General features: G+C 46.2%; 1 protein-coding gene across 1 annotated transcript; it reads right to left on the bottom strand.

Moving 5' to 3' along the window:
• Positions 1-67,207: 67,207 nt before the first annotated feature.
• Positions 67,208-125,209, bottom strand: CDRT4 (CMT1A duplicated region transcript 4). Its single transcript, XM_065415594.1, has 2 exons — positions 125,101-125,209; positions 67,208-67,683 (listed from the first exon to the last, which is right to left on the bottom strand). The coding sequence occupies exons 1-2, from the start codon at positions 125,207-125,209 to the stop codon at positions 67,208-67,210; spliced, it is 585 nt and encodes a 194-aa protein (XP_065271666.1).
• Between the last annotated feature and the right edge of the window lie 18,970 nt (positions 125,210-144,179).

The raw sequence follows: 144,179 nt of genomic DNA, 5'->3' as shown, positions 1-144,179 counted from the left end.
GCATACTGCCCAGGTAAAGGACGTGGGCTCTAGGCAGCATGGGTAGGCTGCCGGTTAAATGTCACAGCCGACGTTTTATTGATGTATCCTTAACCGCTGAGCTCAGTGTTCGCCAAGGCGCTCTAATTGTCTCTGTTCGCAGCATTACATAGAAGGCCTGCAGCGATCCTGCCGCTGAGCCCAGGGTTCACAAGCTGGGACTTGTTCCCTAATCAGAAGTTAACTAACTGTACTCTACACTATATGCCTTGAGTGCAGGGCTGGGTTCTGTGCAATCAGAGGCAAATATAGGTCTAGGAGCCACTGAAACTGGTTTCTTATGTAATGGGCATTAGGGTTCTTCTTTGCAAATGTTTGGTGCCTGTGAAACCAAATGTCTGATACCACCAGCTTAGAGAGCCTAACGCCCAGTGCCACTCTGGACACTGCTTACGCAAACGGCATTGTGGAGTTTCATGCTTATTGTCTCTGAGCGACTCTAGCAAACATGCTCAGCTGTTGTTTTCTAACTGCCAGCCCTGCAAACTCACCCTGAGATCTGAGCATCACGGTTCTTTCTGGCACATACACAATCATCGGGGATAATGATTCTGCAAGCCAAATTCTGCTCTCGGCTATCCCTACACGCAGGGGTAAATGGGTGCAAAATTTGGCCGCGCAATGGGAATATAACCGACAATTCTGCTGATGGTGCTTGAGCCAGAATACACTCCAACTCCTGCTTCCTCAGTTGTGTTGGCTCCGCAGGGATAACAGGAATCTTTGATTTCAGCCTATGAAAGGTAAAAAGAGTAGGGCATATGTGACCCAGCAGAGATTTCAGGTCTCTCAGTAAATTACAAGAGCTGAGAGAAGCAACAGAGTCTCCTGTGGCACCTTTAAGACTAACAGATGTATTGGAGCATAAGCTTTCGTGGGTGAATGCCCACTTCCTCAGATGCATGTAATGGAAATTTCCAGGGGCAGGTATAAATATGCTGGCAAGAATCAGTCTGGAGATAACGAGGTTAGTTCAGTCAGGGAGGGTGAGGTCCTCTGCTAGCAGTTGAAGTGTGAACACCAAGGGAGGAGAAACTGCTTCTGTAGTTGGCTAGCCATTCACAGTCTTTGTTTAATCCTGATCTGATGGTGTCAAATTTGCAAATGAACTGAAGCTCAGCAGTTTCTCTTTGGAGTCTGGTCCTGAAGTTTGCTAAAAAAACAAAGAATGTGGCCCCCTCCGAACGGTGGCCCCCTCCGAACATATGTCCGGGCGGGGCCCCTTACAATGCAGAAACTGGAATGCGGTATTTATTTTGCCACTTTTAGGGGCCCCCTTCCTTGCGGGGCCCCCTCCGGTCGGAGGGTACGGAGGGCGCTCGCTACACCTCTGGTGAATGGCTAGCCAACTACAGAAGCAGTTTCTCCTCCCTTGGTGTTCACACTTCAACTGCTAGCAGAGGACCTCACCCTCCCTGATTGAACTAACCTCGTTATCTCCAGACTGATTCTTGCCAGCATATTTATACCTGCCCCTGGAAATTTCCATTACATGCATCCGACGAAGTGGGCATTCACCCACGAAAGCTTATGCTCCAATACATCTGTTAGTCTTAAAGGTGCGACAGGACTCTCTGTTGCTTTTTACAGATCCATACTAACGCGGCTACCCCTCTGATACTTAAGAGCTGAGAGGTACAACCAAGAACATTTGCATTTTCCCATCATTTGTTTAGAGTTGCGATTTCATGAGGTGCCAGGAGTGACAGTACCTAGTCACTAATAGATCTAGCTCCAGAGAAGAGGAGTAGAAATTAGAAACATCAAAGCACCAGCCCAGGGAATTGGGAATAGATCCCCCAAACCTCCACAATACTCATCTGAATCCAGTAGTGACCGAAAGTTGCAATGAAGGCTGTGTAGTGGCCTAGTGCACAAATCTCCACATTACAATTAGTACCTTTGTTGGCAGGCACAGGAGAGGGGCCCAACCACCAAAGAGGCCATAGAATTGGACTGATTGATTGGTATTTTCTATTATTTAAATAGCAGCAGCATGTAGAGGCCCCAGCCAGGATAGGAGGGCCCCATTGCATGGCGAGAGACAATGTCTGCTCTGGAGAGATTACAGACTAGACAGACAAGGTGTGGGAGGGAAAACAGAGGCAGAGAAAGGGGAAGTAGGAGGTCAGTGGCACGGCCAAGAATAGAACCCAGTCTGCAGTGGAACCCACTAGACCATGCTGCCCTTTATAGCACCTGATTTATCTTCTGACTCATGGAGCCCTCCAGAAAGACTGCACGCTCTCTGGGGCAGAGCCCAGTTTTCCAGGAAAGGCCTAGCACACCTGAGCACTATGAGATAATAAATAATGACAGTGGCCTAGATCTTGCCCCCATAGGGTCACACATGGAGGAGACTTTCTGCACACAGATCTCACCTTTCCAAGTGAAAGGGGCGGGGGCTCAGCTAAATGTGTGATGCCAGTCCACCCCCTAGAAAACTGGGCAAGCAGAGAGGGCTGGAGATTGAGAGAGCCAGGATGGGGACAGACACTGGAGTGCGCTCACTGTCATCCTTCTAGTCTTGCAGTCCCTAAGAATCCAATGACACTGCACTACCAGAAAGCTTGGGGACCCACCAGGGACCAGAGCGGACTTTGTGCCACTGCCCCTGGCCTTGCATGGATCACTGTGAACTTCCAGGCTTGCATTCAGACCACTGCATCATTAAGGAGACCCAGCAACAGTCATAGGTCCCCTCCACCGGGGTCCACCCAGCTTGTACAATCAGGGCTGCAGAGAGCCATCCTGCAAACCCTTACTCATTTGTGCAGCCTGTGACTGCTCATGTGAGTAAGGGCTACTTGTGTGAGTAACAGGGTTTGCGGCATCAAATCCAAAATCAAACACCAATGATTCACCCGTGCAAAGAATACTGCAGCCTTGCACAGCACTGACCCTGACTGCTAGTGTGGTTTTAATGGCAGTGCTTGTTGGCCATTACACTAGAAAGCAACACAGCTGTGTCATATAAATAAGGGTACTGTAGCTCTTTATACCTTCCACTCACAGAGAGGAGAGAAACAGAGGAATATATCTCAGGTGTGGAGTCCCACCCACCCACAGTGTTATTTGGCTGATCTGTTTAAACACACAAGGAAAGTATCCTTGAAAGGAAGAGGCCTGGGGCAGAGTCACTAGTCCAGTTGTCTGCAGGTCTCAGGGGAGGGATAGTGGGGACATGCAGTCAGGAAAGCTCCAGAGAAGGTTTTTCACGTAAGAGTTTTTAGTGGGAACATCTGGGAGGATACAGCAGCTCGAAGCAATCAGCAACGATGCCTTATAAAGAGACTGTCAGGCTGGCGCAAAGTAAATGTGGATTCAAAGCGAAGTGGCTATAAAAAAGCACCACAGAATTCTACAGGCATGAGACAAACCTAGTGCTGGGTCCTTGGTTTCTTCATGTCTGTTTCTCAGGAGCCTGGATGCCTCTGTGAGCGGCACCATGGCAATTAGTAAATAATAATAATAATAATAATATGCTACAGTTTATAATGTTCTTACAGCTCTGCCGGGTCAATCTGTGCAATCCTTACACAGACAACACATTGACTTTAACGGGAGTGAACAAAGCCTAGACAGAGATCTGAACCAGAGCCGCAGATCCAAACACCCCTACGCTTTGCTAAAGTGTGGCTTTTGGCACCTTTCCACAGTGTATTCCTTCTGCTTTCTTTGCACCAAGTTTTTACATTGCTTCTGTCAGCAGAGGGAAGCAGCCATTTTGAGTTCGGTTCGGTGCAGACAGTCAGCAGAGATACACTTTATGCCCTGTCTCAAAGAGCCTTTATTTTTGTTCTTTCTTGCTTTGTTATTCTCCTAAACTAAAGTAAACTAAACTAAACTAAAGGTCAATCAGGTTCTCCCCAGAGAGGTCGTTTGCTCTTGGTGTGTGGAAAACAACAGGGAGCATATCTATCTGAAACACAACTGACTATGTTATACTGTACCAGGGAAAATATGTTTCCAGAGTCTATTGGAGCAGGTAAATTAATGATAAGATCCAGTATCATTGCGTCAATGACCAAAAACTTGGATTCAGACTGAGAAGAAAATAATGAGGGATTTATTCATTATTGTGTCAGGCACTCTGAGGTACCACCTGGCATCGTAACAGCAACCCCAACAGCTTCCTTATTGCACTATACCATTTCTGTTCCTGTTTCCTTTGCAAGTGCACTCTGCATTTGGGAGTTTTATTATACCTTCTGGGTGGTCTGAATGCAAACAACAGTAGGTGAAATTACCCTGTTTTTACTCCAGAAAATCAAAACCATGGAGCTGCTTTTCCAATGCACATTTTGACAGCTAGCTGTGAAAATAATGGAGCGAGCGTTTTATGGATCTTGCCTGCTTAAGAATTTCCTATGCTGGTTTACAGCCAGAGCATTTTCTGGCTTGATCCTGGCAATGTCACTCTGACCAACTGTGGAAGGATCATTTATATATCTGAAAATTAGGCCTTTATGCTCCTATATGGGAGAAAGCAGTAGCTGCAACGCATGGAACTTATCTACCTGGCTGGACTTTATTTGCTGATACACACAAGTCATTAATGTTTTTATGAGTGTTTGAAGTTGTAGATAGGTAAGAGTGTCATTTCCTCTCTTGTCATTAGAAGCCGTTTATTTTTCACCTGTATGCAAACAACCAGGGCAGACAATGGGCCAGATCTGACTTTACACACCACTCCAGCAATGCAAGGGGACCATAGAAACAGCTCAGGATCTGGCCCAACTTTTAAAACAAACCTCCGAGTGGTTTGAAGTTTTCAGCTTGATCAATCTTAACGTTTTCCCCATTGATCGGTCCCAGTTTCCAGAGCGTGAATTTCAGCTCCTGTGAGTTTTGCAAAGCTGAATGCAAACTATTTTTCACTCTTTGGTTCATGCGGCTTTGCTATCCCACCTTGAGTTTTGCTAGAGTAAGCCCCAAAATATAAAGTGAAACTTGGCCCAAAACAGTGAGTTTTGCCTGGTGGTAGGCCAAAATCCTGCAAACACACCTGACCACAGAAATTGTCCCAGTTGTGAAGTTGTGCTATAAAAGCAGGAGACTCATTTTTCTTCTAACAAGCATTTAATACTTGCTGTTGCAGCAGGGCAGATAGAACCACTCTGCTAAGTAACTGGCAGCTCTCTGCAGAGTTTTCTAAGCAACAGGAAGTCATACTCTTGGCCCCTAGTCCTGCAGTCTGTTCTGCAAGAGTGCACCCATATACCCATAGGGAGTCTAAGGGACATTTACACAGCACAAAAAAACAAACAAACAAAACCCCACAGCCGTGAGTCTCAGAGCTCAGCTCAACTGACTTGGGCTCATGCTGTGGGGCTAAAAATAGCAGCATAGCCATTTGGACTCAGACTGGCGCCCAAGCTCCGAGACCCTCCCTGCTTGCCAGGTTTGAGAGCGCAGGCTCCAGCCCGAGCCCGAATGTCTACACGGCTATTTTTCGCCCTGCAGTGGGAGCCCAAGTCAGTTGAACCGGGCTCTGAGACTTGCTGCTTGCAGGTCATTTTTGGCTGTGAAGACATACCCTCAGGTATCAGAACTGGTGCCAACTCTCGTGATTTTATTGTGACTCTCATGATATTTGATGTTTTTCTTAACCCCCCAGCTTCTCGATTAATGCAATTTGGCTAGAATCTCAGCTTTCGTTTGTTAAAAGAGTGCATTTCTAGGGGGGCTGTTGATTAATTGCAGTTAACTCAAAAAAATTAACTGCAATTAAAAAAATTAATCGTGATTAATCGCACCGTTAAACAATAGAATACCAATTGAAATTTATAAAGTATTTTTGGATGTTTTTCTACATTTTCAAATGTACTGATTTCTATTACAACACAGAATACAAAGTGTACAGTGCTGAATTTATATTATTATTTTAATTACAAATATTTACACTGTAAAAATGATAAACAAAAGAAATAGTATTTTTCAGTTCACCTCATACAAGTACTGTAGTGCAGTCTCTTTATTGTGAAAATGTAACTTACAAATGTACTCAAAAACAAAACAATGTAAAACTTTAGAGCCTACAAGTCCACTCAGTCCTACTTCTTGTTCAGCCAATCGCTAAGACAAACAAGTTTGTTTACATTTATGGGAGATAATGCTGACTGCTTCTTATTTACAATGTCACCTAAGGGAGAACAGGTGTTCACATGGCATTTTTGTAGCCGGCGTTGCAAGGTATTTACGTGCCAGCTATGCCACCATTCCAGAGGACATGCTTCCATGCTGATGATGCTCGTTAAAAAAATAATGTGTCAATTAAATTTGTGACTGAAGGCCTTGGGCGATAATTGTATGTCTCCTGTTCCGTTTTTCCCGCATTCGGCCATATATTTCATGTTATAGCAGTCTCGGATGATGACCCAGCACATGTTCATTTTAAGAACACTTTCACAGCAGATTTGACAAAACGCAAAGAAGGTAACCAATGTGAGATTTCTAAGGATAGCTACGCACTCGACCCAAAGTTTAAGAACCAGAAGTGCCGTCCAAAATCTGATTGGGACGGGGTGTGGAGCATGCTTTCAAATGTCTTAAAAGAGCAACACTCCGATGCGGAAACTATAGAACCCGATCCACCAAAAAAGAAAATCAACCTTCTGCTGGTGACATCTGACTCCGACGATGAAAATGAAAATGCATCGGTCCACTCTGCTTTGGATCGTTATCGAGCAGAACCTGTCATCAGCATGGACGCATGTTCTCTGGAATGGTGGTTGAAGCATGAAGGGACATGAATCTTTAGTGCATCTGGCACATAAATATCTTGCGATGCCAGCTATAACAGTGCCACGCGAATGCCTGTTCTCACTTTCAGGTGACATTGTAAACAAGAAGTGGGCCGCATTCTCTCCTGCAGATTGTAACCAAACTTGTTTGTCTGAGCGATTGGCTGAACAAGAAGTAGGACTGAGTGGACTTGTAAGCTCTAAAGTTTTACATTGTTTTATTTTTGAATGCAGTTATTTTTTGTACACAATTTGTACATAAATACATAATGTACATAATGTACATTTGTAAGTTCAACTTTCATGATAAAGAGATTGCACTACAGTACTTGTATTAGGTAAATTGAAATATACTATTTCTTTTGTTTTTTACAATGCAAATATTTGTAATAAAAATAAATATAAAGTGAGCACTGTACACTTTGTATTCTGTGTTGTAATCGAAATCAATATATTTGAAAATGTAGAAAACATCCAAAAATACTTAAATAAATGGTGTTCTATTATTGTTTAACAGAGCAATTAATCACAATTAATTTTTTTAATCACTTAGCCTTAATTTCTAGCCTTCCTGGCTGCAGAAATCAGCTTAAAGCCATGACTCAAGTGCACCCTAAAGACTCAGAAACCAAAATACAAATAAAATGAGCCCAACATTTTTTATTTATTTTTAAATCTCAGGATTTTTGAGCCAATCTCATGGGGTTTTTAGGCCTGACTCAGGATTTTTGAATATTTGGGGTTGGCAATACGAGGCAGTATTGTTGCATACTCAGCAGTCAAGCCATGAAGGTACAGTATGAATATATCTTAATGGTTAATTAGAATACTGCACTGGGTTCTACCTACATTTGGCCTAAGTTCTTTCCAAACCCAGTCCAAGTTTGCTGGAATGTCACCTGGTTTCAGCTAGAGAAAATTCCATGTGGCTGTACTGTGCATGAGCTCAGTGCAATGTACCAAGAGCCTAGAGCTACCATTAGTCAAACCTCACAGCACCATCATGCAAAGAGCAGCTTCAATACAGGCCCCTTGTAGAGTTAACCTATGCTTGGGCAGGGCAGGGGTTTAATAATGACATAGTGATGGATCCTGCAAGGTGCCCAGTGCCTCTGAGAGATGTGGAGCTCCCTCAGCATCTTGGTTTGAGGGAGCTCCTCTCTTCATAAGAATGAAATTCTTACTGCCATTGTTTCATCAGAGTGGACTGAAAGAAAGATTAATTTGCCAGTGTCGCCAGCTCTTGCAGTTTTATTGCAAGCATCACAATATTTGAGGTATTTCTGAAAGCCCCTGCTCCTGGTGTCCTGTGACAGCATGAGAAGTGCAGCTTTCCTTAAAAGGTACATTTCTAAACCTCACGGTTATAAAGAAAAGCTTGAAAAAGTGACACCCCCCCCTACAGCCTCAAGTACCGGAAAGCAAATGACAAGGCCAAAAAAGTACTAAAAAAAAAAATCTCGTGATTTTTAAACTGATCTCATGCTAGATGGGGAGGGTTCTGAGTTACTACAGTGAATTCTTTCCCAGGTGTCTGGCTGGTGGGACTTGCTGACATGTTCAGGGTCTAACTGATCACCATATTTGGGGTTGGGAAGGAATTTCCCCCCAAGTCAGAGGGGCAGAGACCCTGGGTTTTTGTTGTTAGTTTTTTTGTTTTGTTTTGTTTTGTTTTGTTTTGTGTTCCTCTGCAGTATGGGGCATGGATCACTTGCAGGTTTAAACTAGAGTAAATGGTGGATTCTCTGTAACTTGAAGTCTTTAAACCATGATTGGAGGACTTCAGTAACTCAGCCAGAGATTAGGGGTCTATTACAGGAGAGGATGGGTGAGTTTCTGTGGCCTGAATGTGCAGGCGGTCAGACTAGATGATCACAATGGTCCCTTCTGGCTTTTAAGTCTATGAGTCTATTCTGGGGTCTGACTCGTGATTTTTGAACGCTTGTGCTTAGCAATATTGTAATCTTGGATCCCAAATTCTTTAATAAGCCAGCACAGAGGGCAGCAATGGGGGCAGGTTAGGGACATGGCCATGTGATCCCCATTTATGAGGCTCCAGTGACCCTCCCGCACCATGCAAGGGGTGATGAGCGGTTGCAGCTGCGGAGCACTGGGCTGTGACCCCCGCCCCAGCTCCTGGGGGGAGTGATTTCACCCAGCAGTGAATATTTCTTGCTCAAGTGAGTTGAGCGAGCACCTCTGTGAATTTAGTCTTGTGACTTAAGCACCTGATTAGGTTTACGCAGGGCTCATTAAACAGTAAAAACGTGTGTCCGACTCCTGGCCACCCCCAGTCCTGCTGACAGAAGTTACCATGGAAGCAGGAACACTTGGCTCTGACACAAGATGTGCTCTCAGACCAATTCTGGATGAAAACAATAAAAACCCTCTGTATTTTCAAGGGCACAGGAGTTGAATCTGCACCCTTGTCCCACTGGCTTCAGTAGGCATTTGGGGTGCTCCAGGAATGCAGTTCATATACAGTAAAGGAAAGGATATGAATATCTCACAGTTATTGCAATGGACACACTTTAGAGTCAAACATCTCTTCCTAAAAGAACAAAATTGAGTATGTAAAATTACATTCACTCTAGTCTAATGTATAAAGTTAAACCAGACTTCACTGATGTAACTAGCAGAGGGAATAAAGTCTACAGTGGATTCTTCTGTATACAGTATTTAAACTTTTCTGCCTGGTTTGGATGACTAGTAAATATTTCCCTTTTCATGCCTTAGCTCTGGGGTACAGACCAAATTAAGGATAGATCTGGTCGTAGAGGTGCTGATCACTGACTGCCATAGGCTGGGACCCTGATACAGGTACGTAGTTAAAGTTGCTGGGTGGGAACCAGAATTTCAGTCTTACAGGAAATTCCAGTTTTCAACTTTTTTTGCCCCACTCTGAAATCAACTGAAAACAAAAAATTCTGAAATTTCCTGCAAAACAAAATTCTGGGGGGAAAAAATGTCTTTGATCAAAACATTCCATTTCAACAAAAACAAAATAGTTTGCTCCAATTGAGACTTTTTAAAACGACTTATATAAAAAACAACACATGGCATTTCAAAAAGTTGTTTCAAAATGGAAAATTGAAACGTCCCATTCCAAAAACATAAAAAATATTTAAAATAAATAAATAAGTGTCAATTCTGACAAAAATATTTATAGAAAAAAACGAACCCAATTTTGGTAATGTTGAAACGTCTGGTTTCAATACTTTCAGAATGCAGTGTTTTGACCTTATTAAAACAGTTCATTTCTTTTTTCCAAAATGAAAAATATTTTGATTTCAATTAAAATGACATTTTTGTCAAAAAACTGTTTCAGTGAAAAATTTCTAACTAGCTCTAGTAACATGCTAACTGATAAACCCGCGAGAAGGCACAGTGAATGGGATGGCTCACAGACTCGTCTCTCTCACCAAGAGAAGTTGGTCCAATAAAAGATATTACTTCACCCCTCCCACCTTGTCTCTCAGGCTTAAATTTAGGCCCTTTCTTAATCATCTTCCTGACTCAGGGTCTGAGGTGGCCTCATCTCTGACTGACCCAGCTAGTTACTCTAATGAAGCTTTAGTATCGTAGCCATAAACCACAAGGACACAGGGATGACTCACCATATGTGTTGAGGTAAATATTTGCGGTTCCAAGAGATGATCACACAATATTATCCCTGAGATCCAAGAAACTGCAGCCCTTCATCTAAGGCGTTGTCATTTCCTCTGGCTGCAATCCAAAGGGAACCTTACTTAGATAAGCCCAGTGCTACTTTCCTGACCTGGGCCAGTCCGTTTGCATCTGCTAGGGCAGGGGTGGCCAAAACGTGACCCATGATGGAGATGCAGGGGAGGGGAACAGCTGCACCACCTATAGCATTGGACTGAGACCAGGGTCTGTATTCTTTTTGCACTGCCCTTTTGTAACAAAGGCAGGACATCTGAAATATGCTCTAGGTTAGGCCAATTAATTACAGTTTAAGGGATCATGGCAAGTTGCCAAAGAAGAAAGTTGGGGCATCCCGGGGGAAGTACATTTCTCTGGGAGACCCAAGTTGAAGTGGGATCTCTTCCTGGCAAGGGTGTGTTTATATGCACTGGCTGGCAATGCATTGTGGCAGCATACTCACTCATCTAGGAAGACTCAATGTTGCAGGACATGGAAATACAGCTCTCCTCTATCCCTGCCTTAGAACAAAGAGAATGACTTTCATCCGGTCCCAAGGCCTCATCACTTCCACTCTCTGTGGAACGTGTCCAGTGGTCAGATTAGGAGCTGGCACCCAGCAGGAGTATTGTTTGGGGTGTGCTTTCCTAGTACGAGGGTGGGGCTCATAGCAGTGAAAGAGGGGGAAATTGATCCAGATTGGAGTCGTGGCTCACCCCAGCTCCCCTGTGCAGGAAGTTCTCTCCACTCCCTGGACTACCAGAACCACTCACAAAAGCCCTCATAACCACCAGTTTTGGGATATCATCCTCCTGGCACCTGGCCATTTTCTCATGGGTTAACTCTCCTCTTTCTGCCTGGCAGCACAGACAGTTTGTCTGGGACATTCCCAGGAACATCTCAGCCTGCAAATTTGTGCATGGATTATAATTACAGTTCTGCTACCCCAGCCCTTCCATGTAATCAAATTAAGATGAACTGTGTGTCGAATGGGAGGCTGGCATGCTACCTGAAATCTTTGTAATCAGTCTGGCTGATTTTTGCAGCTGATTTTTAATGAATAGCATCTTAAATCCTAGACTCCAGGAAGGAACTTTGGTCACAGGCCAAACAGAGATGGTTTGGCAGCTCCAAGTGTGCAAAGGTCCAGATGACAAAGCAGCCACACCCATGTTCGCACAATAGCCTCCCTTGGCAAAGAGTCAGAATTGATTTGGATGCTTAGGGCGTGATCACCTGGGGTCAGGGTTGAAACTCATTTCTTAACAATTAAACCTGGGCTATTTATGGAAAGCACTTGCGGTTTCCCCAAACTCATTTTCCTCATGGCAATATCCTGAGCTGGGATATGGAAGGGCTATGTTTAGCAACGGATATTTAGGGGATTTGGTCGGAATGCTGGAATACTTTCCTTCCTTTAAAGGACGCCGAAGAATGTTGAGAAACCCTCAGCTTGGAGACCCCAGTTTGAAGGGCTTTTATTCTGGCCATTGGATAAACCAAATTAATTTGTTAGCTCCATGTTTAGTAGATGGTTATGACATGCCTGGCATATTCTAGGACCCAACAGCAGGACAAGGTAATTAAACTCTGCTGCTAGGAATGACTGAAGTCGAGTAATATTTATGTTGTTTGTTTTGATTAGCTGCCATAGGTTTTATTCATTCCCTCCCATTGGCAGCTTTGAATGGAGCTGGTCGGAAATTTTCCATCAAACCATTTTTTCAGTGGAAAGTGGCTTTTTGACTAAATAGATTTTTTTTCAGAAAAAAATCTGTTTTCTGCTACATTTTGGGGGGAAGGTCGTTGAAAAACCAAAGCCCTCAAAAAAGACTTTTTTGGTGTGGGGGGGGAGGATTGGTTTATTTGATGAAAAATTTCAGAGAAAAAAATTGGTGAAAATTATTTTTCTTTTAATTTTTGTCAAGAAAAGTTGTTTCTGGACCAGTTCCAGCTTTGAAACTCTTGGAGCCTCGGATAGCCTCTGAAGTCTAACTCACAACATTCCCTACATCGTGCGGCCATTCCTGGGTGACCCCCACTGCCCCACTCACATTAGGAGTAGTCCAGCCTTTCCAACCTGTGGGCTGAACAGGTTATTTCAAAGGAGGTCAAGGGTCCACAGTCATTAAAGCTCCCCCAGCCCAACTGGCAATGGATGGGAGCAGCCAAATCTGTTCTTTTCCCGCCCTTACAATATAGCAAGGGAACTACGTAGCAGTTACAGTGGGAGGGGGCCAGCAGCTGGAGAGAATGATGGTCCAGTGGTGAGGGTGCAAGTCTGAAATTCTGGCAAACTGTGGTTCAATTCCTTGCTTTACTGCATATGTCCTCTGTGACCTTAAGAAAGTCACTTAGGGCTTGTCTTCTCCATGCATTTAGCCATGACTCACTGGAGGCCTTTCCCACACCTGAAGCAGAGCTCTGTGTAGCTTGCAAACTTGTCTCTTGGCCCAACAAAAGATATAACCTCACCCAGCTCATCTCTCTAATAGCGGGTCAGTGATGGTGCCCACAATAGAACCCATGTTTGCTTCCTTCCAGACCAGCGCCCCCCAGACACTGCCCCACGCTACTTCTCTACAGCACATGGGTGTTTGCTGGCTTCATTAAATCATGTTTGTAAACCTTACATGAAAGATGCTGCAAGAATACCACTGTTCATCCAGTTGTGTGTACACTACACTGGATCAAACAACCAACTTCCAGCAGGTTTCAGGGGCAAACGCTCAACTCCCCTATGCCAGCGAATCTGTAATGGCCCATCTTATGCTCCCTGCTGAGCATGACATGGAAAGGATGAGATGGTCTCTAATAATAACCTGCATATGTGCTACTGTATACATGGGGAACTATGTCATTTTCATGCCTCTGTTCTACTGGGAGCCAAGAAGAAACCAAATGCAGAAAGGTCATGACTAGTGAGGGATTTGGGCTCGTCGGTGCATCAGGAGGGTGATACCGTGTATGTGAACTGATGTACAATGATGAAGGGAACTGATGATTGGGACTAGACTATGGACTTATTACTCACAAGAATCCAGAATGGCTGTGTGCATTTCATTCGTTCCTAAGGCAACAAGTGATTAGCAGTTATAGGTTCAAAGGTTTTCCCTTTGCTAACATCTCTTACCCAGAAACGCCCCAGTGATGAGAGGGATGGTTAGAATGGGGCATCTGAGCCTTTAGAGACAAAACCAGACACCGACTCTAGAATTCTAACTTCCTCGGAACGGGGAGTTATTCACTGGAATTTGGGCATCTGGCAAATATCTCACTTCAGCTCTGGCAGTCGGGCTGCATTGTTAATGGGTGGTGGAGTTATTTGCTGACTTGACTATAGCACCAAAACAGCATCTCCACAATACAACTTGTACTTAACATCGCAGGGTAATGAGGTTGATATTTTATCTCCACGTCCACTCTGGACCTACATAGCCTAGATACTGAGGTATAAATCGGCACCGCTCCAGTAAAGTCATCAGAGCTGGGCTGATGGACACCAGCTGACAGCGTGGCCCATAATCAGCAAGCGTCTAGGCTTTTTGCAACGGACAAGTGAACCATTTTGGATAAAGCCTCAGAATGAACCAGAATGGAACTTTTATTGAGATGCCTAAAAAAATCTGATTAACTTTATTCTCTTCATTTTAAAATCAAATTATCTGGCCCCAGCACCATGGTAGCCATGCACCTCACAGCTTTTAATGTATTTCTCTTCCCAGCACCCTGTAAAATAGGGAAGTGCTATTATCAACAAGTTAGAGATGGGGAACGCAGACACTAATCAACTCAATGCCTCACCTGAGGTCACAAAGGTAGGGCAGGGACTAGAGCCAAAGTCTCCCAATCACAGGTGAGCCCCACCCCCAACCACTGGGCCATTCTTCCCTCCCTACTTGTTTTCTGCTCTACACATACCTAGGGTGACCAGATGTCCCATTTTTAAATGGACAATCCCATATTTAAGCCGTCCTGCAGGTGTCCCGACTTTTTCTTAAAAATGGGCAAATTGTACCATATCATCTAACTCCCCCTCATCACTACTGGTGGGTCCTGCTGCTGGCCAGATCCCTGCTTGCCAGCCGCCTGCCCACCAGCAGTGATTGGGGGGGTCCAGTGGCCAACGATGGGGTTGGGTATGCAAGGCTGGGGGTGGGGCAAAGATGCAGCGCGCGGAGCCAGCCGCTCCCCCTGCTGGTCCATCAGCGCAGTCCCCATTGCGTGCCGACTCTTGAAATTAAATTTTCAAATTAATGGAGGAGGGAAGAGGGGGATGAAATTTCCAGCCTGTTCATGCCCCGAACCTGCAAGCTCAACAGCAGCCGCAAGGGCAGGGCTTAGCACCCTCTTCACCCCCAAATCCCCCACCCTGAGTCCTGCCCCCATGGAGCATGGGGCTGCTCCATCCCCTAGGCACCCTCCCCTACTGAGCCACCTCTCTGGCCGGGTTCACTGAAGCCCCTGCAGTCAGGTTCCCTGGGCCTAGGGTGACCAGACAGCAAATGTGAAAAATCGGGACAGGGGGTGGGGGGTAATAGGAGCCTATATCAGAAAAAGACCCAAAAATCGGGACTGTCCCTATAAAATCGGGACATCTGGTCACCCTACCTGGGCCCTGGTGCACAACGCATCATTAGGGCTTAACCCCTTCCTGCCTGCGCTGTAGCTGGGGGACAGGAGGTGGCTAGGTTATGTTGGTGGCCAGCAGCAGCCTGGAGGTGTTAGCTGCCTTTTGACACTGTGGGGGCAGGAAGGGACAAGCTGCTTCCAGCCACCTGGTGGAGGGGGCGTGCAGAAGAAATGAGCTCTGCAAAGACGCGCCAGGTCATCCCTTCCCACACGCTCCTCCCCAGCGGCTGGAAGCAGCTCCCGTCCCTTCCTGCCCGCACAGGGCTGAAAGGCTGCTGCTGGCCACATTCTGGTGTGAACCCTGGCAGAAATCTGGGGGGGGGGGGGCATGTGACCTTGCGTGCCCCCACAACGTGTTGCCTCGGGAAGACACAGAGCCAGGTACCAGGAGAGGTGGGTCTGTCCCGGAGGCCCAGCCAGGCATGGAGGGTGGAGAGTGCGCGGCAGGGAGGGTCAGGTCGGTTGGTCGGTCATCACCCCTATGTGAGAGAGGTGTACAGGCGTGTGTGTGTGTGTGTCATCTCTCCCTGTGTGTGTGAGGGGGGAAGGTAGGGGTGTGTGTCACCCCTCACTGTGTGAATCCAAAAGGCTTAAAGATAAGAAGGTAAATAAAAAGAATCCAACTACACAGTGTTTCTTTTTAACGGAGGCTCAGTCAACTTGATGTTAATTTGAACGTTTGTACTGCATAGTTCTGATTGATTGCCACTGATCTCACTTGAATACGAGTAATTTTACCAGGTGTCCCATATTCCGCACAGGGAAATACGGTCACCCTACACATACCGGTTCCAGAAAGAAGTGTCTATCCCACCGTTCAGCAAGGAAATGCTGCTCTTGTGCTATTTTCAGCCCAGCTAAAGGCACGAAGTGTTGGGAGCCTTATGAGAATGCAGGTTCTTGCAGGGTCTCCAGTCCAGTTCGGTGGACCTAGGCGGCTCAGAAGGTTTGACGAAGGCACAGCAAAGCAGCACCGACGGGGAGGGTGTTATACAAATGAGCGGAATGGCCACGGCACGGTAATGAATTCAGTCATGTGGTGGGTTCACTGCCACCATGGCGTTACAGCTTATCATTGCCAACGGGCGCTCCTAATGACGTTACTGGGAAGAGCATGCACACAGGAAGTCAGGCAGTGGAGATAAGTAAGAAGTTGGTCAGAGACAAACAAACCACCATATCTATAAATAATATTTTGGTTTTAAGTACCACAGGGCGGCACTCAGTGAAAGGGCCACACCTACTCCTGGGTATTATTGATCACTATTTTATTTTCCTAACACACTGGTGTGCACAGCGTGTTACAGAAGGGAAGAAGACAATTATTATTGCCTGGAGGCTGCACAAGGGCATCATAAGAGGCAGTCTAAATAGACAAGACAGACAAATGGTGCAACAGGAGGTGGTGTTGCCTAGTGGTTATAGCACTGGTGTGGGACTCAGGAGAACAGGGTTCTATTCCCGGCTCTACTGGTGACCTTGTGCAAGTCTCATCATCTCTCCGTGCCTCAATTTCCCCATCTGGAAAATGAGGATAATGCTTCTTCCTAAAGCACTTTGGGATCTACTAATGAACAGTGTTTCGTAAGAGCTAGGTATTATTAAGGGACTTACCCAACAGGAAGCAGATGAATAACAGAGCCAGGACTAGAACCTAGTTCTGTTATCCCTGTGCAGTGCCTATCCACTAGACCACACTGCCTCACTCCCCCCAAGCTTCTTACAGAGCAATCTGGATGAAGAACGTGACAAGGGATTACAACAGATAGGGCCCTCTTCTCCCTCCACATGATACAGAGAACTCCCATTGACTTCACGCCCCTAGTGGGTTGGGGAATAGAGGGGGAAAGTAAGACCAGAGAAAACAAGAGGACAGCGGCAACACATTTATGAAAAGAGCATTCTTGTCAGAGAATTCAGATGATTGATTGATTATTAGCAGAGAGGTGGCCAAGCCGTGCAGACCAGATCAAATTTTCCCACAGGTTGTGGCTGTTAGGATCTGGGCTTTTGGTTTAGGTGTGTTTTGATGTTCAGCATCAGGCAAGAAATAGCAGCACAGCTGAAGCAGGTCCTGATCAAAAGCCAGCAACTGTCTATGACTTGCCGCCTGGAAATCATGGAAGCAAAACAGTTAACTTGACTGCACAGTGTTTCAAAACTGCACAGTTGGTTTTGCAGTGATGAGTGAACTTGAAAAGTGTCTAAAGTTCAGATGCTCACCTGAGCCCCTCACCTGGGCTGGTGTCTTTGCCACTGTAGCTTAGCCTCTAGTGAGGTTTCGCATACTCCCTAGCTGAGAGAGGGGTGCATTAGATCAGGGATACGATTGGATGTATTTCTAAAAGACATCCTCTAAGTCAAGCACAAGTTATTAGGTTCGACGCAGGAAGTGCTGGGTGAAATTCGCTGGCCTGCGTTATGCAGGAGGACCTGGTAGAAGATCATAACAGTCCTTTCTGGTGTTGGAATCTGTGCATTCTCAAGTGGTATTATGGTGCGTCTGCTTCTGAACCAAGGCACACAGAACCATGGGAATACAATTTGCATCTACTTTGGGCCTTGTTTTCAAAAGGGCCTCACTTGGCTTCAATTTTTGTGGCCTGGCAGTCTACCTGGGATCTGTTCCCAGCTCTGCCACTGGCCTGCTGGGTGACCTTGGGTAAGTCAGCACCCCTCCCTATGCCTCAGTTTCCCCATCTTTAAAATGGGGATAATGATACTGGCCTCCGTAAAGCACTTGGAAATCAATGGGAGTTAGGAACTTCTGAGGATATGGACCTTTGAGATCTGATGACAAGTGCTATATAAGACCTAGGCATTATTATTACTGTGAGAGCACTTAGACTTCTGACTGTTTGACACCAGGCTACAAAGAATAGAGGGCATTTTGCAATGAAAAAGTGTACCTTACTTTCTGGCAACAAGATATCAACTATAAATATTTGACACGAATGTGACTTGAACTCTTCTGCAGTCCCAGATGTGGTCCAGATTTGCTCTGACCTGTGTTTTATCCAGATAAATTCATCCATCCTCACCAGTAAGTGTTTGACTCTGAGATGAGGAAATCTGCAATCCTGGACTACTGAGGTGGAAATTTCCAAAGCCACCTAAGTGACCCCCAAGGAATGGGATTTGAGCATCCAAATCCTTTATGTGGCTTTGAAATCTTAGCCTAAAATATCCTACCTGTTCTGCAGGATGAATTCCATTGAGTAACATTGAGTTCCTGGGGGGGGGGAAATATACTCTCTTCTTAGAGGGTAAGAGAATTTGAAGCTACAGGACTGTACTGTGGTCTGTCTGTCTTCCTCATTTATTTATAAAGGACCTATAATTGTGATATCCAGGCACTAAATTAAAAAAATTGGCTTGCCTAAAAGCAGGCACAGGTAATGCAGCATTCCAGTAACAGCCCTGGAATACTGACGTGACCTGTCTCTCCCCCAAGAGAGAGTCTTCTTTGTTCCTCATTCTGGCAGCTCGACGTCAAGGAAAATGTTCATTTTAAGCCAATGGCCAAATCTTTGTCTTCTGCAGGCACCAAATATGGGTGTTGGTTTTCTGCAGGTTACTCCAGCTGTTGAGACACATTCCTATGCTAATCCTAAGGAAACGGGAAATGGAGAGTGACTCTCTAAATAGGTTTGGGTTTATTTAAGTACAGCGCAAGCGCCGTGACATCAAGCCAGCTTGTAACCTTAAAGGGAAACGTTGCCCAGTTAGCTTAGCCCCGTCACCTGAAAGCCAGAAGGCAAGAATAAGAATGAAGCACAAGTGAGGGCCCGAAACTGCACTCTTCCAGGGGAATTGGCCAGAGCATGCCTGAGGGAGGACTGAGGAAAAAACAGAGTAAGAACCTCAGTGTCTGGCCCATTATTAATTCTAGTTAATTAACACAAACTGGAGCATTCCCCACCACCACCAACCGCAGCCTGAGTTGTAACCCTCAAATCTAAATCAATATCCTGCCCCGCCCCCCACCACAAGTCTGGGAATGTTTCAAACTAAGGTTTCATTATGATCCTTTAGACAGATAAAGACCAGAACAAACTTTAGATTCAGGTCTAGGTAACAAATTCATCCTGAATTGCAGCCCCAGCCATGTGTCTCCACCACTCCAGGTGCCTTGTCCCAATAGACACCACCCCAGATCTGGCTCTTGTGCCCTCTGCACTTAAATCAGGCGGCTTCCTCCTCCAAGCTGCTGGGTGTCAGAAGGGGGGTGTCATTGAAAACCCAGGATAAATGGCCTCCCTTTCAGGTCTGGTACCTGGCCCTGGGGTAGCCCACAACAGCCCCAAGGTGTAATTGCATAGTGGCTGGAGCATGCTCAGTGCACATGGAATCTTCAATTTTTTTAGCTGCAAAGCTCTAGCAAGTCAGCTACTGAGCATGTGTGGACTGCAATTTTTCAAAGGCTTATAACTTAGCCAAATTTGGGCAGATTTTCATGGGGATAGCTAAAGGCACATCCCTGTCACAAAGACCAGCTGTCTGCCAAATTTCAAGTACCTGCTTCCCAGCATGGGGTTGCTAGAGCTTTTCAAAGACACCCCCACCCCTGAATTTAAAACAGATAATGTATTTTTCCCTAGCCTCATTCTCTGAAACAGCTGAATCAGTTTGGTTGAAATTAAAAACAAAACAAAACAAAACAAAAAACAACCTTGAGTCAGACACCCAGCATGGAAAATTTCAGCCCCAATGCTTGAAGTCTGGCCAAGTTATAAACAACTGGAAAAGATAAACATCACCTTAATAACAGGCGATGCTACCAGCCCCACTTATAATAAAATGGGTAATCTCACTGTTAAAGACTGCTTCATCCTACGGCTCAGAAAAGTACTTTGGAAGGGCTAATTTTCCCCTCTGGAATGAATCAAGTGTCAGGTATTTTAAAAAAAAGAGTGGGAAAAAGGTAGAGGTGGCTGCTTCTGGACTTCTGTCAACAAGGTCTTCAGAGAGATTTAAGAGACGCAAGTTGAACACCCTGCTGTCCGATTAGTATAAACTTTTCCCGGCAGCGCACTTCATAGACGCTTTGTTTGCCAAGCTGCATTGCCCCTTTACTGGTTATGTTTTTGTTTAAACATGGAAACGTACCAATAAATCATCCAGTTCCTCACTCCCCCGCTCTCGGAGTATACACACCCTGGGAGATAAGCTCAAGGGGAGATATTTTTCTGAAATCCCCTTGTTAAAATATTGGCAGCACATCATGTGACAGAGGCAACTATTTTATTGCAATAGTGCCTCAGAGCCACGCTGTTAGATCAGGAGCCCATTGTGCAAGGGGCTGTACAAACACAAAACAAAAACATAGTCCCTGCCCCAAAGAGAGTACAGTCTAAGGGCAAGTCTACACTACAAAATTAAGTCCACCTAAGTTACGTTGACATACAGCCACTGCAGTAGTTAAACTGCTTTTGCATGTCTGCACTACATGCAGGGCTTAATTTGTGCCAGGGCTAGCCAAGGCTGAGCCTTGGCACCTCTAGGCATGGCAGTTCATACCCCTAGCAGCTCTGGACTTGCTGCATCAGTTATGAATATAAAATAATTATTTGTGCCCTGGCACCTAATTGCTTGAGCCCCGGCACCTTTTTAATTACAAATTAAGCACTGACTATGCTCCTTGGGTCGGCGATGCACATCCTCACCAGGAGTGCTTGCAGTGTGGAGCATTGTGGGATGGCTTCTGAAAGCAACAACAGTTGATGTAAGCAACACGGTGCCTACACTGACACTGCATCAACCTGACTCCATCGACCTAAGCGCTAAACCTCTCGCGGAGGTGGAGTTATTAAGTTGCTGTAATGAGCGAGTTACATTGGTGGGAGCTACATTTTAGTGTAGACACTTCCAGGGTTTGGTTGATGTAAGCTGCCCTATGTTGACCTAACTGTAGTGTAGACCAAGGCTAAGTAAACTGCCTCCTTCGGAAACAATTTCCTGTCCCCCTGCCCTTTTTTTTTTTTGGCCAAGAAGTGTTCTTCCTCCACCTGAGCACAGATTCTAGACAAACATAAACTTCCAGTGGTAATTTGAACTCAAAAGCATAATTTCCAGGGTGGGTTCTCCCACCCCACCACAGTCCATCCAGCCAGGACATGAAATGCTGTGATTTTCCTGTTCTCTTTCCATGGGACATGGCCATTGTATTGTCCCCATCTGCTCTTCAGCATACGTAACCCTGTACAAGTAGCAGGTACAGTGCTCCCTACTGTCCAGCTGGAAAAAGTGTTACATCACTGCCTGTTTAAGAAGCAGCTAGCCCCCAATGTCGAAGTGCTCTGAGTCCTTAGGTACAATTACGTCTTCAGGAGTGACGCATCTGTAAAGGGAAACCAGAATGTGCAGGGCAATCTCTTGATAATCCTACTGCTTACTGAAGGTGGAAAGAGGTCAGCAGATAGCATCCTGCTTGTGTCATTGCTTGCAATACCAGAGAGAACGCCGCAGGAAAAAAATGCCTACAGTTTCAGAGTGGCGAGATAAGGTAAGAGAAATAATAACCAAGCATAAATAGCAAGAGCAAGTGCACACAGTAGTTTGGAAAACTTATGATGACACGTGTTAGCTGGATAGTTAGATCCTGAAGCTATATGAAGGGATAGGGTATCCAGCTTAGATAAGCTTGTTACAATAGATAGACAGAGAAGGTACATTAGTGCAGAACTGGTGGGAAATGGATTTCCCATCCCACAAAGCTATTGGAGATTTCCAATGTGCTCCCTTTCTGCATTGTGATGAAACCAAGTAAGACCTTCTGAAGTTTTTCTGGGGGAGCGAAGGGGAGAGGAAGAGGAAAAAGATCCACCCCAGAATAGCCAACAGATTGGTGACTAAGTTATTCACCTAGTATGTGGGAGAATGGCAAATCAGGGACTTAAAAGTGGGTCTCCCACATCCCATGTGTGAATGCCCTCACTACCAGGCTCCTGGCTGTTCTAGAGTAGCCCACTCTTTCTCTCTCTGGTTTTGACCAGAAATTCCATCCTGGACCTGAGAAAACTTTCCCCTCAGACCCGGTACATTCCAGTGAAAAGTTTCAGTGTCAACCACAAAAAAATGCTTCATCAGCAAATTCTCAACCAGCTCTACATTGAAGTGGCAGCAAATATTGCAGCTAGCTTCCCATTATAAATCCTGTTTTCAACCCACCTCCTGAATTTCCCCCCACATAAATTAGTGCCCTTGAAATCTCACATGCTGTATTTCATGCCAGGATACGTGGAACTCCCTTTGAAGTAAATGGGAATTCACATATTGAGGGCTTGCAGAATCAGTTGCTAATAGAATATTACAAAATATAGACCTAGGGAGGCAGATCTTCAGCTGAGGAGCTATTCCATAGCCATAGGGACAGGATCCACATTGGAAAGCTATCTATGCTTGAAGACAAGGGGGAAAAACCAGGAGATGGGAGGCTTCCCTTGACAGGTCCCTCTGCATCTACAAACAGCCTTATAAACAGAGCGGAGCAAGAAAGGATAAACCTAAGTCCTTTCCCAGCAAAAGTACATTACAAATGTGCGCAGCGCATATGGTGGGAAACAATGAGAGTTTTCATACAGTGGCTGTGAAGAATCAGCACAGAAGAGCCATGTGGTCCGAAAGAAGCATAAGTAGCTTTTGTTCCAGGAGCAATTAGTGCATTCCATCAGAGCCATCAGCCAAGCTCAGAAGCCAAGAGGGCTCGCTTGTAACAGCCTCTGTCAGAAAGCTCCAGCAGAGAATTCCAGCCCAGTGGGAGTTTCTACAGATAGAGTCTAGAAAGCAGGCTGCTACAATGAGGCGTTCTGGATATTTTCTATGCTGGCAAAAGGATGCTGAGATTATTGCTTATGGCCCAGATCCAGAAAAGCACTTACGCACCTGCTTAGCTGCGAGCACAGGAGGAGACCATTGATTTCAGCAGGAGAACTCACATGCTTAAAGTTAAGCCCATGTTGAAAGGTTTTGTTGGTTCTGAGCTTATCTGTACAGATTCCTTCAACTCCACGGCTCTGGGTCTTCTCTGGGTGGCTCATGGGTAAAATGGGGATAGTCATGAGGGGAGCGTTGGGAGAATGAATGTTTGCAAAGCAAGTTGGGGTCTCAGCATTGTAGAAGTATACTGGGTTATTCCCATCGGAGTGGAAAATTGTATAACGCCTGAACTGTACATAGAAGTGAGTGGGCTCTGTTAAAAAGACACATATTTGGCTTCTGTTGTATCTAGACCACTTGGGAGAAAAAAATTTTCTTTCCCAGGGAACTGCAAACACTTTCTAACACTTCATCTGCCCCATCAGATGGGGGTGAGATTTTCAGAAGTGCCCAGCATTGGCCTAACTCAGCTTCCTCCAAAACCAACAATTACACCTAGTTCTTACACATCACCTTTCATCCGTAGATCTCAAAGCACTTTACAAAGCAGGTCTGTACTGTTATCCCCATTGTGCAGGTGGGGAAACCGAGGCACAGAGCATCTGAGCCGATGTCTTCACAATGAGAAAAGGTGCGTTTTACCTGGAGATAGCTAACTTAAGACAGCTGTCTTGATGTAAAATCCTAGTGGAGATGAGGCACTGGTAGTTTTTAACCTTGATGTAACTAATCCAGGGAAACCCCAGGTGAGGGATATAGAGTTGACCGCGACTGGCTAAGCTGAGGTAAAAATTTCTTGTGCCTTGTCTCCACCAGGATTTTACATCAAGATAGCTAATGCAAGGTGAAAAAAGCACAGCTCTTCTTGCAGTGAATGCAAAGCCTCAGGGATTTGCCCAAGCTCACATGAAGAGCCTGTGGCTGTCTCCTGAGTATGGCGCTAGGACTATCACCACTAGACCACTCCGCTTCATCCGTTTATTGCCTTGGGGCACCAGTGCAGGGCTCTAATTCGGCCGCTTCCCCCGCTCCCCTGCCACTTGTGGGTTAGAGCTGAGCTGCTGCCCCCACCCCAGCTTATCTCATCTCTCCTTTGCTTTCCCAGTGCATTTAATGTGCTGTTTGCCTGTGCTGGTAAGAAGGCAACAACTGAGAAAACAGAGACCGTGCCAACCCATTATGGTGACCGCTATGACGCAAGAAAAACAATGGTTACTTTGCAGCCAAGATAAATACACCTGTGTGTTTGAGTCTCCATACAAATCAGTCAGACCTTTGTGGATACATTCCCTTCGATAATCTGCTAACGGTGCCTGGGAGCGTGTGGAAATAACGGGTTAGCCCAACATTTCATGTGTCACACACATTATTTCAACACCTTCTAGGCCATTGGCTCATTTCAGACTCTGTGGGGTCCCATACACGCTAATCCCCTTGCCTGTATCATATTGGGATAATGATTACAGCTGGGCGGAGAATGGTAATTCTGCATTGTGGAGGGTTTCAATATTTTGAAATTTTGTTTTCATTCCCCAAAGTTTTGAAGCTCTCTGTGAAACAGAAATCTGGGGAGAAAAAACCATTCAGAAAATTCACAACTTTTCCTTTTGATCATTTCAAAATGACACCCTGCTGGGAGGAGCCTGGAGGTGCTGGGGACCTTGGGAGTTGGTGAGACCTTGGAGTTCCGTGGAGGTGAGCAAGCTGCCAGGAAATCAGGCAGGTTTCTGAGATTCTGTCAGAAGATTTCCAACTGACACAATATTCCAACAATATAAAATAATTAATTAATTCTTTAATTGAATTTAGTAACGCTAGCATCTCATGCCTCAATAGCACCTTCCATCGGAGGAGCTCAAAACAATTTACAAATAGGAGGATGAAATACACCCCCACACAGAGGACGAAATATGCCCCCACACACAGGACCAGCACAAGGCGCAGGCAACCTTTAAACCGATAAGGTGTCATTCTGGCCCTGTTGAAGTCAATGGCAACACTGCCACCGGCTTCATAAGGCCTGAACTTAACCTATAAGGCTTAAGAGGTGGATAGCCCTTAAACTGGCACTCTGCACAGGGGTAAATATTTCCTGTTAATGAATTAGAAGCCTCAGAACAACTGTGCGAGGCAGCTAAGTATTCTTATCCCCAGCTGCAATTTGCAAATGTGGGGAAGCTCAGTAGCACACCCACACCCTGCTTTTGGATGGTCGAATCAGCATGTAGGTGATTTATATGGGTAAGTGTGAGTTTGAGTATCCAGATATGGAATTGGACCTTCCTGTTAAGACATTTGAAAAGTGGATTTCCTACTTAAAATTATGGGGTGGGGAATTAAAACTGAACTACTCCTATAGAATGTAATAGAAATGATTACACTTCAGTAGGTTTTCTGAATTAATACAGAACTCTATCCCTACCATGGGATTCTATAGGGCGATTTAAAAAAAAATTCTATGGAAAGATGATTCTTCTGTTTGAAATTCCATAGGTTTGTAGAGTAATTTCTATAGAACACTATTAAATCTTTGTAGTGCCTATAGATTTCATTCCTATAAAATTCTCTAGGAGAATCTGCCCCATAAGGGCAGAGCTGGGCCCAAAAGCAAACCCTGGACCCAAACTTCCCTGATCCGGGAGGACATTCAGATCCAAACTTGGTGTCTCTGGCCTAGTTCTAAAACAGACCAACTTGTGTGTATTTTACAGTGTGACACCAGGAGAGTAGAAATTAGTAGCATGTTCACAATTCAATGCCTATTGAAGTCAATGGGAGCATTTCCACTTACTTCAATCGGAGTCAGATCAGGCCCTCTCTATTTTCAATAGCTTTTGCTGACCTAACACAGATTACAGATTTACTCATCTGTGAGCTAGGTAGTTCCAAGCCTGTAAAGATGAAACTCCACTAATAAGCATAGCCTCAGAGCTGTAGGCTTGCATCCAAAACTGCGTTCATGCAAAGCAGATCTAATTGCGCCATCTATTTTATTTAATTACATAACTGCCTTTCCTAATTCACTTACACTTCACTTTGCAATCCATCATGAGCCCACTGCAACTGGCACTGCCCCGGCAAGCAGTAACTTGAGTGCAGTTAGCATCTGAAATGATGCTGCATCAGGGTGGTTGTAGACAAAGGGAGATGGGTTTGTGTAGCTAATTAGCAGAGATTTGTGTTCTAAACCAAAAGCCCTCACCAGCTGCATCTGACTGAAACTCAATCTGGGACACAGACAACTTTCAAGAGAGAGAGCCTGTGTGTCTGACATGTGTCTGAGTGGATAGCCGGCAAAGAAAGGTCCATTTCAATCTGATCTGTTTGGTGCCCTCGCTAATTCTGCCGTTCCCACAAAAAACAGGGAGTTGGATTAATGCTGTCAGGGCTTGATCCAAAGTCCATGGAAGTAAACATGTGTCGTTCCATTTCAGATCAAGCCCCAAATTGCAATCTAAGTCTCTGGTCACCTTGTTTTCTGGCCAGTGGAATGTTGTTCTAAAGGGAGACGGAGTCAATAGAACCTTCTCAGTCCATTTCCAAAGCGACAGCTAAAATGCCCCAGTACTGGTCTCAGTGCAGCCCAGAATCCCACCTTCCAGTATAGAGGATGACCTTTGCTCTCGCAGCCACGCCCCACATTCTTACACAACGAGTACTACTCTTCCTATCCACACTCTCATGTTTCGGCCTACATTAAAGAGATGCTGGATGGCACACAAGCGGACAAGGCGGCAGTAACACTAGGTTAGAGTAGGCACAATTCTGCATCACTGAAATTAATTGGAGCTTGGCAATTAATTTAAATGGGTGTATGTACCACAGCAAAACACCTTAGAAAAACCTTGATAGACAGACAGAGAGAAAGAGGGATAATTTAGTAGGGCCAGTGTGATGTGTTCGGTCACAGAGACCCCCTTAGGACTGTCACCTGACATGCTGAATTTACTTCTGAGCCCATTTTCCCTGCCAGCTTGGGACTCCAGAACCCTGCCTTGTTAAGCCAGACAGACCAGCCTGCTGCAACACAGACCCAGGTCTGGGCCACGCTCCCAAAGCTGCAGATTTTAACCAAAAACTGCTCAGCAGGTCACCTATCTCCAGCACCCAGATGCCCAGTTCCCAGTGGGATCCAAACCCCAAATAAATCTGTTTTACTCTATATAAAGCTTATACAGGGTAAACTCATAAATTGACTGCCCTCTATAACACTGATAGAGAGATATGCACAGCTGTTTGCTCCCCCAGGTATTAGTCACTTATTCTGGGTTTATCAATAAACAAAAGTGATTTTATTAAGTATAAAAAATAGGATTTAAGTGGTTCCAAGTAATAACAGAACAAAGTAAGTTACCAAGCAACATAAAACAAAACACGCAAGTCTAAACCTAATACATTTAGAAACTGAGTTCAGGTAAATCTCACCCTCAGAGATGTTCCAATAAGCTTCTTTCACAGACTAGACTCCTTCCTAGTCTGGGCCCAATCCTTTCCCTGGTACAATCCTTGTTCGTTCCAGCAGGGATCTTAGGTGAAAACTAGGGGTTTTCACATGACTGGAAGCTCCCTTTGTTCTGTTCCACCCCCTTTTATATTTTTGGCACAAGGCGGGAATCTTTTGTCTTTCTGGGTCCCCACTCCTCCTTCTAAATGGAAAAGCACCAGGTTCAAGATGGATTCCAGTATCAGGTGACATGGTCACATGTCACTGTGAGACGCCCCTCCATTCTTCCAGGGCTGGCCAGCACATATACAGGAAGGCTTGCAGGTAAATAAACCATTTACAACCAATTGTCCTAGTCAATGGGAGCCATCAAGATTCTAAACCACCATTAATGGCCCACACTTTGCATAATTACAATAGGACCTCAGAGTTATATTTCATATTTCTAGCTTCAGATACAAGGATGATACATGCATACAAATAAGAGGAATATATTCAGTAGGTTATAACCTTTGTAATGATACCTTACAAGAGATCTTTTGCATGAAGCATATTCCAGTTACATCATATTTACATTCCATAAAACATTATGGAGTGCAATGTCATAGCCAGTTTTCAATTTTCCATTGAAGGGGGTTTTCGACTAACAAAATTTTCCATGCACAGTGTCTGATTTCTACAGAAATGTTTGACTTTTCATTGAAAAACCAAAACGCCCGAAAACCAAAATATTTCAAATTTGGGTATCCCACCACAGTGCCTTATGGGAGATGTAGTTTGGTTTCTTTGTGTCCTCATTCTCCTCTATGAGCTTGGCTCCCCTAGCTGGAATACATTTCCCATGATGCATCATGGACAGAGCTTCCCATGATGCAACTCCCCTCACCATAAGATGAGACTGTGGAGATGTAGTCTGACCAAGGAGCCAAGGCTATACTCAACCTGGATTCACCCTAATCTCTGCCAGCATAAACCTGGACATAGGAGTTCCAGAGAAGAAAGTCCAGCAGGCAAAGGGAAGGGCTGCAGTAGAAGAAACCATCCTTTCCACGCATCCGGTGGGCTCCATGAAGCCCTAACAATATCTTAAAGCTACTCTCACTGCTTATCCTCCTGTGGGGTGAGTTTCCCCTCTACATGGGGGTCAGGGTGGGTGCAGGGAGCTGTAATATAGAGATCCTTGCACCAGCTGCAGTGAATTTGACCCATAGCTGAACCAGGTTAATACTTTTTGAGGGCTGGTTGAAATTTTTCCCATCAAAACTTTGTTCCAGATGAAAATTAGCTTTTGACTCCAAGAAAATTTTTGTGGATGGTATTTTTTTTTTTAAAGGCAAACAAGGTTAGAAAACTGAAACCCAAAAAAATGAATGGTTTTATGATAAAAATAAAATCAAAAATATTTGGTTTTGGCAGTTTCACCTCTTCCCTCTCCCTCCCCCCCAAAAAAACAAAAAACAAAAACAAAAAAACAATTTTTGATGAAAAGCTGGAATTTTCAGGAAAAAAATACCCATTTTACCACTAGCTGTAAATTTTTCCTTGTTAAAAACAAAGCTCGCCATCCAATTATTTATACCCCAGATACTGTCCTGCAGTGCCAACATGAGGGTCATTTAAGGGGTCAATAAGCATGAAAGATGGAAAGTTCCAGGGTGGGAGCATGTTTACACAACCTCTCCACTTTGTCATGATAAACACTGGTTTATTGGGATAACTGAACCTGAGACCAAATTCCAGTCCCACATGTGTGTCATGCTGCATGAGAAAGCTGGCAATGGCATAATGACTGGGGTTTGAGTCACATTGAGATGGAAAGTGGTAACCAAGGTGTGACTGTGAAAGGAAGGTCACATATTAACCTGCAATCATTCAGCATCTCTCAAGCTGCTGGTTTATTACCTGTGACATTAAGTGAAGACCCACCCAGATGCAATGGGTATAGGCACTGAAGTGGTGATAATTCCGTTTACAGGCCTCAGTTCACCAGAAAAATGCCTAGTTGCATGAGGCATTGTTTTGCCGTGAGCTAATCCACTAGATGGGTGGAAGAGAGTAATGCACCAGTATTTTATCCCTGATTCAAAAAGAAATGAAAATGGCAGTGGTTCAAATATTGTACTGAGACATCAGTGAGGCGAGGAAAGTCGTCTTAGTCATAGGGGCTTTTAGAGAAATTCTCACCAACAGACCAGTTTATAAGGAATCCACTTTGAGAAAAGACATTCACTTGTTCCAACAGGAGAGTTGTCTTCTTTACTTCCATGCCCTAAAGTGAAGTGTAGCGATGCAGTGGGCTGCTAAACAGTTGCTGCATTTACCCCAGAGGTGGTTGCATTTCAGAGGTGAGCGAAGTGAGCCTGCATGTCTTTGAGTCCCAACATGATGAAAGATTCTGTATTAATGCAAGGTATTATTTTACTGTATTTTATTATTGCTTATAAGTGGACCAAAGTCCCAAGGGATGTGGCAAAAGCTGAATAACAGAAGACTTTTTTTCTTTTATAGAACACAAAAAAAATGCATATTTCAGAGTAGACTAGGTTTCTTTCTACCAGATACTGCTGTCCCTTTTAAGACAGCATATGCTTTGGGAAGCACTAGTTCACACTAGTAGCAGAACCATGCTATCTGCAAACAAGTTTAAATGCAGGACTCTAAGGCAAGGGTAGGGTGGACTTTTCTCTGAGAACCATGTTCTAAGCCCATTCAATTGGCCCTCTTCTGCCCTGCATATTAAGAGACAATAGTGACAGCAGATTAAAACCAGACTCCATGGGCTTTAGCAGATGACTAGAGAGTACCCTACTACCCAGAAGTCCCTCATTTTATTAAGTTCCTTCTACAACATCGTATGGTCCACTCTGGTAGGTGGAAGACCAATCATTCTATGTGTTCAACCCTACCCCACATCTCCCTTTATTTATATTTTTAAACCTTTTCCTACCTAAGAATATAAACCAATAAATAGCTTGTTATAAAACTCAAATCTTTTCAAATGATTTACATTCATCTCCTTAAATCTCTTTGTGACCTGCACTCAACTCTGCTAATGCTTTTGTTTTGTGATCAACACTGAACTTTTATTTTTATTGAGTTTTTATTTCAGTGTCTTTCTTTTATTTGACTTTAATCTTTCCCTCCTCCTTGGTTTCAGGCTTGGTCTTTCTCTTTTCTTTGAGTTTTTGTTTATCTTTCTTTCTTTGGCTTTGTGCTTAACCTTGGCTGATATCCTAGGGACATGTGTGGTTGTAACCTCCTAAAACAAATTCAGATGTAATCTTCTGTACATTCAAAAGCGTGCCAAGCAGCTGCACTCCCAATGAGGTCTGGAGATTCACCTGTGATTATGTTAGTCTGTTTAGACAACTGCCACCTACTTGGTGGACATTTCTCCTCTCTGTTTGGCTAGAAAACTATAGGTCCTTTCTTCTCCCTCATACTGTGTTGGGAATGGGACACCATGTTGTAACACAAGAATGCTGCGTTATAACAAGAGCCAGGCTAAATTTTTCAGCTGAAACTTTTTTTTGACCAAAAATGCCCAGATTTGGGTATTAACAAATTCATATCAATTTCATTGAATTGTTTCAACTGGAGGGGGAGGGAGAAGAGAGGGATGACCCTAAAAATAAAATTCCACCAAAATTGAAATGCTTTGATTTTTTTTTATTCTAAACAAGTTTTTGATTCCAAATTTACTTCAATCTTATTCATAAAAATATTTTTAAAAGCTCAAAAATATTTTTTCCCCTTTTTCTGTCAAATGAAACTAATTATTTTCTCCACGTTTCGGTTTGAATTTTGAATTCTTTTTTATTTTGGAACAAAAATAATGTGTTGGGATTAATTTTTCAGAAATTCCAATGAACTGAAAAATCCGCTCTAGTTGGGACACCATGTTGTTACACAACAGTGCTGTATGTCTTATAACATCATATGTTCTTGACAGCATGGATGGGACCACGTTACAGATCCATGCTACATGGTAGTTGGATATTGGGCACTATAAAAAAACCCCATGTACAGTAATAATAATGCTGAAGATGAATACTAATAAAAAATAGTAATTTTAACTCTAATACATAAAGAGGCCACGTAGACCAAGCAGGTTCTAAGTTGGCCCGAGGGCTTTAGAACATCTGCTGCTGCTGCTTCTTTCTTGTCACTTCCCTATTTGGGGTCGGTGACTTTTATAGCCTTCTGGAACTCATGATTGTAGGCTGTCATGCAAATTGATCTCTCTAAGGTCCACTGATATTTGCTCCATATATCAAATCTTTGGTCTCCCCCAGGGCTTAAATTCTCATAGAGTATTTCCTGGAGGCCCCCATATCCCCTCTCAACACCTTATAAAAACTCCAGGGGGGTTGAAAGTATTTTCTGGAGCTCTGCTCCGGACAGCTCCAACTGAATTTAAGCCCTGATCTCCACCTTGGTCATCTTCGATCCACAATCAGTGCAAAGGCCATGCTATCTATATAACTCTCAGTTCTCCACTGGACATGTTCACATGAGCATATCAGTTAGACAAGCTTTAAAGGTCAGCTGTTCACATCCACAATGGGATGACTCCCATTAACCAGGACCATTGTCTGCAGATGGTTGTGTTTACTTGTTAGTCTTCCTGTATATGTGTGTGCTGGCAAGTGGGCAATGAAGTCTTGCAGTGACATGTGATCATGGCACCTGAACTGGAATCCATCTTTAACCTGGTGCTTTTCCAGTGAGGGGGGGGTGGAAACCCAGAGGGACAAAGGGTTCCCGCCTTATGCAAAAGATATATAAAGGGGTGGAACAGAACAAAGGGGAGAGAGGAGCCATCATGAAGAATCCCCTAGCTACTACCTGAGCTGGAACAAGAGCTGTACCTGGGGAAAGAATTGTGCCCAGGCCTGGAAGGTGTCCAGTCTGAGAAAAACTTACTGAAGCATCTCTGAGGGTGAGATTATCTGTATTTAGCTTGATTAGACATAGATTTGCGCATTTTATTTTATTTTGCTTGGTGACTTACTTTGTTCTGTCTGTTACTACTTGGAACCACTTAAATCCTACTGTATGTATTTAATAAAATCACTTTTTATTTAGTAATTTACTCAGAGTATGTATTAATACCTGGGGGAGCAAACAACTGTGCATATCTCTCTATCAGTGTTATAGAGGGCGAACAATTTATGAGTTTGCCCTGCATAAGCTTTATGCAGGGTAAAACGGATTTATTTGGGTTTAGACCCCATTGGGATTTGGACATCTGAGTGCTAAAGACAAGTACACTTCTGTGAGCTGTTTTCAGGTAATCTTGCAGCTTTGGGGCAAGTGATTCAGACCCTGGGTCTGTGTCTGGAGCCAGACGGGAGTGTCTGGCTCAGCAAGACAGGGTGCTGGAGTCCTGAGCTGGCAGGGAAAACAGGAGCAGAAGTAGTCTTGGCACATTAGGTGTCAGCTCCCAAGGGGGTTTCTGTGATCCAACCCGTCACAAAGGCAGCCTGTTTTCACCTTGGCTTTCTCACCATAAGGCCTACATAGCATTTTATATAGGCAGCCTTGCCATCAGCTACCCCACTATGCCCTGCTGAGAGATGCCACCAGTTGGCCCATGACTGCTTATTGGATATTCATAGCAGTCCCACATCGGCAGGACGTTCCCCTATCTGCCACCTGGGGGCGCACCTTGTGGGAGTTAGTTATTCCTTCACAGGGCCCCAGGGCTTAGAATAGCTGTAAAATTGTTAGGAAAGGGTTTGATCCCATTCACACCGGCACCACCAAACTTTGTCATAGAATGGGTGTTTTAATGTAGTGCCACCACTTTGTAATATATGTGATGTCAAGGGAGCCGTAGGCTAACTAGCATGGTAAAAGCTATGCCACAGCTTGGCTAGTACATTTCACAGGAAAGAATTCCCTGCCTGCACTAGTAAGGGGAAATCAAACCAGAGCAGAAGTGTCCATGCGATCATGGCTAGGAGAGGAGGTGGGCCACTCAGTCAGGTATGAGACAGGGGTGGTCTGTACAATCAAGAATGGTAGGGGATGTGTCCAACGCAAGTTATTGGGCTCAGAACCATGGTAACTGGGTGAAATTCTCTGACCTCTCATACAGGAAGTCAGACTAGACAATGGTCTCTTCTGGCCTTAAATGCTATAAATCAATGGCTGAGCACAGAAGGGGAGATATTTTACATGATGGAGAATGGGTGGGGAAGTGTTTCATGAGCAGAGCTGGTCAGAAAATGATGAAACATTTTCACACACACATACAAAAAAGAAAGAAAAGAAAGAAAAAAAATACAATTTACCAGGGTTTGGATTTTTTTTGAAACTTTGAGATTTTTAACCAGCCTAAAAGATGATTGAAAAGCAGCAAAACATTTTTTCCACAGCCTTTTGCAAAATAATGCCAAACTGTTCACAGTTTGAAGATTTCCAACCAGTGCTGTTTATGAGACTCTCTGTTAAGATGTGGTCCACGCTATGAACAGTTTTGATAGCTCCTGCAGTAATACATTCTCTTCTTGACAACGTAGAGAGATGCTGAGTTTCTCACCGGAGAAGTGCTGAGAAATCGTGAGGTTTTCCTCATTCTCTACCATGAAAATATCCTATTAAAGCCTCCCCTGGGAGTGGAGATGTGGACCCACCAAAAGAGCAGAGCCTGGTGCTTTGCTTGTTCTTAGCCTGCTCCTGTAACCACTATACCAGGAGAAAGGGCGTTCTTGTGGTTGAAGAGGTCTGAGTTCTGGTCTAGGCGCTGCCACAGACTTGCTTCGGTCAGTGATGTCAGGACAAGATTTGAGCCAACCGCACTGTAAAAACTGAATAGAGACATCCAGATTTTGACCCACAGCTTTGGTTTCTCCATATGAAATACCTCATGGGATGTTGTGAAGCTGGATTCACAACATCCTGTGGGGTATTCAGCTCTGTAAGCTGTTTGAGACCTCAGGTATGGCCAAGTCACAGTGTTATTTTTCAAACCCATTGGGGAAAAGGACAAAAAAATAAGTCCAAATATTGTCACCAAATTTTGTTTCCATTTTTCACTAAAATTTTGTTTCCACTGAAATTTTCCAACCAGATCTGATGATGATCCATCCCAATGTGTAGAATAGTAAATATGGCAGGCGACCAGCTTGGCTTAACAGTGAAATCCTTGCTGATCTTAAACACAAAAAGGAAGGTTACAAGAAGTGGAAGTTTGGACAAATGACCAGGAAGGAGTATAAAAATATTGCTCAGGCTTGCAGGAGTGAAATCAGGAAGGCCAAATCACAATTGGAGTTGCAACTAGCAAGGGATGTTAAGAGCAGGACCGGCTCCAGGGTTTTTGCCGTCCCAAGAGGCGGGAAAAAGAAAAAAAAAGCCGCAATCGCAATTGTAATTGGCAGCAGTCGGGCGGCAGCTCCACCGCGCTGCTTTCTTCTTCGGCGGGAATTCGGTGGCAGGTGCTTCCATCTGAGAGGGACCCGCCGCCGAATTGCCGCCAAACAGCCCGACGTGCCACCCCTTCCCCTTGGCCGCCCCAAGCACCTGCCTTGCTGGGCTGGTGCCTGGAGCCAGCCCTGGTTAAGAGCAACAAGAAAGGTTTCTACTGGTATGTTAGCAACAAGGTCAGGGAAAGTGTGGGCCCCTTACTGAATGGGGGAGGCAACCTAGTGACAGAGGATGTAGAAAAAGCTAATATACTCAATGCTTATTTGCCTCAGTCTTCACGAACAAGGTCAGCTCCCAGACTACTGCACTGGGCAGCAGAGTATGGGGAGGAGGTGACCAGCCCTCTGTGGAGAAAGAAGTGGTTCAGGACTATTTAGAAAAGCTGAACAAGTACAAGTCCATGGGGCCGGATGCGCTGCATCCAAGGGTGGTAAAGGAGTTGGCAGATGTGATTGCAGAGCCATTGGCCATTATCTTTGAAAACTCATGGCGATTTGGGGAGGTCCCGGATGACTGGAAAAAGGCTAATGTAGTGCCCATCTTTAAAAAAGGGAAGGAGGAGGATCCGGGGAACTACAGGCCAGTCAGCTCACCTTAGTCCCTGGAAAAATCATGGAGCAGGTCCTCAAGGAATCAATTTTGAAGCACTTCAAGGGGCTGAAAGTTATCAGGAACAGTCAGCATGGATTCACCAAGGGCAAGTCATACCTGACTAACCTAATTGCCTTCTATGATGAGATAACTGGCTCTGTGGATGAGGGGAAAGCAGTGGACGTGTTATTCCTTGACTTTAGCAAAGCTTTTGATATGGTCTCCCACAGTATTCTTGCCAGCAAGTTAAAGAAGTATGGGCTGGATGAATGGACTATAAGGTGGATAGAAAGCTGGCTAGATCATCGGGCTCAACGGATAGTGATCAATGGCTCCACGTCTAGTTGGCAGCTGGTATCAAGCCCCAAGTGCCCCAAGGGTCAGTCCTGGAGCCGGTTTTGTTCAATATCTTCATGAATGATCTGGAGGATGGCCTGGATTGCACCCTCAGCAAGTTTGCAGATGACAATAAAATGGGAGGAGTGGTAGATACGCTGGAGGGTAGGGATAGGACACAGAGGGACCTAGACAAATTAGAGGATTGGGCCAAAAGAAATCTGATAAGGTTCAACAAGGACAAGTGCAGAGTTCTGCATTTAGGATGGAAGAATCCCATGCACTGCTACAGACTAGGGACTGAGTGGCTAGGCAGCAGTTCTGCAGAAAAGGACCTAGGGGTTACAGTGGATGAGAAGATGTATATGAGTGAACAGTGTGCCCTTGTTGCCAAGGCGGCTAACAGCATTTTGGGCTGTATAAGTAGGAGCATTGCCAGCAGATCGAGGGACGTGATCATTCCCCTCTATTCGGCATTGGTGAGGCCTCATCTGGAGTACTGTGTCCAATTTTGGGCCCCACACTACAAGAAGGATGTGGAAAAATTTGAAAGAGTCTAGCGGAGGACAACAAAAATGATTAGGGGGTTGGAGCACATGACTTATGAGGAGAGGCTGAGGGAACTGGGATTATTTAGTCTCCAGAAGAGAAGAATGCAGGGGGATTTGATAGCTGCTTTCAACTACCTGAAAGGGGGTTCCAAAGAGGATGAATCAGGCTTTTCTCAGTGGTAGCAGATGACAGAACAAGGAGTAATGGTCTCAAGTTGCAGTGGGGGAGGTTTAGGTTGGATATTAGGAAAAACTATTTCACTAGGAGGGTGATGAAGCACTGGAATGGGTTACCTAGGGAGGTGGTGGAATCTCCTTCCTTAGAGGTTTTTAAGGTCAGGCTTGACAAATCCCTGGCTGGGATGATTTAGTTGCGGATTGGTCCTGCTTTGAGCAGGGGGTGGACTAGATGACCTCCTGAGGTCCCTTCCAACCCTGATATTCTATGATTCTATGATCTGGTCTCACCTGAAACACAAAAAGCTCTTAAACCAACCTTGTTAATGGACAGCTGGACAAAGCCCCCATGGTATCTGAAATGATACATGCCCTGCCCTTGCTGTTTGCTGAATTTGTGCTGCAGTGAATCCCAGATTAGGAGTCAAAGTCTTGATTTGGCCTGAGAGATGTTTAAGAATCAGTGACTCCCAAACGCACTGATTACAGCCAGCCTCCCTGCTCCATGTTCTTTAGGCTAGTTATGCTTCGTGGCAGTGTGAAGGAATATTCTCCTGGCTGGGCATGGTTGGAAAGCACCAAAGAGCTGTTTCATTTGGTTGTTATTGTTCTGATGGGTGCTAAAAACCTATTTGCTTTGCTCAAGTTAACGATTAGGGCCCTGTTGCCTCTTTGGATTGAGAAGTTCAACTTTTAGTACATCTCTGGAAAGGCTTAAATTACAAACAAGAGTCCGCACCCACAAGTGACGGCCAAAACAAATGATTGTCTTAGTTAAACGGGCTCCCCCCAGGAGACATGATTTGTGAAAGAAAATCAAAGCCAAGAAGCCTTGAGCATGAAGTTCTAGTCGTATGGTAAAAGGGAATCATATAAAGTAAACCCAAAGAAAGGGATAAAAGCATCTTTGGACATTTTGGTTAAAGACACACGCACTCCCTAAATGAGGTCTCCTTGGGTTTTCTCAGGAGTTTTACTGGGACGGCTGTAATACATTTGATTCTACAATGGACTCTATCATGGAATTAGAGAGACAAGGTGGGGGCGGTGATATCTTTTATGGGACCAGCTTTGGTTGGGGAGAGAGAGACAAGCTTTCGAATTTACATGGCACTCTTCTTCAGGTCTCCCACGGAAGGTCATTTTTGTGTAGGTTAAAATGGAGCTGATCCAACCACCACTGAAGTTCAATGGGAGCCTTTCCATTGACTTTAGTGGGCATTGTGTCACGTTGCACTGGGCGTCAAGCATATCATGATTTTAATGGGGAAAAAAATCCAGGACTGTTGACATTTGTGCTGCCAAGTTGAAGCACAGGCTAAGGAAACGTTACAGCAGCTGCAAATCTCCAGTTAAGAGACATTTCAGTTTTCAACAGCTTGAGGAGCTGCCTGCATTTCACACTTAAGGGCCGGTTCTTTTATGTTTCATACTGACATTTCATAGACAATTTGTGTTCATTTTTACCCCCCTTGCCCTCCTTTCACTGTAGCTGCTGTTCGTGGTGCTGTCTGTGTGGCTGTGACTAGCAGGGCACTGTGACGTGAAAGGGACAGAACTTACAATCGTAGGGCAAGAGGCAGCGTGCTGTGCCATGGAATTCTCAGCCCAGGCAATCTCACCTGCCCTTGCACCCTCCTGAGTCTGGACCACTTTGGAGAACCAGGGCCCCAGTGTAACTTGACTGCCTTGAGGGCACTGTCTAAATTATCGCAGCCAGTCCTCACGTGCTTATGGGCAAAAGTGTTGCCTGGATTCTCCACAGCACCACAATCTACTGCTCTCCCCTAGACATAACTCTGCCATAACCAGCCAGGCCCCCAGCTATCTTCCTCAGTTCCTGCTGTGTGGATTCTCCCCAGCCAGATTTTAGAACCCCTTTATGTCATGCTGGCGCCTTGATTCAATATAAAGGGGCCGGAGCAGGAGAGAGAATCACACATATAGAATGGAGAGAGGGGAAATCCCCAGTTAATCATTCAGCCTGCCTCTTTGCAAACCCAGGATTGCTCCCGGCAGTTCATTTTCCAGAGTTCGTGCCTTTCCTCCAAAAAATGGCTTTGCAAACTACAGCTGTGCTACACAGCAATCACATGCCCCAGAAATAAAATGCAGACACCTCTGGGATGGAACGCAGCAGCTGTTTAACCATACACAGCAACCTTAATTAGTTTGGAGCCAGAAGAGAGGACAGCAGAAAGTTAGCCAGTACAAAAAGGGAGAGTTAGCATTGGAATTTGGTCAGAAAACTGGGCTTAACAACTCGACTCTTCCAAAAAAGTGTGCTGGAGTCTTTAATGTCCACAAGTGGGCAGGACCCGGATTCTTTATCTCCTCTGAAAGACCATACCTTTAATAGAATAGCACCCCCTAGCGCCTTGCTGAGGAATTGGTTCAATGAGGAGACTCAGAAAAACTGCTGGCTACAGCACTTCCGGAAGCATCCCGGGTTCTCTTTGGAAATGTCCCATGCAAGTATTGACCAGGCTCAGCCCTGCCTTGTGTAGATGGCCGAGATCTTCTGAGATCCCACAGCCCAAGGCATTTTTAGAAATAAGATAAAAACCATGAGTGGGACACAATGGAACTCGTTCCACTGACAACAAAAGGGAAAAACTGGGAATTTAAAAAAAAAAAATTATCTGCAGGTAGCCTAGTCAGGGGAAACCAAAGCCAAGTGCCTTGAGCGCTAAGGGCACTTGTGGTTCAATTTCACAACCCTTTGGCTCTTGTTTCACCAACACGTCATATGACTATAAGCCTGTTGCTCAGTCAAGACCCAAACGGGGACAGCGTTTGGGGCTGAAACCCAGCGCGATGGACAGGAGAAGAATGCCTGAGACAGGAAGTGTGAAATGGAGGTGGGATTTCTTTAGCATCAGTGATGGTTTACATGGCCTCAGAATCATGATTCCTCATTTCTGATGCATTGACTGACAACTATCAAATTTGAAACCAGACTGATGGTCTCGATTCTCCCCTGCCCTGCACTTTGTGTCATTGTTTACACCACCGAGGGCAGAGTGGGAGCAAAATGCTACCAAGTCAGAATCTTCCACTCACTTATTTGCATTCTATGTGGTACCATTGCTCACCAGAGTATACCAGATGTTCCATGTGCTACATAGTATTCCAGATGTTACTATTGTTACCAAGATAGTCGGGTTATCAATGTATTCCAGGAGCTATCATTGCTATCAGGATATGCTAGATGTTACTATTGTTACCAGGGTATTCCAGCTGCTACCAGTATTTCCTGACAATTTAAAGATTCTGACTGCACATGCTTAAGTTGCCTGAATATCTAGGTACCATCTGCGTGATGTGAATATTTTCAGATGTATGGACTCTGTGTGGGTTTCTCTGTGCTGGAAGACACAAGTCAAGAGACGCCAGGTCAGCAATTCCCAGGCAGAGGGAGGTATTCACATGTCATGGGAAACACACAAGTACGTGTAGGTTAACAGGATGGTGAAAAACATCATTTTAAGATTGCTTCCAGTCAGGGCACCCATAGGTGGTAGGGTCCATGCATATCCAGGGCCAGACCGGAGGGTAAATTACTGCCACAAAATATATACTGTGGATTTTGTAATATTACCCTTTTCATTAAAAAACTGGTGAGGGGAGGGGAGTTCTGTATGTGTCACCGGCCTTTACAGCAAGACTCAAGATATGCAGAGCTGGATTTCCCAGATGCAAGCTGGGGCGAAAGATTACAATGCAGCGTGTCATTTGTCCTACTCATGGCAGGCAGATAAATCCTAGGCTGCCGGTCATGTGGTTTCACTTCATAGTGCAGTGACATAAACAGAGATGCCACAGGCAGGAACAGCCATCGAAAGTGCCAGGGAAGTTAAAGACAGTAAGCACTGTGTGTATCAAAACAGGCCTGTGTCCCCAGTTGTTCTCTGCTCATTCCTTTCTCTGCATGGCAAGCTCCCAGATCTTGGCCCCACTCCGGAAGGTCACATCTCTAGTGGCCCAAGTGGATGACAGTTACATTCAAACCACACGATCAGCAGGCTGGTATTTTGTGAGGTTCTGACTGAGTGACCGTACTGGCAGGATGCAGCTGCAACAACAGCTGCCAGCAAAGTACAAATTGTGCTCCATGGCCATCCCCAGTAGATCACGCTGCGACCACGGAGGGAGCAAAGAGGGTTTGCAATGGCGAAATGAGAAAATCTGACGCCACAGCACTTCCATTTTCTGCCAGCCCAGGAAGGAGCGAGGGATAGGACCTTGGAATGATGCCAAGGTCTCCCTTCTGGCAGGACACTAACCACAGGGCCACCAGGGGAGTTTCAGACTCAGGGAATCCCTCCCACCTCTAGCACAGTAGAAGACAGTATGGTGCAGTGGATAGATCACTGCATGGGGACTCGGGAGACCGGGACTCTACTCCTGTCTGGGCCACTCATGTGCTGTGCAATCTTCAGCAACTTCTTTCACCTCGTCGTGCCTGTTTCCCCTCCCCCATTTCATCCATTTAGACCATAGGCTCTTTGAGACAGGGGCTCCTTCTTATCAAGCCGAGGTACAGTGCCAACACAATGGGGGCCCAAACTTGACCGGGCCTCTAGCTGTTCCTGTAATGCCAATATGCGGGAATTAATGATACTAAAGTGTGGCACTTTCATTGCTCTTTGGAAGCCATAAGTCAGGTTCTTGTATTCTCCGTCAGCAGCTGTAATACACAGAGACACCTCTGCCCCTGGAGGTCATGCTTCCTTCTTAGATGCCACCACAATCGCTACTACTGTATCAGCAGCAGATCATTGCCTGGGGATTGCAGAATGCTGTTAGGACCAATGGCAGTTTGCAGGATGGAGGGATTCGAAGGGCTTCACGCTGTCCTCCCCTCCCTCACTGATTCCTTCCTTTAAATCTGCACATGCTCCCCAGGCTAGGCAAATATCAGCCGACAGTAGGAGGGAAAGACTTTAAAAGTTGTTTGGAAGCTGGTGGGAGACAACATCTCCTGTAGGCACAGACCTCTTCTGCACAAGGCCAGGCCTCAGGCAGAGCTGTCAGGGGGGTACTGCAGGAAATGGCCACAGAGAAAGGTTGAGGGCCACTAATACATTGTGCTTGAAGATTAGTGTTTAAAATGGCGCATACACAGTCACTCCCAAACACACACCCCCACACACACACACATCCTAGCCTAGTCATTCCCTTAGACCCCCACACTTTGTCACCCTCCTGCAACTCAAACCCGCCCCAACGTGTACATCGAACCCCTTACTTCTCCGCCCTGCATTTGTGAATGACGTGAAACTTCCTTTTAATGAACTCCGAGAACTAAGCTGTGGTTTTAGTTGGTGTCAGGCTTTTCATAGTTTCCAGTGAGAATAGATTGGTTCCGGGGTGATGCAACCACAATGTGACGTGTTCAACTCAGCTTCAGTCAGCAGAAAAAACATGTATATTTGCTGTGGTCAATCCTACGAGTGCAAACCTGCCATAGACAGGGGCTGGGTTAAGTATTTCTCTGTGGATGGGCCACAAAGACACACCCAGCATGACACAGAAGCCAAGCTATGTGCTGTAACAGTGGAGCACTGATGGCATGTCATGTTGCAGATGAGTGCACTCACCAGACATGTCCCCTGATGTCTGGGCATGGCGTAACAGTTCTTTCCTCTCTAGTGCCCCCTGCTGACAGTCACTTTGGTCCTGCAGTGAACTGCCTCTTCCTGCGACTTGGCCCTCCAGCCAGGTCACATTTTAATTTCACCCCTTTTGGAGTAACACAGTTCAACACAATAATAGTCTCAATCCTTACATCTGGTCTTCTGCCTTCAGCTCTGGGCCCTGTGGGCCTTATACCCCTCCTCTAAGGGTTTTTCAGCTGTCCATATCCCTTTCCAGGGGCGTCATGCCACCTTCCCAGCAGCTGGGAGGGGAACCCAGGCCCTTCCTCTGCACAGCGTTCCAGTCCAGAGACCCTGTAACGAGCAACCAAGATCTGCTCCCTCAGACTCCTTGCAACGGCCTCCCTGGACTTCCTCCTACCAACCACGAGCCATCCCTCAGGGCTCCTGCAAGTGGCTCCCTGTACTGGGCCACTCCCTGAGGCCCCCCGCATGAGAGTCCTACTCTTGCAGAGCTCTTCCAAAATCACCTTCCACTCTTAGGTTCAGCCTTCCCTGGTGGAGCTGTTTCTTCCCCTGGTCTCGGGGACGCCACAAAAGCCTTCTTTCTACCTGGCCAGTTCTGCCACAGCCACCCTACATCCTGAGAGGGGTTGCAAAGTTCCTTTCCCTCTCTTCCTGCTGCCCCCTTTCTGCTTCAGACTTCCTGCCTTTATAGCCCCACCCAGTTCCTGCCAGGGCCGGCTCCAGGCACCAAGCAACCAAGCACATGCTTGGGGCGGCACCTGTTAAGGGGCGGCCAATCTTGGGGTGGCAGGGGGCAGCGCGGCGCGGCGTTCCTTGGGGGGGGCGGGGGCGCTCCGGTGGCGTGGCGCTCGGCGGGGGGGCTGTGCGGGCCGCGGCGCTCGGGGGGGTTCCAGCGGCGCGGCGCTCGGCAGGGGGGCGGGCTCCGGCAGCGCGGCGCTCGGTGGGGGGGGGGGCGCGGCGCAGCATTCCGTGGGGGGGGGGGCGCCGGCGGCGCGGCGCTCGGCGGGGGGGCAGCGCGGCGCGGCATTCCGCGGGGTGGCGGGGGCGCTCCGGCGGCGCTCGGCGGGGGGGGCGGCACGGGCCGCGGCGCTCAGGGGGGGTCCGGCGGCGCGGTGCTCGGCGGGCGGGCTCCGGCGGCGCGGCGCTCGGCGGTGGGGTGGCGCGGGGCGCAGCGCTGGGGGGGGGGGGTCCGGCAGCGCAGCACTCGGGGGGGGGCTCGGGGGGCGGCGCTTTTTTTTGCTGCTTGGGGCAGCAAAAAAGTTAGAGCCGGCCCTGGTTCCTGCCCAGCTGGACTTCTTCTTTAATTAGGCCTGGGCCGCCTTCCAGGTGCCATCGAGTGGCCTAACTGGGCTCTCCTGCTCCAATTCACTCTTTCAGAGCGAGGTTACACTCCATCACCATGGGGTTACACTCCATCACCATCATCTTTTATTTTAAGGTCATTTAAACCAGCCTTACTCCCATTGGTGAGCAATTGCTCACTCAGGTAGTCCCCTTGGTCTTCTCCAACCTTGAGCTGATATTTACCAGCCACTGGGATGACTGTGAGAGTAACTCCTCACCAGCGCAAGTAATGGGCTCACAATATGGCCCCTCATGGTAATACTGTATATTTTTAAGTAGTTGTTCTCTGCGTCATTCTTTACATTGGATTAATAGAGCGTGTTCATGTTTGCTAAATCAACATGCATCAATTATTAAGAAAAATCAAGACAGACCCAATTCAGAACATTGGATCCAAACTCCGGTCCCTTCATTCTGGGGAACTTTGGATTTGAAACCAAACTTCCCAGCTTGGGTCCATCTCTGCTTTATCAGGGTTTGCAGTGGAAATCCTGGAGACCTGAGGTCCAGTCCTGCCTGCGTGCAAAAATGAGCTTGGTGGATCTTTATTTGCACACATCATAAAACGACCACACATCTGGCAATCTCTATTCATGAGCAGACCAGGACAGGAATAGCAGGATATGCTGCAGGTCAGGACTGCAGTGAATTGGCAGAGCAATGTAGAAGAAACTCGCACACCTGTCTGTGCTATATCTGTCTTATGTCAGGATTCTCAGTCGTTCCTTTTCGTAACCAGTACCTCCATTCACAAAATTAAGAGCCAAAATGTCTTAGCTACTATGGTGATGGGCAATACCAGAAAACCAAATCCAGACAGATGGGGTGGGGGGGAAACATCAACAGAGTGGATGGCTGATGTTTGGTAGCTATATATTGGATGTACCTCTTATGTAGTGGTTATCATGTGTGTCTGTGTGTTTATATAGGACCTTGTAGGCCTTATTCAATAGACTTTTCACCTCCATAGGGACTTCAGGATTGGAATGTGTTCCCTCAACACTCACGCTACTTTCTGACACATCCGTGTTGTGATAGGGTCTTATTCATCATACAGGTTGTTGTATGGTCCACAGAGCCCAAACTAAGGACCTTTCCAGATATAGTTCCTGGGTGGCAAGTTGGGTGTTTTGATTTGACTGAAAGACTAAACGGAGATATTTATTTTGAGTAAGATTTTTCAAAAGCGCTTAAGTCACTTGGGAGGCTAGGTCCCATTTTCAAAAGTGATTTGGGCTCTTAGAAGCTTAAATCATATTGACTTCCCTGTGTGTACAGAGTGTGTGGGTGGGAGGTGCAAGCGGTCACAGACCTGGCAAAAATATATATTTTTTTAAATTGAACCAGGTCACCAAGGGGTGCACTTTAAGCAATATTTTAGCAAAGCTGCTGCTCCCAGATTATGATAGACCCCCACCACCACCACTTTTTTCAGACTGCTTTAAGCACTGTGATTAGCAATGACACTTAGGCTCTTAAGTGCCTATGTCACTTTTGAAAATAGGCACTTTTGAAAATGGTATCCCTAGAGTACTATATAAACATGTAATAGCTCCTCCTCTCTTTCTTCCATAAAGATCCCTCTAGTTCCCTAGTATATATTGACCTGGTGTCAAAACCACATAGGCTTATGGGCTGAGATTTTCAAAGCTACCTAAGAGATTTAGACACACTTCTAATTCATGATAATTGGAATTGGGCAACCAAAGTCCTTAGGCAACTATGGAAATATCACCTAGTGGAGAGAGGGCCCCGCTGATTTAAATGCGGGGGGAGGAAAAACTGAGTAAGGGCTTCAGGATCGGACCCTCAGCCCCCTGTCTCTTCCACTCTGATTATCCGTTCCAAAGTTCACTGCAATGAGACAAGGAAAGGAAGCAGACTATGTGACCTCTGGGTTATGGGCCAGCATGCTCCCCATGCTGCTGTGGCTAATAACTAAGGCTACGATTTTCTTATGAGTATTTTTAATAAAAGTCATGGACAGGTCACGGGTAATAAACAAAAATTCACGGCTGGTGACCTGTCCATGACTTATACTAAAAATACCTGTGATTAAATCTTGGGGAGGGAGCACTGGGGGAGCGTGGGGGGGCGTGCCCAGGGCCAGCAGCACCAGCTGCCAGGGGCCAACAGACTGCGGCTGCTCCAGCCGGGCCGCCCAGGGAACCTCTCGCTTCCCAACATACAAACACCCCGCAGCTCATCCCAGCTCAGAACTGGCAAAGGGAAACAGCAGACAGGGGATTTCCTTCAGACCCAAAACACACATAATCCCAGCTCCAGCTAGGGGCTTGGGGGATCATTGTTTCAGAATTGTTCTTCATCTGGTTTTGATCTACTCTTTGGCCAAGTACGTGGTGGTGAGTTCACGGAGTATCCCCTTTCAGGCGGGGTGCTCTGAACACCAGCAGTGCGGCTTGAATCTCGACTATCCATTGCACAACACGTTCCCTCTCACGTGGAGACATCAACGTTAATGTCCCGAGGGGCAGACCCCTAGAGGCCGGAATTTGCCCTCATCCTCCCCTTTGGAAAAGGAACTCTAGTGGGGCTGAAGGCAAGGGGGTGGAGCTCCAACCCTCTGCAACTGCTCTAACTCCCTGGATGGAAGCATGGTTGCTTCTCATCCACACCCTGTATAGAGGCCATCAGGCAGCACCGATTCTCTTCCTCAGCCTGTCCCCAGTGTTCCTCCACATATCAACATATTGTGAGCCAGCACAGCGTCTTACTCCCCTGTGCACATAGGGTGTGGAGGCTAACTACAGCTTCTCCACTCTGCCAAGGGCTGTCTGTGCAGATGACATTTGGTGTACCTTCAGCACGGGTGACATCCATCCATTATACTCCTGGGTACATCTTCTGCACACAAGTTACTGTATCGCCTCAGGTAAGTTCCATACCTTAATGAGACAAAAAGCCAAGGGCCTCTCTCCCTATGGCCCTTTTTTTTGCCCACTCATTTTCAGAACTTCACCCACAACTTGGTTATAGTGAAACTCCATTTATAGGGCCAAACCCTGGAGAGATGTTGAGCACCAGACACTCCCATTACATGAATGGGAACTGCAGGTGCTCAACAATCCCCAGGGGTGGTACATGGGGAGAAAATCCCAAATTGCACCACCACATTTCAATGAACTTAGACTCCACTGTAAGCAGAACAGAGCACCAGGACAAGTAAAACTTCGCTCTGCAGTAGGCTTTTCCATAGCTACACACACTTTGGAAAGGCTGGCAGATGAATTAGATGAGAGAGACTCAGAGAGATGCACGTAGTACTTGAGACAACCAGTTCCTGGATGTACTTACTTAGTAAATCCTGTACACTAAGCAACAACATCACATGGCACCTCCCAGGCATTTACTGGATAACGTGGTTGTGACTAGGTGACTCACCAACCAGTGTGCTGCCTTCTAAGGTATTTCTCTCTGTAGCCCCTTCACTTGGCTGCTCAGGTCTGGTGACGGTCCCTGTTGTCCTATGACTCAGCCCTCTGGCCAGGTCACTCTTTAGCCTCACCCCTTTCAGAGTAAGCCAGAGTCGAGTCCAGTAACAGTTCAGCAGCTTTGTGCCAGAGCTCCAGCCTGACTCTAGGTCCACTAGGCCTTAGGACCCTTTTCCGGGGCCTTCACCAGGCCTTTGCTTGGTGGCCTGTAGGGGAACCCAACCCCTCCTTCTGCCCTGGGGTCCAGCCCAGGACCCCTGTACCAGGCAAGGTCTGCTACTTTAGAGCTCCAGCTTCTTCCTTGGGCTTCTTCCTCTTGTGGCCTGCTTCTAGGCCTTCTTCAGGCCTCAGAGGAACAATAACAAAGGAAAGGCATGACACAAAAAATAGTCCAAACACATCCCTGGCCTTCCTCCCTTCAGGGACCCCTGACAAGCCATAGCGGGCTCAGTGTCCTGTCATGCAGGGTTCACAGGAACCATCGGTCAGCATCTTCCTCCACAATGCTCCTCCCTGGGAGCTAGTCTGGAGAGGTCTGACCCCCTCCCAGGTCTGGCCCTTGTAAACTTGGCTTCTCCTTAGTCAGTATCCTTCTGCAACACTAGTATGCCTCGCAGATGCATCGGGACAGGGCTGCCTGAGCCCAACGCTGCTCTAAAACCCCTTCCTGCCTGGTGTGGGGTACGTACACTTCATCACAATGGTGCTTACATTCTATTCAAACCAGAATAAAATAAGAAAATTTCTTAGAAAGAAAACAGAATAATAGGGGAAGGGTGGACAGTATGGTCATTTAACATGGAAATTACACCTTTTAAATTATACACATTGCCTAGGTACTATGGGGATAGCAGCACGAGAGAGAGAGTTTAATAGAGAACTAAAACGAGGTTCAGTCCCACACAAGACAGTTGGATTTCATCTGCCAACAGCTGGATTGCTCCATTTCCAGCTTCTGCAACCAGGAACCCTAGCCAGGTTAAATTCACCCTGGTAAATTCCTCCTCCACTTCTAATGTTTCCACATTGCTCTGTTGTGCTATGAAAACAGGAAAATCCTCCCCTTATCTGATTCCTGCTTGGCTGCTGTTCTAAACCCACACAGAGGGGATCGGTTTCTCTCCGATGAGGCTATGGGATTTCTCTCGCTGAGCCTTCCCTCTCTGTGTGCTCGCTAATCTCCTCAAAGTTGCTTTTGGCTTGTTAGACACATTTTTCCTCTCACTGATTTTTAACCCTACATTTTGCATTTCCACCAGATTCTCCCTACTCCGCCTTCTTCAGCGACGCAAAATCCCTTTACTGCTCGAAAGCAAGCAGCAGATCCGACCTACAGGGAGAGGGGAGGCTTAGAAATAATTAGGTATGCATCCCCATCATGTCCCTTAACCCTTTGCCCCATCACCCACTCTAGCTCCAACCTAAATTCTCTGAACATTTACTTCTCCCACTCTTGTACCTGTGACTCCAAGACAGGATCAGAGCAGGATGGACCCATTTTCATTGGCTTGAACGCAAGCCTGCTGCATTGCCTGTGTCCCTAAGGAAGTCCCTTTGTAGTAAAACAAATGGCACCAGTTACAGGGTCAGAAATAGCCATTGTAATTAAGGAGCTTAAACATCACTCCTGCAATCCGATCCACTGAGCAGATCTCTGCACCGCTGCAGAGCCTGACTGACTTCAGTGGGACGCCAGGAAGTCACCAGGGCCAGGCCACAGTAGGAGCAAGGCCTTAATGTTCCAGCACATTTCCCTCAGAGGAGCAAGTCGTTCCTTAGGACAATCAGACAGACTGCTGGGTGGAGCAAAAGGGGGCAGGATTTAAAGCCAAACTAAAGGAGGCAGCTGCTCATCCCCGTTGTACCCTCCTGTAGAGACATTGAGTTTGCTCATTCATTAATGCTACTGCTGGAGTCCAAGGGCGAAGGACCCAATTCTGATCACATTTACACTAGTAAGGATCAGGAAACACGCCACTGAAACCTACAGAATTACCTTGATGTCAATGAAAAAGGCTCCTGTTTCAGAGTAGCTTCATCTCCTGTCTTATTGTGTGCGTTGCCTGCCGAGGACAGGGCAAACTGAGTTATAAATGAAAACTCCCCTCCTGCCTTGTTTGAATCCTGATGAACAATCCCTGCCACCCTGTTTGCTTCAATGGAAGCTGCCTAACCAGCACTGTCTATTCAAACCATCTCTGCCTGCTCATCCAAACTGCATGCATGCATCTGGATGGGGTGTGTTTGCAAACAAGGAGAGATGGAAAGACTGACTCATCAATAGTGGGAAATAATATAACGAGGATGGGTTATTGATACCAGTGGCAGATGCAGGTATATTCAATCATTAATATAGCACTTTTCATCCCTAGATCTCAAAACTCATAAGAATGGCCATATTGGATCAGACCAAAGGTCCATCTAGCCCAGTATCCTGTCTTCCAACAGTGGCCAATGCCAGGTGTCCCCAAGGGAATGAACAGAACAGGTAATCATCAAGTGATCCATTCCCTGCTGCCCACTCCCAGCTTCTGCCAAACAGAGGTTAGGGACACCATCCCTGCCCATCCTGGCTAATAGCCATTAATGGACCTATCCTCCATGAACTTATCTAGTTCTTTTTCAAACCCTGTTATAGTCTTGGCCTTCACAACATCCTCTGGCAAAGAGTTCCACAGGTTGACTATGCATAGTGTGAAAACATTTTAGTGACCCCTAGTTCTTGTGTTATGAGAAGGAGTAAATAACACTTCCTTATTTACTTTCTCTATACCAGTCATGATTTTATAGACCTCAATCATATTCCCCCTTAGTCATCTCTTTTCAAGCCAAAAAGTCCCAGTCTGATTAATCTCTCCTCATACGGAAGCCATGCCATACCGCTAATCACTTTTGTTGCCCTTTTCTGAACCTTTTCCAATTCCAATATATCTTTTTTGAGATAGGGCGACCACGTCTGCACGCAGTATTCAACATGTGCACGTACCATGGATTTATATAGAGGCAATATGATATTTTCTGTCTTATCTGTCCCTTTCTTAATGATTCTCAACATTGTGTTCGCTTTTTTGACTGCCGCTGACCATTGAGTGGATGTTTTCAGAGAACTATCCACAATGACTCCAAGATCTCTTTCTTGAATGGTAACAGCTAATTTAGACCCAATCATTTTATATGTATAGTTGGGATTGTGTTTTCCAATGTGCATTAGTTTGCATTTATCAACATTGAGTTTCATCTGCCATTTTGTTGCCCAGTCACCCAGTTTTGTGAGATCCTTTTGTAGCTCTTTGCAGTGTGCTTGGGACTTAACTATCTTGAGTAGTTTTGTATCATCTGCAAATTTTGCCACCTCACCATTTACCACTTTTTCCAGATCATTTATGAATATGTTGAATAGGACTGGGCCCAGTACAGACCCCTAAGGGACACCATTATTTACCTCTCTCCATTCTGAAAACTGACCATTTATTCCTACCCTTTGTTTCCTATCTTTTAACCAGTTACCAATCCACAAAAAGACCTTCCCTCTTATCCCATGACTGCTTATTTTGCTTAAGAGCCTTTGGTGAGGGAACTTGTCAAAGGCTTTCTGAAAATCTAAGTACACTATATCCACTAGATCCCCCTTGTCCACATGCTTGTTGACCCCCTCAAAGAATTCTAGTAGATTGGTGAGGTATTTCTCAGTGAAAACATTTAGGTTCTCATCGAAAGAAAGAAATTCCCAAATTAAAACATTTTCCATGGCCAAAAGCTAAACTAAACCAAACCTATTTGGGTTTTCTAATAAAAACTGACATTTTTCCAAAGGGAAAAAAATCATTTCCTGACCAGCTCTACCCATAAGTGAACGTTTATACCTCTCCTGTGGAGCAGCAGATGGGGAAACCACAGGCTCACGTCTATATCCCAGCAACAAGGACAAAACCTTCTGTGATCCTATTGATAAAAGACTGGGACCCAGCAGAGGTGACTTGTGTGTGACCATGGCCAAGCCAGTGAACCTCTCTGCACCTCTGTTTTCCTCCCTTCCTCACAGGAGGTTGTGAAGATATGTGGATTACTATCTGCAAAAGACTCTCAGATACTTGCCTGTGATAAAGGCAGTGTGAGCTTGAAGGGGTCACCCATCCCTGGGTCAGATGACATTTCGGGACTCAGTTCAGATAAGCATCCAAGATAGTATCTGATCCTACAAACATGTAGGCACTTGCTTAACTTCACCCAGGTAAGTAGTCCTATTGACTTCAATGGAAGCTTCATGCGCATAAAGTTAAACACATGGAGGGATCAAGGCCTTAGCCTCTTTTTATAGAAGATTAACTATCCCTGCCTAGAAATTACAAGCACTAGATTTGTCCGAGTGGTGTTTATATTGGTCAGAAGCCCAAGTCTCCAAAGCAAGAAAACATGAAAGAAAAATTAAATTTTGAGAAATTTGAAGCTTTTGAAAAAAGTTTTCATCATTTTCCAAAATGGTTGAAATGTATGTAAAACCTGCAAGATGCTATGGGTCTCCACTCAAAATTGTCCTACTGTTCAGCAATAAAACAAAACAAGAAAGACTCCATTTTTAAAAATGCTTTTGTGATGTACATTAATTTGCACTGAAAACCTGGAACATCTGGATTTCGCTCCTTCTTGGCATGCAAATGGATGTTTGATGAGAGACTAAATTTCTATATCCACACATAGCACAGAACGAAGTGATGGCAATTGTTCGCATGAAATGTACTGCACACTCTTTTTCATCCCCTTTGCGCAGCATGTCACATCCCCCCAACGAATGGCATGAAACTGCAACAGTCTATGTACGGAGCAGCATTGGCGGAGTGGATTTCAGAGTGGAAGAGAAGTGTTTTCATTTGCCTTTTTTCCCCTCACTCTCATGTAGGGCTGAGATGATGGACTGGATGTAATGCTCCTGTTCTCTAAGGCCCAGATTCAATAAAGCACTTAAGTACATGCCTAAACACTGTAGACTTCAAAGAAACTACACACATGCCTAAAGCTAAGTATGTGCTTCAGTGCTTTGCTGAATTGGGGCTATTATATTCATAAACACTGATGTTCAATATCAATCTAACCTTTCTCTCTCTTCCGTGCTCAGCACCGTGACGTCGGAGTTTAGAGATAAATCTGAACCACGGCCCTGAATTTGAACTCTTGCAAACTTGGGGAAAGTTCACATCAGGTGAACACATCCTAGATCCAAACTTTGTGGCTTGGGCCTCTCTTTCACTTAGGGCCCCATCCTGCCCAGCGCTGAGTGCCTCTCAGGAGGTGCTGAAATCCATGGGAGCGAAGGTCACTCCAACAGCTGCCAGGTGGCCATCAGCACCTCGGTAGGATCAAACCCTTATCCTGGAAAGGGGCTTTTTCCACTACTGCACACAAGATAGCTGTGGTCTGTTTGGCGAGGGAAGAGGATGGGGATGCGTTTAGCTGATCTGCGGTGGAGTCTATTCAGAGCTGGCATTGATTAGCGTAAAAGTCAGCTGAACGTCATGCTGTATAAACAAAAACAGAGTGACATTTGCCCCTTTGCAGGGGGGGGGGGGCTAGGCAACATTTAACCCTATTCTGAGGGCTCGAGTAGGACTGAAGTATTGTTGGCCCAACTGCAGAAGGGAGAGTTTCACCCCCAGGGAATTCTTCTCTCTATAGGAAAATATAAATCAAAGAGTAAATGAAACCAAACCTCTGCCTCTAATGCTGCTCAGAAACATGGAATCAGCTCCTGGCCCCATTGAAGCTGGTGGCAAAATTCCCATTGACGTCAATGGGGCCAGAATTGTACCCCGGGGTTGCCCAGCTGCAAATGGAGAAATTGAGTCCACGACAGAGCCAGGACTAGAATCTAGGTGTTCAAGTGCCTCTGTAGCTGATGCTTTAACCACAGGGTCATAGTGTCTCTTTGGGGGACAAGGAAAGGGGTTCAGACAAAATAGGGAACATGAGCCCTCACCCAGAACTTACCCAGCATTTGAAATGCTGAGCTGAAACTGCAAAATACCTTTGCAGAGAAGTTGAATTCAGAAAGGAAGCCAGCAGGTTTCTAAGGCAAAATGACTCTAAAAGCCAATAGCACTGAACAATATACGAGATCCTCTCGATGGGTTTTTGGGACCCCCCTGTAGAAGTCCACAGTAGGGATATATTTCTCCATTGTGCTCTACAGCAGCATTAAAACAAACCAAAACCCTATAGAAAGGTGACCATCTTGTATTAAATCCTACAGGCCTTTTCCATAAGGGGTGGGCATCATATCCCAGGTCCCAAGGGCAACTGTGGGACCAGGGCCGGCTCTAGGATTTTTGCCGCCCAAAGCAAAAACAATTTTGCCCCCCCCCCCCCCCGTTTTTTAATTACCCCACCCCCGGCCCTGCCTCAACTCCGCCCCTTCCCCAAATCCCCAGCCCTGCCTCCTCCCCCCAGGCTCTCAAGCCTAGGAGGGAGGGAGGGGGAGAAGCGGCACCCGCGCCGCGGCCACTCGGAATCTCCCCCTCCCTCCCAGGCTCTCAAGCCTAGGAGGGAGGGAGGGAGGGAGGGGGAGAAGCGGCACCCGCGCCGCGGCCACTCGGAGTCTCCCCCTCCCTCCCAGGCTCTCAAGCCTAGGAGGGAGGGAGGGGGAGAAGCGGCACCCGCGCCGCGGCCACTCGGAGTCTCCCCCTCCCTCCCAGGCTCTCAAGCCTGGGAGGGAGGGGGAGCAGCGGCGCGCGAATCAGCTGTTTCGCGCGCCATGGCGCGCGAGCGGCAGCAGCAGCGGAGGTGAGCTAGGGCGGCCGGGGCACATTTTTAGGGGCGGCATTCTGGCGCCGGCCATGCCGCCCCTAAAAATGTGCCGCCCCAAGCACCAGCTTGTTTTGCTGGTGCCTAGAGCCGGCCCTGTGTGGGGCTTTGCTCACTTATTTGGAAAGCACTTTGAGATCTTCAGACTTAGGAAGTGCAGATCATTAGAATCACAATTATCCATAGAGTCAGAGTTTTTTAAGGCTGGAAGGGACCACTACGATCCTTTAGGCTGACTTCCTGCATCAGCCAGGCCAGGGCCCCTCACCCAGTCATTTCTGCACCGTTATATTGGACATCATTATATTATAAACTCCCCAAGCCAGGGGGATTTCTAGTGGAAAGGCTGCCACACTTCTCCACGGCAAGTCACCTGGCCTTTCCCAGCAACACCTCTCTACGCGTGCCCTGCTCCGTCTAGACGCTTGAGTGCGGAGAGTGCTCCTATTTATCCATTAGGATCTGAATCAGCAGTCAGGCGCTCTGCTCGCTATGGATTAGCTCTCCATTAGAAGTGAGAGCCCTCATTCTGCTCATTGTACTTTGCCATTAATCCATCCTCAGGAGGTTGGCTGGCAGCCCAGAATAGCTCCTGAGGCCACAGACAGAGTTTACGTGCTGGGGGCGTATTTCAGCCCAGCCGCTACATGCTCCCAGTGGCCCTAATAAGAGCATTGGCTAAGAGGAAGAGGCCACTTCCATATGTAAGAGATCAATGGCAATTTGATACAAGACAGCTAGACTGTTCCAGGAACCAAGCTGGCAGAACCCTTTAATGGTCAGAAGCAAGACAGAAAGGAAGGACCCAGTGAGGTGAGCATCGGAGATGGCCCTGGGCTGCGTAATTCACACCCAGGACCCTATTGAAACAGCTTCACACTCAGGATGGCTGGAACTGAGGTCTGAGAGAGAAAATTTTGATTCGGGCTCAGGTTCTCAGCCACCAGCACCCCCAAAAGTCGGGGTCTTCAGAGCAGCTTTTGGCCCAGACCTACGTCTAGATCAATTAAAATCAAGCATTAACCAAGTCCCCCCAAAATACAGAGCCTCAGACACTGCAGCAGAGTAGCTGAGAGCAGCCCAGTACCCAGCTGGTTTGTCACTGACCCACTCTCCAACCCCTCTGCATGGTGATGCAACGATGCCCCTGCGTAGCTGGGCGGTGCAATAGACAAGGTGCCTGTAACCCGATCCATACACTGGCGACCTGCCTGGGTCAATTTCCCTGCACAGCTGACATCTGATTGCATCCAGACAGATAACCCCCTGGGTTTCATTAACTAGGCTGATAGGAAATAAACAGTAGAAATAAGGCATTGAGCTCGCTGCTGCCGTGTGTTGAGTCCCCTCCTCTTCCCTTGCCTTCGGTGAGAGTGGCCAGCACTTTCTAGGAAGTGCCCAGTACCACTCAGGATAGCCCCTCTCCTTAATTTGCAAGAAGAATCATCTGTTTATTCTTTTAATAAATATACATTTTGGAGCTAGGGTGTAGTCTAAAGTGCATGAAAGAAAAGAAAACTGCCTCGGTTGCCAGCCTACTGGACCGGGAAGAAACAAAGCATCTTGCACAAATGTAATGTATTATGTTCCCTTTTCTGCTTTGCAGCAGCAAGTGTAGGATGCAGCAGCAGCCAGACACAGAGCTCATTTACACACTACCCAGTCCTCCGGCTGTTTTTAGCTGATGGATCACTTCTGTGGGTGGCTGGAATGCCATCCATCTCCTGAGGTTGCAAAAACAGGGCCCGGGGTGCCAATATGGAGGGTGGAATTCTTTTGATAGCTGCAGCAGCGTGGCATTCCATTCACTCCGCTAAAGGGCCAGTATGTGCCGATGGTAGGACTGGGTGACAAAACCCAGCATGGAGAACCGTGATTGCAATTCAAAGGCGATTTTACTCTATGGCTCTGTTCAGTGCCATCACAGGTCACCCTGGACACCTGCTGATGTCAGGGGGGTTGTTTATAGAAACCAATCAATAGCCACTTATGGAGCAATCCTAACCCAGCAGAAAGGGCCATTGGGCCAGAAGATCTAGTGGTTAACTAGGCAGACAGGCTGCTGCATGGATTCCCTTCCTTTCTTGCATGGGGTTAATGTCCTCTATGGCATGACTGCCCTCTCCATCGCAGACCACATACAGCTAGACAGAGGCCTGGCCAGATGCAGGACAAAGATAGCCGGGAGGGGGGAGTGAGGAGAGGGCATGCATCACACTGCTTCTATGATCAATAAGGAACAGGTTCACCATCTCTGTTGATAATGACAGACGTCTGCTGGCATGTTCCTTCTCTCCCCTGCTGTTTTAAACTCCAGATCTTGCTGGCACTTAGAGGTCCCAATAACACCTCCCCATTTCTGATTCTGCAGGGAGCACAGGAATTCCTCCCCTGATGTAAATCAACCTGATGTCAATGGACATGGGCTGTAGATCTAGCCCCCAGTAATATCTCTCTGTCCCTTTCTCAGATTCCAGGCTTGGGCAAGGAACAGGGTATGGATAAAGGACAGAACAGCACGTGCATCTCCTACAACTTCCTCCGTTCGGGAGGGCAAAGAATGCCGAGCATCTGACAGCCTGTTCCCCTGCATGCCGCTGTGCCCGCTGTAATAGAAACCTTGACATTAGGGCTGTAATCTGCTTCCCTGAGGAATGCCAGGACTGCCTCTGGAGAGGTGCAGCTTGCTTTATTTGGATGTACAGTGCTGTGGGTGGCAGCGGTTTGACCTGGCAACTGCCCGGAGAAGTTACACATCTTTTTACCAAATGAGTCTCATCTTCCCTCGCTTTGCCATGACCCTCCTTCCCCTCGTTCTGGGGGATCAGATGTTACAAGCATAGTAAACAGAAGGGATGCATCAGACAGGCAAGCCCTTTTTTAGCTCTGCCTTGGAAAGCAGTACCGTGTGCATTCCTCCAAACAAGGAAAGGCTTGCCTCAGCTCCTCGCCTCGGCCATCGCACTCTGCTTCCCAAATACACAAAGGTGCTGGAACTAGAGGTGTGGGGAGTGCTGCAGCACCCCCTGGCTTGAAGTGGTTTCCTTTATATCCAGGGTTTACAGTTTGGTTCAATGGCTCTCAGCACCCCCACTATACAAATTTTTCCAGCACCCCTGCAAATACGCTCCTTCCGCACTTTGCCTGCATGAGTCAGGGTTACAGCAACTTCAAAGACTGATTTCGCTCTATGAACCCTGACGACAACTAGGCTCCTCTGGGACAATGAAGATCCGAGCACCCAGGACAAAGCATGGGAGAGCTGGGGACAAAGCCTTGTGGGTCGAGAGAACCCAGCAATGGGGCGAGCTTCCAGAGGAGGTCAGGCCAATCCAGAGTCTGACTGGTGTCAGGAAACGTTGCAAAGTCTTCCTCTTTGAGAAAACCTTTCCACATACATGATGCTCATAATTCAAACACGCGTTTCATTCCCAATCTCCCCTCTTAAAAAAAAAAACAACCTCACACCCCATCTACCCCAAGCAGAATTCTGAACCCATAAAGGGAGAAGTGCCACAGGCTCCATGAAATCCACCAGGGACTTTGCTAATGATTTTACATGGCAGGCGCTGAGACACTATAGTGATGTAGATGGGTAGATCACAGTTCTTCGTTTACAGATTAATATAAAATAATGGGCCATATTCCAATTCATACCAGCTGAGGCTCTGGTCTCATATATACAGGCACTGAAGGATTTGAGATACACGGACGTGAGAAGAAAGCTTTCACCACTGGGGCCTGAGCTGTGCCGGTCCTGTGCATGCAGAGAAAATGTCAGTCTGCAGAGATATCTGTTTATCCTCTTTCATCAGCACTGAATCCACATTAGGGTTCATCATTCCTGCATAACCACTGCAGCATTGAGACGAGGCATGACAGCTTCTGTACGGTTATTCGGTTTAGTGACCAAGAGTCACATCTTGTGGTCGCAATTAAAAAATCAACCCAAAGTATGTGGCTTTCTGTTCAGATTGTTCTTCCTGATTAGATTGGGGTCACAGGGGCTGCATCTGCTTGTTTGGTACCAGGTGCTCTCCAGAGATTGTCAAGATTCACAAAAGTGCCTAGTCACTTTGGGTCCCTCCATTTTTGGATGCCTCAAAAGGGGAAATGCAGAGCTGGTGCTCAGGACCTCATAGGGTCCAGCCCATAATGAAGCCACTGAGGTGATGTTTTTAAAAATGGAGTTTTATGGGTACTCAGCTCCAAAGAAGAAGCACCCTTTGCAAAGCAATGCTGCCCAGCCTGCTTTGGGAAGAGGGACCTGCAAAGATTCATACTCCCGGTGAGGAAAAACGGGCTCAGAGTAGGCCTTAGATGAGAAGGCAAGTGTGTGATGGGATAACAGGATAATGTTCTGGCTGAGTGCTGTTCTGGAAAGACATGCACAATGCCATTGGTAGCGGACGCACAAAGAGAGCTTGTGTTTATGCACAGAACTATAAATATTCCCTTTCAAGCAGGCAGAGCTGGAAAAATGTCTGAACGTCTATTTTTGCCTCCTCTGCTTCACCCACTCGAAACATTGACATCATACCAAGCTCCTACTGAGGCAGACGCAGAACGGCATAGCAGCACTCTGGCACAGTCTCAGGGGCCGGGAAAAAAGATGGCCACTTAGCCTGAGAAGAGCCACCAACTTTTGTGTGGGAAGAATTCACGTGTGAAAATGGTGGGTTTGTTCCTGTGAAAAATGCCAGGTGAACCTGAAGAACAGGCATGGTGTGGCTTTTCACAATCTCCCCATACCTCTCCCAAAGCCTGAATTTTCACTGGCTTGGTCTGCACTGAAAGGTGTCCATGCAACACTAGGTTTAGGCTTCCCAATTTGAGAGCTGGGCATAAAGGGAAGACAACTCTTTTCAACCTTTCCCTCCATTTCATATCCAGGCAGGACCAGCTACACTCTTGCCCTTAAAGATAAAGACCTGGATTAGCTACAGAGACTAATTCAAAATCCCATGGCCTAGTTTGCTGGTGGAATTAGTTATTTTCAGTCTACCATGAGCCCATCGCCATCCCAGAAATTCTCCTACTTCCTTATCCTCTTTCAGAGACCTCTTTCCTCAGAATTTCTCTAACCCAGAGTATGCTGAACTACTCCCTTTGGGGACCTGTAATTCTTGGCGAAAATACTCATGCAGGCTATCACACCAGATACAACCAAATAGCAACCGCGCTTGCCTAGCTCACTGTCTCCAGTTGCGTCAATCAACATATATGGGTTTCTAAGAGATGAGTCCGACTAACCACAGGTCATCTGGCTGAACTCCAGGCTGCTTAAATGGTTTGGCATTACATTGCCTGGTTTCAGCTAAGTGCAAGCCTTGGTTCCATTCTCATCTCTTTTTCCATCTTGGATGACTCCGATTTCCAGCTAGATGGTAAGAAAGCACCTTACTCAGTCTTCTCCAATGAACCCTGCTTCATGCCAAAATTAAGGTTCTTATCACTTGTAGTTAGCATAAAATACACCCGATTTAACTAAATTGATAATGGTGAATCTTCACATTGTAAGCTGAAACTAGACCTTCAAAGGTGGCATCATCTCCCTTTATCTCTGTGTGGCTGCATTTAAAGTTCCATGCTTCTAGCCTCACCAGTAATTTCTCCAGTCTGGTATAGGAAAAATTGCACTGTATGTCATTTATCAGACAAGGCACAAGGACGTAGGCTTAGTCTATTTAGTTCTTTGGTTTCTTATACGGCCAATGAGGGATTCACCTTTCCCAGCTGGAAATTTTACAGTTGTGCAGCTAACCTGAGATTCATCTGGGAATGGCTACGCTTCAGAGATGCCCAAGGTACCACCCCCCCACATGGCAAGGCATTGAAGTATCTTATTGCTAACCCTTCAATCTTTCCAAGCTAATTAAAGAGGTGGCCCTTCCCTACCCACTATAAGGAGGCGCTCGAGGAGACATACTCATGCGAACTGTGACCGAGCGAGCACTCTAAAAATAGCATAGCCATGGCAACATGAGCAGCAGGGCTAGCTGCCCCAAGTACCTCCGTGGTCTCAGACTGGTCTGAACCTGGGGCAGCTAGCCCCTCCCACTGCTCACGCCGCTGTGGCTAAACTCTATTATGCACGATCTAGATCAGAGCGAGTGCAGGGACATCTCTGGGAGCTGGGAATCGCACCCCCAGCTCCAAGTGTAGACACACCCTAAGTCTTGCACCATCCAGTCATGATAACTATCTTCAAAATCTGGAAGCAAAGCACTGCATACACAGCTCCAAAGCCCTCCCCTACACCCTCTCTTAAGCGATCTCCAGGATTTGCTCTGGGTCAGGACAACCACAGCTTTAAAAGCTGAAAACATGAGGGGTTACAACACATTGCATGAGAAAACAACGGGGAACGTTCAGCATCTTAAATGATCAGTTCAGATTTCTCACTAGAGATTTCTACTGGCAAGCGAGATATTTTCTGAGGTCTTTTTCCTAAGGTCTATTCAGAAACCTTTCGGCAAGCCAGTGAACCTGGGCTGAGTGTAATCTCTCTCCTGGTAGAGAAGAGACTAGACAAGACTCACTTGTAATGAATACAAATTGGGATTCTTTATGAGACTGATGGCCACAGACAGACCCTGTGGCTCCCTCTAGTCTTGTCCACACTAGGGACATTTGGCAGAAATGTCCTTCCATTGGTGACACGTATTCAGTTTTATTATTATTATTATTTGCATTATGGTAGCACCTAAGAGCCCCAGCTATGGCCCAGGATCCCACTGTGCTAGGTGCTGTACAAACACAGAACAAAAACACCATGCTCCCGAAGAGTTGGCAATCTACTGGTGTGAGAAACACTGGGAGGGCTGGTGGAAGTGGGCTGTCACCATTGTACCAGTTAGATCATTCTCTGCACATAGTTAGATGACACAACTAGAGCTGGTGGGGAATCTTTCAGCAAAACTCCTCCCCAACCTCCAAAAATGTTTTTTTCACAAAATGGGCATTTTTACAAGAAATGGTTTTCACCAAGCAAACTGAAAACCAAAGGTCTGTTGCCATTTGCTTTTGGAGAAGAGGTTTTTGTTGTTTTTTTTTTCAGTGAAGCCCCCTCCCAAGCCAATTAAAACAAAAAAAAGTAGCATATTTTCTGCAGAATCATTTGAAAACATTTCCTGACCAGCTGTAGATGTGGTGTTTGAATCTGCCAGTGGCCCATGGACCCTAGGCTCCCAGGATTGCCAACACCAAGTGAATCAGGATTAGCCTAGAAGACAGGGCCAGCTCCAGGCACCAGCCCAGCAAGCAGGTGCTTGGGGCGGCCAAGGGGAAGGGGGCGGCCCGTCGGGCTGTTTGGTGGCAGGTCCCTCTGGGGGGAAGCACCTGCCGCCGAATTCCCGCCGAAGAAGAAAGTGGCACAGTGGAGCTGCCTCCGGAGTCCCACCGATCGCAATTGCGATCGCGGCTTTCCCCCCCCCGCCGCTTGGGGCGGCAAAAACCCTGGAGCCGGTCCTGCTAGAAGGAAATTTCCCTACTGTAGACAAGGCTGGGTTGCCATCTGGGACCTCACAGATTTCCTGTGACACGATATGGATTGCTGACTACACTGCAGAGTGCTTTGTAGCTGAAGCCAGAAACCACGCCAAATTCAGAGATTCCACCTGACTTGTACCCCAAGCTAGTCAAAATGTGGCTTTTTTGACTGGTTGATGTTGAAATTTTGGATGAGTTGGAATAAAAAACAAAGTGAAACCCAGGCCTACAAACCCCACCTGAACCCAAACTGACAATACATTCTCCATAGTCCCTGAGCACCACAACCACACCACTCTAATAGTTACCATCATTAGATGGAGCTGCCAGCCATGGCTCCGCTATCCAGTTTGTGGGCAGCCCCGGAGAGTCTGCATGCACACAAGTGGGTCGCTTGTTTTTGCGAGGGCCTAACAAAGAAAGTGCCAGGGGTATGCTCAGTATCACAGTGTAATTACTTTTAGCTGAGAGCACAGCAAAGATCCTGCCTCAGCTACTACAGCCTAGAACCAGGAAGCTATAAACTGCTTTCATCTGTGTCTAGCCCTCAGTGCCAACCAGCTCTCAAAGTAACATTAACAACCCAAATTGGGTCCTAAATAAAAGCCAGTGGCCATCATTCCAAATCCCTGCTGTTTGCCTCTGGGGGTGTGTAAGTGTCAATTTGACCACACTCACCTTTATGTGAAATCAGCCAATATTTCACTGAAACAAGGCAGGCGGCACCTGGCTTACATCTGTTTAATGAGATGAACATCTGCTTTCAATATACCAGAGCCAGGAGCAGTCACAACGTAATGAGGGTCATTTAGAGCAGCAATTAGCTTTGGGGCCCCTGATTTTATATTACAATAACTGACTGGTGCTGCCACATATATCGATGGCTTCAGGGACTTTTGACTGTTTTTCATTAAACAGTAACTTTTCTTTTAAATTGCATATTCTGTCCACTACCCATCCAGCACAGATGGAAAGGCTGGTAGATTGGTATGTCTCCTCTTCCTTTTGTCTAAGTCCAGATTTTCATTTGGCCTATATTTTATGTTATGCCCCAGGTTTTCACTTCTATTTTGTCTTTCACCTGGGGATATCTAAACACTCTACACACACGAATGAATTCGGCTTTGATTCAGCATGTGCTTAGCACGTGCCAAAGTCCCGTTGACTTCAGTGGGACTTAAGCATATGAGTGAAGTGAGGCACGTACTTAAGTGCTTTGATGAAGTGGGGCCTTCTTGAGATGCAGGCTAAATATTAATTATTGTTAGCACTCTTTCAAAGTTGAGGAAACTGAGGCACAGAGAGGCAAAATGATTTGCCTCTTTTCACCCAGAGAGGCTGTGGAAGAGCCAGGAATAAACCCCCTGAATCCTGATTCCTAAGTCCCTGTGCTAAGCAGTGGACTACACTTTACTACATACACACAGGCATATAGAATGAGTGAATTATAGACTGTGTGGATTAGCACGTAGGCCTGGCTGGAACAGGGGAATGGTAACAGGAACATGGGACTTTTCACCTCTACATCATTAATTCAAAGCCAGCTCAGGCGGGTAGGAACTGGAAGTTGTTATCCGACAGCTGGTCTGTGGCCTTTGTGAAATAAGGCTGAGATGTTCAGAAGAGCCTAAGGCGTTTGGTTGCCTAACTCCAGGAGGATTTGGATACTGATGAAAATCCTGGCCTACGTTCTCTGTTTGGTAGTTTTCTGTCAGTTCCTGGTGAACTGGTGTCCACCTCACACAGACTGCCATGATAACTGGCTCCAAGCAGCACTCTTACTTGCAGTCTCAGCAGAGGTGCCAAGAACTAAGGAAGCACGGGCAGTGAATTCCTCTTTCCTCTGTGAAAGGCACCATCTGTCCAGGTCCAAATCTGAGGCAGGTTGGTGGTGGGGTGTGAGGAAGCTTTGCTTCTGTCGGGGCTGAGTCTGGTCTGTAGAGCAAGAGTGAACTACAGCCTGCAGGCCTGTCCATTTGGAGGTTTTCACCAGAACTAAAGTTTAACAGAGGGACTGGCTGGCTCAGAGAATTGGTAGCAGAATCCAGAGCTTGTATCCAGTTTAGGATATGGCTGTAAGTTAACAGAAAGTTGTCACTCTTTGATGGCAGTTCAGTGGCCTACATGAAAAATCATTACTAGGTCTCAGTCCAGTTGCCAGAGGATAAGCGTCCACAGCACAAAACACACCAACTTAACTGGCCCTAATTGGCATCCTGGTTAACAATCACAACCGTAACCTATCCCCTGTCCACACCGAGGATGGGGCAGCATGGAGGGGCTTACACTGCTGCTGCTGCAGAGCCCTACCAACTCTGGATAACAAATAATAAAACCTTGCCCTCTTGTAGCATGTTTCATTAAAAGATGGAAGGCCCCAATATAAAATCGTTGCAGTCAACGGGAGTCCTTCCATTGACTTCAAAGGGCTTTGGATCAGGCCTTCAAAGTATTTTAGCAATGCTAATGGATAGAGCTGGCTGAAACTCAGAAACTTCGTTTGGTGAGACATTCCGACGTTTCCAAATTTCCCTTCGTCCCAACTCAGAATGAAAAGTCCAAGTTTCCAAATTTCCCGTGACATGAAGTTTCTGAAAAACTGAATTTAGGAAATAATGAAATAGCCTTATTGAAACGTTTCACGCCAACAATGTTGAAGCGCTTTGGTTCATATTTATCATTTTGACTTTTATATTATATTATATTATATTTAGTTAGGGCTTCTGATTTTAGGTTTTAGCCAATAAACACAGATAAATCACTCTGGGCGCGCACGCACACACCTACACACACGCACACATACACATACACACACACGCACACACAAAGAAAGCAGTGTTGATCCAATAAACACTAGAAAACCCCCCCCAAATGGCTATTTTTATCTTGTCTGCACAGAGCAGTAATGCGGACTACAGGGGTGTGATTTCTAAAGTGCACTAATGTGCGGCACGTTAATTGGTCTGTGCAGACTCTGCTGGTGCGCACTGAAAGTTCCCCAGTGTGGTTTAATGTAGCGCTGTTTGAAACGGCACCTCGTTAAAGCGCACTAGGGAACGTTACCAAGAGATTATTCATTGCACACAGCATATGCAAACAGAAAGCCCCAACACACACCGATTATTGGACAGCTACATAAAACTCAAAAATTGCTAAAAATAGCCCCCCCCCCCCATGAAATTGATAAACCCAGAAAAACAAAAGCCCTATTATATTATATTATAAAAACAAAATGCTTCCACCTTATCAAAACAAAAGTTTCAATATTTTTTGTTGAAAATTTCAACAAAGCCAATACATCCCATGAAACATTTTTATTTAAATGACTCAGCATTTTCCAATAGAAAACTTCTGTCGGAAAGTTTTCCATCAGTTCCACAACTTCCCGGTCACGCAGTTAAATATTGTGATCCCCATTTTATAGACAGGGAAACTGAGGCATGGATAATTTAAATGACCTGCAAATATAACAGAATCAACAGCAAAGCAGAGAACAGGTCCCAGACAATCCAGCACTCTAACCACTAGACCACACTTCCTGTCTGAAGAGAACTCAATTGCTATGGATGCCTTGCTATGTCCTTTCACCAGCACTAAATTCAAACACACACACGTGTGCACGCACATGCACAAACGCACACTCATGCAAAAGGAAAACAAAAGTGTTTTTCAGTCACCTCTGCCACTATTTCTGGGATTTAGGGATGATTTTAGCCTCCTACTGTATTTTTTCTGCTCGCTGAGCTGATTATAAATAGCTCTGGTTTCCTGCATTTGCAGAATTAGCAGCCCATTCCTCCAGGGAAGAAAGATGATGGAGAAAGTGGTTTAAGTCAGTAGTTACAATGAGCCCCAGGTTGCAGAAAGAACTGGGAGGTAGATCTTTCATTTCCGCTACCACCACCCCAAAATAGGATTAAGTGCAAAATAACTCACTAGAACCGCGGGGGAGCATTTCAGAGATGTGTGACGGGTTGGATCACAGAAACCCTCTTGGGAACTGCCACCTGATGTGCCGAGACTACCTCTGAGCCCGTTTTCCCTGGCAGCTTGGGACTTCAGTGCCCTGTCTGGCTGTGCCAGACACGCTAGCCTGCTACAAACACAGACCCAGGTCTGAACCATATCCCCCAAAAGCTGCAAGTTTAACTGAAAACAGCTCTAAGAAGTGCTCCTGCCTCCAGCACTCAGATACCCAACTCCCAATGGGGTCCAAACCCCAAATAAATCCGTTTTACCCTGTATAAAGCTTATACAGGGTAAACTCAAATTGTTCACCCTCTATAACACTGATAGAGAGATATGCACAGCTGTTTGCCCCCCCCCCCCCCAGGTATTAATACATACTCTGGGTTAATTAATAAGTAAAAAGTGATTTTATTAAATACAAAAAGTACGATTTAAGTGGTTCCAAGTAATAACAGACAAAACAAAGTGAATTACCAAGCAAAATAAAACACGCAAGTCTAAGCCTAATACAGTAAGAAAGTGTTTACAGATGAAATCTCACCCTCAGAGGTGTTCCAATAAGCTTCTTTTACAGACTAGCCTCCTTCTAGTCTGTGTCCAGCAATCAGTCACACCCCTGTGGTTATTGTCCTTTGTTCCAGTTTCTTTCAGGTATCCTTTGGGGGTGGAGAGGCTACCTCTTGAGCCAGCTGAAGACAAAATGGAGGGGTCTCCCAGGACTTTATATAATTTCCCTCCCACCCCCTGTGTAGAATCCCCTCTACAAGATGGAGTTTTGGAGTCACCTGGGCAAGTTACATGTCCATGCATGACTTAGTTCTCTACAGGAATGTTCCCAGGAAAGCTCACATGTGGATTGGCGTCTATCAAAGTCTATTGTCAGATTAAGTGTTTCTTGACTGGGCACTTACTGAGAATAGTCTTTTCTCAAGAAGCTGACCAAATGCTTCACTGAGGCTACTTAAAATCAAACAAGTACACAGCCAGTATTCATAACTTCGAATACAAAAATGATACATGCATACAAATAGGATGAATATATTCAGTAGATCATAACCTTTGCAGAGATATGTTACATGGCATATGTAGCATAAAACATATTCCAGTTATGGCATATTTACATTCATAAGCATATTTCTATAAAGCATTATGGGGTGCAACGTCACAAGATGAACATCTGTTCTCGTGACACGGAGTGAATACGGGCCTGATCAGCCATTGCCCTGCCCTGTGCTAGTGATTTTCACCAGTGCAAAGGGGCTGGGTTTGATTCTCGTTTGCACTAAGGCCACTCGACACCATTTGGGCAGTGTAACCAACCATCACATTACACTGCCCGAGTGATATAAAGTGGCCTTAATGTAAATGAGAGTCAGGCTGTTCTGATTAAGTAGCATCTTATACCCACTTTGCTCTGGCATAAATGACCACACAAGCTACAGGGCAATGGAGAATCTTTGACTCTTTATAGGATGATATTCACATAAATATATAAATGGGCTGCTGGACTCACTCCATTTTGATGTGCTTTAATGTAGGCTTGCCGTATTCGCCTAAAGTCAATACTCTAAGAGCCAGTTTATTACACTATTCATTATTAATTATTATGATCATTATAGTCTGATTCACTGTTACCTTGCCTACTCAAGCCTACCAGTGAAAAGTCAGTTCCACCAGTCCAATGAGTGTAAAACATTGCTAGATTGGAATGGTAGCATCTTACGCTCACTTTGTGGGGATGCAAATGAGGACACATGGTGCAAGGGAGCAGAGAATTAGGTCCAGAATGTGTAGATCTGTGTGCACATGCGTAAACATTTGTATGCTGTGTTCTACATTATACCCCGTTGTAGGGCGTTTCCTAAGACAGCATTCCGTATGCTGTGTAAGCATCATTCTACCCTTCATGCCATCGTCCAAACAAGTTCAAGTGGGGCTTTTAAGGATATGATTAAAAACCAAACCAACCCCTGAACAGTTGCAGATGAACTTTAATGCAGTCCAGAGTGGTGAAGCAGAACACTTGAGATCTATTTTTCTAACTGCAGGCAGTTGATTTCTGCTTGCTGGGAGACATCTGGGAGCCATATGGTAGCACACGGAAGGGGGGTTTACTGGAGAAAATAACCTTATTGCCTTTAATTGGGGGGCCCGCTGAGGATGAACTACTCTGGAAAAACAAGCCCTCAGTGTTTGCTGGAGAGCCCCTGGCAATCCTAAGGGGGCTGCTATCTTCATTTGTCCTTGACGACTCTTGGGTTGTCCCAGTAAAACCTGCTTCCTGAGACTGATCACTTGGCTTTCGTCCTGGCGTGTGGCCCCCTCTGCTCCTGCTGCTGCCCATTCCCTGTCTGCATTCCTCAGATGTTCCTTGGGACCCAGCCTTCCTCAGCTCGTCTTGCTCAACTAGCATTTTGACCATCGGAGACGTGAGAGTGGTGTAGGCTGGCCACTGGCGGCAGCGGCGGATCAAAGGGCTGGGGAGGCCGATATTCGCCGAGAACAAACTCTGTTCTGGAACCCAAGAGATAAGGACAAGTTTAGAATGCAGCAAGCACAGCCAGTTACGTTCTGCTTTGCTTTGACTGCCTCGGAGGCAGCAGAGAAAGGCCTGAATTCGCCACAGCACTCCCAGAGGTGCAAAGAGGAAAGGCTTGGTTTCCAATACGGAAAGAAATCAGTGCGCTCATCTGCAACACCCACACCTGCCAGAGCTAAGAGCCCACCGCTCCGACAAAACCAATCAGAGTGAGCAGAGCTTGGCGGGCAAACAGTGCAATGCCCAGCACCTACTCTGCTGCAAGATTCCCATTGCTGGTGCTGCCATCGGTACCTGAGTTGCAGCAGGGTTGACCCTCGCCAGATAACAGGTCCCATGTAGGGCATGGAAGGTTTTTCCTTTGCACCTTTACTGAGGCAGATTCGTGTCTCAGTGGGAGCAGCAGAAGGCACAAGATCTGCCAGAGCTGCCCAACATGAAGGGAGAGTGCTCCTGCCTGCAGCACCCCTGGGGGTGGGGGGCGCAAGTTCCCCTCCATCATGTCCAGTTAGCTCTGCCAAGGCCCTACCTCTTCCCCACTCTCTTTGGTTTGTCCAGCAACCTACCAGGCAGTATCAGAGAGCCAGGCGTGCACTCAGGAGAACATAGGGACTGCAGCTGTGCCCTAGGAAACAATTGAGCGGCTGGGGCCTATCGCCCCTTGCTTAATTATGTTAAAAATAAGCTACCTATCTAAGGCACTTATCACTCTACCATCTAAGCAGCGTGACCTAATGGCTAGAGCACTGGACTGGGACTCAGAAGACCTGGTTTCTATTCCTGGCTCTGCCACTGCCTTTCTAGGTGACCTTGGGCAAGTCACTGCCCAGCTCTGTGCCTCTGTTTCCCCTTCTGTAAAATGGGGATAATGACACTCGCCTCCTTTGTAAGGCTCTTTGAGATCTACTGATGACAAGTGCTATGTAAGAGCTAGGTGTTATTGTTCACTGAAGGCATAGGTTGTTCTCACTATTCCAAACAGCATTCTCTCGAGAGCAATATGGAACTGAGGTCAAGTTGGAACCCTCACATATCAATTAACAAAAAGGAAAAAGGAAAAGGAAATGAAATCGTAACAATACTTAGCCTTTCTGCAGAACTGTCCCATGCCCGAGGTCAAACAGAGCATCAGTAGCAGGGCCCATCCCTGAATTAAAATCTCCCAACTCCCAAGTTTTCTGTTCTAACCACTAGACACAGTTTCTCCTCTGGTATCTCAACAAACAAAACAAAAAGCTTTAGAAGCTATAGATATGACTAGAGAGATTAGAGTCAGAGTGTACATCTATTCTGCAGCTGGAAGAGACAGACCTGTGCTAACTTTACCTACACTAGCATGGGGGCATGCACAGGAATAAAAATTTGGCTGCTTTTGGAGGGGCACTTTCTGTGCCCCTTGTGTCCAGAAGAGCTGCCTCTTCCACCCCCACCCCCGTCCCCGTCCCCTGCACCTGGAGGAGCTGTCTCCCCCCGCAGCCAGTGGAGCTGGCTCTCCCTCCCTCCCTCCCTCCCCCCGCAGCCCCAGGGCTGGTGGAGCTCACGCTCCCCGCCCGAGCCCCAGAGGAGTTCTGTGCCCCTGCCGATTGGGAAGGCCCATGCCCCTGCTTGCCCCTCCCCCTGCACACGCCCCTGAGCATAGCTAAAGATAGCCGTGTAAATTCAGTGGCATGGGCTGTACCAGCACGCCGGGGACCCTTGGTACCTATTTGTGTTGCTGAAGCCCACCGCGCTTCATCTACTCTGCTGTTTTTAGCCATGCTAGCATGGGTCAAGCCAGCCCAGGTACGCCTACCTATGCTGCAATCGCAGCTTGGAGTGCAGAGGAGACAGATCTAGACTCTCCGGTGCACATTCAGCTTCACATAGGAGAGAAAATCCAAAGAAGAAAGAAAGTCACTGAAAAGACCTGATGGCCCCATCAGACATGCCTTGAGAAATCAGACTTTTAGTTTCCCTTCTAGTGTTGAATTTAAAGCCTGTCAGAAAAGCAACTTATTCTTGCCTGGCAGCAATTCTTCATTTAAGAATTGCACAGCCCATGAGCAGCAATAGAATTTCCTGCGTGCATGTAATCGCCTTTATCTTTACTAGCACTGCATAATAAATCACAACAATTATGTAATTAGCCATTAAATATTTACAGGATAAAGCCTGCTCTTGGTTAAACAAGCAGGTCATTGAGGATGGAGAGCTGGGAAAAGGTGCCATTGACCAGGCCCGCCTTGTGGTATAATCACTCCGCTGAAATGCTTCTACAGTAGCAATATTTAAAACTAGATTTGGCCTAAGCATTGGAGAACGGACCGTTGGCAAGAAGAGTGCAGTGGGCAGGGGGACAGGCGAGGCAACTCAGACTAATGGGATCCTTTCCCCACCACTCCATGATTGTATGACGCTCTTTTGGGGCCAGATTCAGCTCCCATTAAAGTCAATGCAGAGACTCCCAGTGTCTTCAAAAGAGCAAGGGAGAAATCAGCTGTAGTTCAATTTGCAGATGCAGGAAGCCCAGCCCATCAAGTGTTTGTCATTTCTACCCCGGGACACCTTATGAAATGTTTTATATAGGAAGAATTAGCACCAGTAAATATCTGCACCTCTATAGCTCCATCCATCTGAGAGGCTGAAAATGCTTTGCAGTCATTCGATCAACCTCTAAATGGCAGTGAGGCACAAAAAGGAAATATGGTTATGCAACTGAGGAACTGCACTGGAACTCAGCAGTTCTAGGCTTAGTTCCTGGTTCTGACACAGTCTCTCTGCATGACCTCAGGCATGTCACTTAGAGTGAAATTTTCAAAAGCACCTAAGTCATTTAGGAGTGCAAGTCAATGGGACTTGTACTCTTAAATCCCTTCGGTGTGCTCCTAAATCCTACTCCATCTCTCTGTGTCTCAGTTTCCCATCTGTTAAGTGGGGATACTAATATTTCTTTTCTCCCACTCTATTCAGCTAAAGAGTGGAAGTTCTTTGAGGCTAAGCTTTTACTATGTATTTGTACAGTGCCATACTCAAAGGGCCCTTTGATCTCAGTTAGGGCCTTTACGTGCTACTATAATAGACACAATCCCTGCGTCAGGTAGGGAGGTATTCTTATCCCCATTTTAGAGACAGAGACTCTGAGAAATGTTACATGAATTTCCCACGGTCACTCAGCAAGTCATTAGCAGAACCCGGAGTCCTGACTCTTAGTCATCTATTCTAACCACTAAGCAACATTGCTATGCCTAATTATTAATGGAAACCATGCTCTGCTCAGGCTTATCGTCTGCTCACTTTGCCGGCGGAATAGCACTGTGCCAGAAAAAAAACATGTTTGTTTTCAGTGCTCTGCACCTACCCACGTTCTGTGCATTCCCAGCTCCAAGAATGTTAGAGAATCCAACAGCAGTTGTACTGTATAATTATTCCTGCAACCTCTGGACTGCTTGGCTCTGTTGCTCTGCAGCTCCTGGTGACATATTGTCTCATGTAAGGTGCACAGAGTCTGGAATTTGCTCTTCAGTATGCTGTACTCCTGCCCACCCTGGAGAACATGGAAGTCACTGAGATAACTGGCTGCTGTTCTCTTTTATTTTCTGCTTCCCGCTGCTCCCTTCCCTTCCTTTGGCTCTCTCCACGCTTGTCAGCAATCCCATTCTGACCAGGATAATGCTGACACTAATTTCAGTCACCTGATTAGAATCAGAAGAATCTTTCATTACATCCCAAGGGCATGTGTTGTAGGTTTTCTTCCCTTCCCTGCATTACTAAGCTGTCCAAGGTCTACTGCAGGCATTTTCCTTAGAGCTTCTGAGTGGAATCCCCATGTAGTTACTGCATGAGCTCTGTTGTACAGATGTGGCTCTCGGTAGCACTAGTGAGGCTAATGTGAGTAGATCAACTAGAAGTGGGCAAAAAAGGGGGGGGGGCAAATAGTAAATTAGCAGAAGAATACATTTTTCAGGCCACAGAAACTATTCACAAATTCAGACTGAATTTGGCAATGAGTTTTGGCTGAAAAAAAAAAAGATGGATTTTTTTCCCCGCAAAGTCGAAACATTTAGTTTCGACCATTTTGAAATGAAATGCTTTGACTTTTCATTTCAAAAACAGCATTTTGTTACAAAATTTAGCTAATTGAAAATAAGGGGAGGTATTCAAAAATGACCCAAAACTAAATGATCCCCTCAAAAAAATCACGTGAGGGTCAAACAAACCTTTCTATTCATCCTGAAACAAAGGGCTTTTTTTCAATTGTTTTGGTGAAAAAAATCAGCTTTGGTTTGAACTGAACCACTTTTTCTTTCCAGTTTGGCCCTGAACCAAAAAATCAATTATTCGCTCAGCTCTAGGTTCAAGTAATCTATACTTTACGCAATAGGAGGACTTGTCGAATAAATGTTGAGGTTGCTTTGGTCTCCCCAATTGCTCTCTTATTGTTCAGATGCCACAGTGATGGGCTACTACATAGACAGATGGTGTGGAGACAGGCAAGCTCCTCCATCAATATATAAGTAGAGGTGATGAAAATTTTCCTCAGTACAAAATTCCTGTCAGAAAATGTGGTTTTGTGGAAATCAAAATTTTCCACAGCACAATGTCAATTTTGATGAAAATTTTCTGATCAGGTGAATCAAAACAAAAACTGTTGTTTGAAATCATCTTTTTGAAACAAAGCGACATTTTCTATTCCAAAATAAAAAGAAGTCAGGGTGATATATCAAATTGTTTTGTATTGACGAAAAATATCAACATTTTCCATTCCAATATTTGCAATTTGAAACTTTTCAGTTTGACATTTTGACTTTTAGTTCCTTTTCTGAGCAGAAAATCATTTCAAAATGTTGAAATTTCCCATAAAAGGACAATCCCATTCCTCCCCCCCCTCCCCAACAGCTCTATTTATGAGAGTTTTGGCCTGGTACATAGCCAGGAAAACAACACCAAGCAACTCCGTTCAGCCTTCATTTTGCAAACCAAAAGGCATTTGCTAGCAAGGAGCCTGGCTACTAATCAGTGGTTGCATGTGATACATTTGCACAACAGAAAATGTGTTTAAACTGTGTGTGTGTGCAAATATAGTGTTGCATTGACAGCCCTGCAGACTGAGGTCCACTGTGTAGCAGAAGGATTTGCACCAAAGGCAACAACAATGATTCTGTGTTTGAAGGCTCAAGGAGTAAGGGCCTGATCCAAAACGCGTTGGAGTCCTTCCACTGACTTCAATAGGCAAGGGATCAGGTCTTGAAAAAGAAGAACTAATACTCTAGCTGAAAGCCCTGCACCCAGCCACTCAGCAACACTGAGCGGTAAATTAAATACAATAATAACAAAGGCCATGGAAAAGAACTCATGCACCACACAGGCACATCCAAAACTTACAGTCTGTTCCCATACCGCAGGCTCTGCGATGAAACAGCTGTGAGCTGCATTCCAAGCATCTTGGAGAGAGAGCCACAAACGGTCAGCGCTATGTACAGTAGTACCAAAGCAAATCAAAACGTAACACTGTAGGTGTTGTAAAGAGACAGCCGACGGGCCCTTCTTTCAAAGATCTCCACGGGAGGGTGAAGTAAGGAGAGCAAATTATTTTTAGGTTATTTGTAGAGCCCCCTGAAAATGTGAGAGAGGATTTGAAGAGTGAACAAATAGCCATGGTATAGTTCCTGCCTCAGGGAATTTACAATGCAACAAATGAAAGCAACGAGCCATAGCTGGGGATGGAATAAGGAAGGACAAGAATTACAGCAATGAGACTTGGCTTTGGCATGTGCACATCTCAATTACATTTATATTGTTTTTTTAAAGGAGTACTTATCTGAGCTGCACTAAACCAAAAACTGTATCGAGCAAAATTCTCTTTTGATGTAAAGGAGATAGATAACTTTATGGTCATGTGTAAGAGTTAGGGATAGGAAGATATGTACATATACTAGTTTTGGATCTCATGATATTTAATTAGGCTTGCATGGAATTATTTTGATCAGAAGGAAAACATTGCTGTTTGTATGATATTTATGTTGGCTGAGGTTTTCAAAAGAGCCTATAGTCTTGAATTGCTAAAATACCTTTTAGTGGAATTGCATATGCTTTGGATAGGCGCATAGACTTCACTCTGTGTGATGAAAGAGCAAGGCATTTTCATTTTTGTGCACAGTTAGGAAATAAAGTTATAATAAAAATAAATATATGGAGATATACCTATCTCATAGAACTGGAAGGGACCCTAAAAGCTCATTAAGTCCAGCCCACTGCCTTCACTAGGCAGGACCAAGTACTGATTTTTTGCCCCAGATCCCTAAGTGGCCCCCTCAAGGATTGAGTTCACAACCCTGGGTTTAGCAGGCCAATACTCAACCCACTGAGCTATCCCTTGTAGATGGAAAGCAGCGGTTTAGATTTTTGTAGGTATTGGGAATGTTTTGCTACAAAGCAAAGTTAAGGCTATTTGGTGTTGGCCAGTGAGAATGTTTCCATTTCTCTCTCTCTCTCTCTCTCTCTCTGTGTGTGTGTGTGAGAGAGAGAGAGAGAGAATTGCATGTGAAGGTGAAACAAACCTGGGATGAGGCCTCAGGGTCTGATTTCCAAACCTCCCCTCTGTCCTCTGTTATATCATTGGTGTTTCTCCCAGCTGTTTCTCCTCCGACCTTCACCTCCAGTCCTCGCTGCACTGGCACCCACCAAAATGACACACAAGCTACATTCCAAGCCTGGACAGCAGTGAGAACAACACTGACTGCTTGGAACACCACACCCATTCCCAGTCTGACTCCTCAAGGCTTCCATAACTTTTCCTGGCAGTTGGTCTAGGGTGACCACAGGGACAGCATTGGCTGGGGAGGCTTGCGGGGGCTATAGCCACCCCAAAATTTGCCTTCCCCCCCCCCCCCAGCCACCCCTCCCAGCACAAAGGTCAGATATTACACAGAAGTAAGGGTGGTATGGTATGGCATCACCACCCTTACTTCTGTGCTGCTGCTGGCTGCAGCGCTGCCTTCAGAATTGAGTATCCGGCCAGCAGCCTCCGCTGTCTGTTCTGCCTTCAGAGCTGGGCAGCTCATACCCTTCCAGAGTACATTCCATGCCCCCCATTGTTAAAAAAAAAGTATGTGTGCCCACAAGATGTATAGCGCAGCTCTCCCAATTTTTTGTCTAGCTCACCTCAGCTCCCCACCAGGAAGAGGCTGGCACCGCCCCCGGGTGACCACATAGCAAGTGTGAAAAATCAGGATACTTTCTTTTTTGAGGGTCGGAGGGGGTAATGTTTGCCTATGTAAGACAAAGCCCCTTAAATTAGGGTTACCATATTTAACAAATAAAAAAAGAGGACCCTCCACGGGGCCCTGGCCCCTCCTCCCTCCCACTCCCAGCCACGCGAAAAGGGCTGCCCTAGTGCTACCGGCTTCACGGTTTGCCGGGCAGCCCCCAGACCCTGCGCCCCCGGCCGGCGCTTCCCCAGCGCAGCGGAGCCCGGGAGGGGAAGCACCCAGCCGGGGGCGCAGGGTCTGGAGGCTGCCCGGCAAACCGTGAAGCCGGTAGCGCTCGGGCTTCGGGCAGCCCCCATGCCTCCGGATCCTGCGCCCCCGGCCGGGCACTTCCCCTCCCGGGCTCCGGCGGCGCAGGGTCCGGAGGCATGGGGGCTGCCCTAAGCCCGTAGCACTCGGCTCTTAAACAGAGCCGAAGAGTCAGGGGAGGAGCAGAGCCGCCGCGGCCGGAGGCTCTGCTCCTCCCCTGACTCTTCGGCTCTGTTTAAGAGCCGAGCTGCCCGAGCGCTACCGGCTTCGGGCAGCCTCCATGCCTCCGGACCCTGCGCCGCCGGAGCCCGGGAGGGGAAGTGCCCGGCCGGCGGCTGGGGTACGGAGGCAAGGGGGCTGCCTGAAGCCCATAGCGCTCGGGCAGCTCGGCTCTTAAACAGAGCCGAAGAGTCAGGGGAGGAGCAGAGCAGTCGCGGGAGGGGAAGTGCCCGGCCGGCATTTTTCCCGGACATGTTCGGCTTTTTGGCAATTCCCCCCGGATGGGGGTGTGATTGCCGAAAAGCCGGACATGTCCGGGAAAAACCGGACGTATGGTAACCCTACCTTAAATTGAGACGGTCCAAATAATATCGGGATGTCTGGTCACTCTAAGTTGGTCCCTCCATGCATTTCCACCAGGGACACCAGATACATGAACCAGGGTGCTAGCTAAGGGATACATTGGTGTGGGACACATTGAGGAGAAACAGGGTCATGGAAGGACTGGGGGCTAAGTGTGGGGGGGTTATGCTCAGGGTGGGCTGGAGGGATTGCACCTAAGGGAGAAGTGAAGGAAGGTTCTGAAGAACCATCAGTTTGGTAACATCTTGGACTTGGCTACTAGCCTGGACTGGATTTGAACCCCCGCCTACAGAGAAAAGGCTCTGTGATCCACTACAAATGTACTGTGCGAGTGGCTGTTACCAAGGGCTGCCTCTGCAGTGCATCTAGTGATGCATCCCAGAGCTCATTTAGGAGAAGAGATTTTTCCCATGGCACGGACAGGAGTCCTGTCTGCCACTGAAGTTGGAAGGTGCTTAGTAAACCCAGCCTGGGGTTTCTCTGTAGCTGCCTGAGAATTAAACAGTTCACGAACTACCCAAAGGGGCGGGGCAGCCTAATAGAGCTGTCTCCTGTCTCATGCTAATGCTGGCTTTTCACTGGCAGGAGCTCTCCAGGTACATCCCGATGGGAATTTCCCGTTCCCTCCTCACAGCGGCTTCTAGCAACACACCCCTGCCCAGCACAGCACACTCTGCTAATGCAAGCTCAGGCTGGTTCAGCGCCGGGGGAATCCCATTGGCTGCTGCCAGGATATTCATTTGGGTCACTCCCAGCATCCTCGCTGAGCCTCTCTGCTCACTCAGCTGGGGCATGCTGCCCACGGGCTGGGTTTGGCCTGTGATCCACTGCACCACACAGCTGAAATAAGGCCCATGTTCTCATGTCCTGTCCTCAGAAACATTTCATTCAGCTGCCTGGCAATCAGCGAGAATCAAACCTCTAAAAAGCTTGGCTGTTGGGATAAACCACAGCCACTGAGTTCAGCTGCTCCCCCACAGCTTATGTCTCCATTACCTCTTTCTCCATCCCACCCTTCTCTTTCTCTCCTCCAAGCCTCATCTTTCTTCCTCTCCTCCTTCCAACTCCATCCTTCTTTCTCTGCTTCCAATTCACTTTCCTTGCCTTCAGTTTCCCCATGCACATACTCAAGTATCCTAATCCCTCAGCTCGATGGGTCCCATGGCCACACCCAGTTCCCTCCCCTGGGTGATATCTGCAGTGTGGGAAACTGAGGTGTGGTTCTGGTAATCTATCTGCAGGTCTCTGGCCAGTTCCTTTAATCAAATCTCACAGGTTAAGAGACGTCCCCGAAAGCATTTACCCCATTTCCTACGTGACCCCAGGAAAGCCCCAGATTTAAAGACAGCAGTGGAACCTGGTTGAACACACTGAGACCATGAAATGGATATACGCAAAGGCAGCAAGGCTTGTTAGCAAGCAGTAGGAGTTAGGCTCCTAAGTCCCTTAGGCCTAGGATGACCAGATAGCAAGTGTAAAAAATTGGGACAGGAGGTGGGGGGTAATAGGTATCTATATAAGAAAAAGCCCCCAAAATCAGGACTGTCCCTATAAAATCGGGACATCTAGTCACCCTACTTAGGCCCAGATGCTCAAAGGTATCTGGGTGTCCAACTCCCACTGAAATCAATGGGAGTCAGATCTCTAAATACTTTGAGGCTGGGAGCCTTAGGCGCTATTGAAAACTTAGTTTGAAAATGCAAGCCCTGGAAATCAGACCTGAAAACTCCTTCCCATGGGAAGGTTCCAGGGAAGGCTCAGGAGAATATCGTTCCCCAGTATTCATACCGAATGGGATTTCAGAAGCGCTCAGTGCTGGCCTAACTCTGTGCCCACTGAAGTCAAACTCGCAGGAGGCAAAGCCATCATTGACTTCAGCGGGAGCAAAGTTAAGCGAAATGCTCTTCAATATCTCACCCAAACAGAGGGATCTATCCCTGATGTTTATTATTCTCCTGGGAAGCTTCCCCCCACCCCCGCCCCATCCTCCCCTGTATTTAAATTGAATAATTTAGAAAACTGACCAAAACTCTATGAGCCAGAGCTCAGCACAAGGCACCTCTCCTGCAGCACCCAGCCAATCTGGCAGATGGAGGATCTCCAGGAGTAACCTGTCAAAGAAGAATGTGGCATGGAAGGTTTGTGTCTCCCTCGCACGGAACAGCTCCTGTTAATAATAGGCCTGGGGAGCATTGGCCGTCAGGGCAGGTAGAAACTCGCCAGACTTTTTAACTGGGGATGTGAAGTCCAGACTTGCAACAAAAATTCAACCTCTGAGCAAACTAAACCTACCTAATTTCATACACACCCTGAAGGGCTTTAGCCAATCCTGGTCCCGTCAAAGTTTTGTCCCTGACCCAGTGGGAGCAGGATGGGTTCCTAAATGCATGTGCATGCATTTTGCAAGGATTTAGATTTTATACCCTAGCTGGTCTTCCTGGAAACACATCTCCTTATGGGCACTGAAGATTCTTTCTCTGTTTAGAAAACAGTTTGCTTGAAGGGTTCCTCTTGCCCCCAGCTGAGTCCATTTCACACAGGCACTCAAATCCCAATCTTCTGATCTTTATTCTAGGGATGAGCCAGAGTTTGAATGCAGGTTGGGGGATCTGCCGGGACTTCCCCACTGCTCACAGATACTTGGATCCAGGTTTTTAATTTGGAACTCTCACTTCTTTGCTCCAACGAACAGAAACAGACACTGCGTTCGAGTGTGCGATGTAAGGACAGCTCTTCCTGGTGCTCCATGGCGCTCAAGGGGAGTGCACCACTGGGAGGGCAGGGTATGTGCTCCCCTCCTCAGCAGTGAGCTCTGCTGGCCAGGACAGAGGGGACCATGGAGCATCTTCCACACCCCTCGTGGGATGGCTTGTGTCACAGAGGGCGCTGGCAGAGAGCAGCCTCCGAGCTTAGCATAGTGCAGGGATTGCAATTTGTCTCTAGCCTTGAATGTGGTGTGCAAAAGGAGGAAGGTTCCTTACACAGTACACACCCACACACTGCACACCCACAATTTGACCCTGAGTGTGCAACAGGCACACAGACATAGCAGAGGAGCTTGTTGGAAGCATCCATACTTCTGCAGTCTTATCCAATGCAGATTCAAATTAGGAACCTCCTGTTACGGTCTGCCTGTCATTCAACTACTCCTAGGAAGTTTGGATACAGTGTTACTAGGTTGGCCATTATTAGGCCAGTTTCACTGGTAAACCCCAATTGTTTTGCACTGCTTTGGTGATGCAAAACAACAAGCAGTCCAGTCGAATCTGCTATCAAATCAGGTTTACAGCTGTTTTGTGTCACCTAAGCACCCAGAATCTGGCCCATTGTGATCATCTCCATAAAGCTCCTCATCAAACCAATGGCTCCATGAGCCAGCAAGAATAGAGGCTCTTTAGGAAGTTTAAAATCAAAGGCACTAAAAGCAAGAACTATTCCCACACCTTGGAATGTGAGCAGTCCATTTCGAGTCCAGATCAAACACTTCCAGAGTTCACGGGTGCTCTGATTCAAGGCGTGAGATTCAGAGCTCACTCTAATTTTGACAAAAAGAGATGAAAACAATGGTGGAGCCTTGTAAAACCAGCAATTGTTGCAGACAAACAGGGAGACCCTTTTCATGAACAGCTGGAGAAATCTGCCAGCATCATTGGTGGAGGAATGTCTCTCAGTGGACAATGCTTTTCACTGCTAAAATTGTGCAGTTTCCATCCCGGACCAAAAAAAAAAAAAAAAAAAAAAAAGCTAATTTTTGGCCGATGCTGAAATTTCACTGAATAAAACGCAGCACTTGACTGCCTGTCCATACGCTGCTCTCCATGTTACGGTCCCTGTAGCCAGAAACACCACATTATGTATCATGTCTGTGTTGCTGATTTATTTTACATGCTGCTTCAGGAGACTATTGGATGGGAATAAAGCCCAAGGAACAAAACTGCAGATAAAAAATCCTGGTCAATAAACATTTCCTCTGTAATCTAAAATCTGCACTGCAGGCAGCAGGAACCAGTGCAGTAACACCCATTGATTTGTTTTCCCAGGACATGTTGAGATAGTCAATGTAATCAAAGTGATAAGAGAAACAATTTCCCCCCCCCAAAAGAGGATTTTGCTTTTTTTGAAAAACATTGAAATCATAAAGCTACTGACACTTTTCTGCATGCTGCAACTGCTGCAAGTTATAATTCTAAGAGGAATTCCTGGCAGTGGGACAATTTTCACACTATTATATTTAGAGAGAGCTTGTATGAAAAATAGCCAAAGCTGTCAGTTATAAATCAGGCTGTTCTGACAGTGCCCAGAACATGTAGTAAAAGCAAATGAGGGGGAAATAAAATTTCAGAGGGGAATTTTGCAAACTAATAAGCTTTTGTTTAAAAAAAAAACCCTTGGAATAATTAGAACTAGTTTTCTCTCACTCTTTTGTTTAAGTTACAGTTTTTCTCGCTGCTCCCTTCTGGCGGACTGCTGGCTCCCAAATGCTGATCTCTTATTTATTTTACTTTTCCCCATGTGGTTTCTATATTCACTTGGTTTGGGTCTGCTAATCAGAAAGAGCTCAGGTCTCCAGAGACTGGGGCAGAGGAGGGAGAAATACTTTAGTTTTACTTTGGAATCAGGAATCGGACTAATGAAAAACATTTGCTTTTTGAGTGGCTTTAATGGATTGCATGAGAGACAAACATTTACACTGCAAAAGTGCACAGATATAGGGCTTGATACACTAAAGGCAGTGGGAAAAAATCTCATTGACTTCAGTGGGCTTTGGATTGGGGCCATAATGTCTTTCATTGACATTATATTTTAAATCCAATTGAAATCTATAATTCCTGTGAATTAATCCATATATGGTACATACAAATACTGAAACATGCTAGGACATCTCCTCTTGCAATCTTTTCAAAGCTGGAACATGCAGGTAATCCCCAGGTCATTGCCAGATCAAAGCAACTCAGATAACCACCCAACCCCCATCTGAACCCACTCAGGGACCCATTAATTTAATCAGTTTCTTTAGATCAGCCTCTAGGAAAGGAGTTGTTGTCCTATCAAATATTGTAGGGAAGGAGAAATCACTGATGAGTCATGGTGAATATCAGTCAGATCACAAATGTGATCAAACTTTGTGACAACTGTGGTTTTACTCCAGATCTTTCACTTCACTTCTTTCTTCCTGCCCTAGGTCCAACCACTTGGTCCTCCTCGGGGATCCTGGAAACATCCCTTGTTTTCCTCAGTGCACCCCAGGGGTGAGAAATTGGGTGAGGCCTTGCAGCAGAACTGACAAAAGAGGCAAGAAAACCTGTGATTCTGTCAATGCTTTCAGTCCTGGAGAAAACCACTCTCTGAAGCGCAGATGCAGCTACCTTGATGATGAACATGGGATGGATAGATTAGATTTTACAGAGGATATAATGGACCCATCTTCCCAGGAGCATTTCTTCATTCTAGATATGAGATTATATTTATTGGTTCTTAGTTTTTACAGCAATGTTTTAGCTGCTCATTTTTCCCCGTCAAGGTTCCTGAACAAAATATATGAAACTCCAAGAACAAGGTGATGCATTTTCTGCCTCTGTAATTCAGCAGTGTACAAAGGAATGTCAGTAATATTTTTCAGGAGATTAAGCCAATTTAAAATCTTACTGACAAGAAATTCCCTATGCATCTGATCCTGGTCCTATTGAAGTCAATGGTAGTTTGCTATTGACTTTAACGGGATAAGCTTCCACCCTTTTAGTGCCAACCCAGATACAGCGGCAACTCTTAAAAGTATTGCTTGAAACTGAATAAAGCTGATGAAGGAATAAAAGCAACAAAAAACCCTTTATTCATACATCTGATTTCACTGCTTGAAATTCTCCATAAACTGATTCACAGCCAAACTCCTGTCCATGAGTGTGAATTGGGAAGCTGTGTAACAAGGATAGAAAGGTTTCAGAGTAGCAGCCGTGTTAGTCTGTATCCGCAAAAAGAACAGGAGTACTTGTGGCACCTTAGAGACTAACAAATTTATTAGAGCATAAGCTTTCGTGGGCTACAACCCACTTCTTCGGATGCATATAGAGTGAAACATATATTGAGGAGATATATATATACACACATACAGAGAGCATGAACAGGTGGGAGTTGTCTTACCAACTCTGAGAGGCCAATTAAGTAAGAAAAAAAAAACTTTTGAAGTGATAATCAAGATAGCTCAGTACAGACAGTTTGATAAGAAGCAAGTGTGAAAATACTTACAAGGGGAGATAGATTCAATGTTTGTGATGGCTCAGCCATTTCCAGTCTTTATTTAATCCTGAGTTGATTGTGTCTAGTTTGCATATCAATTCCAGCTCAGCAGTCTCTCGTTGGAGTCTGTTTTTGAAGTTTTTCTGTTTTAAGATAGCCACCCGCAGGTCTGTCATAGAATGGCCAGACAGGTTAAAGTGTTCTCCCACTGGTTTTTGAGTATTATGATTCCTGATGTCAGATTTGTGTCCATTAATTCTTTTGCGTAGAGACTGTCCGGTTTGGCCAATGTACATGGCAGAGGGGCATTGCTGGCACAAATATTTTCTTTCTTTACTGGTTTCCTATTGGAAGGGTCTCAACACCCGCTCAGTTCAGTGGGAACCCTTCTTCTCGTGATTCCAGTGTGCTTTAGATCAGGCCCATTAGTGCAAATCAGCATCTGACTGGTGAAACAGAATCAGCAGGCGGGCTTGTGGTGATATGAAACCAATTCGCTGCGATCCAGCATTAACCTGGCAGATGCTAGTCATGTCACTTAATGCACTACTGGAAGGTATTCCGCTATTACCATGATAAAGGCGGGGTAAGAACCGGAATACAATAGAGTCCTTCCACAGCTATGCCTCTTTAATTCCAGCAGCTTTCGTGAGAACGACAGACTAGATAATCTGATGGTGGTTTCTGGCCTTAAACTCTATTAAACTATGTATTTCATAGAGTTTAAGGCCAGAAACCACCATCAGAAATATCCCATATGAAAATATCCCATATCAAAGAGCCATTAGGTTTACAAAAGTAACACTGGAAAACATCAAGAAATGCAAAAGTTAAAGTTCTGACAGCAATGGCAATTTGGATGCACTGTATCCTCTGTGTTTGCTGGGACATATTTTACAATCTACCCGTTAATACATTAGAAGACAAGAAACATTTAAAAATGCACCTGTGCAATGCACCTGGATGAACAGTTGCCACGGAACCTTGACTTTTGCATTTCATGACATCCATTAGTTTTGCTTTGCAGACATGCCACTGCATTAACTTCGTGGGAGGGGGATTGTATCTAATTTCTTTGCTTTAAAAGAAAAGAGAGAGGAAAGAAATGGGGGCAGACATCATGCATGGAAACCTTCCGGAACATTTCAGAAAGTTCTGAGCAGGTATAAATAGGACCTACAACGGAAGGGGCAGACCAGCAGCTGGTACAAATCAATGTAGCTCCATTGGTTTCCTGCACTGACTTAAACCAGAGGAAGCTCTGACCCAGTTTTGTCTGGGAACCTTAGCTAGGGTGGGTGCTGTCTGATGTCCAATGAATGGTCCAAAGAGATACTGGACATCAATTAGAATAGCTCCCTTGACTTCACTGTGGCTGTGCTGATTCATATCAGCTGCATATAAAATGAGCATCAGTTCCTTGAATCAAGAAACAGGTGGTGACTGCAGTTCATGTCCCTTCAAACTGAGCTTGACTCTCACTCCTCCCTGTTTACTACTAAGTCTTGTTCCCTGGCTGGACCCGTATCTTTCCATCTGAAACGTAGGGAAAAATCCTGGCCCTGCTGAAGTCAATGGAGAGTTTGCCATTGATTCTTACAGGGGCAGGACTTCACTCCTGATGTTTTAAAAACAGAACCAAATAACCCCAAAGGGCATGGCTCCAAAGCCCACTGGAGCTGACAGGAGCCTTCCCACTGACTGAGTGGGCTTCGGAGAAGACCCAGGGCCGGTGCAACCACTAGGCGAACTAGGCAGCCGCCTAGGGCGCCTAGTGGTTGAGGGCGCCTAAAAGCCCGCTCGGGCGAGGAGGTGGAGTGGAGGTGAGCTGGGGCGGGGGGGAGCGCGGAGGGCCACCCGCAGTAACAGGGGGGGCGCACAGGGGAACCACACAGCCCCCGCTCTAAGTCTCCTCCAATCGGCGTCGCAAGCCTGGGAGGGGAGGAGAATTAGAGCGGCGCCAGCGTGCTCAGCGGAGGAGGCGGAGCGAAGGTGAGCTGGGGCGGGCTCCCCGGGCGGGGTTAGCTGGGTGGGGGGGTGGCGCAAGGTGGAAGTTTTGCCTAGGGCGTGAAACTTCCTTGCACCGGCCCTGAGAAGACCCTAAAGCGTATCACAGACTTATCCTACTACAGCATAGGCCCTGCCAGCAACAGCTTTCCGATCCCCATTGGTGGTGAGCCAGTGCCCTCTAGGACAGAGCAAAGAGAAAAACTTCGGGGAGTGGCCGGGAGTGGTCAGAAATACTGGGGAAGGAGCCTGTTTATCTGAAAACACAAGGAGACAAATAGTTGACATTAAGATTTCAGGCAGGCTGTGGGATTGGACTATTTCTTTCAGTTCTCACACAAAGGGACCTTTTTTCCCCCTCACACTGTAAAAGAGAAGCAAAATAACAGCCACACACAGAAACCATATTGATGGCCAGGGAAGGGTCTGTGGAATTTCTGTGGATTTTCTCTCTCCCCAAGACACAATGTCCTGTGCTCCAAAGCGACAGACAAAGTAGGACGCAAAGGCCAAGATGTTCGCATATGACCGTATCTGCCTCTTTTAGCTGCCACCCCCACCAGCCTCCACCCAGGCAAAGCCATTATTGCTCCAAAGCCCTGAGCTTCTTCTGGAGCTCCAGTGAGTTTGGCTGACAGCGGATTTGGGAGTCTAGACTTGTTTCAGGCAGTGGGGTGTGCTTGCTGAGCACTAGCCCCATGGCTAATGTAAAGTCTCAGCAAAGAAGAGAATGAATGCATTGGAGATATTCATTTAGGAGCCAGTCTTGCTCCTGACCCTGGAAGAGGTGCGTGTGCAGAGCCCCATTCTCCAGGATCTCTTGCACAGCAGTGCACAAGGTTGGAGCAGGGGCGGGCCAAAGATACAATGGTTTATGGAATCTCCAGTTGTCCCAGCCACCTGTCTGTTCTAATGGACCATCTAGTGTAAGCCAGACCAGATGGCTTCAGAGTTATAGGGTAGCATTTTCAAAAGCAACTAAGTGATTTAGGAACCTAAGTCCCATTTTCAAAAGTGAACCAGATGTTTAGGTGCCTGAGTCTCACGGAAAGGGGACTTTAAATCCTCAGTCACTACAGCACTTTTGAAATCTTACCCTTCAATGTTTTGTCATGTTGCATCTGACATGGTCTAGTGCTCTGAGAACTGGACTGGGAGCCAGGCCTTCCTGCATTCTTATCACCTCTCTGATTCATCCGCTGGCCTTTGCCAAGTCACATGCACTCTCTGCCTCAGATTACTTCTCTGTAAAATGGGGCTTATTTTTCTACTCGCTCCTATTGCATGTTGATCTATGCTATCTAGATCCATCCTATTCTATCCCATATCAAACACCTCTCCTATTAGATCCCGCTCCTTAGAGTGCAGCCAAACAATCTCTCTCTTCCCTTTGTTCAGTTGGTCTTCTGGAAGTGACAAAAAGTACACTAGTATATGTGTGACTCAAGCTATCCCATTAGGGCACTTACAATGGAGGTATAAATAACAACACACGCGTTTGCTCTGTGGTAGTAAATGTACAACAAATGTGTTAAGCAAAGAAGCGGCTATAAATCACCCAGGAACCCCCACTTCACAGATCAGCTCAGATCAGTACGTGGCAGCCCTGTCCCTGGAGACCTGCGTGGTCTGGGGCAGGCAGACTGGAAAAGCTGGCCTCTTCACCTTCTGCCCTCCCACCAGCTCTGGCTGAGTAGGTTGCTAGCAGGAAATCCTGCCAGCTCTCCTCCAGCTGGAGTAGGGGCATGCCGTTCAAGAAGGAGCTGTGCAGGCTGCAGGAGAGGGACATGCTAGGGGCCCAGCAGGCTGAGAGCCCGAGCTCTGGGCTGAGGGACAGGCCCAGGAAGCAGCCTGAGTGTGGGAATTCCTGCATGCAGGAATCAGCCACTGCCCAAAGAGAAGGAGGTGCCTTAATCCAGGACTAAGGGGCTGAGGCTGGAGAGGCCGTCAAGACTGTGTCTGATGGATATGCCGTGCTCCCGTTAACAGCCCTGTGCACCGACACAGGGGTTCTGTCCACGCTGATAAGGGCACAGAGAGTTCTGTGCACTGGACCGATTCCTGGCTGAGTTCCTGCCTCCCTCAGGGTTGTAAGAGTTTGGAACAAGGTAGCAGAGGGGGGACCCCACCCTGCCACTCATTCTGATGTCTCTTGGAGATCGTGATGGGGCGCTCGACTCACCACTGGATGGCGCCGCATCCTGGCGGTTCTGTTGCTTCCATGCTGGACACTTATAGCAAGGAAAGCTATTAGCAAACAGGGTCAGTTTAGGATAGTGTTTATACGCGAGGCTGGAGACACACTGAAAATAAATACACCATTCTTACAGTAAGGGCTCATTGTGACCCTAGTGCCAGTGAAAAGTTAGTAATTCAGTTTCAGCACGATACGAATGGGGACTACAGATGCCAAGGACAATGGAATGCATTGTGTTTGTAGCTGAGTGAATCACATGATACTGGAGTGATTGGCGCGTGGCCACACTGTGACCTGACGTTTCACTTTCTCAGTTAAGCCTGGTAGAAGGCAGAAGGAATTAGCGGAATAATACTCTCCAGTCTAGCTGTGAGTCTGCGGCTCTTTGAAACACGTGGTAATAGCAAGCACTTCTACAGCACTTTCCATCCAAGGGCCTAGAATCAATTTACAAATACTAATTAAGCCAGTCACAGCCACATATCAATTTTATAATGCCCATTTTACAGACAGGCAAACTGAGTCACTAGCCCCGGTCAAACAATGAGTCACATGGTCAGAGCTGGGAGGGGAACCTGGGTTTCATAGAATCATAGAAATGAAGGGCTGGAAGGCATCTTGAGGGGCCATCTAGTCCATTCCCCTGTGCTGAGACAGGACCAAGTAAACTTAGACCAAGTACACCTATCTAATCCTAGACTCTGACCGGCAGTCCATGCTGTCTCCCGGATACTTGAGGGGTGTACCCCCAATGGAAAGCAAATGGCACAGTTTGTTGTAAGGGGACAGTCCAAGCAGCACAACAGAGGGAAATGATCACTGAGAGGTGGAAAGGTCCTTCTCCTTCCCTCAGGAGATCAAGGGGCCCCAAAGCTCAGGAAGTGAGTCTCCTTGGCTTTTGACTGTTGGCATTCCACTGCAGTTTATATACCTAGGGGCTATTCTGCTGTGTTACAGAGCCACTAACCTCCCCATCCATCAGGCCGTGAGACCACAAAAAATAAGCGACTGCACAATTTCTAATCAATCTGAAAGAGGAAGTGCTGCTGCAGTCTGAACAATGGGTGCTTTGTGAGCCTGGGGAACAAGCAGGGAAAGCACAACGAGGCATTAAAAATTACATGCTAGGCGAGCATGGTGATTCAAACAGATCAGCCTGTTCATCCTTCATTTCCCCGAGGCCGCAGTTAGAAATTCTGGCATTGCCACTTCAGATCAGAGCTTCATTTGAAGAAGTTGGGCTCTAGAGCCCTGAGAAAACTCTCATACTGGCTGGACGTGGTTCTTCCTCCTAATTCCCAGTTTGATTAGCTTTAATACATCCCAGATTTTCAAGCCTCTATAATACCGCTCCGATTCAGACTGTGATTAACCCTGTTTGTTCCGAAATGAGCAGCCAATGTCTCTTATTTTTTTTCATAAATTCATTTTGGTGGTGAATTGCAAACTGGCGACAGGCGCTGGAGGCCATGGGACCCATTCTCTATGTCCCATCATTCCAGGTAGCTGTTCCGCCAGTGTAAAGGGGGTGTAATAATCCAATAGCTGTGCAGTACAGTTGGTTTTGCTCTCATTTGCTCTGGTGCAAATGATCATGGAAACACAGAGCAATGGAGAATCAGGCTGTGGGAGTCCCGGACTCGGGCCTTTGTCCGCTCTAACGCCATGCCATAGAATATTGGACCTTACTAACCAGAAAGTGGAGCCCGGAGAAATTTGTCATACAAAAATGACTTGGTCAAAAAAATGGGCTTTTTTCAAAACCAAAACTATTTGTGAAAAATTATCCACATTATAGAAGTTTTCCTTTAAATTACTTTTCAAAGTAAAGAGATAGCTCAGTGGTTTGAGCATTGGCCTGCTAAACCCAGGGTTGTAAGCTCAATCCTTGAGGGGGCCATTTAGGGAACTGGGGTAAAAATCTGTCTGGGGATGGGTCCTGCTTTGAGCAGGGGGTTGGACTAGATGACCTCCTGAGGTCCCTGATATTCTGATTACTATTGAAATTTTTCACCTTCTGAAAACTGCATCTTTTTACAGAAAACTGGGGTTTTTTTTAAGGAAAGGAACTTTCTGGTAAAAGATATGGCAGAAATAGTTGTGAAAACACAGACGATTGGTTAGTTTGAAACCTTGCAACCTGGGAACACCAGTGAAATTTTTCCCGAATCGTTTTCTTGGTTGCCAACCATCTCTCTACATTCCGGGACAGTTTTATTCCTCTCTTGGAGAGATTCCAATGAGTTCTCAGCTAAGGGGGCCATAAGACTTTGTCTTGCCATCCCCAGTTGTCCTTCATTTATGTGAAGTCTGGCACTGTGGGAGAGAACAAGACGGTATGGACCACAGCAGGCTCACCGTGCAAGTGACATTTGACTCTATGACTCCTTTCCATCAGCCCCATTTCCTTGCTCTCCACTTTTCTGGCAGATGTAGGGACCCAGACAAGACAGAGGTGAGGCTGATTGGCAATTCCTTGAGATGCTTCCTGTTGCCAATGTTGATGTCCACTCCATCAGCTGTGGGCATCTGTTCATTCTTTGTTAAAGGCATTCGCAGTCTGGGGGATACGTCTCTGTTTTTGGATTCTCAGAGGACAGTGATGGCCATAAACACATTTGTTGATCTATGCAGGGAGCAGAAAACTGCCCCCTTTCTTCTCTGATTCAGTCTTAACCATAGCCAGCCATTTTCTCATTACTTCTTGGCTGGACTTTACCTGGGGCTGACCACAGAAACCACTCAGAAACATCAGCTATTGCAGAATGTGACTGCCTATCACCCGTGTGTGCCAGAATCTGCACTGGAAACCAGGAAACTCCTGGGCAACACTTCAAGGGGGTGGTTACTACTGAGAAAAACTTAGCATCATCCCCTCATTAGACCAGAGATCTGACTTAGCACGGCCGAATTGCAGCAATGTAGCTGGAACTAGTCACATTACAGGCTGGCTTCCTCTGGTAATTAGAGCACTCTCATTCACCATAATTCAGCATGAAGAATATTGCAGAATGTTTTTATAACTGCATGTGACAGCAGCATGAGAAATGCGGCCCACAGTAAATATTAGGAAAAGAAGAATCATTTCCATAGTAGTATGGTTGTAAAAAGTGACAGCTAAAAAGCTAGCACAGGGCCACCTTCTCCCTCTCACTTGCTGTACTAGAGTAGAACATAAGAACATAAGAACAGCCGTACTGGTCAGACCAAAGGTCCATCTATCCCAGTATCCTGTCTTCCAACAGTGGCCAATGCCAGGTGCTTCAGAGGGAATGACCAGAACAGGTAATCATCAAGTGATCCATCCCCTGTCACCCATTCCCAGCTTCTGGCAAACATAGCCTAGGGACACCATCCCTGCACATCGTGGCTAATAGCCATTGATGAACCTATCCTCCATGAATGTATCTAGTTCTTTTTTGATCCCTGTTAGTATCTTGGCCTTCACAACATCCTCTGACAAAGAGTCCATAGGTTGACTGTGCGTTGTGTGAAGAAATACTTCCTTTTGTTTGTTTTAAAACTGCTGCCTATTAATTTCATTTGGTGACCGCTAGTTCTTGTGTTATGAGAAAGAGTAAATAACACTTCCTTATTTACTTTCTCCACGCCAGTCATGATTTTATAGACCTCTATTATATCCCCCTCAGTTGTCTCTTTTCCAAGCTGAAAAGCCCCAGTCTTATTAGAACCTCAGAGTTATGAACACCTCGGGAGTGGAGGTTGTTTGTAACTCTGAACAACATTATGGTTATTCTTTCAAAAGTTTACAACTGAACATTGATTTAATACAGCTCTGAAACTTTACTATGCAGAAGAAAAATGCTGCTTTCCCTTGTTTTAGTCATTTACGTTTAACACGGTACCATACTGTATTTGCTTCTTCTTCTTTTCTTTTTCTTTTTTTTGTCTCTGCTGCTGCCTGATTGTGTACTTTCGGTTCCAAATAAGCTGTGCGGTTGACTGGTCAGTTCAGAAAAGAACAACCCGAATGCTTTGTTCAGAATTATGAACGTTTCAGAGTTACGAACAACTCCATTCCCGAGATGTTCGTAACCCTGAGGTTCTACTGTAATTGTGGCTGTGTGAGGTTACCAAATCATTGTAAGCTCTTTGGGTTGTGAGTCACCATCTTTTTATAGTGTGTTTGTACAGTGCCTGTCACAGTAAGGCACAGATCTCTGACTGAGGCCTCAGGCCACAAACCAAATAATGAACACAAATTCAAATCATATAATCCATGTTACTTTTTGCTGTGAACATAATTTTGCTCAGAATCTGGCCCATTTGTCCTTGAAATTAGGCTCATTTTTCACTGAAAATTGTCTTGTTTTAATACAATGTTTTCCACCTCCTCCAAAATAAAAACGCTTTAAAGTAAGTGTGAGGCGAATCTGGCCCACCAAGGCCATGCGGTATCCAGACTGAGAACTGAGTTTTTCCTGATTAATTAAAACGACGTGTTTTATGCCCACTGAAGCGACTGCTCTTATATGGGGATGAATGCTACAGGAAAACCTCAAACAGATGGCTGTGCAATTACAAAGGACTGCAGCCATAACACAAGCAAAATCAAAGGAGAGCCTTATTGTGCACACAGTGAGAGACATTCCTTACTTCCAACAAGCTCCCATTCTCAACAATGGACAAGTCAGACAGGAAGCATTATGATGCCCATTGTACAGACCAGTAACTAAGGCACAGACAGAGTAAATGACTCTTAGGAGAACCTAAGGTCACACCTGAAGCCTGTAGCAGAGCCAGAAATTGATCCCCGCTCTCTCCGGTCTTAGTCCTGAGATTTAACCATGGGACTATCCAAACAGGGCTGTGTAAACCATCAGTTTAGCAGTGTGGGTTTCTTCCAGTGCTCAGTGGCAGCAGAATGCCACAAAGCAGAATGTGAACATAAAGCCCAACCACTGAGATCCCCTACCTGCCACAACATGTCGATGGGTGCTTAGGCATGTTCTGTGTGGAAATGATCCTACTGTAATGCCCGGTACTAGGAACTAGGGTAAATCCCAAGGAAGGAGCAGAATTGTTTCAGAAATAATCAACAATCTTGTGAAACTTTGGAAGAAACGAGGCCAAGAAAATTTGGGCTGAATATCATGAAGAACCTGAATGAGGTGGGAGGTTGTAATAGCCTCCTGGGGAAATCCCTTTGCTAGTGTCTTTTAACCAGGCTGGTTAATTACCTAGAAATATGGTCCTGCATTTGCAGGAAGGTAGCTAAGTCTTAAAAGGCTTTTTCCATTCAGATGTCACCCACTCCTTCTCCACAAGGGAGATACATGCAGCTTTGCTTCTCCTTTCCTAGGGGTTCATGAAAGGACATTCATGGGAACGTCTTTTGGTTCAGGCTGCAGGATACAGAAAGGGGAAGGGCTGTGGGATGTGTGGGGGATACCCAGAGTTGTTTTAATTATTATTTATTATTTGTATTGCAATAGCACCTAGGAGTAGTTCTGGTTGGGAATTTTCTGACAGTATTTTTTTGCAGAAAAACACCGATTCTTTGAAAGTGAAACTGTTCACACGAAAGGTTCGGTTTTGAAAAACTTCCCAATTTGGGAGAAAAATTTTTTTAAAAAAAGTTTTGAAATTGTCAAAATATCCCATTTCAATATTTTCAAAATGAAAACTTTCATTTTTCCATGGAAATGACTTTCCTTTTTGAAATTTTAGTTAATTTATCCTAACAAAAACCAAAACAAAATATGTATTTTTAAAGTTGCAATTGAAATGAAACGTTTTGGTTGACTCAACCCGAAATTCTTTTTGGCTTAGCAGTTCGTGGCAAATTTGATTTTGACATTTTGCCCTGATTCAAGACGGAAATTTTTTTTAAATCTCAAAAATTCTCAGAAGATAGGAGAACCTTTTCCAACTCTGCTCTACCTAGGAGCCCCAGTCCTGGAACAGGACCCAATTGTGCTCTGCGCTGTACAAACACAGAACAAGAAGATAGATTTTTAGCCCCTTGGGGCAGGGACTAAGTACTAATCACAGTTTGCAGCATCGTCTGTGCCCCCAAAACCATCCTTACCTCACTTACAGCTTTCCCCTTCCAAATGGTGAAGCCCCATCCCCAATTTAAAAGGATCATGGGCAGAGGTCACTGGGGAGTCCCTCCAGGAGCCATACTTCCAGGAGGCTGGATGGCGGGGTGGAGGATGAGGGAAGACAGAAACCAGTGCAGAAGCACAGGGTTTCCATACAGATGGCCCTATGCCTTCATGGCTCCCCAGGAGCAGGAAGCAGTGAATTTCTCCTGGGGTGAGGGAGTAGGCCCTTGTGTTTCTATGGGGGCCCTGACACTGCTCTAGATAGCCGCTAATGACCATGTTACCTATGAGGCAGTGGCTAGAAGGCTGGTGGTTAGAAAGCACTACAATCATCATGCCATTGTCTCGCATTTGGTAAGGATCATACTTATTATCAGATGAGATCATGAAAATGAAGGAAAAAAACAAACCAAGCTGGCAGTACAGGCTGGGAGGGATAACGGCTTAAGTATTAGTCAGAAAGAGTCGAAAGTTCACTCTATTCCCACAGCCAAAAAGCTTTGTAAATGCCGAGCTCAGGTTGAGAAGCATGAAAGAGACAGGAAATTCTCAGCGAGGGTTTCTCCATCACAATCTCCCCCTTGCTGGTCAGCATCACTTGGGGGCGATGGAAGCCCCAGTGCTCAAGAGATTTAAACTGGACAAAGTTAGACCCATGCATATCTTGGCTCATCCCTTGAATAGAACATGTTCCTTAACCTGTGGTTTGGTTAACTCCTCTCCTTTGCCTTTTGGTGCTGGGATCCCAGTCAATTGCTGCCACCAAAGCACTGTACCAGGGCTTCTTTGGCTTTTGACATCCAGCAATATACACACAGGGTCAGAATCTGATAATAAGTGAAGATACTCCAGATTTACCCCAGGGTAAATGAGTCAGAGTCCATCCCAATGGGCTTGGGAAAGCCAAATACCACAGGTCCTAAGGCTTCTGCATTCTGGAGCCTGAGCACAAGACTGATACTGGTCATGGAAAGTCCCCAAAGACTCCACTCCTATAAGGGGAGAACACAGAGAGCCCACTCCAAAAAGATGCTTGCTGGCATCAGACTTAATAAGATTCCCTTGAAGAGTGACGCTACAAAGGCAGGGGGGAGATGCCCAGTAATAAAAGCAGGCACCCAAAGTAGAGTCTTGCAACCTGACCCAACCCCAGTGAGATCCAACTACAAGCATCGGGCTCAGTTCGGGGCATCTCTGATCACCTCCTCCTGCCAGGTGGTCAGCGCAGCAGCAGCCATGTGCCCTGCTCCTGCCGGCCAACACCACCTTGCTGCGCTGCATGGACTGCCAACAAGTTGCTGTGTCTCTCACTCCGCAGCCCACACAGGGCAGCGAGGTGGCGGCAGCCAGCAGGAGTGGGGCACGGAGCCACCACTGCTCTGACCCCACAGGCAGGAGGCAGCCGGAGGTGGATCACAGGCATGAGGAACAGGAAGCCCCCATCAGGCTGAACCCTAAGGATGAGGCAGCAGCAGTGCTGACACAGGTACAGGAGAAAGCATTGGGTTGGTTCTGAAAATGACTCAGCGCTCTTGGGTGGGTTCAGGTTGGCTGTGCTCAGGTCCAGCTTGGGCTTTTCAATTAGAGCTGAGCAGATCTCTAACCCAAGGGGCCTATGGAAGATCATATCATACCTCGAGATGTGATGGCTCCACAAGTCAGGAATACTGCATATGAATGAGGACACGGAGAGCCACGGTGGAGGGAGGGAGCCAGGCAGGGGATAGTAGTGACCATGAGAGGTGTGCACCCCCCAGCTCTTCTGAAGGCACTTTCCTAGCCTCTGCCACAATGCTTCCTCCTCTGGGAGCTCCAAATATGGCAGTGTCACAACCTTCGTGTCCCACTGCAGGCTGCGTCTCCAAAGCCACTGAGCAGCCTGCTATGGGAATCCCCCTCCATTGCAATGATTGTGACACCGGGCCACTTCTACATGTTAGAAACAGATTGGTCTGACGTGCTTTCTCCCCAATCCAACGCAGAGAAGGGCCCAGATCTAATCCCCTGATGGGACTTGCTGGAACGCAGAGAAAGTCCAGATCCAGATGTAGCTCTGAACTCAACAGCTCAGGCCTGTCTGTGGTATACACACAGTACAAATACCATTTATGGGGTAGGCACCAGGATAAATAGAAAACACATTTCCCTGCTCCCTACAAAGAGGAAAAGAGAACCACGTACCCCTGTTACAGGCCTCCCCTCGGCATGTTTACTATTTGGTTTCCATCAGCCAGTATCTTTAGTGGATCCTTGAACAGTCTGATTACCATAACATGTGACCTGGAAATATGGGCCAGACCCTCAGCTGCTATAAATCAGCACCACTCTAATGGGGCAATGCCGATACACACTAGCTGGGGATCTGGCTCACACTTTGCACATGTAAACAGTCACCATCAGGTTCATAGATTCCAAGGCCAGAAGGGACCACTGTGATCAGCTAGTCTGACCTCCTGTATAGCACAGATCAGAGAACAGCTGTAGAATGTAAAATTTGGTCCTATCTGTCCAATTAAATGAACAGCATCTTTCCTCTGAAAAGGCTCATATGTGTGATGCCTGTGAAATCCGCAGTTGCTGACAGAAAAGTTCTTTGTTGAGTTATTTCAAAACAATGGATGGTGGGGGGATGAGGTAGGGTCAGTTTGATTTTTGGTTGTGTCAAATATTTAACCAAAGAGGGGAAATCTGTGTGCACCTCACTGACCAAAGTGAAGGTGTGAATGTAAAACACCTGACATTTGTAAAAAAAAATTAGATGTGGTTAAAGTATTCAAAGCCAGATCCACAGTCAGTGTAAATCAGCATTGCTTTGCTACTTTCATTAGCGTGAAGCCAATTTACACCAGTGGAGGCTCTGGCCCTGTGGTTTTCCAGCTGTACTGACTGTTTGTTATTCCTGATGCTCAAGTTCCAGTCATGTCAGAGGGCCACATTCTGCTCTCAGTTATACCATTGTCACCTGCAGTCTTTTGGCCCTGTTGTTATTTTAGAGCCTAGTCCTGCCATCTTTACTCAGTTCTGATCCAGTTGATATTGGGGCAAAATTCCCACTGAGATCAATGACTCCAAAGGGGGACAGGCTGTCATTTGGGGAAGGGGAGACATGGGGAGTAACCCTGCTCTTTTCCTCCCCGTGGGTGGGCAGCAGGGTTCCAGTGAGCTCCCCATTCTCTCAATTGGTAGAAGGAATGGTTGCACCCTAGGAAACAATGTGGAAAATTGTGGAACAATATGGAATTCCAACAAAATTAATTAACATTATGAAGGCATTCTATGCCAAATCAAAATGCTGCATTGAAATGGAAAATGGTTGAATAAGCCATTCAGCATCAAGACTGGTATAAGGCAGGGGTACATCCTGTCTCCTTTTTTGTTTATGCTAGTCATCGACTATGGATTAAAACAATGTGACAGTGATACATATGGCCTAAAATGGAACAATTCAAGCCTACTTGATCTAGACTTTGCTGACGACATTGCTCTTATCGGTGAAGATGCCAACAGACTACAAAAATGCACAAACCATGTAAAAGAAGTAATGGAGAAGATAAGTTTGAGATACAATAAAAAGAAATGTAAAGTCCTGCTAATGGGGACTGCAGGGACAGAAATCAAAATTGAAGAAGAGAACTGGAGAAGGTGGACAATTTTACGTGTCTTGGAAGTACCATCAGCCAAGATGGTACTAGTTCCGAGGAAATAAGAAGAAGAATTGGGAAGGCAAACACTGCATTTGGAAGACTCAAAAACATCTGGCAACTCAAAAACATCTCCCTCAAGACAAAACTGAATGTGTACAAAGCAATTGGTATCGCCATCACAACATATGGCAGTGAGACATGGCAACTTACCAAGAAAGATACGCAAAAGCTGGATGCATTTCATCACAAATGTCTGAGAGGAATATTGGGAATAACATATAGAGATAGGAAGACGAATGAACTCAGAAAAATTACTGGACAAGGTACCCTCTCACAAATAATCTACAAAAAAAGACATCTGTGGGTGGGACATGTGCTGAGAATGGAAAAAGAACGCTTGCCAAATACTGTCCTTGAATGGAAGCCAGAAAACACGAGACGAAAGAGAGGAAGACCGCGAATAATATGGAAATGAACAATTCTGAACGACATCAAACACCTCAACGTGAAATGGGAAGATTTGGAGAGAAGGGCAGTTGATAGGCAAATGTGGGTAGCCCAAGGTGCAGCAAAGCACGGGATGGACTAAGATCTATGGTAAGGAAAGAATAACAGTATTGGGTTCCTTCTGCAGAAAGGATAATGGGACTGATTCTCCTCCTAGTTATACCATAATGAATCAGTGTGTAAATCTGGAATAACTTCACCAAAATCAATGGAGTAACAGCAGTGTAAATCTGGTGTAAAGGAGAGAACTAGATTCTATGGCTAAGATTTAAAAAGCAGTCATGGGGATTTAGACACATAGCTTCCATTAATATTAATTAAGAGATATGTCTAAATGCCCCAGAGTGCTTTGAAAACCTCAACCCATAGTCCTAAATTCTTGACATGCCCATATAGGTAGGGCCACTTTGAGACAGTCTAGTTCAGTGGTTCTCAACTAGGGGTACACGTACCCCTGGGGGTACACAAAGGTCTTCTGGGGGTACAGCAACTCATCTAGATATTTGCCCAGTTTTACAACAGGCTACATAAAAAGCACTACCAAGTCAGGACAAATTAAAATTTCATACAGACAATGACTCATTTATACTGCTCTATACACTATACACTGAAATGTAAGTACAATATTTATATTCCAATCTACGTACTTAATAATTATATGATAAAAATGAGAAACTAAACAATTTTTCAGTAATAGTGTGCTGTGACACTTTTCATTTCAATTCTCTCATATTGTTTCAGTAATGTCAAAATATTTCATTTTGATAAGGTGATGTTTGGACTTTCTCATTTAAATTCATTGGTTATATTCTATTTAATATTCTATATATTACATTCAATATTTATATTATAATGTTTAGACATTACTGAAGTGAAATATTTTTATCTTATGGAAACCAAATGATTCAACATTATCACAATGAAACATTTCAGTGGTCCTGAGTCAAAAATATTGGGGAATTTTCATTTCATGGGAAACGGCAACATTTTGGCTTTCCGTTCTGATTTAGAACAAACTTTTCTCCCCAAAATGTCAGAATTTCTTGTGAATGAAAATTCTGTTTTCCAACCACTCTGAAGAGGTACATAAGTTGGTGGATAAGCCTACGGAAGGACAGACCTATGAAGGGCATTTTGGGTGACCTAGAGTGAATAAAATAATTAGGCTGCCCTTGTGAAATAATTTTACTGGGTGTTGATAAATGTTTAAATCACGTTTGCTTCAGAAGCATAACTGCCGCTTCAGGGGGGCTGGAACAATGTTTATAGTGGGGGTGCTGTGAGCCATTGAACCAAACTGTAAATCCTGTATATAATGGAAGCTACTTCAAGTCAGGGGGTGCTGCAGCACCCCCTACATGTCTAGTTCCAGCACCTATGTGCCACTTACGAAACGACCCTGATATCTTTGACGTATTTATTTTCATGGTATAATGGAACAATAATCCTGGTTTTAGTTGGCAGCTTTCTGACATGCTGAGGTTTTGTGTCAATGTGTTATCTATCATGGAGAAAACCAGATAAACAAATACTATTGCTTTTCCTTCCTGCCTAGGCTCCCCACAAGAACTAAGAGGATGTTTTGGAGTCTCTTTCTCTGGTTTGATGGCTCCGAACACCAATAATCACAGCACAATTCCCCACCCAAGTAAGTGTGTTATTCAGGAAAATGGCAAATTCTTTTTCAGATGAAGGCAAACTACAACCTACCCCACCCATGCACTAGTAAAAAAAAAAAAAAGACAGTATGGGAGTTAGTAGCAATCAGTGAATGAGTTTCAGACAGAATGATGTAGAATTCCCAGTGTTAATATGCGGTGGCTGGGACCCAAACTCAGCTTGATAACACTGTCTAGGCTTCCTGATCTGGCTGAGTTCATTCAAATAGAACTTGCTTAGATGAGCTCAAATCTAGACATGTGCTGAATGGGTTGAGTGATAATTCAGACATTGCACCAGGAAACCTGAGCTAGCTGTCGCCTGCTTAGCAGCTGGAGAAATCCTTCCTAGCCTTCATTTTGTCTGATGTTCCCCTTTTCTGACCTTTCACGTTTTCTTGTTTCGCATGCAAAGCTGGGAAGCCTGGGGCAGGAGTTCATATGCAGCACGTCTAGCAATTCCCTTGCAAGTTTGGTCTGACCCAAACTTGATGGTGATGCCACGGCAACGTGCACATTGGGTATTTATATATTGATTAGACAGAGAAAGTGAAGTGGATGTGATTGGCAGGGCTAATTAGCGGCTTCCACTGGTTAGACTAGCACTGCAGACCACAACAGTGTGTGTGATTGTCCTTAACTTGGCCTCAGTCCCCAGCCTAAAGGGAATGTAGTTGCTAAGCTTCTTATTCTAGCTGGGAATCTTGATTTTGAGAGTCTCTGACTGTGCTAAGAGACTCTTCTCCCCTGCTTTGTCCTCCAGTCTCTGATAGTTCAACACAATGTACCCAGTGCACAGAGAAAGGGTTTTTCCAGACTGGGAGCTAATAGCGCAGTCTCAAGGTGGACTGTCCGGTTGTGGCAGGGGTGTGTGTGGGGAAAATGTCCTTTAAATAAACCCCAGCAGGCACATTGGGGTCAGCGATACAGTAGCTGGTGGGTGGTGGCTGTTTTGGATTTCTTGTCGGCCAATCAGAAGATGGCACGGAATGCTGCATGAGAGCCCGTCAGCAACAGAGAACCAACGGAGCTATGCAGAGTGCCCTGGGGCAAGACGGGCAGCTGTTCCCAGAGACGCGCTGAGTACGTGCAATGTTCTGTTCTGGGACTTGGCTTGGGGCTGGATTCTGACCAGGCCTTACACTGGTGCACTATGGGGCATGGGGGTGTGGGAGGGAGAGCCCAGGGGCCAGGCAGAATTGCAGACCCTGCACTCGGGGTCCAACAAGGGCAGCACTCCAGTTCCCCGTGAGGTGCAAGAGATGGAGAACAGGCAGAGATGGCTAGTCAAGCAGGCAGAAGCGTGCTGCCACCTCTCACATGGGGGTAGTAGTTTGTGCCCTCCCCCATCCACCAGACAGCCCTGTGGAAGGCATTCTAAATATGCATAATCCTGCCTCAGCACTTGGAGATGGACGTGCTGACCGTTTGAGGTCCCTTCCAGCCTGACATTTCTGTGGTTCTCTCGTTCTCCCCTGGCTGTGTGCCTCTCCCGTTCCTCCCCAACAGGACTGTGCCCTCAGGGCACCACCTAGCCCTCAGAGAATGGTCTTGCTGCAAAGGATGGATCTAGAGCTGAGTGTCCCCACTGTTTTTGGCCCATCTCAAATTACACTATATTGTAGAGAAGGAGGATGGTCTGGTGGTTCAGGACCGGAGCTCCAGAGACCTGGGATAAAACCCCTGCTTTGCCAGGGACTTCCTGTGCGACATGGGGCAGGTCACCTAATCTCTCCCTGCCTCTGCTCCTACAATGGGGTTAATGAGACTTTCTTTCTCCCACTCTTTGACTGTCTCATCTCTACAGACTGAGGTCTTTGGGGGAAGAGACTGTCTGTGCAACACCCAGCAAAATGGGCCCCTGATCTCAAAGAGACCCCTGTGTCCTGCCGTAAGACCAATTTTAATAAACTGTTTTGGAAGTATGGTGGATGACATGTTTACAAGTCACTTTATTTCCCTTGATAGGCCAGAAGGTCCACTTTATCCCACAACTAATTCAAACCCTTGTGTTCCCTGATATTCCACTTTAAATGTAGCTGTGTTCTTAGGTCAGACCCTAATCATAAAATATATGGCCCTATCAGTACTAAGTCTCTTGCTCTCTGAAAAGGAAAGACACACACAGACCAAGTCATGTCAAACTGTGATGCAGTGCATTACTCATCTAGTCATCAGCATTCAGTCATGTAATTCAGAATAGCAACTCCAGCCCCCCTTTAACCTTCCCTGCTCCAGAAAACCGCTTGTCCAATCTTCAAATTGTTCTTTACTCTTTGCATGGACTGAGAATATCAGGATATGGATCTGACACAACCAAACACTTCAATTTCCCTTGAAGCGCAATGGCTAGTGAAATACACACACGCACATACACACTTGATCGTGAGGTTGTGCCTTGTGCTTCCAAAGTAGAGCGACAACTCTCAGAGTTCAATGAATATTTAACTAAAGAGACATCTTTTAGCCATTATTCATGACTTCAGTTGGAATGAACATTCCCCAGCAGCTCATGGAATGCACTCAGTATCAGGACCTATCCTCGGTGAATAATGCCAATGTGTAGGGCTGGTTAAAAATTTGTATTTGAAGGAAAACTTCAGGGTTGTGACTAAAGAAACATTTTCATGGAAAGTGTCTGGATTCCATGGAAACCGTCATCTTTTCATCAAAGAAATAACCCCTTATCCCCAAACTGGAAAAATTCATTTTTTTCATCAGCAAAACAAACCCCCAAACCAAGAAATGTGAACTTTCCATTTTTATTTAATGTTTTCATTTTTTGAAGGAAAAGTCAAACTTTTCCATGGAAAAAAGAAACCTTTTTCCCACTAGTTCTGCTGACGAGCAGTCCAAGCGTGCCATGTCGGTTTCCATAGCCGGGGGCATGACGCCACATGTGGCTTTTGTCACAAATTGCTCCTGTTTGTGCCATGTCTGCCTGCATGATTTCTAATGCTGTGAGAAATGCTAGCAACTAAATCGGAAAAAGAACATTTGTGGGTTTTTACATTTCTTTGTGACTTAACATCAATGGTCTGAATTAAAAAATTCCTTGCAAAATGTGGCAGAGAGGAAGGATAGGCTTGGGGTTACGTCACAGTTTGGGGCTCAGAGGGCAGTGACCCTCAACCTTTCCAGAGTACTGTACCCCTTTCAGGAGTTGGATTTGTCTTGCGTACCCCAAGTTTCACCTCACTTACAACTACTGGCTTATAAAATCAGACATAAAAATACAAAGGTGTCCCAGCACACTATTACTGACAAATTGCTGACTTTCTCACCATATCATTATAAAATAAATCAATTGGAGTATAAATATTGTACTTACATTTCAGTGTATAGTATATAGAGCAGTATAAACAAGTCATTATGACATTTTAGTTTGTACTGACTTCGCTAGTGCTTTTTCTAAAACTAGGCAAATATCTAAATGAGTTGATGTACCCCCTGGAAGACCTCTGCGCACCCCTAGGGGTATGGGTATCCCTCACTGAGAACTGCTGTCACAGGGTATGTCTTCAATGCAATACAACACCCGGGGCTGGCCTATGTCAGCTGACTCCAGCGTGCGGGGCTCGGGCTGCAGAACTATAAACTTGCAGTGTAGACATTTGGGCTCAAGCTGGAGTCCAGGTTCTGGGACCCTCGGCCATTGTGGAGTCTCAGCGCCTGGGCTCCAGCCCGAGCACAAACATCTACACTGCAATGTTATAGCCCCGCAGCCCAAGTCCACTGACATGTGCTAGCCATGGGTGTTTTACCGCAGTGTAGACCCACCCATAGAGTCTAAGGGCAGAAGGGACCAGCAGACCATCTAGTCTGCCTGCCTATCACAGACCATCAATATTGCTCAGTAGATCTTGGTTCTATTCCTGGCTCTTCTTGTATGACTTTGCGCAAGGCACCTAATTTCTCTGCATCTGGGTTCCCATTGAAGGCCAGATTGTGGTGCATCACTGTGCAGAGGTGAGAGGCCATGTTATGAGGCAGGTACTGGCCATCTTGCTCAATAGTGAGAACCAGGCTGAGGAGGCCAGGAACCAGAACTGGGGGACAAGGATCAGAGTCAAAGTCGGAAACCAGAAACCACAGTCAAGGTTCAGAGCTGTAGTCAGGAGCCTGGAAGGGAACAAGGAAGGGGCAGGGCGGGAGCAGGAAAGCTCACAGCTGTGGGCAGAAGCATTGAGCAGCCAGCAACCAACTGCTGATGCTGAGCTTAAAAGCTGCTGGCTCCCTCCAGCAAACCAGGTGATCCCACCACGACCGCACTGAACTCAATCAGGCTGGAGGCTGGCCTGGACAGCCCTCAGGCTCAGCTGAAGGGGCTCAACCCCGGCAGGCCATTGCTGCTCTGGCTAGCAGTGTGGAAGGGAAGTGGGCCAGAAGGGACAGGAAACAGGTGGAGCAGGAGACTTTTACTTCATTTATGTCTACACAGCAAAAGCTGTGCATGGATTAGCCCAATAGCAAGGATGTATAGGACTGCAGAGGTGACCAGCTCTCAGTTCCTTCTCTTCGGCCTAAGACAGAGCATCAAACATGCCTTCTTTTACAGAGTGCTTTAGTGTGTTGGGATTCCCCCTGAGACTTCTTTCCACTCTGCTTCCCAAGAAATCAGTTCAGCTCCAGACTTTGACACTCACGTAACTTTATTTGGCATGCAGCAATGCTACGCTTAGTTGATTAGACTCAAATGTAGGAGGTGTGGATGCACATGACACTAAACTGGGAGGAGGGGTAGATATGCTGGAGGGTAGGGATGGGATACAGAGAGACCTAGACAAATTAGACGATTGGGCCAAAAAAATCTGATGAGGTTCAACAAGGACAAGTGCAGATTCCTGCACATAAGAAGGAAGAATCTCATGCACTACTACAGACTAGGGATCGAATGGCTAGGCAGCAGTGCTGCAGAAAAGGACCTAGGGGTTATGGTGGACAAGAAGCTGGATATGAGTGAACAGTGTGCCCTTGTTGCCAAGAAGGCTAACGGCATTTTGGGCTGTATAAGTAGGGGCATTGCCAGCAGATCGAGGGATGTGATCATTCCCCTCTATTCGGCATTGGTGAGGCCTCATCTGGAGTACTGTGTCCAGTTTTGGGCCCCGCACTACAAGAAGGATGTGGAAAAATTGGAAAGAGTCCAGTGGAGGGCAACAAAAATGATTAGGAGGCTGGAGCACATGACTTATGAGGAGAGGCTGAGGGAACTGGGATTATTTAGTCTGCAGAAGAGAAGAATGCAGGGGGATTTGATAGCTGCTTTCACCTACCTGAAAGGGGGTTCCAAAGAGGATGGATCTAGATTGTTCTCAGTGGTACCAGGTGATAGAACAAGGAGTAATAGTCTCAAGCTGCAGTGGGGGAGGTTTAGGTTGGATATTAGGAAAAACTTTTTCACTAGGAGGTGAAGCACTGGAATGGGTTACTAGGGAGGTGTTGGAATCTCCTTCTTTGGAGGTTTTTAAGGTCAGGCTTGACAAAGCCCTGGCTAGGATGATTTAGTTGGGGATTGGTCCTGCTTTGAGCAGGGGGTTGGACTAGATGACCTCCTGAGGTCCTTTCCAACCCTGATATTCTATGATTCTATGATAGGACAGCTGGGTAAGATCCCTGCCAGAGATTCCTGCTCCTTAAAGAGAGATGTACTTACAATGCCACCTCTTTCATTCTGCCTCTGCTCAAGGCCCGGGAGCAACATCCATTGGTGTTCTGACTCGGCTTTCCCAGCAGGAAGGAATTTTTACGGTGGCTCGCACAGGCCGTTGGGCGAAGCAGGTGCACACAATACTGCAGTTTGACTGTCAGAAATAGTTTTGCACAGGAAGTGAAATTTGCACCGCCTATTTTTTTCTGATTAGTTCACAACGAAGACAAAAATCCCTCTTGCCAGCATGCTGTTTTGCTTGCTTTCATCACCTGCTGCAACAGAGCTGCTTTTTAAACTACAGCTGTGCCCGGGAGACTGCTGGCAACATTAACCTATTAACATCTCGGGTGTATCATCGAAGGTAGGAATCAAACTCCAAATCTCAGCATCTAAATGCCTGTGCCTCTACTGCATGAGCTAAAAGCCACACCTCTGTTATCCAAGGCTGAAAGAACTTCAACCTCTATATGTGCCCCCCTAACCTCTTAGAGGGGGACAAACCACTGCACTCAGTGGTGTATGACACCCACCGCTCATTCACCACTGGGCCTTGAAGGTGTTTTTTTCATCTCCTGATATGGCAGTGGAGGAAGAGCTGTGGTGAGGTCCTTGTGGTGAGATATTACAATGAAGCACCAAGAATGTCAGGATGCGGGTGTAACATTACCAAACACATCAATTTCTATTTCACTGAAGCAGCATCGCCAACTCTCTAAAACCCTTGTGTGAACACCCTCATTCAGAATTAAAGTATCAGAGGGGTAGCCGTGTTAGTCTGGATCTGTAAAAAGCAACAGAGTCCCCTGTGGCACCTTTAAGACTAACAGATGTATTGGAGCATAAGCTTTCGCGGGTGAATACCCACTTCGTCAGACGCATGTAATGGAAATTTCCAGAGGCAGGTATAAATATGCAGGCAAGAATCAGCCTCGTTATCTCCAGATTGATTCTTGCCATCAAGGTAATTTCAGAGGGCCCCAGATTCTATTACCCTTACTCACACTGGGCAGTACCTATCTCTCTGAGAACTTGAAGTCAACAGGACTTTTTACAGACTAAGTTGCTATTCAGTAGGTGAAATCCTGGTGCCACTGAAGCCAGTGGGAGTTTTGCCATTGACTTCACTGGATCCAGGATTTCACCCAATATGCATAAGGGTATCAGAAGTTGGCCCAGAGCTAGCAATGGAGGTTTCTGCCAGCTCATTGAAATGACCCATTGGTTAGCGGTGACAGCGTTCCTTAGCTGCCCTTCTGATCACCGTCAACGTATACCTAGGGAAAGTCCACCATACGTCACTGACATATTCCTCGTGATCCCAAGAGGCACACTTTTAAAAATCTGTGTGTGCGTGTTACTGCGTAACACAGGATAGCTGGACTGTAGTATGAAATGTGAGCCGTAGGGTTGCGTGTGAGTCTGTTTTTAGTAGGACAATACTGGGAGGCCATGACACAGGCCTGCCATGCTAAACACGTGAAGCAGGAATGTTCAGTAGCCAGACAAATTAGCCTTGAGAACAGGAATGTCAACTTCATACAATTAATCTTCCCAAGGGGAAAAGAACATTCCCCTGATCCCGCCTCTGGGAAACACGGTACAACCCGACAAGGAGCTCTCTCAGCTCCGTCGCTCTTAAGCAACAAACAAGAATAGAAAACAACAGCAAGGGCATAAAGGGAAACCATACGTGCGCATGACCCCAAATATAGCTCGGGAAGGGATCTGTGCTGTCTACGTGTCACACATTTCAGTGCTGAGACACCTCCCTTAGGCTGAACGATACTGTTCAGTTAATCCAGATGGATTGTCACATTTATTGACTCAAGGGGCTTTTGAAGCAGTTTAAGCTGCAAGGAATTTGTGCGTTTGTTTCCATTTTCCCATCTATGCCTCTGCAGGCCCCTCCTTTTTCTCTCCATGCATCTCCATGCCATCACTCCAGCCAAGGAGCCGGTCTGTACAAGAGGATAACTGTTGTTTTAAACTCTTAAGGTAGAAAAGCCCCACAGTAGCTGCAGTTGTTGAGTTAGGCCAGGGGTAGGCAACCTATGGCACGCATGCCGAAGGCGGCACGCGAGCTGATTTTCAGTGGCACTCACACTGCCCGGGCCCTGACCACTGGTCCAGGGGGCTCTGCATTTTAAATTAATTTTAAATGAAGCTTCTTAAACATTTTAAAAACCTTATTTACTTTACATACAACAATAGTTTAGTTATGTATTATAGACTTATAGAAAGAGACCTTCTAAAAACATTAAAATGTATTACTGGCACGCGAAACCTTAAATGAGAGTGAATAAATGAAGACTCGGCACACCACTTCTGACAGGTTGCCGACCCCTGAGTTAGGCTGATGTTATTTTTTTTCAGGAGCCCAGCGATTGATCTGTGTGAAGGTGATTAGTTAAGGTAGCCTCTTAATTACCTTATTTTCCATGGCTTTAGAGGCCCCCGGCCTCAATAGAGCATATGGAAGCAGCAGTGCATTTTGAAGTGGTGTGCAGGAAGCACAGGCCCCAATAACAGGAGAGGGGTGCACCAAAAAAGAACTCTCCGCTATTATGTTTTAACAGCTGGTCCATAGCTAAATCCTTCCTTTGTATCCCAGGCTTGGGAGTTTGGTTTTGATGCCTCTGGGCATGAACAGCTTGGGTTGATGGGGGGAAGGGTCAGACCACGAAAACTAACTACTGCTTCGTCCCCTTAATAATTGCTGTCCCAGATTATCCTTGGCCAGACAATAATTTTGCCCCAAGCAGATAATTCTCTCCAACTCTGTGCCTGTCTATGTGAAGATAGGGCTAAGAAAGTTTTTCTTATTATTTCAGGAGATGACACTGAAGACTCAACAGTGCTTTTTCTCATATGCCCTGTGCTCTTCTTGACCTCAGTTGACTGATGATAAAATTTGGTAACTGAGCATCAAAAGCATTGATGGATTTACCATAAATTAATACAGAAACCACATGTTGTGAAATGGATCCAATATTTCCTTAGATACCAGAAGCTATGAATTGCTTTATTCCTACTTAGAGATTGGTCCAAACCAACAACCCAGAACTTTGGGTAAATTTGAATCCAGGACACAGCTTTGTGCATCAAGCCAATGGCTATTTCAAAGCTTTGATCATGACAGACAAATTCAGCAAAGCGCTTAGGGCTTGATCCTGGCGAAACTCTGATGGCAGAGATGCCACTGAACCACTACAGATATAAAGGGCCCATGGCCTAATCTGGGGTATGAAACTGACAAAAGAAAACAATTTTTTACACAATGCATACTGAGCCTGTGGAACTCCCTGCCACAATATATCACAGAGGACAAGAAATTAGAAAGGTTCAAAAAAGGATAAGACATTTATATAAATAACAAGAACATCCACAGCTATGCTGACAAGAAAACATTTGATAAGGGGTATAAACCCTCCTAGATTGGGTCATGAGCCAATTACTAACTGCCAGGAGACAGAAAGAAACTTCCTCTATTCACAGGTTTCACCTTAGTTATCCATGAAGTGGGGATTTCTTGCACCTTCCTCTGAAGCAACTGTTAGACACAGGGTACTGAATGAGACAGAACCCTGGTCTGAGCCAGTCTGGCAAACTCCTTTATGCGTATGCTATGGGAGAGATGTGGGGTCATTTCCAAATCCCATCTCTCAAGGCTGCACCTGAGCCCATCATTGATTTGATTGCAGATGGTTTGCAAGAGGCAACAATTATGAGTTGTCGCTGGTTCACTGAAGTGAATCCAAAGATTTCTCTTGAACACAATGGGCTTTGGATCAGCCCTGGCTCTCTGAGATAAAGGGATTGTCTCACATCACTCGTCAGTGTCCCCTGCTGACTGCGCCACAGAGCTGCGCTGATGGGTTTTGAAAAATATGGCGTCAACTTCTTGCAGAGAAAGGCAGTGGCTAGGGCACAAGGATCTATCTACAGGCTTGGGGGAGTAAAGTGGGGAAGATGGGAGCATCCTTGGGATTCTGCAGAGTATCAGATCAGAAGGAAGGGAGGCTGGCTTTGTGGTTAAGGCATGGAGCTGAGAGCCGTGACATTGGAAAAATTTGCATAGTGGGGGTGCTGAGAGCTATTGAACAAAATTGTAAACCCTGTATATGATGGAAACCACTTCAAGCCAGGGGCTGCTGCCACACCCCCAGCACTCCTCATTCCAGCACCCCTAGCTGAGAGGCAGCCCCAGCTCTGCCACATATTTGCTGCAGGATCGTGGGCAACTCTCTGTGCCTCAGTGTTCCCTATCAGTAAAATGGGGCTAGTGTTATTTCCCTAGCGCACAATCAGGTAGTGAGACTCCATTCATTAATGTCACTGTACCCTCAGAAGGGAGTAACTCTAGAAAAGAAAAAAGAAAAGAAAAGAAAAGAAAAGAAAGGTGGAGCTTCTTTGGCCAATCTCTGCCTTGCGGCCCACTTATGAGAAATTAATTTTATTGGGAAAGGGAGACAGAGAGGAAGATGGATAATGAAAGAACCCAGCTTCCTAGGGAAGCTATTGAGAGCCACATTTGTACCCATCATCCTGTCTACTGGCCCCTGCCCACCTTTCATAATGCTGCAGGAAAAGCCCAGCTTTAAATCAGCAGCCCTTGTCCAGTAAGTTACTAGGCAGCTGCCTGCATGCTTCTGTTACTGTATTTTTTCTAGCCTATAGGTGGCAGCAACTCTCTGAAACTTTTTGAATGTGTGGATTGAACAAAAAAAGATTTGCTTACACCGTGTAATCCCATGAAGGACCCAAGGCATCAAAAGTGGGTGTCAAGGACGCGGATCCCAGTGGAGAAAGGAGGGGGACAGGAAGAAGCAAAGCACATGCATGTACACACACACACACACACACACACACACACACACACACACACACACACACACACACACACACACACACACCTGGAAGGGCTATAGCTACAGCTTAGGACTACTCATAATAATTTATCAGACAAATGTTGCCTCTTACAAACCATCTGCAATCAGATCAATGATGGGCTCAGGTGCATTTGCCCCGTGGATACATACTCATTTCCTCAGATGATTCTAGGTCCATAGATTGTCCTGCAGCAATTTGTTGTGAGTATTCAATATTCTGAGTCATTCTGGTCAGACACATCATATTTGAGCGGTTTTGATTGGACATATAGATCACTTGCTAAGTTTCTGTTGCATGACTGAATAAACGTGACTCTCAGATGGAAGCTTCCAGAGTGAATACTCACCATTACAAATGCTAAATTAGCTTTCTGCAAATATTCTAAGGTAGTCACTTAAAAATTTGCTGGGTCCACCAAACATTTCTGCTGGGAAACTTATTTTCCCGAACATTTGTGGGAAATGAACACAAAAGAGGCACAGAGAGAGGTGAATTGAATTTGTTTACAAATTTGAACAACTGTTGATTTTTTGTTTTCCTTTTTGCAGTATTTGCCATTTTCCTGGCTGGACCAACAAAGTACCACTTTGCACTTCCCAGGGCCTTTCCTTAGAGATCTTCAGAGTCTTTTACATACATTTAATTCAGCCTCACATCAGTCTCCATTTGGTACAGAAGTGTTACTATAATTATTCCCATTTTACAAATGGGGAAACTGAGGCCAAGCATGTTATATGATTTGCCCAAAGTCACACAGCAAGTCAAAGCAGAGCCAGAATCAGAATGCAGGAGTTTTTTTCTGCAAGGGCCTTGCTCTAAGCACTAGCCTACACTTCCTCCCCTGTCGCTGGATGATAGGGTGTTCAGAATTAAAATAAGTCCAGCACAATACAATACATTTTACAACAGCATTTTTATACACAGCACAACAGAGTGCTTCAGAAAAGAGGTGCTTACAAATGAAAATACTGGCTGACATTTCCAAAAGCGACGGGTGATTTTGGGTTGCTCAACTTGAGAGAAAGCAAGGGCTTACTGAAAATGAGGTCCCTTTAAGGTGTCTGAAGTTGGGCTTCCAAAATCATTGATCACTTCTGGAAATCTTGACCAGAGTCTTTGTTGATTCCCTCGCAAGGACCCAAACCTATGAAACATGGACTCAAGTCACAATATTTGCCTCTGGATTTCAGACCCCAAAAGTCTAGGGGCCACATTGAGGGGTTGGTTCCAGTGTATTTTCCTCTCCTCTGGAAAAGACAGATGTGGCTGAATGTAAAATGCAAGACATTAGAAACCACCTCCCAAATACTGCCTTTCGCTACACAAGAACAATCACTGTGAGCACCTCTGAGCTTTCTCTATCAATGAACTCTGCAATAGTGCTTTCTCTACAGGGATTTGTCCATCCTGTTTTCAGCTATGCACGTCCAATACCCCTTACAAATGTAATGGTAAATGGAGCCTATGAGCATAACAGAATTAAATGAATCCCTTCTTGATTGTGTTCCACTCAAAGAATCATCAGGGTGCAGGCGGCTGAGTAGCTCATACAGAGACCTCCCTATTCTGCAGCAGAACGGTTTCCTTGCCACATCTGAGTTGCAGCACAGAGCCAGAAATCTGGAAGAATTTAACACCCGGTGGATTCAGACACAGGGAACAGTGTTCAAAGTAAACACTGGAACCCCTCACTCATCATCCAGGAATGCAGAGCCAGCACTACCCTGAGCTCAGCAACTTTTGCTGAGAGGGATCCAAGCCGTAATGCAATGGTGCCAGAGCCAATGTGAAGGAAATGGGGTCCCGGTGTGTTCCAGGATAACAACCTTATTTACATTTTTATGGGGAAAAGCTAGCTCACCGAAGGTTGCCTATGTGTCCCTCTGGCCATAGCCGGTGAGGTATATGAGCCCGTGGTGCCTGTGCACCACCAATACTTAGAAACATGGGCCCGGCTCCACCAATGTTTGGGCTTACCGCGCTTTGTGGGGGGGGCGTGCTTCAGGGGAACGCAGGGGCCAGGGTGGCCCTGGAGGTTAGCGGGGGGCCTGGTGCTGGCATCAGCGAGTGACCCGGCCCCAGCCCACTCCGCCGGCTCCCGGTGTCACTCAGGGGAGGGAGCGGAAGCCAGAAAGAGACGGGGTGGGTGCTTGGGGGAAGAGGTGGAATGGGGGTGGGGAGAGGGTGGAGCGGGGGCGGACTGGAGCTGGGTCACTCACTGCTGCTGGCACCAGGTCCCCCACTAATCCCCCAGGCCACCCTGGACCCTGTGTCCCCCTGAACTGTGGGCCCCCCAAAGCATGGGGCCAGGGGTGGTTGCCCCAGTCCATCCTATGGACTGAATGGCTCTGCCTGGACCCTGAATCCCCCTGAAGCGTGGGGCCCCCCCAAAGCACGGGGCACAGGGCGGTTGTCCCAGTCCATCCTATGGACGGGACGTCTCTGCTTGGACCCATTCTGGGCACCACCAAAAATTATACAAACCTGGCGCCCATGGCTCTGGCCACTGACTGCAGTCTGTCCTGATCCTAAGTCTGGGTCTCTTTTAGCTTGTGGGACACTAGCTAGTATGTTTACAGAATTCAGTGACTATTAGCAGATCTTATTTTCATTTGCATGGGTTGGTAAGAAACAGCCTGTGAACTTTCAGGGCGTCACGCTGAGCAAAAACAAGGGACTATTGTCATGTACGTTAGAATGCACACGTAGTATGACATGACCAAGAATGCTTTGTTAATATGAAACAAAGGGGAAGGAACTACATTGTGTCTTATGGAGAGCTACGTCTACTACACCTCCTGAATGGCCCTTCATTAGGGCCCAGTTGTGCCATCCCTACTAGTCCCTTAGTGCACACAGTCCAAAGGGGCCACTCGTAGTAAGGTACTACTCAGCACAAGTAAAGGCAGGACAATGAGACCCTAACAATGAATAATATACAGGCATCTGTGTTTGCAGAGCATGCACGTGTGTGTTCTGTGCCCCCTCTGGGCCAGATTCTCCTCTCACTTCAATGGCTTGCACCAGTGTGAGGCAAAGGAGTTCCATGAAGGAGAGGAGAGTCTGCCCCTCTAGACCGTCAGCTGGGGTAAAGCAGCACAGCTCTATTGAATGCAGCTTAGGGTCTGGCCCCTTTGTGTTTGACTTTGAGCCTGGGGTTCAAATGAACCTAAAAACTCAGCCCGAAGCACCAGTTTTGGTTTCATGTCAAGGTGGAATCAGACAAAACCGAAGATGGGTTGAAAATGAAACTTGGATGAAACTGGTCAGTGTCCTGTTTTCTGATTCCAGTGTAGATGTGCCCCTGAGTACCTGGAAATAAGGGTTCTTGCATGATTTTCACCCAAGATGATGAGATTTTGTGAGACCAGCTGGTTTGGTGAAGTTTCTGCTTCTTGGGGCCAAAATCTCATGAGACTAGCTCCTAAGGTTTCAGCAGCATCAAATCCAGACACTGGACTAAACCTAACTCACATACAACCAGCAGCTTCTCAGTCCATATCTCTTTGCAAAACACAATGTAAACGGTTTCCAGGCAGGACCACATGTGTTAAAATAAGCCTAAGGTTAACTCAAACTTCAGGCCAGGATCATCAAAAGTCTATGAAACTCATCAGTGAACCTGTTTCAAGTTCCCAGGCCTGGTTTTGTTGTACAAAACTTTTGTACATCTCCAATACACATACATTATTCATGTCTTCAAATGTAATAAAACACATTAATCGGAGACATTCATCATACATATTCTATGCTTATTGAAGCTAATTTTGGGGAAGGGCTCATGAGATTTTTCTATATAGAACAGAAAGAAACCCAAGACACAATGGGGAAAGGTTAATTTCTGTTATTTGTGGGCAGTGTTGTTCCTCTTAACAAACCTGCCTGCCGTGCCATACACACACAAACAAAGGATCAGCAGTCAGGACGTTACTTTACATTGATCTAGTAAACGTATTCTGGGCTACGTGAGCCATTTGCTTTACAACTGTCATAAGGACAGGATATTGGCGATGAAACACCAGTTCCGTGGGGCTTAATAGGTCATGACCATAATGGGCCTGGCTGGAAAGGAGACTGGGAAGACCAGTGAGATTGAGAAGACATGACAATTTTTGAGTTCTGGAGAGCTACCGCCCCACCCATATCTGCTTAGCAACGTTCCCACGCATGGAGAAGTTATGCGTGAAGCCAGATCCTACTGTACCTTGAGTGCCTTTGGCAAGTTGAGCTACCTGGCATGAAAGACTGAACATGAAAAGCAAGGTCAAAGTGTTTCCTACACAGTCTTGAAATGGAATAATTGCTTAATGACGTCAGATGTTCTGCCTTTGTAATGCACCAGGAAGACCATTTAAAAAAATAAAGTTTGGCTGCATCCTATTCCAGGGGCATCATTTGATATAGAGCAAGGGGGACAATTAGCCCCCCAAGACTTTGCATGGGTATATGTGCCCCACTATGTCTTCCATTCCCATGACCTGACTTTGCAGGATAGAACGTAATAACATATTACATTGTATATACTGACACAACTCCCCTCCACAGAACTTTTCTGAAATGTGGCCAGTCCTACCCTTGATTTTGTGTTTCCCTGCTCTCCCATGCCTTGTCTCCATAGGGCTACTCTACAGCTTTCTGAAGATGTGTTGCAAAGAATGATGTGTGTGGTCTGATGAAGCTGAAACACGCATGCTCACATCGCTATAGACATGTGAATCAGTGGCTCTCACCAATTACGAGGCAACTATCCAATCTACCAAGTCTCCCCTCTCTGGCTCTTCCTCAGAAGACATGCAGCACTTCCCCAGGAAAGGCTTTTGAAGGGTGCAGCGCAGGTTCTGGTAATGGGACATAAAACCTTTGCCTGAATCCCATCCAGTTAAGTCGTGACTAAAAGTTCCTACTAAAACTGATCAAAATCTTTTGTCTCCCAAAGAATGTTCTGCCGAAAAATGCAATTTTATCCACACACAAATATATATATATATATATATATATATATATATATATATATATATATATATATTTGCAAGAAAGGGCCATTTTTGACTAATATTTTCTATAGGAAATTTCTAAACAAAACCTTTGTTGGGTTTCTAACTGCATTTTTCATTTCAGTTTGGTATTCAAAAAACAACAAGAAACAAAAATTTCAATTTGAATCAAAATGGAACAACATTTTTAGTTTTGTTTAGTTTCAAAAGACCCCCTGAAGAATCTCAAATAAAAATGTTTTGTTCAACATGTTTCGCTGGGAAATAAGAGACATTTTTTCAGCCAGGTCTGTTTGCGACTGTCCGTTTGATGGCCCATGTGGAATAACAAATACAAGGTCCTGGTCCATTTTCCAACAGATGGATGTCCACCTTGCCAAACCCATCCTCCCATCTAGGTAGTCTCAGCAGTGAGACCAATGACTGAACAGTCATGAAGACTGAACATTTCTCCTTGAGCTTCTTTCTCCAGCTCAGGGTTGAGGCAGATGGTCAGTAGTGTGTGGAGAACCTTGCACTGCTGTTCCCTCAAGCTTTACTTATTCTGTTGATAGAGAAATTCTGTCTCCAAGCTCCTCAATATATCACTTTCCAGCACCCACTTAGGGTACATCTATGGAAGCGTGTAGAGTTCAGTGTGGTATAAATAGCTGTGTAGACGGGAAGCATGGCTTAGGTGAGTACATTAGAAACTTTCCCCATTTAATCCAGCCCAGAGAAATCTTGACCCAATCCTAACAGGAAAACTTGATGAAATATCTATTCCACCAGGAGCGTGTGCTTCAGACACTTAACAAGCACATTGTAAGTTGGCAAGTGTTAGAGTCACAAGGAAAATGTCAGTCATTTCTAATTGAATTCATGTATTCCACCCACTGAAGATAGATACTCAAGAAGCCAGCAGTGATCATGTGAGTGACAATCATCCAGGCATTGTCACCTCTCTGGCATCTGCACCACTTCCTGGAACAAATAAAATGTGAGTAAAAAGACCAGAAAAGATGCTCCTGAACTCACAATGGATGGACGCCATTTATATATCTCTTTATGCTATTGTAGATGGTTGGAAATTGTGTGTTGAAATTGGAGGGCGGGGGGGCGTATTTGTGGTTTTTGTGGGGAGGTTGATGAAAAGTGGCTTGTCAACAAAATGGAAATTTACATAACTTTTTTTAATGGCTAAAATCTAAAATTTTGGGGTTTTCTTTCAAACACCAACCCCTAAAAAAAATTCGTTTGCCAAAAAAGAAACTTTTCAGTTTTTCAAATAAACCTCCAAAAATTGAGATGGAAACATTTAGAAGAAAACTAAAAGGTTTCATTTTTGTCAGGATTTGAGGGTGCAGGTAGAAATACAAGTCCCAGCCAGCTGTAGGCTGATATACCAAAGACATCATTAATTAATACAAGACAAAATGGACACTCAACTAAAGGAACCAACAGCCTCCTCCCAAACAGCCATCTTTCCTAGACACGACACCTTTGGAAAAGGTCTGATTAGATAGGCCAACAAACTCAGAGCTTGGCTACCCCAGGTCTTAGTGCACACCAGCTGGGCTGTGAGTTCTAATGTACAATAGCGTGCCGTGATCTAATGGTCCGTGCAGACCTGGCTGGCGCAGTACATGTTCCCTAGTGTGCATCGATATAGTACTGTGAAATGGGACTACGTCAGCACACGCTAGGGAACTTTTAGTGCACACCAGCAGGGTTTACACAGACAGTTAGTGGGCAATGTGCTGATGTGCACTAGAATCTACACCCCAGCTGGTTCACACTCATGCACTTCAGACACTGCTCGAGCAGCTGTGGAAGCGAGTTCAAGAACTGAGGGTCCTTCATTGAGCATGCTTCCTCATTGCAGCCCCAACACAGGTGGGACAGGTGCAGAGAAGGGCTACTAGGATGGTCCAAGGAATGGAAAACCTGCCATATGAGAGGAGACTCAAAGAGCTTGGCTGTTTAGCCTAACCAAATAAAGACTATGGGGAGATATGATTGCTCTCTATAAATACATCAGAGGGATAAATACCAGGGTGGGAGGGGGTTATTTAAGTTAAGCACCAGAGTGGACACAAGAACAAATGGATATAAACTGGCCTTCAACAAATTTAGGCTTGAAATTAGATGAAGGTTTCTAACCATCAGAGCGTGAAGTCCTGGAACAGCTTTCCAAGGGGGGCAGTGGGGGGCAAAAAACCTAACTGGCTTCAGGACTGAGCTGGATAAGTTTCTGGAGGGGAGGTATGATGAGATTTCCTATAATGGCATGTGGCCCATTGGCGACTGCTGGCAGCAAATATCTCCAGTGACTGGTGATGGGACACAAGAGGGGAAGGGCTCTGAGTTACTACAGAGAATTCTTTCCCCGGTGTCTGGCTGGTGGGTCTCACCCACATGCTCAGGATCTAACTGATCGCCATATTTGGGGTCGGGAAGAAATTTCCCCCGGGTCAGATTGGCAGAGCTACCCTGGCGTTTTTCGCCTTCCTCTGCAGCATGGGCCATGGGTCACTTACAGGTTTAAACTAGAGTCAATGGTGGATTTTCTGTAACTTGAAGTCTTTAAACCATGATTTGAGGACTTCAATAACTCAGCCAGAAGTTAGGGGTCTATTACAGGAGTGGATGAGTGAGGTTCTGTGGCCTGCAATATGCAGGGAGTCAGACTAGATGATCATGATGGTCCCGTATGACCTTAAAGTAGATAAGTCTATGGTGTGTGTTGGGGTGGAATGTATAGGAGGTGACCAGAAGAGCACACTGCACTCCAGCTGGTGTATGGTCCCAAGCTGGTATAACAGAGCAGCCCCCAGGCTATTGTGGCCTGCGGCAGGGCTGGGGCAGAGAATGAGGGAGTATTAACCAGTTCCTTGTTAGCATCTGGCTCTGCATGCAGCAGAGAACCTGGCCCAACAGTTCTGCTAGATGAGGCATAAACCTTTAGCTGAACTGACCGGAGCTGTAGTAAACGTGCCTCAATTTACTAGCTACAGCCTTGTGGCCTCTGTAACAGGCCGAGAGCCAGAATGCTTAGGCCCTCCTGTGTAAGAAGGAAACTGATGTCAGGGGGCTGGCAGTGAAGGCCTATAGCTTAGCCGCAAGGTCACAATACTAGCACCATCTGTTTTCTGTGTCCCCCTGGGCAGGACTCCAAGCTTATAACAACATATGCAAATATCTTTCTCCATACAGTACACGTTATTTGCCTCCTCCAGCACTCTGACGGCCAGTGGTTGTCAGCAAGGCTTTGGAGATGGACTCTCTGTTGTGTCCTGGCAACTATGCACACCTCGCCTCTAGGGAGAAATTGCAAGCCGCATGGCAAGCAGACCAGCCAGTGTTTTTGCCTGTCAAATGAAGCCGTAAAGTTTGGTCGTGCTAAGTGAATGCCAATGGCTTTGCTGGCTTTATAAGCGCATCCTTTTCTCTAAGGCGGTGTTCCGCAGCCCACGGTCGCTGAGCCTGAGGGTTCAGACAATGTTATTATAACCCCTACCACGTGGGTGGCAACAGAAACATCTGCAGGCTGATGGACGCGTACAGTACGACGTGAGCTAAGAAAAATAAGTGGTCGAAAAGAAACTCGCCCCACCCACCTCAAGATGTCCGGAGCGTGACTGCTCTGCTGCCAGCTGTTTGGATTTTGGAGACAGTCTGTCTTTCATGAGGGAAGGGGGCTGGGTTCTGCCTTCCTCAGCCAGCTGGTCCCACAATTGTAAAGAGCCCAACTCCTGCTCCCTTCTGCAGCAGGAGAGGGGGAGCAAACCCTGCAGATCTGCTGCGTCTGTGCACGGCTAGATTGCAGGAACCGCCAGGGAGGCATGCTTCCTGTGTGCCACAGGGCCCAGCTCCAGGATACTATTATCCTGGGGTGGCCACGCACAGTGGTTCTTTGGCGGCAGGAGTGGAGAACAGGCTATTATGTGGATCCCCCCTTCCTTCCCCATGCCACGGCGAGGGGCTGCAGCAACTACTCCAGTTCTTCGGCTGCAGTATTTGCTGCAAAGTGGTGTGATGGCTGCCAGCTTGACCCACACACCAGGATTGAACCAGGAACCTTCATGGCTACAAGCATGAGCTGCTACAGCTAAAGAGCCAAGGCTCCACAGCTAGACTCATACCCCCTGCAGATCTGGGACTGAGGGGGACCTGTCACACACTCACCGCTGGGCTACTGCAGCGTGGCTTCCTGGGAGGAAAGATTCCTCCCCCCTCCAGTCCGCGAGCATGCAACCAAGTGAGTTGGGCTTTGGGGAGAGGATTTAGACCAAAGTGCCTATGGACAGTACAATGACTGTGACTCTCTTTCTGGGTGTGACTCCTAGATATACCTCTAGGATATGTGCTTGCATCGTTGAAGCTGGGGTTAATTGCTGCATGGTGCATACACACACACACACACACGACATCCAGGCACTGTTGCAATGTGCACTCACTAAAAGAAAAGGCCACAGGTGGGGCTGCTTTAAATCATGTATGGAAATTAATGGGAAAGGGAACTGATTGTTACTGAAGCGAATCGCCTTGAGCAGCAGCCCCTGTTAGCCTGATGGCTCAGGATCACGTCTTGTGCTGTTAGTGGTCTCCTGAGTGAGAGTTCCTCCTTCTGTTTCCATTGTCCCTTCCTAGGGACCATGAGGGGCTCCCGACCTATCTATCCAATTTCTAACGAGCATCTCTTGGAGAAAGTCCTACACTCCTTCTCGCTCTTCTTCCCTTTGCTCTTTGTTTCCCTCATCTCAGCTGCCCTCCTTGGAGTTTTCCTTTCAATCTAATTCCACCGACACAAACTGGACTAGGCTTTCCGTTTTTTGAAGCTGTTGGTGAATCTACGGTGGGATTTCCCATGTGGCCAAATCTCATTGAAGGTCAATGGGAGCTGGGTGCCAAACAGCCTTTGAAAAATCTCAGCCCTAGCACAGAAGACAGGTGTCACGCTGACGGCTCTGCAGGGTGCCATTCTCCATCTGTTCTCAGCACAGGTATTAGCAACCCTCACCTTACTGCCCGGTCTCCATCGGCACCAGGGCTGGCCAGTCACCACCAGCCCTTGCCCTCTGTGCTGAGACTAAGGGTATTAGTTAGTGCCAGTCATGGAAGTGGGCTCTATGATGCAGATACCCACACACCATGAAGGTCAAGTTCATCCCTGGGGTAACCCACACCCATTCTGTGTGGCGCTCGGGTCACAAAGAACAGCTGAGCTGCTACAGCCTGGGCTAACACAGCTGGCTCTTTCATTTGTGGCTGTAGAGCCTCATGCATTTAGATCTCCAAGTCCTGGGTTCAATTCCCCCAGCTGACAGCCTGCTCTGGAGCATGCAGTAACATTAGCAAGCAGGGGTAACTCCTACTGATGATGACTTAGGCGAGGGTTGAATTTGTTGCACAGACTCATTTCATACTGAACAGTAACTACTTTTAGTCCCCAGCACGTAAGTGCATTCACCCTAGTGACCGAGAGACTGACGGGTCTGTAGACCATTACTCAGCCCCCACACCATTTGGTGTCCTTCTAAGCCTCTCACAAATGACTATTTTACACAGCACCTCTGCAGCACGCAGAGGATGCCCCACCACAGGAGGAATTCTCAAAGGACCATTACATTGGCTTTAGAGCTGCTATGAGCTTCCAGGGCTGATGTTCTGACCCTCTATCAGTCATTGACAGTATACTACCACCCACGCTCCATTCTGGATATCTAAGGGCCTGATACGGCCTCCATTCCTGTAGTGTCTGAGTGCCTCAGAATCTTTGATGAATTTGTCTTCCCAACACACAGGTGGAGAAATACTATTATCCCCATTTGAGAGATGGGAAACTGAGGCACAGAGAGTCTAAGGGCCATGCTCAGCCACCTCCCAAGTGTGTGGGGCAGCATGGGAGAAAGCAGAAAGGTGCCTGACTGAACATTGAACAAGCGGGCAGTGGAGGCTGGCATCATGACCGGGTGATCAGAGGCAGGAGCCGACCTTTCAGTAACCAATGAGAGATGATAGGTCTGATGCAATAGAGAAAGGGGAACCCGTTGAGGGACATTAAGAGAGGGATGACATGGTCCAAGCGATGGGCAAGGAAAATGACTGTTGGAGCAGCCTTCTAAATGATATGAGCAGCACACGACAGCCTTTGTCAAGGCCGAAGAGAACATTGCTGCAATAATGAAAAAGCGAGCTGAGAGCCAGGAGGAGAGAGCGTTGGCTGTGTGGATGGACAGGAAAGGCCAGATCTTAGCTGTCCTACTGAAAGAATCTCCAAGACTCAGACAGCCTGGCTGTGAGGACCTAAAGAGAAGTCCGAGTCGAAGATGACACCCAGGTTACAAGCCTCAGTGACAAGTGGAATGGCGGTATTATCCACAGTAGGAGGGAGTGGGACGGCTTGGGGTGGGGAGAGAGAGGCAATCTTAGCCATTCTGAACTCCAGCTGACAGCTAGACATCCACAAGGAGATGCCAGAGAGACAGGCTGAGACTGTAGTTTGGATAGAAGACAGGTCTGGAGTAGAGATGTCCAAACATCACTCGTTTGGCTGTATTTGCACACGTTTAAATGAAAACAATAAGTCACACACCCATATTTTGCTATGTTGTGCTCTTCCACTTCTGGAATACCAGTACTCTCTGTAAAATATCACCTCTCTTTAGGACGGATAGCTTCATGACATTAATGGCCAAATACAACAGATTTCCCCTCTCCCCACTCCACCCCCCCAGCCATTCCTATAAAAGCTGCTATCAACAGCTGACTTCAAAATCCTGTGCCCAGCAGACTGTGCAGAGATGCTGCTGCTGTTTCTGTAGCGCAGGGCGACTTGGCAGCTCTGCAGAATAGTTTTGTCCACATTCTCAGAGGTATGTAACCACATAATGGCCGTACAAGGCCTTCGGTGGGAATGGAAGCCAGGCTGCATCTGTCCGTCCATGAAATCAATCCTAGCACATGGCAGTCATATAGTGGGTGACTTGCCAGCTCAATGCTTTGCTTTGAGATTCTGGCACCATCCCTACTTCCAATTTCATTGAGAGCCAACGGAGCAGATTTCCAGTAAAGAACAATTGCACCTCTTCTTACAGCATGCAATAAACAGATAACGTGTTGATATCTGACTCCCTGGACTGAATCAACTACAAAACAATGCACTTAGCTAGGGAGACAGTAACCCTGCCTAGTGAAAATAAGTTTAACCACTACTGTGTTCATACTAAACCGGCTTAGAGAGAGGACTAATCAATGTTAGACAACTTTGGGCTAGGTTCTCATTTGAGTCATACTGATTTACACTGAGAATCATCTTCATGCCATCTGCTGGAAGTTACACAACTTGTGATCCTAACAGGGGCAGCTCCAAACGCGTGCCAGCGCTCCAAACGCGTGCCTGGGGCAGCAAGCCGCGGGGGGCGGGCTGACGGTCGCTGTGAGGGCGGCAATCAGGCTGCCTTTGGCGGCTTGCCTGCGGGAGGTCCGCCAGTCCCGCGGTTTCGGTGGCAATTCGGCGGCGGGTATGCCGAAGGCGCGGGACCGGCGGACCTCCCACAGGCACGCCGCCGAATCCGCGCTACCAGCGGCCCTCCCGCAGGCGCACCGCCGAAAGCTGCCTGACTGCCATGCTTGGGGCGGCAAAATACATAGAGCCGCCCCTGGATCCTAACTGGCAAGACCCTGTAGAATAAGATAAATTCCTGGGCCCAATTTTCTCCACTCAGGCACAGTCACTCAGTAGGGACTTCAGAGGGCAGAATTTACAGGTGGGCAAATGATTTGTGACAAGCAACTTCTCTGATCAATTTCACCTCTTTCTGTTTAATTGTCCATGAACAAATTCCAATATTCCCCGGTATATTGGAAATGAATCACAAAGTTAATCAGTGAATAATGATAGGTCTGCGGATAATTTCCAAACAGCTTTTAGTGCATATTCAAACTTCCTGCTGAGTTCCGTAAGTCAAATGGCATTGATTTAATTCCCTGATTGATTGAATGAACTAACCAACAACAGCACAACTTTCAAACGGCACAGTCAAGGGAATCATAGAATCATAGAATATCAGGGTTGGAAGGGACCTCAGGAGGTCATCTAGTCCAACCCCCTGCTCAAAGCAGGACCAATTCCCAACTAAATCATCCCAGCCAGGGCTTTGTCAAGCCGGGCCTTAAAAACCTCCAAGGAAGGAGACTCCACCACCTCCCTAGGTAACGCATTCCAGTGCTTCACCACCCTCCTAGTGAAATAGTGTTTCCTAATATCCAACCTAGACCTCCCCCACTGCAACTTGAGACCATTGCTCCTTGTTCTGTCATCTGCCACCACTGAGAACAGCCGAGCTTCATCCTCTTTGGAACCCCCCCTCAGGTAGTTGAAAGCAGCTATCAAATCCCCCCTCATTCTTCTCTTCTGGAGACTAAACAGTCCCAGTTCCCTCAGCCTCTCCTCATAAGTCATGTGCTCCAGACCCCTAATCATTTTTGTTGCCCTCCGCTGGACTCTTTCCAATTTTTCCACATTCTTCTTGTAGTGTGGGGCCCAAAACTGGACACAGTACTCCAGATGAGGCCTCACCAATGTCGAATAAAGGGGAACGATCACGTTCCTCGATCTGCTGGCAATGCCCCTACTTATACAGCCCAAAATGCCGTTAGCCTTCTTGGCAACAAGAGCACACTGTTGACTCATATCCAGCTTCTTGTCCACTGTGACCCCTAGGTCCTTTTCTGCAGAACTGCTACCTAGCCATTCGGTCCCTAGTCTGTAGCAGTGCATGGGACTCTTCCATCCTAAGTGCAGGACTCTGCACTTGTCCTTGTTGAACCTCATCAGGTTTTTTTTGGCCCAATCCTCTAATTTGTCTAGGTCCCTCTGTATCCGATCCCTACCCTCTAGTGAATCTACCACGCCTCCCAGTTTAGTGTCATCTGCAAACTTGCTGAAAGTGCAGTCCACACCATCCTCCAGATCATTAATAAAGATATTAAACAAAACTGGCCCCAGGACCGACCCTTGGGGCACTCCGCTTGAAACCGGCTGCCAACTAGACATGGAGCCATTGATCACTACCCGTTGAGCCTGACGATCTAGCCAGCTTTCTATCCACCTTACAGTCCATTCATCCAGCCCATACTTCTTTAACTTGCCGGCAAGAATACTGTGGGAGACCGTATCAAAAGCTTTGCTAAAGTCAAGGAATAACACATCCACTGCTTTCCCCTCATCCACAGAGCCAGTTATCTCATCATAGAAGGCAATTAGGTTAGTCAGGCACGACTTCCCCTTGGTGAATCCATGCTGACTGTTCCTGATCACTTTCCTCTCCTCTAAGTGTTTCATAATTGATTCCTTGAGGACCTGCTCCATGATTTTTCCAGGGACTGAGGTGAGGCTGACTGGCCTGTAGTTCCCCGGATCCTCCTTCTTCCCTTTATTAAAGATGGGCACTAAATTAGCCTTTTTCCAGTCATCCGGGACCTCCCCCGATCGCCATGAGTTTTCAAAAATAATGGCTAATGGCTCTGCAATCTCATCCGCCAACTCCTTTAGCACCCTCGGATGCAGCGCATCCGGCCCCATGGACTTGTGCACGTCCAGTTTTTCTAAATAGTCCCGAACCACAGTTCACAGTGAACAATTCTCACTGTCCCTGGTTGGCTCTATATTTTGCAATTTGTTTTTGGTGAATATTTGAGCAGTTGAGCTTAAGGGCTGCTCCACCCCAGGACTTAACCCCCTTCCCCCCAAGCATAAACAGCGCTAGGTCAATGGACGAATTCATCTCTTCACCAAGCTACCGCCTCTCGGTGAGGTGGATTAACTGCAGTGGCAGGAGAACCCCCCAGTTGCTGAAGTGAGTGTCTACACTGAAGCGCTAAAGCAGCACACTGTAGCATGTTAAGTATAGACATAGCCTATGTGACACAGGGCCAGCAAGGGTTACACAACTAGCAGGCTAATTGACCCAGATTCAACCGTTAGTAGAGGATGATTGTGTTTTTTGTGTGTTTACAATCATATATATTGTTTCAGATTGACAATGTAACCAAAACGGTTCCTGTCTATCACTGTATTCTTTTAATTCAGAGATCAAAAGGAGATGTTAACATTTAGATGAACTGTGAATGTAGTGATATCACTGTCTTCATTTCTCTTTGAAGTATGTAGTAAACTACCTGTAAATGGCAGGAGATGGGCAATTGTCTTATGCTAATCCATGCAACTAATCACCGGTGGGGCTAGGAAATAGGAAGTTACTTCAAAGCCACTACTGTTCGCCCAAGGACTGCACACTGTCAAGAGGCTGCTAGACAACTATACAAAGAACTCTCAGGCCCTGATCCTGTTATCTCAGATCTGCTTAAGCTTCATCAGGGGAAGTTTGAGTCACAAGACTGAGGTCTCCAGTTTCATTCTGGATATTGGACTATAGATATAACCTATGGAACTGATTCTAGAATGGATTCTTTGCAACTCTAAAGCTCAACATCTCTACTATGAAACTGACCTAAGAGCTCTATTCATATCTGTATGTAGAATGATCTTTTAACCAATACGTTCTCTTTTCTTTTTTAATAAATTTTAGTTTAGTTAATAAGAATTGGTTGTAAGCATGTATTTGGGTAAGATCTGAAATATTCATTGACCTGGTGGGTCCTTTGGGATTGGTAGAACATTTTATATGATGAACAAGATTTTCAGTCATCTTCATCATATTTAACTTGGCTGTCTGGGTGGGAGCTCAACACTGGGTGCTTTAAAGGAATTGTATTTCTGGCTTCTGGGTAACCAGTAAGGTATTGTAGAAGCTGTTTTGTTGCTGGCTTGGTGAATCTGAGTATTAGAATAACCACCAGTTTGGGAGATTGTCTGCCCCGTTCTTTGCAGTTTGCCTTAATTGAGCAATCTCAGCGTGTCCCCTCCTCCGCCCCCCCCCCCCCCAACCAGGGCTGGCTCCAGCATTTCTGCCGCCCCAAGCAAAAAAAAAAAAAAAAAAAAGCCGCGATCGTGATCGGCGGCGGCAGTACAGCGGCAGGTCCTTCGCTCCTATAGGGAGTGAGGGACCTGCCGCCCCCAAATTGCCACAGGTGCCGCCCCTCTCCCTTGGCCGCCCCAAGCACTTGCTTGTTAAGCTGGTGCCTGGAGCCGGCCCTGCCCCCAACCCCGATCATTGGTTAACATTCACACTCCGTGAGTATTCATACTAGTAAACTGTGAGTAGTAGAGTATCTGTGGAAAGCGAGCACACAAGGGGAGTGAGCACAGTCAAAGTGGCTTTATTTAAGTTTGACTGCATTTTAGAGGGCTTGTTTTTTTCAATATTTGCTCAGCTGTACATGAATTTAACCTTTGAGCTTGCATGGCCACTCCTGTTCCAACAGACCTCAAAGGGAGCGTTGCCATAGACTTCAATGGCAGCAGAATTGAACCGGGGAAGGTACAAGCTACATCACCCACAGTGCAGTCATCTTACCTTTCAGTGAGTTCTTAAAGTTGTAAGCAGTGGCCATTTCCATCTGTGTCAGGTGGTTGAACGCATCCCTTTGAGAAGGCTCCAAGATTTCCTTTAAAAAAACATCCATTTCTGTCTCTCACTAAGCAGGAGGGGTGCAAAACATTGATCACAGACGGCTACGCAATCAAAAACATTTCCAGCTTTTTTCCTCTCTCAGAGGCCTGTGAGCCGAGAGCAGATTGAAGGAAGTTGTACAAGCGCCAGTAAACAATGTGTGTTACTATAGGGACATCACATTACTACCATTCACAGGGAATTGTGGTAGTTACTTTGTACACCACCAGGCACAAAGCCTTAACAAAAGCTCATCAGAGTCATTCCCCTGACTGCAGTGGGTATTGGATCAGACTTTAAACACACATTATACAAGGGGGAGGAGGGAACCCACCACACCCACCCACCCCATTATTAATGTTGCAAAGTCAAACACTCAAAAATTAGGAAATGCCAGAATGAAGATTGCCTGTGCAACTTTAATTCAGACCCCTTGGGTGTATGCATGATAGTCTTTAATTACATGATCACATAATATTTCTTCCACAGGACCTTGGCCTCAGTCAGTGCTCTTCCATTGACCTAGCTACCACCTCTCGGAGAGGTGGCTCTACACAGCAACTGAAGAACCGCCCCCTTCGCAGTCATGTCTACACTGCAGCACTACAGCTGTGCTGCTGTAGCATTTTAAATGTAGACCCAGCCTCTGACTCATCACTATAGTATCCAAGTGCTTCACAAATAGTAATTGCTTTTTTTCTTACAACCTCCTGTGAGCTGTGGGGATGGTATTGTTCCCATTTTACAGATGGAGAACTGAGGCACAGAAAGATTAAAGTCAAAACTATCCACTAATTTTGGGTGCCTGGCTTGAGACAATTAGTATAGGATTTTTTCAGAGTACTTGGGAGAAGGTTTGGGGCTCCAGCAGACAAGGGGGGGGGTAGGAGCTGTAGGAGCAGGGCTAACCTCCACAAAGGGGGAGCTCATGCACCCCCCATGACGCGGATGGTCATGCTTGGTGCTTAGAGCAGGAGTCATGAGTCAGGAATTGGAGCCCCAGGTCAGAGCCAGATTCAGGGTATAGACCCTGTAATTAGATACCCACGGCTGGCCAATGCCAGCTGACTCAGGCTCCCAGGGCTCAGGCTAAAGGGCTGATCAATTGCAGTGTAGACATTTGGGCTCGGGCTGCAGCCTGAGCTCCGGCACCCTCCCACATCTCAGGGCCTACTGCAGGCCCGCCGTGCTTGTTAGGCAGCCCAGAGACTGGTTCTGCTGCAGGCCCTGATTCCTGGGAGCTTGGCACTTTTCCGATGCCATTGCCTTGGATCCTCCCAGCTCCTGTGTGCACTTTGGCGACAGGGTGGGCACTGCTCTCCCTTTCCCAGACTCCCACACGTGCGGCCAAACGCCCTCACAGCTGCCGCTGAACGCTGGCATTCCACGGAATCAGGCAGCAGTTACGCCCACTTGGAAGCGCTGTGCAGTGTGTGTCAGTGTTAGGGCTGCCAAGTCCCAGCACTGTGAACAGTCCCACTGACCCATGGGCTGAAGGACTAGGTCCAAAGCAGTTCAGCAGAGACACAAATCCTACGTGCTGTGAGTGACTCATTGTGAAGTCCTTGGGTAAGTCACACAAACTTCCCTGTGCCTGTTTCTCCAGCTATAAAGTAGATATACTATGCAGTGTGTCTCAGTGGCTAGGGCACTGGACTAGAAGTCAGAGCAGGGGTTCCCAGCTATGCCACTGACTGGTTCTATGATGGTGTCCAAGACACGTCACCCGCTGCTCCTTTGTTTAGATTTCAAGCTTCTTGGGACAGAGGCTGTCTTTTCACTCACCTAGCACAATGTGGTGGGGCTGCTAGGTTCTACCGTAATACAAATTAGCAACCTACTTCACTGACAGGTTGTGAAACAATCCATATTGGTAAAGGGCTTTGAGCTCCTCCGATCAGAGGAATCGTGTAATTCACACGTTCAATTAAAAATATTGGGGGGGGGGGGGAGAAAGTGTGATCTTTCAGCCAAGTGTGCTTTGCACAAAGCCGGCAGTGTTGCTGAATTGGCTTGGCACTCAGGTTTCCCAGGAGGCTGGCTGAACTTTTCCAAACATATTCAGCCCAAGATAGACACTCAGCATGGAAGATTTCAGCCCAGTGAGGCTGAAATCTTTGTTTGCCTCACATGGGGCTGTCACATGCATTTCGAAGGGATTTCCATTACAATCCAGCACTGATCCGTGTTTGCTTATTAGACACCAGAAGGAAAAAAAAAATGGCTTGGATCCTTCATGACTCCCAAGGTGAGGTGGTCAGGCTGGCCCAAGATTTTATGGCCTTTAATAAGAATAGAAAGGGAGAAAGAGTGGGAGATTTGTTTTTTAAAATCTCTGTTTGGCAGGGGAAGAGGAGGCGACACTACTCTTAAACGATGCTACAGTATCTAAAGCCTCCCCATTTCTCTGGTCTGCTCTGTGCAGTGTGTAGGCTGGGATTCCCAGGGCAACACCACTTCCTGGCCAGCTGATCTAGGTTGGCAGGTTCTGCTCCCTTGCAGCCTGTGTAGAATCCTAATGAGATTGCTACCCCATGGCTGCCCCACCAGTGCAAAATGGCCCTAGAATCACAGTTACCAGCCATGGGAGGATCCGACCAGCACAGGGGCAACCTGTGATGGTGAAGATCACCATATTGGCTCCTACTGCACCCCTCACCCTCCTGCTGACAAACAGAGTGTGACCAGGTGTAGCCAGGGCTCCCTTATGGTCCAGTGATCCCCAGCTCCTGTATCCCCTAGGTCTGCTGGCATAATTTAGAGCAGCCCTCAGGCTTCTCTAACTTGTGTCACAGGACCCGAGTGGTGCACAGATGGCCCAAGATTGGGGGGAGGGAGTGCAAAAGGCACCTTTGTCCTGCCTCCTCCATGTGATCTGTGCTGAATGCTCTTTGAATGCAGCTGAAGATCTGGGCCCATGTTGCCAGATTGCGTCAACCGAGGTAAACAGAAGGGGAGGTGATCTTGCCTCTCTTTGGATAATTAGATTTCACTTCAGTGGACCCAGTTTTCAAACAGGGGAACATTAATAGGAAGTCCAAGTCCTGGTTGCTCAGGTGGAGCATAAATGTCCATCCTACAGGCATAAGGGCCAGTTTGTGGCCTGAGAGGCAGGTTCCAGACATCCTGTTTTGGTGCTTGCATGTGAAAATTGGGCTGGTTTGTTTGACTGCCGAACAGAACGTGCTCCCCAATGGGAGTTTTATGTGCATCAGCAGAAGGTTTCTGCACCAAGGCCAGTGGGATACTGCTGGAGCAACCTCATCCCTTAGCAACAGTCATCCCAGAATCAGTCTAGTGACAACCAGCCCCATGGTCTTAAAGGGATAGCAACTTCCAGTGTCAGTGCATAGCAAGCGGAACTACTGCCCTAACAAGGATGCTCTGTTATTTTCTCACATCCCTTTTTGCTGTCATTGACGGCTGTGTGCCAGATTATCTACTGGTGTCAATCAGCAGAGGTCCCCTAAAGTCAGTGGCCTTATGCCAGTGGGGTCCTGGTCCAGGACTAGGGCTCCAAGGCGATACAGGAAAACAAATAATAAAAATATGCCAGTTTCTAACAGCAGAGGCTATTGGGTCTAAAATAAAGTGAGCACATTTACCTTACCAATCAGTGGGTCTAAGTCAAAAAACATATTCAGTAGTGGCCTTGGGGGGCTATGATATGCCATGCAGCATGATACACTGGTACATGTACTTAGTCCTTTAACTCACTCCTATAGAGGGGTGGGCACGGTACCTTTGCTACTGTTGTAACCATCCTCTTTTTTGCCCTGGCATTGGAAAGATGGCTAGTCCTATTAGAGTCCTAAATTCCTCCTTGCCAAATCTCTCCCAGATGTTAGTCCACTAGCTGGTATCGAATCCCAGGGTTTGGCATGACTGGTGCTCTTCTGAAAGAAGCCCCAGCCTTTGTCTATTCCATGCAGCACCTGCTGTTGTTCCTTCTACCCTGCTGCTTCACCCCAGGTGCCCTCCCGGACCACAGCTCCTGCCTCTGTCTGGATATTTCTCAAGAGGGGCAGCAGGTCACTGCTGGGAGCAGGCATTGTGACATAAGAGGTCACTTAGCCTGTTATTACACACTACAGCTGCCTTTAATATATTTGCATAATGCACTCCTGCAAGCTAAACAACCTTAATAGTTTTAATGTATTAGTAACATGCTCTGAATGATCAGCAATGAAACAGTTAACAGAGTAAATTCTGTAGCTACAGGGGACACAGAGCACAGACAAGGAAATAATTTTGCTCTAGCAGTAGGGTGGAGTAGCTGACCTAACAGGTCTTTTCTATATCTTATTCGCTTATGAGTCCTCCTGGAATTTCCATTTAGCAGCTCATGGTCAACTTCAGGTGAGGGCAAGGTATTTGTTAGGATCAGTGTCTGCCTGGGAGCAGCTTGGCCAGGAAAAACGCTTTTACAGTAAAATGGAGAGCGATTCTATCTGCAAAGAACTAATATTTCACCTGCAGTGAGTGGGTGAAGACTCAACGCCAGAGGCTGGGTGTGGTCAGTATATGACTACACATGGGAAAGATTCAACCACATGGTATGCCTGGATTAAGTAATACATTTGGCAGGACCCCCCGCCCCCCCAGCTCAGGAACTGTGTGTGTAATATTGCATCTCATGCCGCAGGTGTCGCAAAAGGGCTGACAGCACATGAGGGGGAGCGGTAGATTAAGAAACCACAATGGCACAGCTGTGTGCTCAATTCCCCAGCCCCCCCTCCCATGCTAGGTTTTGTTCCCTTGAAGTCCAACGGAGGCTCTGAGTAAGCTTGATCATCACTGGGGTGGAACCTATCAGTGAACTCCTGCTTCCTGTTCTAGCACACAGGGCTATTTTCTCTCTTCCTGCGAGCCCCCCTCCCTCAGCGAGTGACCCAATGTCCTCCGCTTTTTGAGGAAACTAAAAGGAAGGATAAACAAAAATAGATTTGAAAGTAGGATCCTTGATTTCAAAAGGGCAACTTTAAAATATTAAGGGAATTAGACTAGACTGAAGAACTCACTGATCTGAATGTGGATGAGGCTTGGAATTACTTTAAGTCAAAGTTGCAGAAGCTCTCTGAAGCCTGCATTCCAAGCAAAGGGAACAAAGTCATAGGGAAGCTTTACAGACCAAGCTGGATGAACAAGCATCTCAAAGAGGTTATTCAGAGAAAGCAAAACGCTTACAAGGAACGGAAGACGGGATGGATCAGCAAGGAAAGCTACTTCTGGGAGATCAGAGCGTGTAGGGCAAAAGTGAGAACTGCCAAAAGCCAAGCAGAGCTGGACCTTGCAAAGGAAATTAAAACCAATAGTGAAAGGTCCATTTGTTTGATCTCAATTGTATGCATGGTCTTAGAACAAGTTTTGAAAGAGAGAGTAGTTAAGGACATAGAGGTAAACAGTAATTGGGATAAAATACAACATGGTTTTACAAAAGGTAGATTGTGCCAGACCCTCCTGATTTCTTTCTTTGAGAAGATAACTGATTTTCTAGACAAAGGAAGTGCTGTAGATCTAATCTACCTGGATTTCAGTAAGGTATTCGAAGCAATTCTACATGGTAAATTATTAAATTGGAGAAGATGGGGATTAATATGAGAATTGAAAGGTGGGTAAGTATGGCAGGGCCCACTCACTCCTGCCTCTGCTCAAGTCCACAAACTGCACAGAGACTTCTGTGCTGGTAAAACACCCGGTGCAGTTTATTTACAATGTGGATTTCCACCACCCTTCTGCAGTCTACAGTCTTACTCCTACATGCCCGCCTCTCAGGCCTTGCTCAAGCGAGTCCTGCGGAAGGATGCTCCCTGCTCCCCCTTGCCCCTGGCCCTTCAGATATTGCCATCTAGCCTCCGCCCCGTGAACACCCCCCTCCCCTCCCCGGCCACTCACTTTACAACACCTAAGCCGGCTGTGTGACTTGCAGCTGGGCCGTCTCCAAACCATACCTGGGTAACAACTATACACACTCATGCTGCATACCCTTCACTTCCTCACCCTTGTGTCCTGTCCCGACACCAAGTGGCAAGATCACCCATGGAGGGTGAGGCGCCCCAGTGGGTCAGTTTGTATTCCACCCTAGTTCTGCGGCTTACCAGGGATATTAGTTGGCGCTCCTTCACGGAGTTGTGAGCATGGCCATGGACTTGGTGCGGTTCACCCCCCTCCCTGATATTTGCCCCTTTTGTGGCATGAGGGAAACCCTGGTGCACATCTATCTTGAGTACACCAGACTGCAGCCCCTTTATCCAAAGCACCTTACAATACTTAGCTAACGGTACAAACAACATTTGAAAAGATCATTAAGTGGTCCACCGAGACCCTCACCAATTTTCAAGTGGTCCGCGGAAAAAAAAGTTTGAGAACCACTGATCTAGTCCAACCCCCTGCTCAGAGCAGGACCAACCCCAGGTAATTCACCTCAGCCAGGGCTTTGTCAAGCCGGGCGTTAAAAACCTCTAAGGATGGAGATTCCACCACCTCCTTAGGTAACCCATTCCAGTGCTTCACCACCCTCCTAGTGAAATAGTTTTTCCTAATATCCAATCTAGACCTCCCCTACTGCAACTTGAGACCATTGCTCCTTGTTCTGTCATCTGCCACCACTGAGAACAGCCGAGCTCCATCCTCTTTGGAGCCCTCCTTCAGGTAGTTGGTAAGGGTAGGGCAGAAGTAGGGGTGTGCGGTTGGAGGGGGTTATGTTTCCATATTAAAGCAGGTTCTCTTGGGGTATTTGGGTGGCCCGTTCCATGATGCGATCTGCTTCTCTGGTGGAGTGTCCTTGTTTGGTGAAGGCAGTTTTAAGTGTGTTAAGGTGTATATCCCAGACATTCTCCTTGGAGCATATTCTGTGGTAGCTGAGTGCCTGGCTGTAGTTAGCAGATTTCCTGGTGTGTTTGGGGTGGTTACTGGATCTGTGAAGCTAGGTGTGGTGATCCATAGTCTCGGAAACTCATTGTCACCAGAAACTACAGAACTGCCAAGAGCTCTCTAGAGTTCAAATATTCCTGGGAGTGAATCATCTCTTCCTCTCCCGATTTCCCAGAATCTTAGAGAGACATTCCCTGCTTTGTTCAGGACTGACAAAAAATGACAGGACAACACATGTCACCATTAAGCACTGGCCTTCAGTTAGGCAAGAAGTCAAGTACGTTTGTGAGCCGGGAGAGGTGAATGTTGCTGAGTGCTAGGCTCTTTGGCATAGATGTTGTATTTTTCTGATACGCTATTGAATCATTTGTTCTGAGAACACCCCCTAAAGAGTCACATTAACCTTTCAAGCAGACGTCAGACTTTGGCCAGTCTCTGAGCCTCCCATCCTGGGCAGGGTTCCCTTTCCGAATGCCTGTGTGATGTGTATGTTAGCAGTGACAGTTGCCTTCAGTAATTGTCATTAGTCAGTGACACTGATTGTTTGAACAGTGACTGGGTTCCATGTTCCTCCTGGGGAACTTCCTAGATATGGAGCATGGAGAGTGGGGGAGGGGAGGATGTTTCACTCACTTGTTACTCAGGTTAATTCCATGCCCTGAAATGATTTGCACTTGCCCATGCGATAAAATGCCAAGTGTTAAGGTGTAAAACATATTCCCGGCATTGCACAAACATTAACCCCCAAACACCCATGTGAGGTAGGTCACTTATTATCCCCATTTGATAATGGGGAAACTGAGGCAGACAGCTGCAGTGACTTGCTCAAGGCCACAGAAGGAGTCAGTATCAGAGCCAGAATTAGAATGCAGAACTTCCTAATTCTCCCAGATTACACTGTTTCCAATCAGACTAAACCCATGGCACTTATAGTTACTACCACTTTAAGCACCAGGGTGAAGGGTGAGCAATTTTGCAGCTATTAGAAAGCCCTGGGCCAAATTCTATGCTGGTGTAAACTGGTCCAGCTCCATTCAGTGGACTCTGGGCAATTCATACCAGCGGCGAATTTGGCTCCATGTTCAAAATGATGGTGGCATTACACTTCATTTATATTGCAGCCGTACCCAGCATGTGCCAGGCCCTGTACAGACATGAGAAAACACGGTCCCTGCTCCCACAGCCTTACAGCTGAATTCCCAACTCGCCCATTGACTGGGACTGTGTGCAGTTGTTTAATCCAGTTGTGAGTAACCACAGTGCCAGGCCACTGTAACTGGAGATCGCCAAATAATATATTGGCCTCTCTCTGCTAGAGGGCCCTGTGCAGTGCCAGAGGTCTATTTTGGGGAACAATTTCTGTGCCCCCACCCAGTGCTGGGCTCCGCTCACCCCGCTGCTGTGGGGCAAGCAAGAGATACTACGGAGAGAAGCCAGAAGGGACCATCATGATCATCTAGGCTCACGTCCTGCATGGCCCAGGCCAGAGAATTTTGCTCAGTTCTCTGCCTCTCATCCTCATGGAGCTGGGAAGGCAGAGCAGGAGCTATTCACTGCCTCCTCCTATTCCTTTGCTTTGCACCTTATCAGAATCAGACAAGTTTCATTTCATGATTATACAAGATTATTTGCTAACCAACCCATGCCAGTTTAAGGCAAGCTGTGTGCCTAAGAGCTATCACATCCTGGGCCTCCCGTGGTTGCCCATCTGGCATTCACACTCAGTATCTACCAGGATCCCCAGAACAGGAAGCATTTGAAAAATGTAAATAAGTCATAAATTAAAACACCAGTGGCAGCCAACCAAAAGCAACTAGTGGGGCGGCGGGAAAGGTGCATCTAATCAGCCCCGTGTTAGAGGTCCTGCAGAACCAGGAAAGAACCAGGTTCCCCAGAACATGCTATTTGGGGTGGGGTTAGTATACTAATTATAGGGGCTCTTTGTAACAATGCCAGCTTATGCTGTGAGATTGCTCAGACAAACATCTTCACTCTGAATTTCTGATCCACCATCTCCTAGGATTAAACTAACCTCCTCCCAGTTCTGGCTCCCACTTTCCTCTTCCTAGCTTCCTGCATCTGATCACCTGGTGAATTCTTGGTGCTGGACCTTCCAGACTCTTAACCTTTTCCTGCCTGGTCCCTGAATCCTGCCAAAAAGCATAGGAGAGAGTGGAGTTTATGGGTAGGACTATACACAGGCATCCCCCAGTCTAGCATCTGAAGTCCTTCCGAGATCCAGATGGATCACACATACCCTGTTGCAAATGGTAAAGATTCTGCAGACTATTTCTGTACTTAATAACACCCCGCTCCCCCGCCCCAATCAGTAACTTCTGCCCTCCATGGGGATGCACAGGAATCACTGAGGGTGGAGTTTGATCCTGCTGTTGGATAGTACATTTACTCCGATGTAACGCTGGAGTAGCTGATGCCAATGGATTCCTCTGTTTTATAGTGAGAGCAGAATTTAGGCCCTTTTAAATATTTCTGTTGAAGATGCATGAATCAGAACAGCATCCAGCTCTCTCTCCTAGAGCTGTGTTGGCTTCGTAGAGCTACCAATAGTACAGAGTAGTCAAAGCTTATTTTTATCACTAACAGGACAGTCTATGAGTCTGAATACATATGAAGAGCCAATGTGTTATGCAAGCCTTTGGGGCAGGGACAGTCATTTATTATGTTTGTACAGTGCCTAGCACAATGGGGCCTAATAGGATTGTGGCCTTTAGTATTTAACATGTACACTGTGGTAAAGCCTAATCATAATAAAAGAAGGTGCTGTTTCTACACAGTAACATCTCAGAGTAGAGCTGCATATTAAATGTCTTGGGCATGATACAAATGTCCTTTGTTTTTCTGAAAATAAAACTTCTGGGTAAGTTTCACAAGTCATGAAACAAACCAAGAGCAATAAAACCCCATCCAAACGCAAACCAGCTGTACAGAAAAGGGATGTGCAGGCAAGGAGACATATTCAACAATTCTGATCTCCCCCACCATATTATTTCTTCCCTTTCCACAAAATTAAAGGAATCTTTTGGATATAACAAATGGCCTTTTAAATGTTTGCACTGTAGAATTTACTCACATATATTGCACTGCATGGATAATGCTACTTTTGCTATTATTAATGGTTCAAACCATATGCACGGATAATGGGATTTCCTCTAATGCATAGATATTAGCTTGAACAGCACGGCAGATATTTTCTTGGGGTCTTTCTAGCTCACGTTCCTGAGTGTGGTAAGGAAGCATCATCCCTTCTCAAATGAGGAATGTACAATATTCAAAGAATGAGAAAGTTGTGGCAGGATTCCAGATGGCAGGGAAAGCTGATGACTGATTGTACTAATAACCCAAATGTCACACTGGTCACATTACAAAGCAAGGAGAGAAAGGAACAGGCCAGAAATAAAAGGCCACAAGGAGGAATGTGAAGTTCTGCCAGATTTTTTTTTTTTTTTAAATATGGTGAGTGAATTTGATGTTTAGGAAAGTAGGGGAATAAGAGCCCTGGATGGCGCTCATGCAGGCAAGAGCTCTGTAAGCTTCCCGCACAGTCATCTGTCCATGAACCTCTCAGCTATGTCAGTGTCCTCTAGTCCTGACTTGCAGTAACCGTTTCTGCTCCAGTTCTGAATTCATGCAGTTCTACCAATGCACCTCAAACCTGACCTGCAGCACCACCTGCTGCACTAGTTCTTGATTATATACAGAGTTCTGCCATGGCACCTAAATCCTGACTTGCAACACTCCCTGCTGTTTCAACCTGGGGCCTCCACCTAGCCCTGCCAATGCACTTCATTCTTGACTCCTATGTCGAATTATATACCCTATGACAGGGAAGCGTTGTCTTCCATGTCGAAGTCAACTGAGAAGAACAAAGATAGAGCAACACACCTGAAACTGCAAACGTTTTTAAATCGGGCAGAGCAGGGTGGGAAGAGGCGGGGCTCGGGTGAAGCAGGGGGGCATGAGCCATGAGGAAGAGGCGGAGCAGTGGCTGGAGCAGCACGCAGCTGCGTAAGGCACCAGAAAATTTGGTGCCCCAAATTTCCTGGTGCCCTACGCAGCTGCATACTTGGCGTATGGGTAGGGACGGCCCTGCTGATGGTGGCAACAGATGTCCCAAGCCTTAGCTTACTCCAGCCTTGCTCTTGCTCCAGCCCTGCTCTTGCTGATGCCCTGCTCCGCTCCAGCCTCACTCCTCCCCTACCCCAGGCGCCTGATTCCAGCTCTGACTACCAGGGCCAGCTCCAGGGGTTTTGCCACCCCAAGCAGCAGCAAAGAAATAAAATTTAAAAAAAAAAAAGTCGCGATCAGTTCTACTGCCGCCACTTCAGTCTTCGGCGGCAATTTGGCGGCTGGTCCTTCGCTCCAAGAGGGAGTGAGGGACCCGCTGCCGAAGAGCTGGACGTGCCACTCCCCTCCGTTGGCCGCCCCAAGCACCTGCTTGCTAGGCTGATGCCTGGAGCCGGCCCTGCTGACTACTAGGCCTGACTGCTCCGGCTCCAACGACTAGGCCTGACCATCTCCATCCCAGTTGCTGACAGGGAAGACTAACATTGCAATGCCGCACAAGAGGCGGGAGGCAGCAGGAATGTGACAAGAAAGGCCTACAGGAGGATGTGACAGAGTGTGAGTAGCTTAAGGCTGGCTCATCACTCCCTGGACTTTGCAAGTGTCCCCTTGTGGGCCAAACTGAGGAGATAATTGGATAAGCATCAGATGATTAACCAAATTAGGAAAAAGAACAGGAGTACTTGTGGCACCTTAGAGACTAACAAATTTATTAGAGCATAAGCTTTCGTGGGCTACAACCCACTTCTTCGGATGCATTAGGAAAGAGATTCAGCTCCTCAGCTGAGGACAGATAAAAGAGGCAGGAGGGGATGGCTGGAAGGAAGGGCTGGGGAAGCTCAGGATCTCAGGGAGGTGCTTTGGTGATGGGTAAAGATTTGGGGAACAAGCATTTAGAACATCCTTGTTACACTTGCCACGGGTGTGCATGAGGACTGTTTCCAGAGAGGAATCCAGGGGGCAGGAACCCTGCCCTGTGACAGAGGACTACACAAGAGGCAGTGGTTTTTGGTAATTGTTCTACTTTGAGAGCAACTGAGGGGCAGCAAGTGGGGTGAATTTCATTTATTGCTCCACCTCTGCAACCACCAGAGGCGGAAACTTGCTAAGTTATGTTTGTAGGCCCGGGGAAAGCAGATCCTTATCTTGGTTGCAAGGAAATTGCATTGGAATCCTGATTCCAATATTACCCAAATCAATTCTAGCTCAGATTTTGGTAACTGATTCATATAAAATTAATGTAATGTAGTATCAGTGAAAGAGATCTGATTCAGTCTGTCTCTATTTCTACAGAGCTAGTCATCACAGTGCCTGCCTCTAAAGACCGGAGTCCTGGGCCTGTCTACTGACTAGGTACAGCATGGGCAGCAGCAGTGAAATACCCTCGTCCCTACAGCAGGAGAAGACGATAACCCCTGAGCTGGGAAGCTCACCTGTGGAGGCAAGAGGGCTGTTCACTCTCCAGAGCTCATTCCATCTTTTCTCTCTCTTCGGAGAACACCAATGAATGAGTTAACACGCTAAGCAGTGTGGTCTAGTGGAGAGAGCATTAGACTGGGGCTCAGGAGATGTGTGTTCTCATTCTGGTTTGCCACTGTCCTGCTGAGTGACCTGGGGCATATCACACTGTGTTGTGCTTCAGTTTCCACACCTGTCAAATGGGGATAATGACACTGACCTCCTTTGTAAGGTGCTTTGAGATCTACTGACGGAAAAGCACTATGTACGGTAAAAGCTAGATAGTAGAGTAGCAGTAGTAGGGTGAACATGGGAGCTAGGTTTAGTGCCTGGGGGTCTAATCCTGGCTCTGCCATTGGCTTGCTGCATGAACTCGGGCAAGTCCCTTCACCCCTCCGTGCCGTATTTTCCATCACTGACCTCAGAGGCATAGTAGTGGCTGTTGTGATGTGCTCATCTGTCCTCTAGAAACAGAACCAAGATCACCAAATGACTAGCACACAGGCCACAGAACAGCTGTCAGAGGGCAGTGACTTTCAGTGCTGGGGTGTGTGATACCCGGCACGGGCCAAGAGCAATGTGGGTGGAAGCACAGACACGAACAGGACATCATGATCAAAGCTGGCTGTGACTAAGAAAAGTGACAGAGCAGGGAGGCCTGGCTCCTATTTCTCCCTTTTCTGTGGAGTCACTGTGTGACCATGGGCAAGTCATTTATCCTCTCTCTGCCTTAGTATGATGGAGATCATCCTCCTTACCTCTTCAACGGGATGCTTGAGGCTCAATTCATTGAGCTTTGAAATCCCCAGCTGGCAAGAGCTGGGAGACGTGCAAAGACTTCTTTACTGAGTTATTATAAGAGCATCAGAAACCCTGCAGGCTTCAGAATCTGAAGGTGTGAGGCAGTGAAAGACCAGGGAGCTTGAGCTCTCAGGAGAGAAGGCAGGATAGTATTGTTGCTGTTGTTCTCAATGTCAGCAGGAAAGAGCCAGTCAGCCCACAGCGCTTTTACATATTAAAGTATTCAGGATCCAGATGAAATTTATTTGCTCCACACTTATGATGGATTCTCTGCTTTGAAACAAGAGGCAGCAGGCACTTTGAGAGATGCTCTGGCAAGGAGCCTGGCTTTACTGTAGCTTCTGTTATTGCCTGAGTATCCACCACTGAAATGCTCTTATGTAACCTCTTACAGCAGCAAATCTCAGTAGAAAGCACTAGGCCTCCTACATCAACAGCATGTGCGGAGACCAGGAGGCTGTCATAACAACCCATGCTTCAGCTGGATATTTTGTATTGATCCCAACCCACCCTTCACTTTAAATGCAGGCCTAAATATAGCCCCCAATGCCACAGATTTCAAAGAGTAGCTGGGAAACGAGAAACCTGAGCCGCGGTAGCAAGATCTTGCCACAACATGCATGCCATGAATGAAATTAGTGGGAGAGTCAGTTGACCACAATGCATTTGCATCCCTTCCCCAACCAGCAGTGAGTCTTAGCCACCAGCAAAATAACTTAAATCCCAGTACGACTATACAGGGCCTTTCAAGAGCAATAGCGGTCATGGCTGTGCAGAGTGCCAAGTTTAGCTAGCTCGAAAGCAAATAAGAGCCACCAAGTGAGCAGACGTTATTAGTCAAACGCATGCGCATCCATCAAAATCACTCTGCCGTAAAAGACAGCCCTAGAGCCCCACAGGAAGAGGCGTTTGCTTTGGTTGGATCCGTGTTCCAGAGGCACTAGACAGTGTCTGTTTACCTGATATATTTTACTGTCCTCCTCCCGCCCCCCAAAAAAGACCGTTAGAGATTGCTAGCCTGGTTAGCTCTCTGCATGGAATCAGAGGATTTAGACAGTAACATAACACACCACAGAGATGGAAAAATGACCTTCAGAACAATGCTCAGCTTGCAAGCCTAGGGTGGGGTACATGCCTTACGGCCCCATCGCGCTCTGAAAAGTGACTGCCAAAATGGCACCGTCTAACTCAACGGACTGGGCCCTTTGTGGAGCCAGAGTCATGTGAGACAACCCTAGTGCCAAAATAACTCCAGTTAGCCCTGCAGAACCAATGCCGTTAAGGGTTATGTAGCTGGGTTCCGTTCTATTCTGATCCACTGAGTCAAAAGAACAGGACGAGAAGAACATTTTGTGGCTCTCTTTCAAGTGGCTTCTTTTGGGCAAGGCCGCCCGTTCATTCTCACTGCACCGCATGTTGTGGCTACAGCCCCTCCATCTCCAAGTCACATGCAGGACTTAGAGCCATCTGAGTGCCAAGTATTTTGTAAATAATCATAGAAATGTAGGACTGGAAGGGACCTCAAGGTGTCATCTAATCCACCTAACATCCCCCCAACCCTCCAGCCCTAAACATATCTGACGACTTATCTGGTCCCATCAGTCCTATTTTCTCAACATGTCCAGATTTTTAAACCTGTCCTCACAGGTCAGGTTTTCTAAACGTTTTATCGTTTTTATTGCTGTTCTGTGGACTCTCTCCAATTTGTCCACATCTTTCTTCAAGTGTGGCACCCAAAACTGGGCACAGTACTCCAGCTGAGGCCTCACCAGTGCCTAGTAGAATGGAACAGTTACCTCCCATGTTTTAAATATGACACTCCTGATAATACATCCCAGAATGATATGTGCCCTTTTTGCAACTGCATCACCTTGACGATTCACGCAGTTGATGATTCACAATAACCCGCAAATCCTTTTCTGCAGTACTACCACCTAGCCTGTGATTCCCCAGTTTGTATTTGTGCATTTAATGTTTCCTCCCTCAGTAAAATACTTTGCACTCATCTCTACTGAATTTCATCTTGCTGAATTGAGACCAATTTTCTAATTTGTCAATGTCATTTTGAATTCTAATCCTGCCCTCTGAAGTGCTTGCAACCCCTCCCATCTTGGTGGCATCCACCCATTTTATAAGCCTGCTCTCCACCCCATTATCCAAGTCTCTAGTGAAAAATATTAACTACTACGGGACCCATAATAATGACATGTTTTTCACAACACTCTTTGATGTGTTCTAGGAAAGTATCACCATCATTTATTGCTATTTTATCAATGAGGAAACAGACAGACGAATTAAAGCCATAAGAGTGAGAGTATGGCAGAACTAGGCCTAGAACCCAGGACTTATGATTCCCCGGCTCATGGTCTAACTGTTAGATCATGCTCTCTCTCACCAAAGGATGAGAGGCACCTCCTGGAATGTTCAGTGCCTCAAGCCCCATAAATGTGTGTTCAGCACTCAATACTCCTTCAGACAAATATCGCACCCATCCATCTATGTTCCCTCTCCCCAGAGCTTCATACTACAAGCATTCATTCCAGTAAGGAAATGCACACACCCTGTGGGTCAGTCATGAGACCGAGGGACTAAGTGAAGAGAATGGGTCTTCCCTTTGCCCATGGTTCAGCTTCAGTCGTCTAAACTCTGTGGTGAATCATGAGAGATCTCATGGCAGTTTCCTTCGTGCATCATTGGGGCAACTTAACTACTTCCTACATGCGATGCAAGAGGCAGGCAAGTCAATTCAGATAAAATAAAAAAACAATATATGAACCTCAGCCCCAAACTCAGTCTGAACCCCACCGTGGTTTTTGAGAGTTTTTTTCTGGGCCACCTAGTACCAGAAAGTTCTGGGAAACTCATGGAAGTCCCTATTCCCTTGAATTGAAATCCAAAAGGTTCAGCTAAGCCACAGAACATGTGGATGCTAATCTGAGTCAACATATTGATGCCGAGCCAGTGCCATATTTTGCCCTAAACCCCTGCTCAGAATTCTCATTGCCATGACTGGCATTTGCACACATGGCCAATGAACTGTATCTAGCCCTCACTGCTTATGGCACTGATTTGTTTTGTAAAAGAATTTATTTTATAGTGTTATGTTTTTCCATTCACAAAGAGCAACCTTATGCTCTCAGACCAAATGGCTCTCAGGTTAGATTTAGGGGGAAAAACAAGAAAGAATGAAAAGAGTACAGCGTGTATGTCTCTTCTGTAATCTGCTGCTTCATCTTGGTTTCACAAAATAACAGCTTTCCTAGCACACACATCTACAAGACAAAATCCTAACCGTTACCGAATTACCAGCATCATGTGGGACTGACTTGCTCACCTGCCCTAAAAATCAAACAGGCCTGAACTTTCTGTTAAAAATTAGAAATGCTGCAGGATCTGGATGTTTTTAGTGCATTTGTGCTTTTTAGAGCAGCAGGTTGGTGCATTTAGGCCCTAATTAAGCATATTTTAGTCCCAGTGGAGTCAAAGCTAGGCACCTGCTTAAGTACCTTGCTGTACCAGGGCCTTATTTCTGGTTTAAAACTGAAAAAGGACATTAAATAACTGAAACAAATCCCAGATCCAAAACTACCCCCGGACTTTGAGCCTGTTTGAACACCAAACCCAGTCTGAATTTTGCAAATAGCCCTTATCTTTACACTGCACCAAACCAAATATTGAAGACATACAGCTTGAGATGGTCAAAATCTGGATGTGAAATCTGCAACATGCTCCTTATTAAAAATGTACATTTTGGAAGGGATGGGTGAAGAGGTGGTGGACTCTTCATTTAATTTTCCTCAATATATCAAAAATTTGATGCATTCATCACCTTCGTCCCAAAGTCCTCTAGAAACAAATTCTGTCATTAGGTGAAGTTGACAGTCTTCAGACTCTGGTTAAAACTTTTTGTAAATCAGTTTGAGATCTATGGATGAAGAGCTCTAGATAATTGCTACACAATGCTGTTATGGGACCTCCTTTTTACAGAAGACATACTTTTTGTTTAGCATGTAGGTTTTTCACGACCAGTTCTGGTGCCCAGGGATACTGGCAAATTAGAGAGGAAGCAGAAGAGAATTGCAAAAATGATCTGAAGGCTGGAATAAATGCCTTACAAAATGAGAGATTTAGGAGATCAATCTGTTTAGCTTATCAAAAAGAAGAGTGAGAGGAGACTTGATTATGGTGGATAAGTACCTTTACGAGAAGAAAATACCAGATATTAAAAGACTCTATGAAGTAGCGGAGAAAGACATAAGAACTAGGGGCTGAAAGTTAAAACCAGACAAATAAAAAAAAAAAAAAAAATTTTTTTGCCTAAACAGTGAGGGTGATTAACTACGGGAACAAACTCCCAAGGGAAGTGATGGATTCTCCATCTTTTGAAGTCTTCAAAGCAGCACTGGATGCGTTTCTGGAAGATGTGCTTTAGTCAAACAAGTTGTTGGGCTCAGTACAGGAGTTCCTTGATGAAGTTCCTTGGCCTGTGTCAGGCAGGAGATCAGACTAGATGATCAAATGATACCTTCTGGCCTTAAAATCTATGAATCAATTAGGATAAAAAAATACAAAGGTAAAGTTAAAAAAAAATACTTGCTAGGCTGGTCAGAATTTATCACCATAGTAAGCACAAAGGCATAAGACCTTGGTACGATTCATTCATCTCTCTACCTGGCACTGTTTGGATTTACTTGGCAACTATGTTGTTTGTAGTTACAAAGTGCAATTACACTCATTTTTTTGGAAATGAGAAATGATGCTGGAACTGCCCAAAATGAGGGATTGTGGTTTAGTTTTGCAAGAGTATGTTTGGGAAAAAGAAAAAAGAAATTTCTTCATGTATCCACACATCCATCCATCTATTAATTAGGGCTGGCTGGCTAGTGATACATTGATTTGTGAACAACATTACAGAGTTCATTTTGCCATGATGCCTGCTGTTTATTATCCACGAGTATATTGATGGCTGGCATGTTCCCGAATTCCAAAAGCGTGACCAATTTTAGCACAAAATTATTAATCCTCCAAAAATGAATACCCAAAATAATGTAATTGATTTGCTCTCCATTATTCTTTTTAATGTGTTGCAGACATCCAATCAGACCAGTTAATGCCATGTGGCTTAGGGGACTAATCACACACCACAAATAACCAATATTTGAACCAAGTCTCAAACAGTGTGAAATTTATTTGTCTGAATGAACTACATGGCAAACATGAATCACAAATATCAAAGGGGTAGCCGTGTTAGTCTGGATCTGTAAAAGCAGCAAAGAGTCCTGTGGCACCTTATAGACTAACAGACGTATAGGAGCATGAGCTTTCGTGGGTGAATACATGCATCTGAAGAAGTGGGTATTCACCCACGAAAGCTCATGCTCCTATACGTCTGTTAGTCTATAAGGTGCCACAGGGCTCTTTGATGAATCACAAAACACATTCAAAGAATATCCCAGTCAGTTTGGGAATGATTTGCTTACCTGAAAGAGGGCTACCCATAGAATACACTGCATTCTAAAACTGTGGAATAGCTGGTCCTTATTTTAAAAGCAAGTAATGGTTTGAAAATATTCCTGTAACGTACAGTTCCTGGCTGTGTTTGCACAGTGCATCCCTCTTGGCTGAGAGTTACATAGATACACTTTTTCATTCACTGCAGGGATATATTTAGATTTATGGGCAAAGCAAAGGATGATGATATTTTGGACAGATGGAGCCTTGTCTCAAATGACAAGCATGAGGTCTGGGTTATTGCATTAATGCAGAAT

Source organism: Emys orbicularis, chromosome 13, assembly GCF_028017835.1.
Source record: "Emys orbicularis isolate rEmyOrb1 chromosome 13, rEmyOrb1.hap1, whole genome shotgun sequence".
Classification (NCBI taxonomy): domain Eukaryota; kingdom Metazoa; phylum Chordata; order Testudines; family Emydidae; genus Emys; species Emys orbicularis.
This window is presented reverse-complemented; position numbering and strand designations above follow the sequence as displayed.

What these genes read in the sequence shown, in the direction of transcription:
- CDRT4 (XM_065415594.1), bottom strand. Translation starts at nt 125,209, where the DNA reads ATGGATGTTTTTTTAAAGGAAATCTTGGAGCCTTCTCAAAGGGATGCG. An exon ending in CTTTAAGAACTCACTGAAAG is followed by an intron (nt 67,684 to 125,100) that starts GTAAGATGACTG and finishes CTTGGGTTCCAG; the next exon opens with AACAGAGTTTGTTCTCGGCG.